Source organism: Dromiciops gliroides, chromosome 4, assembly GCF_019393635.1.
Source record: "Dromiciops gliroides isolate mDroGli1 chromosome 4, mDroGli1.pri, whole genome shotgun sequence".
NCBI classification, from domain to species: Eukaryota; Metazoa; Chordata; class Mammalia; order Microbiotheria; family Microbiotheriidae; genus Dromiciops; species Dromiciops gliroides.
The window spans coordinates 233313826-233426670 of NC_057864.1; the positions used below are offsets into that span (position 1 = coordinate 233313826).

The 112845-nt window shown below is 43.6% G+C and overlaps 6 protein-coding genes across 8 annotated transcripts; 3 read left to right on the plus strand and 3 right to left on the minus strand.

The window, feature by feature from the left end:
- Window positions 1–6742: 6742 nt before the first annotated feature.
- On the minus strand, window positions 6743–13961 carry ZMYND15 (zinc finger MYND-type containing 15). Of its 2 annotated transcripts, XM_044001718.1 has the most exons (13): window positions 13234–13961; window positions 11767–12001; window positions 11207–11362; window positions 10930–11090; window positions 10520–10672; window positions 9700–9780; window positions 9390–9506; window positions 9113–9201; window positions 8509–8607; window positions 8160–8313; window positions 7932–7990; window positions 7345–7505; window positions 6743–7019 (listed from the first exon to the last, which is right to left on the minus strand). In XM_044001718.1, the coding sequence occupies exons 1-13, from the start codon at window positions 13805–13807 to the stop codon at window positions 6848–6850; spliced, it is 2211 nt and encodes a 736-aa protein (XP_043857653.1). In that variant the 5' UTR covers window positions 13808–13961; the 3' UTR covers window positions 6743–6847. The 2 variants fall into 2 exon arrangements, with proteins under 2 accessions (XP_043857653.1, XP_043857654.1); XM_044001719.1 differs by lacking the exon at window positions 9390–9506.
- A 390-nt stretch (window positions 13962–14351) lies between these two features.
- Window positions 14352–20586, plus strand: CXCL16 (C-X-C motif chemokine ligand 16). Its single transcript, XM_044003341.1, has 5 exons — window positions 14352–14401; window positions 15816–15956; window positions 17106–17188; window positions 19052–19447; window positions 20407–20586. Exons 1-5 carry the CDS (start codon window positions 14352–14354, stop codon window positions 20457–20459), a joined length of 723 nt encoding a protein of 240 aa, XP_043859276.1. The 3' UTR covers window positions 20460–20586.
- A 301-nt stretch (window positions 20587–20887) lies between these two features.
- On the minus strand, window positions 20888–22893 carry MED11 (mediator complex subunit 11). The gene is made up of 3 exons (XM_044001721.1): window positions 22667–22893; window positions 22335–22465; window positions 20888–21376 (listed from the first exon to the last, which is right to left on the minus strand). The coding sequence occupies exons 1-3, from the start codon at window positions 22749–22751 to the stop codon at window positions 21239–21241; spliced, it is 354 nt and encodes a 117-aa protein (XP_043857656.1). The 5' UTR covers window positions 22752–22893; the 3' UTR covers window positions 20888–21238.
- A 1626-nt stretch (window positions 22894–24519) lies between these two features.
- On the minus strand, window positions 24520–34578 carry ARRB2 (arrestin beta 2). 2 transcript variants are annotated; one of them, XM_043999324.1, is made up of 15 exons: window positions 34429–34577; window positions 31098–31128; window positions 30448–30508; window positions 30228–30272; window positions 29760–29956; window positions 28879–28938; window positions 28450–28517; window positions 27920–28055; window positions 27456–27540; window positions 26947–27019; window positions 26410–26547; window positions 25685–25768; window positions 25513–25592; window positions 25321–25375; window positions 24520–24982 (listed from the first exon to the last, which is right to left on the minus strand). In XM_043999324.1, the coding sequence occupies exons 1-15, from the start codon at window positions 34449–34451 to the stop codon at window positions 24889–24891; spliced, it is 1230 nt and encodes a 409-aa protein (XP_043855259.1). In that variant the 5' UTR covers window positions 34452–34577; the 3' UTR covers window positions 24520–24888. The 2 variants fall into 2 exon arrangements, 1 of the variants encoding a protein (XP_043855259.1); XR_006356191.1 differs by lacking the exons at window positions 24520–24982; window positions 25321–25375 and having other exon boundaries at window positions 25527–25592; window positions 25685–26291; window positions 34429–34578.
- A 1796-nt stretch (window positions 34579–36374) lies between these two features.
- PELP1 (proline, glutamate and leucine rich protein 1) lies at window positions 36375–70816 on the plus strand. Its single transcript, XM_043999321.1, has 17 exons — window positions 36375–36625; window positions 38976–39040; window positions 39514–39619; window positions 41286–41435; window positions 41609–41680; window positions 65604–65663; window positions 66118–66268; window positions 66740–66869; window positions 67145–67232; window positions 67479–67567; window positions 67651–67767; window positions 67910–68057; window positions 68212–68371; window positions 68468–68523; window positions 68722–68928; window positions 69224–70528; window positions 70658–70816. The coding sequence occupies exons 1-17, from the start codon at window positions 36386–36388 to the stop codon at window positions 70751–70753; spliced, it is 3240 nt and encodes a 1079-aa protein (XP_043855256.1). The 5' UTR covers window positions 36375–36385; the 3' UTR covers window positions 70754–70816.
- LOC122752511 (polyunsaturated fatty acid lipoxygenase ALOX15-like) lies at window positions 41393–108163 on the plus strand. Its single transcript, XM_043999323.1, is given in 17 exon segments — window positions 41393–41435; window positions 41609–41680; window positions 95959–96114; window positions 97432–97636; window positions 98263–98344; window positions 98612–98734; window positions 98892–98995; window positions 99824–99984; window positions 100753–100896; window positions 101857–101910; window positions 101912–102067; window positions 103799–103885; window positions 104331–104500; window positions 104657–104778; window positions 107092–107192; window positions 107355–107522; window positions 107809–108163. Coding segments are annotated over 15 exon segments (1992 nt in total). The 5' UTR covers window positions 41393–41435; window positions 41609–41680; window positions 95959–95979; the 3' UTR covers window positions 107989–108163.
- Window positions 108164–112845: the final 4682 nt, after the last annotated feature.

Below are 112845 nucleotides of genomic sequence, written 5' to 3' on the forward strand. Positions count from 1 at the left end.
TATACAAGCTTTACAATTTCAGATTTTTCTCCCTCCCTCCCCTCCCTCCCCCTCCCCTAGACAGCAGGTAATCTGATTGATATAGGTTTTATATATATATATATATATATATACACACACACATAATAACATTAATCCTATTTCTGCATTAGTCATGTTATAAGAGAAAAATCAGAGCGATGAAAAACCTCAAAATAGAAAAAATAACAGCACCAAAACCAAAAGAAATAGTGATTCATTCAGCATCTATACTCCACAGTTTTTTTTTTTTCTTGGAATTGGAGATCCTCTTCTATCATGAGTTCCCTGGAACTCTTCTGTACCATTGCATTGGTGAGAAGAATATAGTATCTGGGTCACCTTTCAATCCAGGGTCTCACCATTGTTACCTCATCTGGCCCAGTCAACATTTATCATCAGTGTAGTGCTATACTCACAAATACCCTTAGGGAAGGAGGTTTCTTTTAGGTCTTTGCCCATCAGACTGTGGCAGTTTGAGAACAAGTTTGGATTAGCCTCAAGGAAGGACAATGAAGGCATGCTAGACTCTTTCCTAGCTGAAAGCAAACTGATCCTGACAAATCTCAGTCACAGGAATAGAAAAGGCACTGGCAAGGATGATATCCCAATACCATTCACCACCTGGGCTACCTGGCTACCAGATCAGGAACAGCTGCAGCAGTGGGCATGATGACTTTGTTCAGGTCCCTGTAGTCTATAAGCTGCCAGGTACCATGTGTCTTTGGTATATGAAATGCTCCAGCCTCCTTTATCTTCCTCACAGAGAGGAAATCACTTTTACCCCTCACTCAGGATCCAATATTGTTTGGTATTAGGTATATAGGATGGTTTGGGTGAACCCAAGAGTTGCCATTTGGTCCTACCTGCAATGACCAACAGAGCTTGCCGAAAGGTCTTGAATGGTTACTGTCTTCAAGAACTCATTATGTTCATATGTGTGTGTGTGTGTGTATATGTATATGTATGTATGTATGTATGTATATATATATATATATATATAAAACCTATATCAGATTACCTGCTATCTAGGGGAGGGGGGAGGGAGGGGAGGGAGGGAGAAAAATCTGTAATTGGAAAGCTTGTATAAACAAAAGTTGAGAACTATCTTTACATGTAATGGGAAAAAATAAAATACTAATAAATATCAAATACTATCAAATACTAATAAATATTAAAAATATTTTAAAAAAATAATGAAGGACAAACAGCAACAAAATTATATAGCATTCATTAAAAAAAAAAAGAACTCATGTTCATCCCCACAATGTACTCCTTCTGAGTAGCCACAACTATGATTCACATGGGGGTCTTTCACTGGAGGAGTGATGGCTCTCCCTTCAGTGATCTACCTCTCAAAACCTCCAATGAAAGTTAGAGTGCTTCTACGGGTTAGTTTAGGGGCCTCTGATTTTATAGTAACCCAGCGGCTGGTGTCCAGCAACTCCTCATATATTTTATATCCCACCTTTTTCTGTCACCACAACTCTGGCATATGACTTCTGGACCCCTTCGGGTCCTACAACTATGGTAATCCTAGTCTCAGGGAAACCCTGGCCTTGGCCTGAGGTAGATTCATCTTCAAAGTCCCTCAAATCTGAAGAGAGAGATTTGAGTAGCTCAGAACTGCCACCAGGGTTGGGAACCTTAGGGAATACCTTAAATTTAGAAGAGGTGAAGGACCCTTACTGCACCTGTCTTGGGATTTCCAGATACAATTTCATTAGCACCCCCATAAACTAGTGATCATTGTTTTCTTATCAATTACCTTTCAGAAGCCACACCCAAAGCTTCCTGTAGGAGAGGGTACCCAGTTGGCAGGGTGATAGATTGGCACCCAAAGCTCTGATGGCCACTGTTCTCCCAATCTCTCATTGAATAACAGCAGTTGATGTGCCCAGGCTTATATGGTTGTGTCTAGTAAGTTCTATAGCTAATGTTTGCCTTCGTTCTGGTGGGGTTTCACTCAGGTAGGACCTCATTGCTCCCAAGGCAGGTCAAATATAGGATGTGGCAGGCCATGGAAGAACTGCATAAATCCAGTCTATCAAACCTCATTCCTTTCTGGAACTTCAGCCCCTCCTCTGCAGATTGCTACTGGAAAGGCAGCTTCTAAAGGACTCATTTTTATGGGGCGGTTACAAGTTAACTCACCATCTCAGTCACCTAACAAGAGACAAAAGGCATTCCCTGTCCAGAGTTAAAGTTATCTAACTCTTAAGTCCTCAGAGAGGTCCCCAAGTCTATATTTTCTTATAACCTAGAAAGTTCCTTTTATAGTGAAAGCTGGCCCATCCTCTACTCCCCCTAAAGAGGAAATCACCCTCTGGATTAATAGTAATAGGGTAAGCTGGGAGTACCATGGGTGAAATTCCCAAGTCTCTTCCTTACTTCCACTGGGCAACAGGTATGTTTACATAATATCCCTGTGAGGTGAGTGAGGTGGGGTTGGGGGGAACCTATAAAGACAATTTATCACAAGCTCCTATTGCCCAAGAGTTAGACTCTATGATGGGCAGGAGGAAAGGACTAATGGACAATTAGTTTTGTGGACTCTGAGTAAAAGAAACAGCTCAGTTGTACAAAGACTGCTTGAACCAAATAATGGCTCAGAAAGTGACGTTTCCAGTGATGAAGACTTTGTATACTGTAACCCTGCTTACTTTGCCTGGAGATGAGGACCACCCAGAGAAACCCTAGGCAGCTTCTTTCCTACCTAGAATTTCAGCTTTAGATACTCCTAGGTTACAGGGCTCATAGGGAATCAAGGTCAGGTTTAGGAATGTAAGCACATAGATTTGATGGTGGTGGTTGATGATAAGTCCACACCATCAACGGGGGGCAGAAGTTTCCAGGTCATAAGGGAGCTAAATCTCCTCCTATGTTTTACCATAATAATGTTACAGGAAAGACAGAAAAGTAGCTGCACATGTATCAAGATGACAATGCTAATGGTTGTCCTTGCAACATGTCTTGCATATAATTGTATATATAGTTGCAAATGTTAATAACTTCACATTTCTCAGTTATACTTGCTTTATTTTGCTGTTATATTTATTTGCTAATGTGCTAATGTCATGTATTTACTATAGCTATTGTTAGCTGTACAGTCTTTGTTTATTTTCATATACTTTCATATACTTCAATGTTTATTTTCATATACTTCAATGTTTATAGATGCTTGTTACTATTTAGGCCTTGTAATGTTGACAACTTTGTGTTTTTAAAAAAATATTTATGACCATTTGCTTTTGTACTGTATGTATGTCCTCTGATGATATCAACATGTAATACATTGTGGAAACATAAAGACTTTTTTAGTCCAACTGAAAATATTAAGAAATAACTTTTTTTTTCTCACCTTAAACTATTTCCAGACTTTTCTCTTTAGGAAAGTGGGTAGAACAAAAGGTAAGGCCCCCTTTTTTTTTTGGGCAGGGCAATGGGGGTTAAGTGACTTGCCCAGGGTCACACAGCTAGTAACTGTCAAGTATCTGAGGCCGGATTTGAACTCAGGTCCTCCTGAATCCAGGGCCGGTGCTTTATCCACTGAGCCACCTAGCTGCCCCCAGGTAAGACCCTTTTTAAGGAAATGAATTAAGAAGGATAACCGGGGCAGCTAGGTGGCTCAGTGGATAAAGCACCGGCCCTGGATTCAGGAGGACCTGAGTTCAAATCCGGCCTCAGATACTTGACAGTTACTAGCTGTGTGACCCTGGGCAAGTCACTTAACCCCCATTGCCCCACAAAAAAAAAAGAAAAAAAGAAAAAGGATAACCAATCCTAACTCTTGCTGAGTTCCTTGTCTTGCCCATGCCTTGATGCAATTGCCCCATGACCTACCAAGGGAAATGTATTCTATTATTCAGAAAGGATTGTAATATTGATCTCAAGAGTTCAATATTGGTTTCCGGGCAGAAATTTCCTTTCATTCCTTGAGGGGCGTGATCAAAGAAGGAACTGAGTTGTTCTACTTGAAGATTAAATTCTTTTTCTGAAATGTGAACCCCAAACTGTATTTTCCTTGTTCAAGATTCCTATCACCTCAAATTTCTTGGGCATGGAAAGGCTTAAGAGAGTTTGGACATTTGTCCCTCTCTTAGCTAGAGATTAATATTTAATAAAAAATTTATTTTGGCAGACTTCTGCCTAAAATAAAGTATTCAGATTGTTCTTTGACAATGGCCTGCATGTAACAGACATGATGCTTTGAATTTTGCTATGTTTGCTAAAGGGGCAGCTAGGTAGTACAGTGGATAGAGTACTTGGTCTGAGTCGGGAAGATCTGAGTTCAGATCTGGCCTCAGACACTTACTAGTCGTGTGACTGAGGAAGTCACTTAATCCTTATTTGCCTCAGTTCCTCATCTGTAAAATGGGGACACACTGGAGGAGATGCCAAACCACTAGTATCTTTCCCAAGAAACCCCCAATGATAATGTTCATGGGGTCATGTAGCATCAGACATGACTGAACAATAATAACAATGTCTGCTGAATATAATAATGTACATTTGATGTAAATGGCATGATTACCATTGATGTCAGGTTGGAGATCCTTGTCATTTTAAGAGCTGTTTATTTTGATGCCGCATCTTCTGACTTCAAATTTTGCATATTTTCCACTGTACCATAAGACCTTTAGAAGTATATGCCCTTGGTGGAAAGACATTACCCAGAGTTCCCAAAGTTCCTGTGACTTTTGACCTTGAAGGGACTTTTGCAGGTATGTAGTGACCACATGGAGGAGCAGAATGGAGGGGATAGGAGGGTGATAGGCAGGATAACAAACCTTCTGGTATTCCCCACAGAGTTGAGTAATGTCTGGTGGTCATTGCTCATTTGGCAAATGAGAGCAGAGGACAGTCAAGGATACTAGAGAAGGAGGTTGGAGCATAAGAAATATCCAGACAGACTAGAAAAAGGAACTGAGAACAGACTGGGCAGCATTGGGTTGGTAAGATGAACAAACTCAGTTTACTACATTTTTCTTCCACTTCCCGCTCTGGAGCAGAAGAACTGAGCTATGTAAGTGTTCACTATTTATTACCGGTTTCTCCTCCAAAACAGTGGATGTGCATTGGAGAAAGCTATTTGTCCCCTCTCAGTTGCAACTAAAGCAGTGGACGTTTGGAAGCTTTATTCACTGTTTCATTTCTATGGTATCTAATATTCTTATTTTAAAAAACAAGCTCAGATGGTTATTCCTTTTTTTTTTTTTTTTGGTGAGGCAATTGGGGTTAAGTGACTTGCCTAGAGTCACACAGCTAGTAAGTGTTAAGTGTCTGAGGCCACATCGGAACTCAGGTCCTCCTGACTCCAGGGCTGGTGCTCTATCCACTGCGCCATTTAGCTGCCCCGGTTATTCATTTTCAAAGAAGTTGACTACGCATAAGTGGAGTGGGGTTGAGAGCAGCATGGCCAAGCCAAAAGGAATTGGAGGATTTTCTTAATGCAAGCTGGATGTGGGCAGAGTCAATCAGAAGATATTTTGCTTTTAATAATAATTTTCCGGAGTGCATATTTTAATATTTCAGGAAGACTTATAACCAAAGAAGCCTGAGAATTGTTAATTCCCCACATCTGTGGGGCATTGGTAGAGTTTTTGCCTGGGGCTATCTTCTGTTCTCCAGCAGCTTACCCTAATAAGCTCTGCTTGAGGTTGAGGATTTCTGGTACATACACAAACTCCTTGGGACCCTGTTTTTGTGTCTCCCCTGCCCCCATAGGACTTATATTAGGAACTTGGCTAGGAAAAGAAGAGTTATAGGATTGGTTGATTAAGGGAATTGCAGGGCTAACTAAAGAAGTTTTTTTGTTTGTTTGTTTTTGCATATAAGATAAAGAAGACCAAAGCATGTTTGTAGGAATCAGGAAACAAGCTAGTATGTGGGAACATACTAAAGGGGGAAGCTAGGTGGTACAGTGGATAGAGAACCAGCCCTGGAGTCAGGAGGACCTGAGTTCAAATGTGACTTCAGATACTTGACACTTACTAGCTGTGTGACCTTGGGCAAGTCACTTAACTCTCATTGCCCTGCCCTAAAGAAAAGAAAAGAACATTTTGAAGATGAAAAAGAAAAGGAATGATAGATAGGCCAAGCTTCTAGGTGAAAAGGGTGGGTGGGTGGGGTAGAATGGTACCAAGGGCACAAGTATCAGAGTTGGTCTTATCAAGAAGGACCAACTCCTCCTTGAAGAAGGAAGCAAAGGACAAGACTACTGAGTTTGTTACAGAGAAGTTTTGGGGTAAAGAACAGGAACACAGAAAGGGGTGGTGAGAGTAAGTTAGGGTAAGTCAGGTCAGGCAATACATTAGCTAGTAGGACAAGGTGGCAAGGAATCAGTGATAGAGGACAGTGTACATTTCAACTGATTGACTCTACAGGGGAAGGAAGGGGAAAGGAACCAGAATTTTTTAAGGGCCTACTATGTGCCAAGCACTGTCCTGAGCACTTTACAAATATTATCTCATTTGATCCTCACAACAACCTTGGGAAGTAGGTGCCTTAATATTAACATCCTCATTTTATAGTTGAGGAAACTGAGCCACATGGCATTTAAGTGATTTGCCCAGGGTGACACATCTAGGAAGTGACTGAGGCTGGATTTGAACTCAGGTTTTTCTGACTCTAGACCCAGCACTCTATGCACTGTGCCACATAGCTGCCAGAGGATCTAGTGAGAACAGAGGGGCCAGTTCACATTGTTTTATTTGCCTCTCAAACCAGTCATTTTATTTACCTTTCCTGTTTCCCAGCTATCCCTTCCCCTCTGCCTGAGGCTCTTCTTTTAAAATGTTATGGGAAGTGATAATTCCATCTCTGACTCTCACCTTCGCCTTCGGCCTCCACGACTTGGCCTCTTCTCTCCTCTTCGCCTTCTGGCAGGGACCAAAGGGACTGTTGGGGCTGGGACAGGGGGGGCGGGTCCAGGGGCAGGGCGGGTCCCACTCCCCTGAGGAGGTTTGTAGACCAAGTGGAAGATGAAGGCATTACAGTACCTAAAGGAAGAAGTGGGATGAGGGCCAGAGATGTGGATGAGAGGGTGCAGGGCTGAAGGCAGTGAGGTCTCTGAGTGGAATTCTATAGATATGAGATTACAAATCTGTGTGTGTGGAGTGGGGTGTTAAAGGAGGTGGAGGAAATGGGCACGGAGAAAAGGGTCATGAGGAAGAAGAAATGTGAGAAATCTGGGAGCCTAGGAATGCAAGGAATTCGGGATGATGGTAGTGTTAGGGAGTAAAGTAGTAGTGGGGAAGGAAAGGGCACAAATTTAGGGAAACCCGTCAAGGGAGATGGGGTTCAAGCACCAGAAGAGTCCCTCACCAAGGCATGCAGTTGTCTGCGGCCCGGAGGCGGAAGGGTGAACGAAAGGGGTTGGGCTGTGGTGGGCTGGTCCCCCCTCCTGTGGCCCCAGCCATGGTCTGCTCATCCATGACACAGCTGTACTCACTGCTCTCCGTGAAAAATGCAGGGACTCTAAGAGACTGGAGGAGAACATTCAGGATTAGAGACCCCTTTAAACCTTTCTTTGCATATGGGAAAATATCTCCCCCCACCAGAGAGCCTTGCTGTAGGGGAAAAAGCAGAGGATAGGGACACAGAAGCACTTTACACTTTGTCCACACTGAAGAATTAGTGAGGAGGGGAAAATATCTAGAATCAGGTAGGGAGGAGTGAGTGTGTGTGTGAGAAAGAGAGAGAGAGAGATCTAAGAGCTCTCTTCCCCCAAAAGAAAAGGGGAAGGTGATGGGTGATTCAGAGTCCTAGAGACATCGAAATATATCCAAAGAATGAAAAGTGAGCAAGGGTGGTCAGTAATAGAAAGAAGGGAGAAGGGGAAAGAATCCCCTATAGTCCCATTTCCCCTACCTCCTCTGCCACCCCCCCCTTTTTCTTTTCACTCTCTATACCTGTAATCGAGGCAGAGAACTCAACCAGGTGTCCTTGAGACCAAAGCCAGAGTTAAATCCTGAGGAAGAGGCAGAAAGGAGAGAGTGAGGAGTATTTTAGCTCCCCTACACACACACACACACACACACACTCTCACTCTCTCTCTCTCTCTCTCTCTCTCTCTCTCTCTCTCTCTCTCTCTTTCTCTCTCCCTCCCTCTCTACAGGATAGGCATTTGGGCCTCTTACCAATCACCAGGTCAGGCTTGGGTCCCTGAAGTAGGTGGTAGGGCCGGGCAGAAACCTTGATCTGCAGATCCCGACGGCTTCCCTTCTCTTTGGCTCCTGAGCCTGGACGGGCAGATACCCCGGAGCCTGGGCGCACAGATACTCCTGATCCATCCTGGTGGAAAGAGATCAGAGAAAGCTTTGGGCACAGGCTTTTGGATATAGATCAAGAAAGGAAGAAATGAAGGTGAGAGAAAAGGTCAGTTATGGGAAAGGCCCTTAGGTGACTGTGGTGGACCAGAGGCTGCATCTTAACTGTATCGGATCCTCTTGGATCAGGGTAACCCTCTCTTCCCCAGGACCATCATACCCTCTGAAGGGTAAAATGTTGCTGGTCACTCTCCGGAGGCAAAGCACCACCCACAAATTGCAGCTCCAGGGCCACGTGAGGGAGTAGAACAGAGAGCTCCTAGGTAGACAGAAGAAAGGGGAATATCACACTCAACTGTCCACCCCCTCCCCCAAGCACCACAACACCTGTGTCCTCTCCCCACCTCCATCCAGTTCTATGTATCTGCCTCCTCAACTCTCCTACCTGACCCTAGGGAATAACGGTCAATTATTCCTGCCCCTCCCTTCCAAGACCCAGGTGTCTGTTGTTTTTTTCCAGCTCGCTCTCATTTAAGACCACAATAATTCAGCCTCCCCAAACCTCCCTCTCCAGGGACTCAGCCATCTGCCTCCCTCAGCACCTTCTTTTTTTTTTTCTTTTGGTGAGGCAATTGGGGTTAAGTGACTTGCCCATGGTCACACAGCTAGTGTCAAGAGACTGAGGCCGGATTTGAACTCATATCCTTCTGACTCCAGGGCCACTGCTCTATCCACTGTGCCACTTAGCTGCCCCCCCTCAGCACCTTCTATGTCAGAAACTACTGAGTTGCATCCACCCCGCCTACTTTGCTCTCTGGTCTCACCCAAAACACCATGATGAGGTCAAATTCCTTCCCAGCCTCTACCACGTGGATTTTCAGGGACTGTTTGTTCTGGATATTCAGCTCTGGGACTAGGTGTATAAGTAGAAGGGGAGAGGGGGAGGGGCAGTTTATTAGAGTGTTAACCTCCTCACCCTTCCCACTCTGTCCTCTCTGGTTTGCTACCTCTTCTTACCCGAGTCGGACCCCAAGCCCCTCCCCAGTTTCCCCCATCTCTAATGCCTCCCAACTTCTTCCATCTTCTCAGTTCCTTTCTTACAAGACTGGGGCACCAGGTGAGTAATAACATAGTAGACAGTCAGTGGGTAGGTAAGGAGAACAGCCAAGGGGGAGTCCAGGCCCAAGCCACGCCAAGCATAGTAATCCTGCCAGGAACCTGGTGGTGGTGGGGACATGAGAAGGGATGAATGGATGGGGAGATAAAGGCTTCTGTGAGATACAGGCCCCTTCTACACACTCCTCCCCACCAGAGCTCTCATTATTCTTAGGGACTCAGAGCCAGACCTCCAGCCTCTGGTTCCTGCCTTCCCCACCTTCCCGTCCTGCTTTCAGAGATGAAGTCTCCTCACCAAAAGGGCCTCGAGGTGGGTCAGGAGGCACAGGAGGCATCAGGGGGGGTCCATCTCCTTGAAGTAGCTGATAAGGATCTCCTAAGAGAAGAGGTAAGTAGGATTGGAGGAGGGATCCCCCCTTAGCCTAGCCTTCCTTATCCCTTGGAGGCAGGGGAACTAGATCTGGGAGGAAGGAGAGGGGCTACAATGAGTGAGAGAAATAACTTGTCCATCACCACAGAGGAGATGATCTGAAATTATACTTAGAGACATTTGGATAGGAACTGGGAGGTGGGAATGGGGCATGGGGATAGGGAATGACTAAGGGGGAGAAACTCTTTTATGCAGCTTAGTGGGCTAGGAGAGTTGCTGGCTTGCGGAGGTACTTGGGGACAGGATGACCCTGAGGTGACCCTTGTTTGTATACATGTATGTGTTTCGAGTGGATTTGGAGAGAGCTAGGAAGTTATCTCTGAAACTCCCTCCCCCACCACCTCAGCTCCCTGTTATGTGTGGTCTACCCTACCCCCGTTAGAATATAAGCTCCTTGAGGGTAGGCACTTGTCTTTCTTTTTGCTCTTATTTGTACCCCCAACTTTAGTATGGTGCCTGGCATTTAGTAAGAACTTAAATGCTTGTTGCCTGTTGCCTAGGACATGCTCTGGCCCTCCCTCCATCCTCTCCCTGTAGTGTTCTCCCACTTTTCTGTAGCTGTATCTCCTATGGCCTTTGGGACAGGATGAATACAAGCAAAGCTGGGAAGAGGTGATGAGAAAGGACCAGGCACAACTCCCCCCTACCCCCTTCTGCTCCAAGCCTCCCAGGAAGTCCTACGAACCACTGAGGAGAAGGCTGAGGGGAGGCCCATTGCCTGGGGGGTATCCTGGGGCAACAGGACCTGGGAGGAGCATGCTGAGTTGAGTCCAGTAGCCTCTTGTGAGGCCTCGGGAGGCCAGGAATGCCTCCTTGTTAAACATCTCATTTGTTACTTCTGGAGGAGCAGAGAAGGCAGTGAGGGCCCAGGTATCTATCTTTCTGGCCCCAGGGAGTTTTGACACACTAACCCAGACCCCAGTCTTTTGTACCCAAGTCCCCACCCAAGACACCCCTCTTCTGGCCCTCTTCCTCTCCTCTCCAACCCTGCATCATTATCTTAGAAGACTTCCCAGTCCTTGGTCTTTCCATAGTCTCTAAAAGCCTAGTTCTTGGTCCCCCGGAGTCCCCCATGGGCTCAGGTATTCCTGGTACCAGCAGTGTAGGTGAAGGGCAAGGCTGCCAGCTCCCCAGCCCGCCCCATGAAAGCTGCAAGTCTTGGGCACCAGAATCGATGGCTCACATCATCTGGCCTGCGTCGCCAGTCGGCCCACACACAGGTCTCCCCACAATACAGGACTGCACCACACTGGGGGCTGGGGGAGATGGGACCAAGAGTAGAACAGTTACAGGGAGGAACAGGACACATAACCTGACAGACCTGCCCCTCTCCACCTTCAGTGTCTAACCCCTATGCATGACAGCTGCTCACCAGGGCATCAGCTTCACCTCAAAACTGTGTCTATGGCACACATGGCAGGCCCGGGCACGGAGTGAGGCAAAAGTGAAGCCTGGACGGGGGCCCCATGTCCTCATTGGGGCTTTGGCTAGCTTCACCCCAAGTCTTGGGACCAAGCTTTCCAGTTCCCTGGGTGGATAAGGAGATGAATTTCAGCATGGGGAACCAGCCCTTCACCCCTAATTCCCTATACCCATCAGGAGCTGGGGCATGGGACATCCAGGTCTCAAGCTCCCTTCCCAGTCCCTATATTCTTTTTTGTTGTTGTTGTTTTCTTTTTCATGGCAATGAGGGTTGTGACTTGCCCAGGGTCACACAGCTAGTGTCAAGTGTCTGAGGCCAGATTTGAACTCAGGTCCTCTTGAATCCAGGGCCACTGCACCACCTAGCTGCCCCCACAGTCCCTATATTCTTTAGGGATACAGGTATACACACCCTCCAGTTCCCATCCCCTTCTGATTTAGGATCCCATGTTTCCCCTTTCTTCTTCCTGTGCCATTTTCCACACCCTTTTGGGACCCACATCTCTGTACCGATGTAGCTGGGGGTCTCCCACTGTGAGCTGTCGAGGTCTTCTAGGGTCTCCAGCTCCCATGGGGCAGGTCATACTGTGGCAGAGGAGAGTGTAAGCTCTTTGGGCCAGGCCCTCAGCCCCAATGGCCCTGCTTCCACTCCCTTGGGGTCCACCCATCAGTAGGTCAATGCCCAGGATAGTGCCATGTTCATCTGTCACCAGAAGTAGGCAGGCCAGGTGTAGGGGGGCAGCATCTGGGAGAAGAGAGGGAAGAAGTCAGATGAAAGGGAAGAAGGACTGGGGTTCAAGAAACAGTAGAACTCATATACAAAGGAAGACTGGGGATCTGGGATAGGAGTTCAGGAAAGCGGAGCCTGAGGAGAGGCAAAAGCAGAGCCATTATCAAGAATTCCCATATATAGGGTAAATTCAGTAGAGTTGGGAGAGGGATTGTCCATGCTCCCCCCGCCCACACACACACACACACACACACACACACACACACACATCTTGCACATTAAAATCTCTTTTAATTCATCTGAAAATATTAAGAAACAAATATTTCTCCAGGCTGGTCCTTTTCAGATTTACCATAAGGAAGAAAATGTTCATTACTCCTTAAACTTCTCAGACAATAATGACCTCCACTAAAAACCTTTCTGCCTTTGCCTAATTCTTTTAGGGAAATGTGAAAAGGGTAGAGAAACAAAGCTCAAGGTCCCAGAAAATGGGTTAAGGATGGTAACCATTTGTAGAAAGTGAAACATCTCAGATCTAGTAGAGATCACTGCCTTAATGCCCATTAGCCCAAAAGGGAAAAGGGAATTAATCCAAGGGGAGAGCTCTTGAGGAAAGATTAAGTGACTATTTTTCTATTTGTTGATATAAAATGTTAATCCCAATTTTAATTTAACTATATTTTATCATATTGTGAAATGTTCTTAATTCAGTATTTCCATAAATGTTGCTTCAAAATGTCTTGTGTTGGAAATGTCCAAGGGCATAAGGGGACTATGTCGGTGTGAATATTTCTCTCTCTGAGAAGAACAAGGCTTTGATTATAGATGATAAATTAATTTTAAAATGTTTTTGACAGGCTTGTGTTTACAATGTGGAGTAAAATATTGATAGTTTTTCTTTAGACACCCTAGTCCTCTAACCTCTACTGATCTCCATATACCCTACTCCTTGACCTGGGGATTGACTTGCTTCCCATTAACTCCAACAGGGGCACATGGGCTGGTGGATGACCATGAAGCACAAGGTATAAAGACTAATGGTCTCTGGACCACAGCTTGGAAGAAGTACTTCATATGTTGAAAGTGCTTAGGGAAAAGTCCTGCCTTAAATGTGGCTCTGGTTAAAAGTGTAGCAGGGAAATGTTGGCAGAAAACTAGATAGAGCAAGTTTAGGAACAAAGCCACTTTTGGTGGAGAGTGCAGAGTTGGGTCAACACCAGGAGTAAGGTTGTGTTGGGGCCTCTTACCACCTCTCTTTCCCCTTCTCTTCTCTGGCCCCATTTCATCCTCTCCTCCATCATCTCTGGTGTCCCCTCCACTGCTGTCCTCTCCTCCTGCCTCTTCCTCAGCATCTTCTGGTTCCCCAGCTGTCTCAGCATCCTGGGTAGCCTCCCGGCTGGTGGTGGCCTGCTCTCCTTCCTCTTCCAGTTCACCTTCCTCTCCACCTGTGCCCTCCTCCTCCCCATCCTCTTCTTCTCCATCCTCAAGGCTAACAAAGCTGACATAGGGGCTGAGGTCTCTGAGACAGAGAGGGGGCTCATCTCCCAAGAGTCGGGCAGCTCCCAGGCCTGGTCCAGGTCCCTGCTTAGCACCTTGCCCCAAGCTGATCCCCACACTACGGTTGGGCAAGATATGAAGGACCCAGAGGGCAGGGTCTGGGGGTAACCTTCTCACCTGGGCCTCCATCAACCTTGATCGACCCTCAGGCCCATTCCCCCCACCAACCCCAGTTCCTCGCTCTGAGGCAAACTTGCGGAACCAGCCAAATAGGAGGGCAGCAAAGTCAAGGAACTCATCTCGATAACCAGATACAAACTCCATGATTTCTAGGAGAGCAAAGGAGTCAAGTCAGACGGGGAGGAAAGGATGGAGTTAGGATGGAGTGAAGATAGGGAAATGGAGACTACGGTTTTAGGGTTGGGGGTCATGGGTTAAAACTAAAGAGTGGATAGGGAATAGGGCCACGGACAGGGGTCCTGGGGATAGTGGCTGAGAGAGTCGACTGCAGAAGGGGGAGCTAGGGTAGATAGGGCTACCGTTCAGCATTAGACCGAGAGGGTCACAATTTAAGGTGAGGAATGGAGGCTGTAAATTAGGTGAAAATAGCTGCTGAGACTAAGGAATAGGGGCTGCAGATAGAGCTTATTAGGGATTGAGTGGAACCCAGAAACTGAATCGAGGGCGGAGATTAGTTCATTTGCGGCTGAGGGTTTTTTTTGTTTGTTTGTTTTGTTGTTTCTTTGTGAGAGGAAGACCTGGAAATCATCAGGAAAGAAAGGTGAATTTCCTAACAGCCTATCATCAGAAAGTAGAGGGAAAAGAGCCAGGTTGCCCATCGTCTTGGTCAGATTTGGGTTGGAGGCGTATGCTTGTCGGGCTTTCCCCCTTACCTGCAGCGGCCGTCTCTGTTCGAAGGTAAATACACTGTGGCGGGGTGGGGGAGGGCTGTGACATCACGCCCCCCCCAACCTAGACTTGGCACTCTCGCGCAGAACGCCCCACCCCCATCCAGAGGCTAGACTCCCCCTGCAGCTGAGTCCAGTCTTTGGAGGCTAATACGCAAAGACCTTAGTTTCTTTATTTTAAAAAATGCCTTATGAATGCACTTTTTTCTTACATGATACTCAACAGTAATCCACCCCCCTTTCCTCATTGCACCCTTCTTTATAACAGTCAACAACAACAAAAAAAGGTTAAAGCAAAGGCGTTTGATACCTCAACCTTGACTGAGAGTATGTAACATTATGGCCTTGCAGCCTTCCGATTCTCTACCAAGAGGAAAGTAGCATATCCCATCATCCATTTTCTGTAACTAATATTGCCCTTTGATTGATAATATTGACACTTGATGAGTTGTGTATATTGTTTCTGCTTTTTCATCTGCGCGATTCAAACGTAATTCGTCCCAAATTTGAGCAGCTCATATTTATCATCACTTAAGGCACAATATTCTTTTATATCCATACACCACCTTTAAAAATTTCCCCCAGTCAATGGACACCTACTTTGTTTTCAAGTTTTTGCTACCATAAAAGGTGCCGTTACAAATATTGATACATATGGATTTTTCTTGTCTTTCACTAGTAGAGAGAAGAATGGCTGGGTCAAAGGGAACGAACAGCTCAGTGACTTCTCTCATGTGATTTCCATAGTGATTAAGCTAATTGTGGGATCCAGCAACTAACTGTATGGTATATGTGAGCTACTCTTCTGGCAACGCCTTCCACACTATTTCCATCTTTTGCCATCTTTGACTAACTGAGGAATATAAGGCGACACTTCAAAGTTCCTTCCTAGTTGTGTCTCTTCACAGGGAAGCAGCTAAATCCTGAATCTGGATTTCTTCTCCCCAGAGTTTTGCAAGAGTCAGTCTACTGGCGCCTACCACTAGGAAAAGAGGAAGTGAAAGTACCCTAGGTCACAAAGATCTGTCTGCAAAGAACCCAGGCCCTTGTAGCTACTCCCCCCTCCCCCCGCCCCCGACAGCCATCTCTCCAGGCACTCCAGTTATGAACTTGGGGAAGATTGTGGGAATTTCCCGGGCTCAGCAACACCGTTTCTGCTTCTTGGAGTCGATTTCCATTTCTTTGTCGTCCCTGAATGTTTCTGGGAGTTTCCTTTGCTTCTCAAAATCTGGTCTGCCTTGTGGTCTCCCTGTCCTCCCACGCCATCCGCCTCTTCCCGCTGCGGAGGCAGATGCAGTCACTTTTTTTTTTCACCTCCTACCGAAACCAAAGATGACCTAATAGCCCAGCCTAAAGAGGAGAAGAACTTTCTTCCTCCCAACTGGAGAGCCAGTCACTTAAGCTTTCCGGGGCGCCGAGACCAGTGAGAGAGAAGTCCTTGGGGCTACGCCCCTCACTGTCAGCCCAGTGAACCCAGCCAGAGTGGAGCTCCGGACTAGCCAGCCGGAGGAGCATGAGAAGATTCGGGAAATTTTTGTTCTTACTCCTGACGCTGATTCAGACAGGTCTGAGAGGATGGTGGTGAATGGGTCGGCTCCCGGGATCGGGTCCATTTCGGGGACGTGGAGTGGTCGGGTTGAGAAATGGAGGGTAGGGGTGGGTGGGAGGGAAACGAGGGCGGGGGGAGGGGGACTGCCCGGTCCTGGGGAGAGAGAAGTATCTTATAGGGAGTAAGAATTTGCATATCTCTGAGGCAGGTGAGATGGCCAGTGCGAAGGAAAAAAGGTGTGTGTGAGCACGGGTGGTCGGGAGCAGAGGGGGGATGTGTGACGGTGTTCTGCTTAGGTCTTCCTCCAGGTTAGCGGTGTTGAGGTGTTGATTGGCCGCAGAGGGAGTATTGGTTAAGCCACCCGAGTCCTAGTTAAGACACCTGAATCCTGGAGATGGCTAGACTGGAGTTGTGGTTGTGGCGAGTGGAGTTGGGGAGGGGGTGACTATCGCACACCTGGGTCATTACTATTCCCTCTCTCCCTTAGTCTTTGGAAACCAGGGCAGTATTGTAGGAAGTTGCCCTTGTGACTTGAAACTGCCCGATTCCCCGAATCCTACACAGTGGCAATTACTCATTACTAAGCTACAGGGATATGATCGCTGCCACAATTACATAAGGTAATACCAACCCCCTCATTTCGCTCCCCACCTTCAAGTGCTGACTTGCCCCCCAAAGACCAAACTCCCCTCCCCCCTCTCTCCCGAGTAAACTGTATCTTGCCCAGGAGCAGGGGAATCCCAAACTGGCTCATTGCTTAGGAATGAGGAAGGGAATTTGTAACTGAAAGTGAAAAAATGAATGTAAAAACAAAAACAATTATAAAGACTACTTTTTTCAGAGCTGGAAAAACTGAGCCATAGTGTATATATACTTCAATTTTTAAGATGTCAGAAAATAATCAGGTTGATCATTTCTCAATGTGTTTTGTGATCATGTTGCGATTTCTTTCCCCTGTACTAATAAAGTCCTTTCACTTCTACTGAAACTAGCAGCATAGCAAAACAGTGTTTCCACAGTAGCTTCAGGAAATAAAAATATGTTTTCTTAGGGGGAAAAAAAGGAGTGAGGAAGGGCCAACTGGTTTCTAGCAGTGTAAAAAGGGGAAAAGTGAAACTTCAGAATTGAGAACTGAGGCAGTATACCTTCCCCAATTCCTAACCAGGTTCCACCTGCCCAGAAGAACTCTGTGTTCAAGCTCCAAAAATGCCTGGGTCCAGAACCTAAAGACTTGCTTTGACAACCATGGTGAGAATCCACCTATCTCTTAAACAACTCCTTCCCCCTCTTTCCCATTATTAACATTATTTTTCTGCAGCTTTCTCTTAATTCTGCATCTTCCCATCAGTTAATTCTGTTCCCTTAGTCCCCTTTCCTTTGTCTTCCAGATCAACTGTGTTGTCTTCCCAAGCTATTATCTTCCTTCCAATTCTCTCCTCTTCTCAATTAATTTCGAAAATCTACCATGTACCAGGCACTATACTAGGCACTGAGGATGCAAAGACATTGCATTCTATTGGGGGAAACAACATTCAGAATAAATACAGTCATTTCAGGGGAGAGAGAACAATGGGGCTATCAGGAAAGGGGGCAACTGAGCTGGGCTTTGAAGGAAGTCAGGCTGAGATATGGGCAGCTAGATGGCACAGTGAATAGAGTGCCAGGCCTGGAGTCAGGGAGTCTCCTCTTTCTGAGTTCAAGTCCAGCCTCAAGACACTAGCTGTGTGACCCTGGGGCAAGTCACTTCACCCCGTTTGTCTCATCTGGTGCTGGAGATGGTAATGGCAAACCTCTCCTGTACTTCTGCCAACAAGACCCCAAATGGGATCATGAAGAAATGGATACACAACTGAAAAGAATGACAGACTGAAGGCTGAGGTAAAGGTTTGGAGTTCATGAAAGAGGTGAGGGCTGGCTTTACAGACTTGGGAATCATCTGAATAGAAATAATAAATGAACCTATGGTAATTGATGAGATTAAAGTAAGGGGGGTTGTATAGAAAAAGAAGGTGGCACAGGACAGAGCCAAAGGGGTATATATCTAGGCAAAGGAGAAGGGACATAGTTAATGACCTAGCAAAGAAAAATGAGGAACAATCAGAGGAGAACCCATACAAACCCAGGGAGGAGAGAGTACCTATGAGTGATCACAACATTGTCAAATGTTGAATAGATCAGGAAGGATAAGCACTGAAAAAAAGGCCCTTGGATTTCGAATTTAAGAGATTGTGGGCAACATGGAAGGGCTTATGTGATCTGATGAAGAGGGAAGTAAAATCAAAAAGCAATGTACATAATGATTAAAATGATGAGAATGAAAAGAACCACCAAAAAAAAAATCAAAAGTGAGTATTGCAAAATTACAGAGAACCAAAGCAAAGATATAATACACTCCTATTCCTCTGCAGATGTGGAAGTTCCATGGATGTAAAATATTATATATATTTTTAGCTTTGCTGATTTTTTCCTCTTTTTTCTCTCTCTCTCTCTCTCTTTTTTTTTGGTAAGGCAATTGGGGTTAAGTGACTTGCCCAGGGTCACACAGCTAGTAAGTGTCAAGGGTCTGAAGCTGGATTTGAACTCAGGTCCTCTTGAATCCAAGGCCGGTGCTCTATCCACTGCACCACCTAGCTGCCCCCTCCTCTTCTCTTTTTAAAAATTGTTTTCTTCTTCCTTTTTCTTCAAAAAATAAAAGGTTATTTGTTATGTGTAATGGCTCTCTGGGAGGGAGGGGGAAAATTCTGGGAGAAATTTTGAGAAGGTAAAAAATAAAAGCTAGCGATAACATTTATTTAAAAAAAAACTGGGGGAAAAGAGAATCCCAGCTCCTTTAGGACAGGTATAGGTTTTCTTTTTTCTTTGTATCTCAGAGCTTTAGCACAGTTCCTTACATAATAAACACTTAATAAATGCTTGTAGCTTGGGGAGAAAAAAGAGATTGTTAGCAACATTGGAGTAAGGAGTTATACTCTTTATATCTATCCCCTCTTTTACATCTTCTACTTAACTCTCTTACCCACCCCACCATCTCTACTAGCTCCTTCATTTCCATTCCCTATTTCTTCACTTTTCTCTCCAGTTCCCCAGACTTCTCTCATCTTGTTTTCTCAGAATGTGGAATCGCCAGGACATACCAATCTGCAAAGCAGGGCACCCACAATGATTACCCCACCACCAGGATCCAGGGCCCTAAGCCGACAGTCCTGGACCATTCACCTCCATTTACCACCACCAATCCACTCTCCCAGAACAACCAATCAACAAGTACCCAGCCCAGAAGAATGAGGAATACCTATCTCAATAACACCACCAGTGCCCCTGCGGAGAACAGCAGCATAGTAAACCTGAAGTGGGAAGCCGAGAAGGGACAAGTGAACCAGCTGGGCAACTCTGCCACCATATCTGTTCTGTGCCTCCTTGGGGTTGTCTTTGTCCTTACTGGAGTTGTTGCTTATTTCTTGTGTCGGAAGCGAGTAGCTGTAGAATCTCCAAAGCAGCACTCCAAAGGTAAACATGGGATCCAGGTGTTCTGGTCCCGTAAATCTCAGCTGCATCAAGGACTGAGGGAATCTGTCCTTCTAGGCTTAGCTCCCTTTTCAGACCCTGGTCCTTCATCTCAGAGGTTGCCTCTTACATTATAAAAAGCACTGGATTTAGAGTTGGAGATTCTGGGTTCAAATTCTGGCTCTGCCACTATGTGACTTTGGGCCTCCATTTCCTCATCTGTAAAATGAGGGCCTTGGACTAGATGACTGACCTCTGAAGTCCCTTCTAGCTCACATGATGCTATGAAATCATTTCCCCTTTTTGGGCCTCATCCTCATCTGTTCAACAAGGGATTTAAAATCCCTTCCAAATTCAACATCCCATGATCTAAGTGGTGGAACCAGGAGCTGAAGGCAGGTTTTCTGACTCAGCATACAGGGATCTCTCTGTCCATTATACTACAGTCTCCTACACAGTCTTAACTTACACAAGAGATCTGGGCCTTTGAGAATTCAACGTCTTTGATTTTGAGGGGCTTACTACCTGACCGAGCAAACAGGGCATATCCCCTAAAAAAGATACCTAACAGTGCAAGGATAACAGGACAAGTGCCAAGTGGTAGAGGTAGTCAATGGAGGACCAATGGTACCAGTTATGAAAAGCTCTACATGTGACTTGAGAAGGATTTTTGAGAGGGCACAGGACTTGGATAAACAGAGAGTAGGCACAAAAACATTCTAGGATGGGCAAATTATTTGAACAAAGATAGAAGACATGTTCTAGGATCCATGAATAGGCCAGTTTTGCTAGAGCAGAGGAAAGGAGTAGTGGGAAATAAAAGTGGAGAGAAAGGCAGGGCCCAGATTGTATAGGGTTTTGTTGCCTAGTTCCACAGCCTTCAGGAATTCCCCTCACTATGAACTACCCACAACTCCTGTTGTCTTCAGGGGTCCAGCTTTCCTTCTCTCTCATCTTTTTAGGTTGTGAGCTGATAATCCCGTGTGAGACAAATCCAACTGACTCTTTGATATGAAGAACGCTTCAGCCATCTGGAAACAGCTAGGCTTTTCTCCCAAGGCAACTATTCTACACTGATATTTGCTTCTCCCATTGAATCTAGAGATTTGGTACTGGTTTCACTAAATATGACTGTTTTCAGATTTTTGAGGCTATTATGCAATTAATGTGTCCCTGAAATCTTCTGCTTGACAATTCTGTCTTTCCCCAAGTACATCCCATCCATATTTCCCCTTACATGGCTCTCTATCTAGGATGTGCCTAAACCAAGCCAGCTGATTTACTCTTCCTGCTCCCCACCTCAGTCTCAAGGTACTGCTCTTTCCACCCCTCACATGACATTCAATTCCACTCTTCTACTCCTCCCCAGCTCTTCTCTTTTTATGCCATGTCTAATTAATTAGATGCCCTTATCCCCTCCTACCTTATAATGCATGAAAAATATAGGCTTATCTTGTTTATTAAAAGTCAGGTCTTCTCTCCCATTTTGTGTGTTTGAGCTGGACCGAAGTGGCTTCAAGATGAACCCAAAGTATCATGGGAAAATGGAAATGTAGGGTGGGAGAAAGAAGTTGTATGTTAGAATCTCTGAGTTTTGGTTAAAGAGAGTAATTTGTGCAGAGTTCTTGGGTGAAGCAAGCCATATCTTGTTTCTTTCCCATGGATTTTCTTAATGGTGAAGTCTGTGGGACCCTACATCCTCCTCACGCAGTAGCATGGCTTGAATGACTTCTCTGGCTTTGTCCAAGACAATAGAAATATGGAAGAAGGAAAATGAAGAGCCTCTGGTCTGCTTTAGGTCTCTAGCACCAGTTCACAGGTTCGTGCCAGTTCATTGAGTTTCAATCGAGCATAATCTACTCTTTTCAGTGCCATCTGGCAGTCCTTTCTTGATGAGTAGCTGGAACCCTCATGAGGCTGGCCAGTTGCTACCTAAGAATGAATACATAATGTCAGCTGGTTCTTATCTTCACCCTATTCCACACCCCACCACCTCATTCTCCCGTGAGATCCAGACATCCAGCCAAATCCCACTAATCTATTTCAGGATGTTTTCCATCCTGCCCAGATGCTTTCACTCATTTATTAAAAAATAAGATACTGGGAATGATTATCTTTATGAAACTTATGGTTTAGTAAATCTTTCCCTCCCCTTGCTTTCCAGGGTTATAGATTTTGAGCTGGAAAGGAGGTCAGAGGCTATTGAGTGCAATCCCCTAATTTTACAATTAAGGAAAATAAAGTACTGACCAATTAAATGACCACACAAATAGTAACTGAGACAGTATTTGAAAACAGGTCTTCCTGGCTCCCAAGTTCAGTGTGCTACCTAATTCTGCATTTCTTTCCCCCGGCAGTCCTGTCACTGCAAAACATAACATCCAGGTATTTAGGGCTTTAGAGCAGACAGAAGTCATGTAGCTGAAGGCACTGAATTTGAATGTGCACGTGTTTTTGGGATGTAGATTGCCATTCATACTGGGTTATAAAACTCAGTTCTGGGTACCGGGGGCGCCCCCCCCCCAATGTGTGTCCCAGCACAAAGGACTCCTATTTTTCTCTATCGAGGTAGCTGATGAGGATGAGGATGAAGAAAGGAATACCTGGGTTGCTGAGGTTTTTTTTGTTTGTGTTTTGTTTTTGCGGGGCAATGGGGGTTAAGTGACTTGCCCAGGGTCACACAGCTAGTAAGTGTCAAGTGTCTGAGGCCGGATTTGAACTCAGGTACTCCTGAATCCAGGGCCGGTGCTTTATCCACTGCGCCACCTAGCCGCCCCGGTTGCTGAGGTTTTAAACACCTATTCTTGCTCTGACCAATTACCCAAATCCTCACCTCCCAGGCCTTAACCCTACTCTCTCCTCCAGGCACTGACCTCTTCAGGGCACCTACCTGGGTCAGGTACCGGATCTGGGCTGACAGTTCGGCCTCCACGTGCTGCACGGAGGAGGTGAAGGCTGCCGCCTGCCGGTCCAGCAGCCGTTCGTTTGCCTTCTCCTTGGACAGCTCCAGGATCACGTTTCCTGCTCCGGAGAGAGCCGAGATTTCTCTCAGCGGTGCAGAGTTCCCAATATGAACCCGCCTCCTCCCCGAGGCTAGGAGTCTCCCTTCTACTCCGCCCCGTCCCTCCCCGTCCTGCCCGGGAATAAGGGACCGACTAGAGGCAAACAGTTCAGCGCATGTGCGGCAAACCAGGCCTCCTCCCTCCTGGACTCGACTCTCACCGGCGCTCTGCAGGATAGTCCCGATTTCCCGTTCGATATCCTCCAAGGCACGCAGCCGCTCGTTCGCCAAGCTATAAGTCGCCATCAATGTAACGGGAATCCTTGCCGCGACTGTTTCCTAGCCGACCGGCGGTTTGGAAACCTGCAAGCCTTTCTCCTGTCCGCCCCGCAGGAGCCAACCTACCAAGCATTAGACGCACTCCAACTCCCAGGAAGCTCTGCGCAGCTGGATACGTCTCAGTCGGCTTCTGATAGACTACAGCTCCCAGGAAACACTGCGCAGCCTGACACTCCCCCCGCCCCGCCCCCCTCCTCCCGCCTCCCCGTGGCCCCGGCCGGCCGAAGCTTGCTTAATAGACTACAGCTCCCAAGAAACCCTGCGCAGTTTGACTTCTCTGCCTCTGGTGGACTACAACTCCCAAGTTGCTTAGGGCTGCACAAGACTGGGAGTACAATAGTAGGGTAAGGTGGGCTCTAATCATATATCCTCTAGGGCTAATCAAGTCTCTTTTACCTAGCAACCCTTCCATAAATTGAGGTACACCCCAGGCTCCAGAACTGTTTTCGTTGTTATGGTCATTGCTTTACGAGTGTCTGTTTGCTTAGGACTGGCCTAGGAGTTGGGGGTGGTTTGGAGAGAGCTTCAGACTCTAGCATCCCCAGGAAGCAACGAGGTGGGATTAGATCTCGGGCAGCTAAGTGGTGCAGTGGATAGACCACTGGACCTGGAGTCCGGAAGACCTTAGTTCAAATGTGGCCTCAGACACTTTCTAGCTATGTGACTCAGGGCAAGTCACTTAAATGCTATGTGACTCAGTTTTCTCATCTGTCAAATAGGAATAATAGCACCTATCTCCCAGGATTGTTGTGAGGATATATGTGTGAGGCAATTGGGGTTAAGTGACTTGCCCAGGGTCACACAGCTAGTAAGTGTCAAGGGTCTGAGGCTGGATTTGGATTTAGGTCCTCCTGAATCCAGGGCCAGTGTTCTATCCATTGCGCCACCTAGCTGCTCCTCTGGCACCTCTTCATGTCTGTAATGAGAGGGTTTGGACCCTTCAAACTAATACCCTATGATCTATGCCTCCCTAAGACAGTCTTGTATAGCCTGGTTTCTCCCCAAATTTTCATGGACTAACACCAGCGTAGACTGGAAACAAAGTGAAAAGGTTCATTTGGCAGAAATTAAGCTGGGGTATTTAAGACTTCTTTAAAACAAGCTGTAGGTTCTCAGGATGTGTGTGGCTTTTTTGGTTAGGGTAGCTTGCATACATAGTTCTACATTTCCCCTTTTCAAACCACTCATCATCACTGAGTATCACAAGATAGGTACTGGACATATATTGTCTTTTTGTCCACCAGGAAGTCAGTGGTAAGACATTCTCTTCCCAGCACAGAAACTAGAAAAAGTAAAATTAGAGGTGTCAGTTTGTCACCAGCACACGAAGAGAAGAGTAGGGATGCTCCAATATGCTGGCCAGAGAACCTGTAAGAGCTCTAGTGGTGGAAAGGACAAATAAATTCTAGATATAGAAAGCTGTATTCTTCAGAATGAAGTGATGAAATTGAGTTTCTGAACTTGCTGAGAGGAATGCTCCATTCTTTCTAAGTGATAAACACACCCTATGTTGGACTGCCCTCAGATTCAGGAGAATTAAGCCTGCTACTTGTTTGGGGCTTCAACTGTCTGCACCTCCTTTCTTCATCTCTTCTCCCTACTTCACAGGGCTGTTGTGCTTTCAAATTCTGATCATCTGATCTTCTCAAGTACAAAAATAAAGTGGTATTACTGCTACCTCTTCCCCACCCCCTTAATTTTTTACTAACCCCCAGGTCAGAGAAAACACATACACTTTCAGCTTTAAAAAATTATTATCCTTTTTTGCTTAGATCCATAGCAACTCCCCCACCTTCCAGGGGACCACTTTCTCTCCTACCAATAAAGGAGTGTTACAATCCAGAAGGGGTTCTATAGAGGCAGTGACAGATATATGTGTGGAAGGTAAGGGTTCTCTCTCTTCCCAATTATTCCTTACCACTTCTCCCCAAAAACAACAACTCCAAATATAGGTAAAAACATAACCTGCTGCTATAGGGGGCCACTGTAGCTTCGAATTAATGCCCAGCTTCAATCAAAAATTGTGCACAGTGCTTTTATGCTTGGGGGGACATACGGAACCCCAATTGGAATAAAGAGCATGGTCTTGCTCTTATTTCCCCCCCTAGCAGAATTGGTTATCATAATCTTCATCCTTCATCCCTTTGAGCCGAAGCCTGGCGAAGTCCTCAAACACAATGTCATCATCTGTGCCATAGCTGGGAAAGGAAGTGAGGGAGGGCATGAGATAGAGAGGCTCCAGATTCCCCACCACCCCGACCAAAAGAGAGAAAAGCAAGACTGCTGGTGCTACAGATGACACGGAGATTTAGCAGTGACAGGGTTGAGCTGCTGGGCAGCCTCTTCACTAAGCCAGGCATTGTTGAGACCTCATCCCTCGGAATCTTCTTCTCCCTTTACCCCCACCCATTAATAGAGAGGGCAGGGAATTGATGCTGTAGCAGGGTAGAGGAAAGTAGACTTAAAGCAAAAAGGAGTCCTCTTCCTTTTCCATGGAGGTAGGGGGAGGAGGGGTAAAGGCAGAGTTCTTCCTTACTTGGTCTCAAATTCGATGAGATTGGTGTCCACTGGATCATTTATCTCAGGGGCAGCTAAAAGGAAAAGAAGCGGGTGAACAATTAGTGGGTGGGTCTAGAGAAGAACCAATTCCTCTTTATGGCCCTTTCCTATTCTGTTCCTTTAACAAACCCCTGGAAATAGTTCGAGTGGGTGGAGGGAAGAGTCTTACCGGATTGAGGTTTGGAGTGAGTGGAATGGTCATGAGGCTTGGGGTGCATTAGGACAAAGGGGAGCTCCACTGAAACATCCCTAGAGAAAGAGAGAGAGAAACACTATGATGGGAAAAGACAGGCAGGTATAGACACTGGGAAAAAGAAATCAAATAGAAGACCAATACTCACCCTCCCCGAGACACAACCAGCTTCACTTTGACCCTGTAGGACACAAGGATGCCTAGTACCTCCTTGTTTGCGCCTTCCTTCACTCTGCAAGGGAGAAGATGTTCAGTCTAGAGCATGGATAAACACCAACCTGGCGCACTGGCCCCTGCCCTAGCCCCACCACCTCGGACCCCTAGCTCTTCCATAAGCCTCAGGGGTGACTAATGCAGACAACAGGGAAAGCTCCAGTGATCTTGGGGTCTTGAGTTAACCACACATAATACTTGGAGCTGGAAGGATCTGCCATCTAGTTCAACCATCTACTGTGATAGGGCAGAGCACCAAGGCCAAGAAAACAGGGAGTCAACAGGAAGTAGGGATCAGTTCTGGTTCTGTGACTTACTCATCTACTACCTTGGATAAATGGCTTCAATTCCTAGGGACTGAAATTTCTATGGTTCCTTGCAGCCATAAATTCTGATTTATGAAATTACTTCCCCAAATTGACAAAGCTTGGATTAAAACCCAGGTATCCAAATTCTCACTCTACAAAACTTTTCACTCAACCGCAGCAGCTTCTACCAAGAGGCTAATAGGAAATGCAGCCTCAGCTCTGTTCCCAAGCAGGCTGAAGGCAAGAAAAATGAGAAAGAGGTAGGAAATAAGGAGGGGGAAAAACCAAGATATGAACTAGCTAAGAATATAGAACAGGCATAACACAAACAGGACTCCCCCTGCCCACTTGCATAGTACTGGAGGCCAGATTGGTATCTTCATGTTTGAGCTTTCCATCCAAGGCAAGTCCTCGTTTCTCCCTATTTTCACTGAGCAGTGGGGTTATATTATACACCTTACAGAAGGTGGAACTGGGAGACACCTGGTCACTGAAAAGAGAAGGGGTGGGTAGTGAGCAAGCGATGTTGGGGCTAGAGGGGAGAGTCCTGCCCCAAACTGCCACTAAAATTGATTTATTTCACACTGGTTGCTATTCTTTAAAGGGTAGTGGTTACAAGGGAAGAAGATACTTGTTCTAAGGAACAACTTTCTAGAAATTAGAGAGGTTTACCTTCTGAGCTCCCCATCATTGAAAGTGTTCAAAGCAGAAGCTAGATGGATGACTCAAGATTATATTGTTCCTTATCCTTTTCTAGGCATCAATTGTCCCCCCACCCCCACCCCCACCCCCTGGTCATCCAACCCAGCCTGAAGAATTCTTTCTGGGTCCTTGCCATCTCCCCTTTCCCCCTAAGAACTGGACCACTGGAGAAGGCCCCATTACTCACTCTTGCTCTATCAGAGCCACTGGACATTTATATTGGGCCGTGCTGAATAGACAGATATCAGCATATTGTCTCACTGTGGTAGAGAAAAGGTGAATCGCCAGCAGAGAGCACCAGGCAAAGAATGGAAATGAGGAACAGGAAAAGAAGTTGGGTCACAGCACTCCCAAAAGAGGGAGAGACAGCTTGTAATCCCCACCCCCCCAACCCTTCTCCATTCCAGATCGATCCTTTATCCACAGCTCCCAAATCCCTTGTCTTTCTGGTCCATTACTCTCATAATAGGCGTCCTCAGCCCAGTCTGCCTTCTGTTAAAGTTCTCCCACATTCTGGTCCACCCCTACTATAACATACGAATCCCTTATAGCCTCAACATTCCCTACTTTGTCCAGTCAGGGTTTTCCTCACATTCTTTATTAGGGCTCCCTCCAAATAGCTCTTCTATAGTCACTGCCCTCCCGGTCCAGCCTCCCACAATTTTGATTCCGTAGCCCTCATTCCTCATTTCATACCAGAAACTTTGATCTTCTTGACGGTCTTGGTAGAGTTGTTGGTGACGTGGACATTAACGCTAAGTGGCTCCCCATGGTAATATAGCTGGGAGATAGGAAGGGGAGAAGAACTCTACAAATAACTGTTCCACACTATACTCGATGCATCTGAAGTTTTATCAAAAATGGGCAACTCCCTCCTTTAAAGGTTAGAAAAAGACCTCCATATTTTCTCAGCCTTTGTACACCATACTATGTTCCCCCATTAGCCCAGCTCCATTTGTGGCAGGCCTTGTCCAGTTGAAATAATAATAACGATGATAGGTAGCATCTATGTAGTGCCTACTGTCTGCCAGGCACTGTGCTAAATCCTTTACAAATATTGTCTTTTCCATCCTGTCCTTTGTCCCCTTGACCCCAAAAGTTCCCTGTTGGGAGTGTTAGGTCTTGTCATTATGATTAAGGATCTCCCCTCTCTTCCTCACCTCTTTGTCCAGTGAGGCCTCAAGGTGCAGGGATCGGTCAGACATGAGGAAGTGTCGAGCGGTTTCAGCAGTGGGCTGGGGACCTGGTGTCTCTGGGGCAAACTGTACCTTCCTAATCACCAGCCGCACAGAATTCCTAGGCCAGAAAATCAGGGGGTGGGATAGGTGGTACTGTTGGCAGTCAGTGAATTCCCCTGACCTTCCAAGATGCCATCTCTCCCAAACCTGACCAGTAAGTCAGTCAACAAACATTTATTAAACACTAACTATGGGCCAGACCCTGCTAAAAGTGCTGGGAATACAAAGAAAGGTAAAAGACCATCCCTGCTCCCACAGAGCTCGCAGTCTAGAGAGGGAGACCTCAAGCAAACAACTAGATGCAAACAAGCCATAGACAAGATAAACTGGAGATAATCAACAGAGGGAAGGCATTCAACAGACCCGGGACATTTCCATGCTGACTCCCACCTCAAACAGAACAGTAACAGTGACTGGGGATGACAGGAGGTGGCTGGTATTGGTCCCCTCACCTCTTGTGGATTTTCTCTTCCAATGTTTTGGCACAGAAGGCTCGAATCTCAAAGTCTACCCCGCAGGCCTCAATGGGAAGAGGCAGAAGCTAGAATCAGTTCTCTGCGTAGTACCTCAACCACTGGCCCACCCACCACCTGCCTCCTAATCCTATGTTGAGGGATGTTACTTGTCAGCATCTTCCCATTCCTCCATCCATATCTTCCTTACCAGACTCTCCAATCACAATTTAGCCACCCCACCCCTGCCTCTCGAATCATTAGTAAACAGGCCTAACTATTTTCTTTCCCAGTCCCTACCTTTTAAAAACATCTCCTACTTCCTTTAATGGTTCATTTCCTCACACTGCCTTTCAGGCCTAGGTCAGTGCCCTTCCACCCTGTTTTTCCCCCTCCCACACAATAACCCCCCCTCCCCAGCTCCCATACCTTTCCGGTGTCCTCAGGTCCAGGTTGCAGGGTGACAGAACAGGGCAGGTTCTGTGGAATCTGGGAGAGTAGGGGGAAGGTGGCGTTTCCCCTGACCCTCCCCTTCCCCAAGTGTCTGAGACCACAACCCCTTCTTTGAAAAAAAAAAAACACAAAAAATATGATAATGATAAAAGGAAAGAACCCCATCTGGATGGGGGAATTTGGACTGCACTTTTCACTTCATGAATGTAGGGAATTCCTGGGAAGGAAACAAACTCTCAATGCAAACCAGCATCTGCTCTGCATCTTTTACTCAGAGAGTAACTTGTCTGGCATCCAGTATGTCTTGGAGGCAAAACCTGAATCCAGATCTTCCTGGCTCCAAGGCCGGCTCTCTTTGCACTATATTGGGCTTTCTTTTCTTTTTTTTTTCCTTCTTTCTTTTTTTTTTTTGCAGGGCAATGGGGGTTAAGTGACTTGCCCAGGGTCACACAGCTATTAAGTGTCAAGTGTCTGAGGTTGGATTTGAACTCAGGTCCTCCTGAATACAGGGCCGATGCTTTATCCACCGTGCCACCTAGCTGCCCCCTGGGCTTTCTTTTCAGATGGAATAATTAAGTAGGGAAGAAAGCCATCTAAGGGCTCTTGGAAAGCTGGCAGGGAGAGTACTGGCTCAGGAAATATTGGGGCACCTCTTCTATTATCCTTAGATATCTCCATTATGTCTAGATCCTGTTTACTAACAATGAAGTATTCTAGTCTTCCCAGACACACATCCACCTACAGGCCCCAAGCTACCCTGAGGAAGGGGTTCTAAGGGGCTGGATGTAGATTGGAAATCAGGCTGACCCTGACAGGAAAGAAGATGTTGAAGGGGCAGAGGTGAAAAAAATCCTCACTGTGAAGGAGAAGGGGTGAGCATGCTGGCCCAGTTTCCTCAGCAGGCGCTCCTGAAGGCGAGTGGTGGGTTGGGGTGGGTCAGGGATGGGAGGAAAAGCTTGGTATGTGGCAGCAAACAGGTCCTTTCGGAACGACAGGCCCAAAACGTCCAGGTCCTCACGACCATATCGGAAGGCACAAGTCAATGTCACATATACTATGGATGGGTAGGGAGGAGGAGAAAGAGAAAAAAAGATGTCAGAAAGAAATCCTCCTTCTCCCTATTTGGGGGCCATTTTGGATTTTCTTAGCAAGACTTTCTGACATTTGACGTTGTCTGCCCAGGTTCATTCCTTCTTCTGTTAAACACCCTAAAAACCCCATACACCTACCATGGTCTGTTCCATTACTAATTCGACTGAGGAGTCTCCTCCCCCTGCACTCCCTCCTGCATCTAGTTAAAGCCCCCATTCCCTGAGGTTCCTCACCTTTTCGGTCCTTCAGATAGTCAGGGTCCACTAGCACCACTCCATCTGTAAAGGAGACCCACAGTGTAACCTCAGACCCTGCCTACTCTCTCCTTATAGTCTGTAACTTATCTTGGCATTTACAGGTGTCAGAGGGAAATGTATGGGTTCAAACCCTCCCCCAGGAACTTTGTCTCTCTTTGTGTCCAGAGCTAGTCAGGGCTTTGGCCCTTCTACTCACCCACAGGATCCACTCGATCCAGGTGATCCACAAAGTCCCTCTTGCCCAAGTACACTGTTAGCTGGCATGGAGGCAAAGGGGGTGAGGGGTAAGGTATCCAAATCAAGTCAGAATGGAAGCCCTCAGCTCACAGTACCCTCTGTCCAGACCTGGGTGCCAAGAAGGAATCACTTCCCATCTTCAACCTTTCCCATCCCCTTTTTCTTACAGATAGCCCCAGATCCCCTCCCTGCTCCCCTAAGGCTACCTAGCATCCTTGACTCCAAACAAGCCTCTCCCTGGGAAAGAAGACCTTAGAGACATGCTACCCCAAGGCAACCAATCATAATACCTCCAGGCCTGTCCTCTCTGCTCACTAGGGATCCTGGAATGGGGTAAACAGATTATAGCCTGGATGCCCAGGCTTTTCCCTTCTCCCCCTTGACTCCAGAGACCAAGGCACCTGCCTCTCCTAACACCTACCCTCCTCTTCCCTAGGACATACACAGGCATGCATGTTGTCATAGTGGCAAGAAGGGAGGGGAAGTCAGCTCTTAGATGTGACAGGAAGTGGGGAGCTGGGGGGGGAGGGGTTGGGGAACCTCTGTAGGAAGATGAAGCTACTGAAGAGATTGGGAAAGAGCAGGAAGCTTGGAGCCATGAGGCCTCACCTTGCAGTTAGGACTTGATTTCTTGAAGACCCTACGGAAACAAAGGGGAGAATACAATCATGTTCAGAGAGCCTAAAGACTCCCCTCCCCTACCTGAGATGCTGCCCTTCATTCCAAACCCTTCCGGATTCTCTGTCCTCTTCATCTTCCCGAGGGGGCCCAGACCCTGGACCAGAAGCTAATGGGATTTGGAAAGTCATCCAGACCCACCCTGTTCCCTTCTAGCTTAGCTGTTCCCCACGAATCCTTTCCTAAATGAGAAGAAATGGGTGGGGGGAGGATGTTCTTCCTCTAATATGACAGCTAAAAATAATTGTCAGAGCCATGGAAGAAGGCCCCTGCCACCTCTGCCTACCCAATCTTATTCTTCTTTGGTCTTTACCAGCCCTCACAGGAGATGGAAGACTCTACCAAGAGCATGGCTATTTTCAAAAATCACTCTCTAGGTCTAAACCCCTGCCCCTCAATTCAAACTGCGTTTGCTCTCCTCTTTTCAGAGGCTGACTCACCCCCCAGGGTACCAATCAGGGGCTGTAACAGTGACCATCTGGGATTTCAATCTATTGCCCAGCCATTTGCCTCATACCCATTGTCTGCCTTCCCCTTGATATAGCCCACCATGGCAGTTGCTGAAGTCAGATTGCTGTAACAATAACCCCATGAGGTAGGTACTAAGGGAGGTGGTTTCCCCAGCTTAAAGACAAGGAAACTGAAGCTGAGGGGCGTGTATAGTCATTATTGAAAGCAGCATTCAAATCCAGCTCTTTCTGACTCCCAAGTCCATTATTTTAACTACTACATTATACTGCCCACATGCATTTCACCATGTGAACTAATTACCTAGGTACAGTCCTATTCCGCTAACAATTTTCCAAGGCAGCCATTTAGGCTATGACTTCATCCTTGGATTGAGGATAAGAAGTCTTTGGGGCCTTAACATGGCATCGTTTAGAATTTATTTTTCATAGAAACTGCCAAATGATCTGCTCCTTCTCTAGATGAGACACAGCCCTACTTACCCCTCAGACACTCTGGTTTCTCATAAATGCCTCTTAGATAAACCTAAAATGGTCAACACTGAATGGTAACTACTTCAGGCTTCCCCAAACTCCAGTTCCCCATTTCCTTTTTTGACTTCCAGAGGGTCAAATTTCCTTAGTTATTAAGTAAAAAACCTTGAGAACCAACCAGGTCCAACCCTTTTCCCATTTTCCCACACTGGCCTCTCCAGACAAGTAGAATGACATTTCAACATGCTATTCTGAAACAAGGTGGCACAGTGAATAGAGCACCAGGCCTGGAGACAGGAAGACCTGAGTTCAAATCCAGCCTCACTTACCAGCTGTGTGGTCAAGCCACTGAACCCTGTTTGCCTCAATTTCCTCATTTGTAAAATGAGCTGGAAAAGGAAATGGCAAACCACTCTAGTATCTTTGCCAAGAAAACCCCAAATGGGGTTGCAAAGGGGTGTCCAAACACGACTGAACAACAACAAATGCTAGCCACCATTTATTTTCTTCTGGTTGTCATGGAAAGTACCCTGTTCTGATACTCCCCAAAAGACTCAAGGGGCTATCTATGCTTTTCTATTTTTCCATTTGCCTGCTCTCCTCTCTGGCCCTCCACTCCAAATTAAACCAAGGGAGAGGCAGCATGCTGTATTTTAAAAAGAGCTTTTTATTTGGTGTCAAAGGTCTTTGTCTTTAAATCGTAATTCTGCTACTTAACACTTATGGATTTGGGGTAAATATAAATGGTGTTTCCTTTTCTGTAAAGGAAGGAGTCGGTCTAGATCATCTCTCAAGCCTTACAGCTCTAAATTCTATGATTCTGTCATCTCAGAGGTCCCAGTATGGTATCTCCTTGGATCCTGGTTTTGGGGGGGCAAAGGTCCTTGCCCAAGAGAAGATTCTGCTCATCTTTAAGAGCAGGCACGGTTTATTTTTCATTTGTGATTTTGTATCCATCAACAATAAGCATAATGTTTTATGGCACACAGGAGCTTCATTAACATGAATTGAACTGTTGAATGTGGTTAATTGCCCCAATATAGGGAGGAGTTCATATGTGTGGAGAGTGGTGAAGATGATTGGGAGAGATCAAGGGAGTTGCCCAGAGGGGAGGGCCAGCAGAAGCAGGTGCCCCCCCCCCATTTCCTGCTATTCTCTCCATTTCCTGTGGCTCAAAGAAGGGGTAGTGGTGGTATGTGATAAATTGTGCCATGTCAGCAGTCCCCTCCTTAGTCCACTCCCCCCAAAAACCTATGCCACAAAACAGAAAAGGGGGACAGTTGCAAGCCAACCACTTCCCTTTTTTTCCTTGAGATTCTAACCCATTCACATTCCACAGCTTACTCTTGTGAACTGTTTCTCCCCTTAACCCAAACATTCAGCTTAGGGTTCAGAAACCTAGGTTCCCACTCTCTACTAGGAAAGGTTTGCCAGCAATTTGCAAGATATATGACAGATCAGGTTGCTAGGACATAGGCTCGGCTCTTCCAGTTTTTTTTTTTTTTGCCCCCCCCCCAGAAGCAGAGACATCCACCCCCCAACCCTCTGTCCCTGAGTGGGTATTGGGTCACAACAGGAAGTAGATTCTACTGGAGTCCAAAAAACAGAAGTTGGGGTACAGAGAATACGAGGGGCCTTGACTTAAAATTGTGTGGAGAGGGTATGATAAAAGCAAAAGGTGCTGAGACAGGAGACGCAGGAGCATGTTAGGGTGGGTTGCTAGCAACATCAGCTCTCAGTCCTTCATATACACTCTTCTCCTCCTCCATAAAGCTGCTGCCTCTAGCAATCCTTGGGGGGTGAAAACAAAATATGTGGGTATCACAGGCTAGGATGCAGGTAGAGGGCACTCTTCCAGGGCGGGGGACTACTGTACAGGCGACTTCCTGTTTGTTTGGTACGAGACGGAGGGAGGGGGGCTGTCTCTTCCCCAGTGCGTTTAGGCTTCCCTCTCCAGGCACTGTCCCTGGGGGTAACAGGCCACCTGCTGCTCTTCTCGGTGTCCCAGCATCTCAGCTACAAGACAGCTCAGGCGTCTGCCCCCCTCCCCCTTCCCTTCATCCCTCTGGAACGCAGGCTCCAGGCCCAGAGTTCTCATTCGTTTTCGTGTGTTATGCATGCTGCTCCCGTCCACCTCCCGTCCCCATGGACCCACAAGCCCAGTCCTTCCAGCGCCCCTGCCCCCACTCCCATCCTCATTCCCTAGGCGCCTAGTCCCTGCTCTCCTCCCCATGCTCTCCGTCTAGGGAGCCCGAAGCCATCCGTTTTGCAAACGCTAGCTCTGAGCAATGCACCCCCTTTGCAGACCCCATCCCGTTTACCTGGTCCCTGCTTTCTCCCCCATGGTGCGCGCAGCAGTCCGCCCGGCTAGTGGCTCACAGCTTTCCTCGCCCGCTGCTTGGCCCAGCTCCTCCCCGCCACCACTGCGCAAGCTCCTCACCACCTCTCTCCCCTCCCCATCCCAGAGAACCCGGGTCCGACGCGTCAGCGGGGATAGAGGTGGGGATCCTACCCCTCCTCTCCCCACCGAATCTCCAATTCTCCAAGGTGACTGGACCATGAGCCGCAGCCCACCTCCCTGCCAAGCGCTGATTGGTGCTTCCTCAGCAACTGCTCCGGAGAGCTCTCAGACACTCTGCCCCTCCCCTCTCTCAGCCTCTGCATTTCCAGGCAGCTTTTTGGTTCCCCATTCGAAACGGAGGCATCGCCCCGCTCCTCATCTCCGCCCCGGCCAGGCAAGCCAGTGTATTGGCTCTTCGTGTTCGGGCTCCCGCGTCCATTGGCGGAGTAGAGATTCTTCCCTTCTCTATCCCTCTTTCGTTCCCAGGATATGAGTGATCGCAGAACCGGGGTCAGAAAAGGAGGGATGTACATATGGCGTACATTCAACACTCATACATTCGAGCCACTGAAAACGCGTGTCTTCCCCGAGTACAAGCGCGGTCCTCACGAAAATGTCTCGGCCCTCTCTGCCTCCCCCTCCCCCCGCTTTTGGCTATATATCTCTTCCATATTCATCCACCTCACCCCATCTTCATTCATTCATTAATTGAATCGGAATTTGTTTAACAAATTGGTGAATAGCTAGCCTAGAGACAGCGTAAAGACCTCGGAACCTGGAGTCTGGAGACTTTGGTTTGCAATTCTTTTATTAAGGGAATCCCTTAATTTCTCTGATAACATATCCTCATCTATAAAATAGAGCTAATTAATATTTACATTGCCTCATTCATGATAAGAAGAAAGTGCTACGTAAACCTAAAATCACTACACAAATTAACATTATTATACACAATGGCTGTTTTTTCCTGAACTGCTTTAGCAATTACAACTATCACAATTTAGCATTTAATTATAATATATGGTGTTTATACTATGTTTATTCCTAGAAAGGCATCACGGTATAGTGAGAACACTGCTGCATTTTGGGTCAGGCGAGACCTGGATTCCAAAACAGCCTCTGACGCTGCGACCTTTACCTGAAGGGCTATTAGGAAAAAAATGAAATAATATGTGAAGCACTTTTTAAACCTTACTGCTATAAAAGGAAGCTATCACCTTTAAGATGGCTTGCAGTGCCTAACAGTCTATGATTCTTATACATTACATCCTTTGTATCTCCCACTGCCTACCTTGTTTTCCGATGCCCTGCTTCCAGGATCTTCTACTCCAAATCTCACTGATACATTCCTAAGCTTCTCTTTTGAATTAGGGTTGTACTTTGACCTCTATGGACGAACATACACCCATGCAAATTCATGATCCTCTAGAGGAGTTCTCAGTCTAATAGTAGATATGTATGGCTTTAGATAGTAAGCAAGTGAACTTTGTGACAGATAAAGGATTTCCTTTAGTAATGATTTGGACCCTAAATCATTTAGGGTTTCCCCAACTACATCCTACTGGCTCCACCCTGATCCCAAGCCTAGAATGCTGGTGGTGTTTGGGTAAGGAATGTGCCCACTCAAAACTTATCCTATGCTGAGCGGGAAGAGAGGCCTCTCCCTCCTCCCCCCACTACACACACAGATGGTTTTCCCTCGGCCTCCCCTCCTAGAAAATACTCATCAATATTAATTAAATCACGCGTCCCATCCTTCTCGCTCAGTCCCACGCCAGCCTCTACGCGCACGCGCAGCCTCTTCTTTTCTCTGGCGCCAGACCCCCTTTGGTCTTCAGTACGCATGCCTTTAGCCCCTCAAATCCCTTCCCTCCCGCCGCACAGTCGCAGCGTGTTGACATCATCAGAGTGCGCAGCGGCCAAGAGTGCAGGCGAAGATGGCGGCAGCCGTGCTGAGCGGGAGCCCCGCAGGTTCTGGGGCTGGGGGTCCAGGCGGGGCAGGCGGTCTCCCGGCTGCGGGACCCGGGTCGCGTCTCCGCATGCTGCTGTTGGAGAGCGTATCCGGGTTATTGCAGCCTCGGGCTGGGCCTGCCGCTCCTCCCTCGCCCCCCACCGCCCCGCTGGTGCCGGGGCTCGTGCGTCTGCTGAGGCTGCACGGGACGATGGGCGGGGCCCAGGTGAAGTAGAGCGCCGGTGGGCGGGTCCTGGTTTGGGGGGAAGTGTGCAAGGGGGGCCCTCCCAGGTGAGCTTTCGAGAGTGGGGCTGGGTAGAGGTAGTTGGAGGTCGGGTCAGCCCCCGAGTGAGCTTGCGAGTGGGACCTAAGGGGAGAAATCTGGAGGGAGGGGGCCCAGGTAAATGAGATAAATAGGGAGGATCCCCGAGATGATAGATTATTAGTAAGGAATACGGAGATGAACCCTACAGGGTTCTGCTACAGCAGAGTCCTGAGAAGGCTGGGAAGAAAGCTACTTGTGATTGGTTTTTCTCTCTTCTGCTGGTTTTCAGATTATCATTTTAAGGGACCATTTCTCACCAGACTTCCATTCCCATATTTCCAAACAGTATCTCCTCGTATCACCTCAAACCCAAGGGGCTCGTAATTAATCTCTTTCTTTCTAGGCCACATGGTACAGCCCGGGACACAGTTCTGCTTCCTCCCCATAGTGTCTTACCACTTTCCTCATTTAGCCTTAGTTTTTTTTTTCATAAATCGAGTGGTTTGGATTAGATAATCTATAGCACCTTCCTTTCAGTGCTACTTATCCCTCTAAGAGTCACTATTTTTCTGATACCATTATACTTCCAATTAGCCTAGCTCCATATTTTAGAAGCATCTTTGACTCTTATTTGATCATTTTGAAAGTTGGATTCTTTTTTCCTTTTTTATTCGTGTTCCATTTATCACCAAGTCTTGTAACAAAGAAGATGAATCTGGGTAGATCAGAAGGGGTGGGAGGAGAAAGTAGAGGTACTGGGACAAATTATAAGGCTATTTGCTCTAGAACTTACTTTTTCCTTTCTGTTCCCACTGTTATGGGTATAGTTAGGCCCATGTTACCTTATGCCTGAAATGATACAAGAATCTTGTAGCATGTCATACTTTCCCCACTCTATCTATGTGTATGGAATCCATCTAATTTCTTTTAATATTGCATCCAATATGTCACTTATATAACATGAGCTCACAAGCCCTCACTGATTCTCCATTGCCCAAAGCCCAAATTGGCCTTAATGAGTTACTTTTCCCAGTCTAGCCCCACGGTCCCTTTTCCTTTTTATATTTCTCAATTTCAACTTTTAAGCTGTTCAGGACTAGTTAGTGTTGTCACAGTATGCCAGGCTCATATGAACATCTGAGCTTTTGCTTTTGATCTTTTCTTCACTTCTCCCTTCACATTTTAAATGTGTGGTTCACCTCGTCTTATTCTTGACTGCAGGAACCATCAGTGATCACTTCTCCAAATTCTTTTTTTTTTTAATTTAATTTTTTCCTCTTCCAAATTCTTATGGCATTTGTCTTACCATTCATTTGTCACTTGATTATATACTGAATTTTATTGTTATTTGTATTCTTAATGCTTGTGGTTTTTTCTGTGGAAAGATTTTGTGTTCCTCCAAGGCAGAGATTTTTGCCTTGTTTCTTTGTATTTCTGTGCTGTCAGCTAGACGGTGTTGTCCAGTAAATAGTAAATGTTCACCAATTCATTAACTCATCATCTTTCATGTCCTGTCCACTTTAAATCACCTACCATACCATGACCAGACGACATTTTTACACCATTTTCATCATTTCCCTCCCCTGCTCAAGAACCTGTGATAGTACAATCTCCTTTGCCCATTATCCAGAACCATTTGTTATTTGTCCCCTCTTTGTATGTCTCTTTGTTTCCATTTTTCAACCACCAGCCAATCTCATTGCTACCTACACACACCAGATTTATTCTTGCAAATTTATTCTTTTGTTTCCCTTCACTGGGATTACTTCACCCCTTCTTTCACATTGTTTATGTAAATCCTCCATATTCTTCTATATTTTCCATGATAATTGGGTTCCTTTATTGACCTGACTTCTGATCTCCCAGAGATGGCCTGTACCGAATTCTTTGGACTCTTAGTTATATTCTTTTGAGTCTTTTTAAATTGTTTTTCATATAATTATCTTGAAGACACCCTCCTGTGCTCCCAAACAATATGGCAAGCTCCTTGAAAATTAAGGCTATGTCATTCTTCTCTTGTATTACCCATAATACTAAGCCCAGTAGGTGCTCAGTAAATACATATTGAATTGAAAGAGGCATGAAGCTAAAGAGTTTTATCAATTGGAGGCAGGAGACCAAGGTCTATCTACAGAAGTGGATAGAAGTCTTGGGAGTGAGGGCTTCTGGAATAATTGAGTTGGGTTTGTAGGTCGGAGCTAGGATATTGAGTTTTGGAATAGTTGGGACTTTTCAGATGATAGAGAAATACTATGTGCGTTCTCTCACTTTCCCCTGCCTAACCTCGATTCCTCTCTTCTTCTCTCCATAGAACCTTTCAGCTGTGGGAGCACTGGTGGGTCTTAGCAATGCCCGACTTGGTTCTATCAAGACTCGGTGAGTTTTTAACCAAGTTTTATCCTTCACTGCAAGTCCAGGAACTCAACCACATATCCATCCTCATACTTCCAGTTTTCCTTCGGCCTCAAGAAGGAACCTCCTAGTTCCTCCTGAGGTCACCTTGGTTACCCTGCTTCCAAATCTTGGATGTGGTATCTTTTTCTGGCAGCTCACTCCTGGTTTTTACAACTTCCCTTGACTGGAAGTTAAGTTTTACATCTTAATTATATTACCTTCTTGCCCATTTTCAGTTGTATATTAATACTCAGGCCTTCTTTTAGCAAAGCAGAAGTATCTCTTTTCCTTTTACTTCTTAGACTGGAGCTTTCTGCCAACCCCATTCCCACATCCTTTAGGAGTTAGGACCAGGATAGGAATTAAGTCCCAGGAGATAGGTAAAGAGAGGGAAGTATACTCTCTGGAATCTAGCCCATCCTCTCAGACATTGCCCCTCCTCATCCCTTTACCAGGTTTGAGGGATTGTGTTTGCTTTCCCTGCTGGTGGCGGAGAGTCCCACTGAGATGTTCCAGCAGCACAGTGTTTCCTGGCTTCGTAGTATTCAACATGTCCTTCAGGTAAGCATGTCCATGTCTGTCCGTCCTGGCCCCCCACCCCCACCTCCCCATCTGGCTTATTTTCTGATGGGAAGAGAATCTGGTAAAGCAATAAGACCCAATCCATTGTGGAAGTGATCATGGGACAAGAATGCTGTTTTCAGCTCTTTGTTGTTGTTCTTAGCCATTGCATTTACCTAACTTTACCTTATTACCTGCTATATTAAGTGAACTCCTTTAAAACACATCCCAATTTAACTTTTCTACAGATATCTCCACCATGGCTTACTTCCTTTATTAACATTCTTATCTCTGCTGACTTTTTGATCATCTCCAATGGTCATCTCAACTTTTGATCATCTCAACTAGTAGGAGCGCGATAGAGAAAAGGGTTGAGTTTTGTTCTTCAGCACTTAAGGGAAGGACTTGGAAATCTAAACTCTCTTTTCCTTTCCTGATCTTAGGAAAGGTGTGAGCTGTCAAGCTTAGAGATAAGAACAGCCCTATTCAAGCTGATGCTTTTCTTATATAGGCAATATAGGATGGTGGACGGAGTACCTAACATGAAGTTAGGAAGACTGGAGTTCAAATTCTGCCATAGACGTTTATAAGCTATGTGACCTTAGTGAGTCAATCTCAAGCTGTTTTGTTTTGTTTTTTTCATTTATAAAAGAGGAACTGAAGGTGGGTAATAGTATACATCACCAGGATTGTTGTAAGGATCAAATGGGCTGGTAGGTGTCTAAGTAGATAGGGTCCTGGGCCTAGAGTCAGGAAGACTCATCTTCCTTAGTTCAAACACTTACTAACTGTGGGCCTTTGGGCAAGTCATTTAACCCTGATTTACAGAGGTTTCCTCCTCTGTAAAATGAGCTGGATGAGTTCTTGTAGGTGGAGGGTGGGAAGGGAGGGAGGAAGAGAAGTTGGAACACAAAGTTTTTAAAAATTGATGTCAAAGTTTCTTTGCATATATTTTGGAAAATAAAATTCTATTCAGAAAAAAATGGGCTGGAAATAGAAATGGCAAACATTCCAGTATCTTTGCCAAGAAAACCCCAAATGGGGTCACAAAGTCAGACATGACTGAAATGATTGAACAACAGCAACAAAAGCATTTTTCAAACTTTATATCACCACAGAGATGTGAAGACTCATACTTCAGTCTGGGAGATGCTGCTGGTGTTTTTTAGAAGGGAATAGCTTGCTAGAAAGTTGAGATATGTTCTAGGAAGGGGAAACTAGGCAGCCTGCAGCTTCTCCAACTCAGATGCAGCTAGAAAGTGTTCTGCCAGGGTTGGGAAAAGACATGAATGTTTATAAACATTTGATTCTTCTCTACTATGCTGTGTATACTTTTGTCTCTCCCCACCCCTTTTTTCAGCCTCTCTTTAAAAAAAGTATATTATCTTCTCCCATTTGAATATAAGCCCCTTGAGGTCAGGGACTGATTGTCCTGACTGTCTTTCTATTTGTATTTTTATTGATGTCAATTGGCACATGGTAAGTACTTCATAAAACAATAATTGACTGATTAATCACCTCTAAATCTAGAACTCTCCCTACTATGTTGCTTCCTCTGATCGATCTTGGTATTCTTCCTAAAACCTCTTGTACTATCCTTTCCCTTTAGGAAATAAGAATATGTGTTTTTCCTGGCCTTATCTCTTTCCCACATCTTCCTTTTTAGTCTCAGGACCCAGCCCCTACCATGGAGTTGGCTGTGGCCATTCTGAGAGATCTACTACGATATTCAGCCCAGCTCCCTGAGCTCTCCCGAGACATCTCTACGAACCACCTACCTGGCCTGCTGACATCCTTGCTAGGCCTCAAGCCTGAGGTAAGGCCTGTGCCCTCGGGCATGGCCTCACAGGGAAAGGTGAAATGGGGGAGGAATGGATGAAGCAGGGAATGGGCATGAAGGCTTAGAGGGTTCTGGAGCTCAGATGGGGATTTGAAAACACTGGGGTATGAGAGAGGCTCTTGCTCACTTTCCTTCTTATTTCCTCATAGTGTGAGCTGTCAGCATTGGAGGGAATGAAGGCCTGCATGACCTACTTCCCCCGGGCCTGTGGCTCCCTCAGAGTAAGTGATTGTGGCCACTCTGCCACCATCCCAGTCAGTTGTGCTAGCTCTGCGATCCTACCCTCTCATGCTATAAATTTCATAAGTAATCCGCTGATTCCTTACAGATGTGGTACATGAGAATTTCAGCACCCCTCTCCAGACCTGTTTTCTTGAGCAGAACCTCAGCTTCTTTCAATTGGTTTTTAGAATGGTCTTTGTTACCAATGGCTGCAAATAATCCCTTCTGCAAAACCCGACAGTGGCTCATTATTATCTCTATACCAATCCCATGGACACTTAGCCAAGGCACCAAGATAAACTGAGGATACAATGACAAAACAAAGAACAATCCCTGCTCTCATCTAGCTTATATTCTCTTTGCTGAAGGAGATGGAGAGATGCAACACGTAACCAAATTGTTATTTAAAGATGGAGAAAGCACTAACCACTAGGCAGATCAGGAAAAACTTCCTTTCAGAGGAGACCAGTGAGCTGAACCTTGGGAAAAATTTTGGAATTTTGAGTCGGAAGTGAGAAAGAAGTATATGCTAGGCATGGAGAACAGTCTATATATGGAAACAAGGAGTCAGGAAAAGGATTGTTTGATTCAGAATGAATGAAGAAGTTATTTATTAAGTGCTTAATAGGAACAAAGCACTATACACAGCAAGTGGGTCAGTCTGAATGGAACCTAGAATATGTGAATATGTAATATGAATAAGTTCGGAATGATAGGCTAGAGCCAGACCATGAAGGGTTTTAAATGCCAAAATAAAGAATTTGTATTTTACCCAATAGGCAGTAGAGAATTACTTGAGGTCTTTGATGAAGGGGGCTGATATCAGATGTGCTTTAGGAAGATTATTTATTTTGGCAGCTCTGTGGAGGATGGAATAGAGAGGCCAGAGGCAGGGTGACCAATTAGGAGGTTGATAACAATAGTCAAGGTGAATGGTAGAGATGTTGTGGAGGTAGACTTGACCAGACTTATAAATTTATTTTATTTTATTTATTTTTAATAGCGTTTTATTTTTTCCAATTACATTTAAAGATAATGTTCAACATTCATTTTTTGAAAAATGTTGAGTTACAAATTTCTTCCTCCCCTTCCCAAGATAGCAAGCAACAGTATAAAGGTTATACATGTGTAATATTGTAAAACATTTCCTTGTTAATCATATTGTAAAAGAAGAAACAGAACAAAAGGAAAAAAACAAAAATGAGCCCCCCCCCAAAAAAAAAAAAAAAGTTGTATGCTCCGATCTGCATTCAGAGTCCATCAGGTCTTTTTCTAAATGCGAATAGTATTTTCCATCATGAGTCTTTTGGAATTGTCTTGGATCATTGTATTGTTGAGAAGAACTAAGTCAATCCTAGTTGATGATTACAGTGTCACTTTTACTGTGTACAGTGTTCTGGTTCTGCTCACTTTACTCAGCATCAGTTCATAGAAGTCTTTCCAGGTTTTTCTGAAATCTGCCTGCTCATAATTTCTTATTGCACGATAGTATTCCATTATATTCATATACTACAACTTGGTTAGCCATTCCCCACTTGATGTGCATTCTCTTAATTTCTAATTCTTTGCCACCACAAAAAGAGCTTCTATAAATATTTTTGTACATGTGGGTCCTTTCCCCGTTTTTATGATCTCTTTGCGATACAGACCTAATAGTGGTATTGCTGGATCAAAGGGTATACACTGTTTGATTGTCCTTTGGGCATAATTCCAAATGGTTCTCCAGTTCACTACTCAGACTTATAAATTAATTGGATTTGGGAATTGAGAGCCAGGGACTAGTAGAGAATGATGCTTAAGTTGGAACCCTGAATGACTAGAAGGATGGGGGTGCTTTCAGCTCTCAATAGACAGGGAAATTAGAATAGAAGGGTAGGTTTGAGGGAAACAGACTTAGTTCTGTTTTAGAGATGTTAAGATTGAGATAGATGCCTGTGGGACATCCACTTGGAAGATCCAGTCTGTCCAATAGACAATTGATAGTGAGAGATTGCTGCACAGGAGAGAGATATGGGTTAGAACCATAGATCTGGAATTGCATAGAGTTCAGTACATTAACAGAACTTATTAAGCACTTTTTAGATGCTAAGTACTTTGTCAGGGCCTGGGAATACAAAGATAAAAAATGAAACAGTTCCTGGCTTTCTGGAGCTTACATTATATTGGAGGGAAACAAAAAACATACAAATGTAGAAAATATAAGGTAATTAGAGAAACAGAAGGCACTAGCAGCTGGGGAAGTTGGGAAAGGCCTAATGTGGGAGGTAGTGCTTGAGCTAAACTTTGAAGGAAAATAAGGATTTAAGAGGTGATGAGGAGGGAATGCTTTCTAGGCATTAGGCAACAGCCAAAATCACAGACAGGAAATAGAATGTTTGTGAAGGACAACAAAAAAGGCCAGTTTTTCTGGATTGTAGAGTAGGCGAATCAGAGTAACTTGTAATAATCCAAAAAAGGTGGCCTGGAGCCAGGCTGGTAACACCTCTAAATGCTGAATAGAGTTTGTATTTGATCCTAGAGGCAATAGAGAGCCACTGGAACTTATTGAGCAGGTCTAGTGAGTGGTGAATGCTTGAGTTAGAGGATAATTGATCCTATGATGAGGTAACTAATTGAGTGAGGGTGGCTGTATAGAGAGAAGATAGTCCAGGACAAACTCTTGGGGGACTCCCAGGGTTTGGGACTGAGATATGAGTAATGAACCAGCAAAGTATAGAAAGGAAGCTTAAGAGAACCAAGAAAGCCTTCTTTAAAAAAAAAAAAAAAAGGCATTGCTTTCTCCTATTAGAATGTAAGCCTTGGGGGCAGCTAGGTGGCACAGTGGATAAAGCACCGGCCTTGGATTCAGGAGGACCTGAGTTCAAACCTGACCTCAGACGCTTGACACTAGCTGTGACCCTGGGCAAGTCACTTAACCCTCATTGCTCCACCCCCCAAGAAAAGAAGAATGTAAGCCTCTGGAGGGTAGGAACTGATTATCCTGACTCTTTGTATTTGTATTGCTGTTGCTTGATACATAGTAAATGCTCGATAAAACAGCATCAGGAGCTGTTTTGAGGTTAGGAAGGATGAAGAATGAGAAAAGACTTTTGTGTTTAGTAATAGAGAGATTATTGTTAACCTTGAGAACTAGTTTGAGTTGAAAGAGCTTGAGGAGCAGTGGAAGGGGAGGCAGCAAGCATAAATAGCTTTTTCTAGGAGATTGTCTTTGAAACTCAAAGATATAGGATGATAATCTGAGGAAATGACCATGTCAGTGTAAAGTTTTTTTTTTAAACTAAAAGCAATTAATTAATTCATTAAAATTTTTCTCAATCATGTAAAGATATTTTTCGAGTTTCCAATTTTTCTCCCCCCTTCTCCCTCCCAAGGCCAGTAAGCAATTTGATATAGGTTTATACATTACAATTATGTTAAACATATTTCCACATTAATCAGAACAAAAGGGAAAAAACCTGCAAGAATAAATAAGAATAACAAAAAAACCCAACAAAAATGAAAATAGTAAGCTTCAATCTGCATTCAGACTCCATAGTTCTTTTTCTGATCGTGGAGAGCATTTTCCACCATAAGTCTTTTGGCATTGTCTTAGATCATTGTAGTGCTGACAAGAGTTAAGTCTATCACAGTTGATCATCACAAAATGTTGTTGATACTGTGTACAATGTTCTCTAGGTTCTGCTCATTCCACTCGGCATCAATTCATGTAAGTCTTTCCAGGTTTTTCTGAAATCTATCTGCTTATCATTTCTTACAGCGCAGTAGTGTTCCATTATATTCATATACCATAACTTGTTTAGCCATTCCCCGGTTGATGGGCATCCCCTCAATTTCCAGTTCTTTGCTTCCACAAAATATTTTTGTACCTGTGAGTCCTTTTCCTTTTTTTATGATCTCTTTGGGATATAGACCTAGTAGTGGTATTGCTGTGTCAAAGGGTATGTACAGTTTTTTTGGTTTTTTGGGGGGGTTTTTTGCGGGCAGTGGGGGTTAAGTGACTTGCCCAGGGTCACATAGCTAGTAAGGGTCAAGTGTCTGAGGCTGGATTTGAACTCAGGTACTCCTGAATCCGGGGCCAGTGCTTTATCCACTGTACCACCTAGCTGCCCGTGGTATGCACAGTTTTAAAGTCTTTGGGGCATGGTTTCAAATTGCTCTCCAGAATGGTTGGATCAGTTCACAGCTCCACCAACAGTACATTAGTGTTTCAATTTTCCCACATTGTAAGGTTTTTTTTTTAAAGAATGAAAAAATCCTTTGTATGTTTATAGATGGAAGGGAAGATATAGATAGCAGATAGAAAGAAAGGTTGAATATAAGGAGGGAGTGGCAAGTGGAAGGTGAGGGATTAGCCTTTTTGTGAAGGCCACTTAATGTTTTTGTTTTTGGTTTTTTAGTGAGGCAATTGGGGTCAAGCAACTTGCCCAGGGTCACACAGCTAGTAAGTGTTAAGTGTCTGAGGCCGGATTTGAACTCAGGTACTCCTGACTCCAGGGCCGGTGCTCTATCCACTGTGCCATCTAGCTGCCCCAGTTTTTTGTTTTTGTTTTGTTTTAAGGCCACTTAATGTTGACACAACTCGGCAACATTGATATGGGAGGTGAAAAGAGTGGGTGACTGGCTGGATGGTGGTGCCCTCGGTAATAGGGAAGATGAGAAAGGGGGAGAGTGTAGGAGGAAAGATAATGAATTCACTTTTGGATATGCTAAGTTTAAGATGTCTGTGGGACATTTGGTTCACAGTGTCCGACAGGCAACTGGAGATGGAAGACTGAAAGAAGAAAGGTTAGGATAGAAAGGGAAGATGGACAAATAGATGTGAAAATCTGCATAGAGATAATTGAATATGGGATCTGATGAGATCATCAGGCACAATACTATTGAGGGAGAAAAGAATAGGGCCCAAGACAGAATCTTGAGGTACACCCAAAGGGGTCTGGGATTGACAGTGAGAGGAAAGAAGCATGTCTACTCTTTTCCTGGTAAAATATAATGGACATTGTGGGGTATGACAGGAGGTGGACCCCTTAATAGAGAGAGATTAGTAGTTGTAACATGGATGAAGAACCAGCAAAGGAGACTGAGAAGAGCAGAGCCAGGAGAGAGGAGATTCTTGGAAACTTATAGAAAAGAGAGAATCAGGAGGGTGATGTCAGAGTTGTAGAGAAGTCAAGGATGAAGATTGAGAAAAGGTCATTCAGTGGATTTAGCAATTAAGAGATACTGGTAGTTTTGGAGAGAGCAATTTCAGTGGTGAATGCCTAAGGGAGGAGGCAAAAGAAAGAGTGGAAAGAAAGAAAGTGGAGATGGGTGTGTGCATGCACGTGCATGCTATTTGAAGGGATAGCAACATAAATGTTGAAATCTCTATCAGGCCACATGGGGTAGTAAATAGTGCTATAGTAGGCAGCAAAACTTAGCTTTATATCCTTCTGTGAGAACTTATTAGCCATGTGGCCTTAGGCAAAACATAATCTCTGTGCCTCAGTTTTCTCTTCTGTAAAGTGAGAGCTACGTGGCTTGTAAGGTCCTTCCTAGCTCCAAATCTGTGATTCTATGTATAAAAGCAGGAATTTGGGTAGAGAAAGACTTGAGCCAGGTGCTGAGTTCCTGGAGAAAATAGAGGGAATGATCTATGGGGCTTATTACTTCATCCAGAATCTGTATCAGTAATGCATATAATACAGACACCAAGGAGATTGCTTATCAAAGGGGACAAAGGAAGTGGTGGTGTGCAAGAAAGATGCTCTTTGCTCCCTGGTATAATGTACTGACTTTGGGGCATGGCAGGAGAAGAAAAATTCAGTACAACTCACTAACATGTAAAAAAAGTCTCATTGCTAGTGTTCCATCTTCCCTCACTTCTGCAAAGTAGTGGGGTAAGTTGTCATATCTTTTTTGAAGCAGACATGCCCATTATAATTTTGAAGCATTCAGATTTTATTGTTCTTTCTATTTAGTGCTATAGTCATTTGGTAGAGTGTATTCCTGGTTCTGCTTCACTTCACTTTGTATCAGTTTATATAAATCTTTCCATGCTTCTTTGTATTCATCATATTCAGCATTCCTTAGAACATAGTAATATTCTATTATGTGCATGCACCATAATTTTTTTTTCTCAATGACTTCCTTTGGATATAGGCTTAGCAACAAAATCTCTGAGTTAAAGGGTATGAACATTTTAGTAACTTGCTTCTCATAATTCCAAATTGTTTTCTAAAATAGTCAGACTTGCTTTACTATTTTAGCAACAATGTATCATTAGCACACTTGTCTTTCCACAACCTCTCTGAAGTTTACTGTTTCCATTGATTTTGTGTTTCTCTTTTTAGTAGTTTGCGACTTTCTTTTGAGAACATGGTTCCCTCATGACCACTTCTCTATTAGGGAATGGATTTCTCTTAGTTTATATCCTGGATATCAAATCTTTATTTGCTATAGAAAGGGATTTGGAAGGGGATGGGATAGTAGGAATGGTAGCATTGGAAGAGAGTTTTAAACTGGATGACCTGATGCTCTATTAGAAACAGCTAAGTGGTTTAATGAATAGAATGTTGACCCTGGAGTTGAGAAGACCTGGGTTCAAATCCTCCCTCAGACACTAGCTGTGAGCTTGGGCAAGTCACTGAACCTGTTTGCTTCAGTTTCCTCATCTGCAAAATAGGACTAATAGTAGCATCTACCTCCCTGGGTTGTTGTGAGGATTAAATGAGATATTTGTAAAGCACGTAACACAGCATGTGGCACATAGTAGGAATTATATAATAGATGAGGAAAAGAAAAGTTGTGATTTTGTTAGTTATGGTTGGGATTCAGTCCTCTAAAGTCCAGGCCCCTGATCCTCCTGTCTCTGTTTTTTCTTTTGCTTCCCATGTTCACGCATATTCGTTGTGTGTTCTCTTCTTCTTCCACTTCTTCCCCTCCTTCCCTTTTCCTTTACCCCTTTGTTCTCAGACATCCTTTTTTTTTTTTTTTTTTTGGTTTGTGAGGCAATTGGGGTTAAGTGACTTGCCCAGGGTCACACAGCTAGTAAGTATTAAGTGTCTGAGGCCGGATTTGAACTCAGGTACTCCTGACTCCAGGGCCGGTGCTCTATCCACTGCGCCACCTAGCTGCCCCTATGACCTCCTTTTTTGAGGAAACTTTGTGGGATATTTCACTTCCCATTGATATCTTCTCTCCTACCAAAAAGCACTTTATCCTAATCTTATTCATACCCTCCCTCCCCATACCAGTATTATTTTTTAAATTTAAATTTAATTTTTAAAATTATCAGGCATTAATTTTTTCACTCCTACTTTCCTCACGCCTCCACTAGGAAAAAACCTTGTAATAAACAGTCAGGCAAAACATTTTAGCCATTTTCAAAAATGTGTCTACATATTTTACATACAGAATCTTCATCATCAGTCCACTGGAATCATGGTTGATCATTGTATTTTTTTAAATCTCTTAAAATTGTTTGTTTTTACAGTGTTATTGTTATACATCAGAGGTGGCAAACTTGTGAGTTACATATTGTTGTCTTGGTTTTGCCCACTTTACTTGGTATCAGTTCATACAAGTTTTCCTAGGTTTCTCTGAAACTCTCTCTTCATTTCTTATGGCACAATAGTATTCCATTACATTGATAAATTGTTTATCCACTCTCCAATTGATGGATATTCCCTCAGTTTCCAGTTCTTTGATATTACAAAAATATGTTTCATATATATAGTTTTTTGGATCTAGCTCTTTTTTTCTTTCTTGGATCTCTTTTCCCTCTTTCCCCCTTTTTCCCCCCACACATCGAGCAGGGAAAAAAAGTTCTAACAAATATGCATAATCAAGCAAAACTAATTTCCACATTGTTTGTGTTTTAAAAATCTGGGTCCCAATCTGGATCACTTCTCTCTCTCTGGAGGTAGGTAGTATGCTTCATCATTGTTCCTCTGAAATCAAGGTTAATCATTGATCAGAGTTCTTAAATCTTTCAAACTTCTTTGTCTTGCTAATGCTGTTATTGTATAAATTGTTCTTCTGGTTCTGTTTGCTTCATTTTGCTTCATATCACAAGTCTCCAGGTTTCTCAGAAATGTTATCTTCATTTCTTATAGTATAATAGAATTCTATTCTATTTCTATATGCTAATTTGTTCAGCAATTCCCCAATTAATGGATGCTCTTTGCTACCACAAAAAGAGCTTCTATAAATATCTATCTTTGTACAGAAGAGTTCTTTTCCTTTTCCTTTGATCTCTTTGGCCAGCATTGTTGCATCAAAGGGTAACGCACAGTTTAATAACTTTTTGGACACATTTGCAAATTGTTTTTAAGAATGACTGGTTCAGGGGCAGCTAGGTGGCACAGTGGATAAAGCACTGGCCCTGGATTCAGGAGGACCTGAGTTCAAATTCGGCCTCAGACCCTTGACACTTACTAGCTGTGTGACCCTGGGCAAGTCACTTAACCCTCACTGCCCCACCAAAAAAAAAAAAGAATGCCCATTCCTCACTAGAACAGTGCTGTGTTAACATACATAAACATACATAACTTGTTAAGAAACAAAAAAACAAACAAAAAAACGAATGACTGGTCCACTTCACAGCTCCACTAATAGTGCAGTCCTCCAACATGTCATTTTCGCCAGTTTGATTGTCGTAAGGTGGAACTTCAAAGTTGCTTTAATAATTGTTTTTCTAATTATTAGTGATTTAAAGTATTTTTCCCATATGATTTTTTCCTCTGAAAACTGCTTGTTCATACCCTTGGACCACATATCTATTAGAATGGCTTTAAGTTTTATAATACTGAATCAATTCCTTATTTATCTTGCATATGAAGTTTTTTGTTTTTTGTTTTTTTGCGGGGCAATGGGGGTTAAGTGACTTGCCTAGGGTCACACAGCTAGTAAGTGTCAAGTGTCTGAGGCCGGATTTGAACTCAGGTACTCCTGAATCCAGGGCCGGTGCTTTTATCCACTGCGCCACCTAGCCGCCCCGCATATGAAGTTTTTATCAGAAAAACTTGCAAGGATTTTTTCCCCATTTGTTTCCCTTCCAATTTTAACTATTAAATTTGTTTATGCAGACCCTTTCTAATTTCATATTATCAAAATAGACCATTTTATCTTGTGTAAATCTTTCTGGTGCTCATATAGTCATGAATGCTTCTACTATCCATGGATCTAAAAGGTAATTTCTTCTTTACTCCTCTAATCTGTTATCTTGATATATGTGGTGTGAGGTGTTGATCTAAACTGAATTTCTTTCAGATTGCTGTCAGATTTTTCCAAGAGTTTTTGTCAAATAGTGAGTCCTTCCCCTAGTAACTGGAATCTTTGAATTTATCAGACACTGCTATTTGCTTCCATGTAAAATATACCTAATCAGTTCTACTGATCATCAAAATAGTTTTAAAGATTACTCCTCGGTGGTATAGTACAGTACATCTGGTACTGATGTTTCTTTTTCCTTTCCCTTAAATCCCCTCACCTGTACTCCCATTTATTACTCTTGAGATTCTTGTCTTTTTGTTAAATTTCTTATTTTTCTAGTTTAATAAAGTGATCCATTGTTGTTTTGATTGATGTGACCCTGAATAAGTAAATTTAGTTCGTATTGAAGTTTTTATTATATTGGCTTACCCATGAGCAATTTATATAGCTCCAATTATTTGCTTCTATTTCCTTAATACAGTGTTTAATATTTCCTTAAAGTGTTTTGTAGTTATACTCATATAGATCTTGTTTGTATGTTAGTAGATAGACTCCTAAGTATTTTACACATTCTGTAGTTATCTTAAATGGAATTTTTCTATGACTTCTGTCTGGGTTTTGTTGGTAATATACAAAAATGCTTATAATTTATGTGGATTTATTTTATATCCTGAAGCTTTGCTGATATTACTGTTTATTCCCATTAATTTTTTGTTAACTCTGGGATTTTCTCAGTGCACCATTATCATCTGCAAAAAAAAAGGATAATTTTGTTTCCTCTTGGTCTATTTTTATTTCCTTGATTTCTTTTTCTTATTACTATAACTAGTAGTTCTAACACTATCAAATAAATACCAGGGCTTTACTCTGATATTTTTTAAAAGAATTCTGGTTTATCCTTGTTACATATAATGCTGGTTCTTCATTTTAGATACTGTTTAGGAATTATGTATCATGTTAGGAGAAGGCCCATTTGTTTGCCTTCTAGCATTTTAAACAGAAATAGTTGTTTGCTTTTTAAGTTTTAACCTTTATTGATACAGTGTTTTTTATTCTTCTTATTAATGTGGCCAATTATGTTTCTAGATTTTCTAATGCTTAACCACCCCTTCATTTCTGGCACAAATCAAATTTGGGGTGTGTGTGTGTACACTATATATACACACACATATAACATGTAATATATGGATAGTTCTTTGTTTATGTAAACTTACATTATGCAAATTCTGCTTTATGTAAAGAATTCTGAAAGAGATCTCCATTTCCAAAAAAAAATACTTTTGCTAACTTTACTGTACAGTACTGTGCTCTCATTCTTTTCTGCTCCTGCCCCTCTGCTTGGCTGCATAGGTTCCCTACCCTCAACTCCCTTTCCCACAAAAAACCTTTTTAAAAAAATCCCTCCAAGTGAAAGCAGAAGAATGAATATGTAGATTGACTGCCACCACTGGAGTGGGGGTTTGGCTTGAGACCACCAGCACTGAGAGAGGACACCTTTGCCCTGCTCCACCCACCTGCTCCTGTCTGCTGGCTTCTCTGTCTTCCCTCAGCTGTCCTGTTCTCCTGTCTGTGTCCTTGTCCAGCCCGACATGTCTTCTCTGTGATTGCCCTCATGTGTCTTGAAACATGTGGTGGTCACCCTCCTTCCACAGGCTTCCTTCCTGCCATCTTCCTTCTCTTCTCCACTTCTGCACATTACGTAAAAATTACTTTACATAGGGGTCCGCACAGTAGTCCACTTATGATCCCTTTACACGAGAATTGTTTATATGTGTGTATATATCTGTATATATGTGTATATATATGTGTGTGTTGTATGTGTTATGTACATACATAGATATATACTTTTTTGCATTAATATTCATTAGGAATATTGGTCTGTAGTTTTTTTTCTCTGTTTTGACTTGCCATGGTTTAAGTATTAAGACCATATTTGTATCATAGAAGGAATTTAGTAGGATGCTTTATTTTGCTATTTTTGCAAATAGTGCTTTCATTGTTTGATAGAGTTTGCTTGTATATCCATGTGGTCCTGGGTTTTTTTCTTTTTTCTGATATTGAGTTGTTTAAATTCTCTTTTTGTTCTGTCTGGATATTTCTGGGGTTTTTGTAGCTATTTGCCCATTTTCTTTAAGTTGTCAGTTTAATTGGCATATAATTACATAAAAATTTCTAATATCTTTTATTTCTTTTGTGAATTCTCCTTTTTCATTTTTGATACTGATAAAGTAGTTTTTTTTCTTTTTAATTAATTTAGCTAATCTATTCCCCTACCTCTCCCCCCATCCCTTAGCTCCTTTTATTTACCAATTCAATGTGGATTTAAAAAATTTTTGTTTTCAATTTTGTTATATTCTTCAATGATTTCTATTTTTGTATTTAATTGGGATTTTAAAATTTATTGTTTTCTAGTGTTTTTTAGCTGCATGCCCAATTAATCTGTTCTCTCTTTTGTTGATGAAAGTGTTTAAAAATAGAAATTTTTCCCTAACACCTGCTTTGGCTGCATCCAATTTTTTTTTCAAATGTCTTCCCATTGTTATTATCTTTAATGAAATAATCTATCTTTTTAATGATTTGTTTTGTGACTCACCAGTTTTTTAGGACTAAGTTATTTAGTCTCCGTTTGAGTTTTCATAAAAATAATAGCTAGCTAGCATTTATATAGCAATTTATGGTTTTGCAAAGTGTTTTACAACTATCTCATTTTATCCTCACAACAATTCTGGGAGGTAGATGCTATTATTATCTCCATTTTGCAGATAAGGGAACTGAGGCAAAGGGAGGAAGAGTGACTTACCAAGGGTCACACAGATTGTATCTGAAGCTGGATTTGAACTCAGGTCTTTCTGACTCCAAATTTGTAGTATATCTACTACCCCACCTAGCTGCCTAGCTGATTAATTGTGTTGATTGTTTTCCTAATGTTGAATCATATTTGAATTCCTATATAAAACCAGTTTGGGTCATGATGATTTCTTGGATGAATTGCTGTAGTATATTTATTTTATAGGATTTTACTTAAAATTTTGGAATTGCAATTCATTAATGATATTGGTCTGTAGTTTATCTTCCATTTAATTTTTCTATAGTCCCTTATTTAATATATTTTCATTGGATTATATTTAGTAAAGAATGTAGTTAATATATTTTTTTTATTTGTGATGTTGTTATGTCCTAATACATGGCTGATTTTTGTAGATATACCATGCACAGCTGAGAAATGTGCATACTCTTCCCATTCAATAATTATCAGAGATCTTTCATATCTCAGTTTTCTAAAATTTTATTTAGGTCCTATATCTTTTTTTTTTTGGTTAAATGTGTCTGACTCTGAGAGTGGTACATTGAGGTCCTCTACTGTTATAGTTTACCATTTATTTCTCCTTAGTGACTCATTTAATTTTTCCTTTGAATAATTAAATGCTATGCAAATATACACATGTATTTTTTAAACTGACATTTATTGTCTCATGCCCTTCAGTAAAATATTTTCCCCTATTTATCTTCTTTAATCAAATGAGTTTTTGCTGTTGCTTTGTCTGAGATCATGGCTACTATCCCTATTTTTTGAGTTTAGCCGAACCATAATAGATTTTGCTCCAATCCCTTATCTTAGCCCTGTATGAGTCGTTGTGTTTTAAATGTTTCTTGTAAACATATCTTTAGATTCTGCTTTCTAATTCATTCTGCCATCTTCCATTTTATGGGTAAGCTTATCTTAGTCACATTCAAAGTTATGATTATTGTTTGTTTCCATTTATCCTGTTCTCTTATATTTTTTCTTCTCTTAGTTCCCTGTTTTCTTTTTTATCACAAGTTCTTAACATTTCTTGGTTTCCACTTAACACCTTCTTACACTTCCCAACTCCATGTGCTAATACTCTTCATCAGTCTGCTTGCTTTGAAGAAAACCCAATACCTTACTTGTTCAGTGAGGAAAAAAGAATCCTGTCTTAATGAAAGAAAAGATTGTCCTGTTATTTTCAAGTAGATATAGAAAAACAAAACAAATGGCTATCAAATTGTGGACAAATAGAGATTCTGCCAAACCTTCTTGAATAAATAATGAGTCATTTATAATTAGTATATATTTGTATATTAGTATATTAGTGTATATTTGCAGTGTCAATGAGGGCTGACAAAGGGTTTGCAGATGATTTGTATCTGTTAAATGCACTGGTTGTAACAATAGTTTATGCTTTAAATAATTTTTTTTTGTGTTTATAAAGCACTTTTATCACAATATCCTGTCAGGTTAGTTTAGGTATTATTATACTCATATGGAGCCCATTTAAACCCCCAGATTTTTTTTTCCGGTTAAACTTTTGTCTAGCAGTGCTTCCCCGCCATGTAGTTGTTTTTTAAATACAGGTTTTCAAAACAAAACAAAATATAGGTTTATAACTTAATATTTTTTCTATTATATTTAATCTTAATAAAATTTGGCCCATTTTTCTCATTGATTTTCTTGAATCCCATTTTTGCTGTCTGGGTATGTCCACTGTCACTCCTTATGTTAGCTGTCAATTTTATTAGCCTGCTATCTGTGACCTTCTCTCCTACTAATTCATAAAGATAGCAAAAGAGCATAAAGACACCTGAGAAGACCTAGTCACTTCACCAACTTCAGCTCATTTTATGGGCTTAATTTAATGTGCTCTTGATTTGCTCCTCAAGGATATTTTGAAAGACTTTGTCAAGTCACTTGCAGAAATGCAGATGTATTTTACAACATTCCCCTGTCAGAAATTGGATTGGTTTTTGTTTGGTTGAATCCATCTCTTCAAGACCCTGGTTGGGGTTTTCTTGGCAAAGATACTGAATTGGTTCACCATTTCCTTTTTCCAACTCATGGGGGGGGGGGGACAATGAGGGATAAGTGACTTGTCCAGGGTCACACAGCTAGTAAGTTGTCAAGCGTCTAAGGCTGGATTTGAGCTCAGGTTCTCCTGAATCCAGGGCCCGTGCCTTATCCACTGCACCACTTAGCTGCCCCTGTCCAACTCATTTTTACAGTTGAGGAATTGAGGCAAACAGGGTTAAGTGACTTGCCCAGGTCATGAAAAGTGCTCTAATTTGTGCTCTATCTACTGGGCCACGGAGCTGCCCCAAATTAGGTCAGTGTTGCTTATTTAATTGTATTTATTTTTCCAGTCTGGCACGCATTTGTGATCTTTACAAAATAGCATTCTGCTATGGTTAGGTTCTGTTGTGTTCAGTTTGGGGCACTACTTGTGTTGAAAGGTTATTGACAAGAGGGAAGCACAACCAGAGGAGTGTTCTGGTAGTGTCTGAAAACTCTACCATGTTAGAAGTGATTTAGGGGCCCCTGGGGGTAATAGTCTAGGAAAGAGAAAACCTATAAATGTGATTGCTTTATTCAAATATTTGAAGGGCTGTCTTAAGGGATTAAACATTTGCCAGGAGGAGGCAGCTCTAGGGGATTCAGTGGAGGCAGCTCTGGGCTCCTTCCTCAGATACTCACTAGCTGTGTGACCCCAGACAATTGACTTAATTTTTCTTAGCCTCTGTTTCCTCATCTGTAAAATGGAGATAACAATCCTGGACCAAATAAGATCATATATGTAAAGTGCTTTGAAAATTGTAAAGCTAGTTGTTAAACTCTGTACCTCTAGGGGGCAGAACTGTATCAGATAAATGGTGTTAAGAAAGTTTTCAACCATGGACTGGATTATGGGGGAATTTTAGCTTTGTCTTTAGTTTTATGCCATGGTGATTTCCTCTTAGCCACTACACTTTCCATTGAACCCCTCCCAGCAAGAGAAAAACAAAATCTAGGCAAAGTTCCTAATAAGTCTTCTGGAATATTCTTAAGCCTTCTCTTTACCAAGAGGAGGAAGGGATAATTCTGTCAGCTTAGTCCATGGCTTCCATTATGTCCCAGCTAAAATCCCACCTTCTATTGGAAGACTTCCGCAGCCCTTCTTAGTTCCAGTGCTTTCCTCTGTTAGTTATTTCCTAATTATCCTGTATCTTTTGCATATATTTGCATGTTAGCTCTTCCATTAGATTTTTTTTCCTGATAAAAGTATTTTATTATTTTCCAGTTACATGTAGAGATAGTTTTCAACATTTGTTTTTATAAGATTTCTAGTTTCAAATTTTTCTCCCTCTCCCCTCCCCAAGACAGCAAGTAATCTGATATAGGTTACATATGTACAATAACATTGAACATTTCTGCATTAGTCATGTTATAAGAGAAGAATCAGAGCAAAACGGAAAAACCTCAAAAAAGAAAAATGACACTAAAAACAAAAGAAATAGTACCCCATTAGATTTTAAGCTCCTTGAGGACAGGAACTGTCTTTATGTCTCTTTTAAAAATCTCCAGCAAGTAGCACAGTGCCTGGCACATAGTAGGTGCTTAATAAATGCTAATTGATTGGTCTTTTCAGATTATTTTTATTTTATTTTTATAGATATGCAAACTGAGACCCAGAGAAAGTCAAGTTAATTATATGGCCAGTTCTGAACCCCACCCTACCTTTTTTTTTGCAGGGCAATGGGGGTTAAGTGACTTGCCCAGGGTCACACAGCTAGTATCAAGTGTCTGAGGCCGGCTTTGAACTCAGGTACTCCTGAATCCAGGGCCAGTGCTTTACCACTGCGCCATCTAGCTGCCCAACCCTACCCCTTTTAAAAAAACAAATAATGTCATAGATCTATGATTGCATTTGAAGGATCTTAGAGATCCTCAATTCATTTTACAGCAAATGAGGAAACTGAGTTCTAGAGAATTCAAGTGATTTGTTCAAAGGTAAGTCACATATGCTTGTTGACTTACTTTGGATTATATCACTCTGTAGAAAAGAAAAGACTTGGGTGGAAAATTACTTTGGTAAACATTATTAATTAGTTGTTTGAGAACTTGGATTTGAACCTAGGTCCTATGACTCAAAATCCAGTATTCTTTCTATAACATTCTACTGCCTCCGTCTTGATTCAAAGGCCTTCCACTGTTCGTCTTCCCTTTTTGCCAAGGCAACTCTCTCTACATACACCCTTAAAGTTCCCTCCTTCTCTAGGAGATCCATTTTCATTATCACATTATTATCCCCCCTCCCCTATTTTTTTTTTTTGCAGGGGGGAAAAAAATCTTTATTTTAAACTTTTTCCAAAAATGTAAAAATGTCTAAAAATACTTAATTTGGTTTCTAAATAAAATCATTTAACTACCATCTACCCCACTCAGGAGGAAGGGCCATGGAAGGGATAATCTGTTCTTCTACTCCCTTGGCCCCTTCCCACCACCCCACTCTCACAACCTTCTATATGAGGGTGAAAAAAGCCTAGAGCAAAGAGGTCTTGGGGCGGGGGGTGGAAGTCTGGTTTGTACTGGGGCAATATCCCACCCTAGATACTGGGACCTCAGAATGGGGGGTCCTTCTGAACTCCCCCTATTCTTAACCTCACCTGATCTAGCCTTCTCTGCTAGCTAGCAGAGATAGATTTATATCTCTTTCCTTCTCAACTAAATTTCCTCTTTTTTTTTTTGGCGGGGCATTGAGGGTTAAGTAACTTGCCCACAGTTAACACTGCTAGTAAGTATCAAGTGTTTGAGGCTGGATTTGAACTCAGCTCCTTCTGAATCCAGGGACAGTGCTTTATCCACCTAGCTTCCCCTCAGCTAAATTTCCTGAGAAATAAATGCATCCATGTTCTCTTTTCTCAAATTGAGGGAATCATCAACTACTTTTTGGATAAAAGCATATATATTGGGGCAGCTAGGTGGCCCTGGAGTCAGGAGGACCTGAGTTCAAATTGGGCCTCAGACACTTAACACTTACTAGCTGTGTGACCTTAGGCAAGTCACTTAACCCCAATTGCCTCACTTAAAAAAAAAACCAAAACCAAAACCATATATATCATTATATTTTTCCCCAGTCCTCCACTCCTAACTTTCCTATTACTGTTGAGGATATCACCACCTCAAATTTCATCATCACTCTCACCCCACATATCTAAACTCTTGTCAAATCTTGTTTTCACCTTCACAGCATCTTGTATATACATCCTCTTTTTCCCCCACTTACAACCATCACTATAGTACGGGCTTTTATCACTTCTGGGCTTTGGCAATAGCTGTCTCTCTCATTGGTCAGTTTGATTCAAATCTCTTTCACCACTCTAGTATATCTTCCACTCAGCTACCAAAGTGATTTTCCTAAAGTAGAGTTCTTTTTTTTTCTTTAATTTTTTCCCCTTTTATTCAAGTTTTCTTGTACAAAATAACTAATATGGTAATGTTTTACATAATTGCACATGTATAACCCATATATGACTTTATCACCTCAGTGAGGGGGAGGGGATGAAAGGAAGGAGGGATAAAAATTGGAACTAAAAAGTATAAATAAAAATGATTATTATTTAAAAAAAGAAATATCATTGTTCAAACTGGGAAAGTAGAAATGAACCATATTAGATGAATTACCACCAAAATGCCACCATGTTTTGAACATCTATGGTAAGATCAGAGATGTGTAAAACATGGGTTACAATAGATAAGGAAAAAGTAGATTTTCAAAATCTTGTTACAAATATGAACATAAAATAAAACTAAGGGTTTATTTTTTTAAAGAAATGAAACAGAGGGGGGCAGCTAGATGGCACAGTGGATAGTTCAAATCCAGCCTCAGACACTTAACACTTACTAGCTGTGTGACTCTGGGCAAGTCACTTAACCCCAATTGCCTCACCCAAAAAAAGGAAAAAAAGAAAGAAATGAAACAGAGAAAATCATCAATCATGTTGCTTTAGGTGGCCTCTTTTGCCTATTATATTACTCCCTGTAATAAAAACCATCTTTTTTCAGTCCTACGTGTTTTTCACCTAAAGTAGAGTTCTGACCATGTTCATTCTGTCCTACCCATGTCCTCTCCTAACTCCCCCCCAATCACTAAATTTCAGTGGCTCCTTATTAGCTTTAGGATCAAAAATAAAATTTTCTCTTTGGCATTTGGAGACAGCTAGGTGGCTCAATGGATAAAGCACAGGGCTTAGATTCAGGAAGACTTGAATTCAAATCTAGCTTCAGACATTTACTAGCTGTATGACCCTGGGCAAATTACTTAGCCTCTGTTTGCTTTAATCCACTGGAGAAGGAAATGGCAGTCCACTCCAATGTCTTTGCCAAGAAAACCCCATGGACAGCATTGGCATGCTATGGTCCACTGGGACATGAAGAGTCAGACACGACTAAGCAACAGCTTTGACATTTAAAGCCCTTCACAACCAGACTGAGAGAGAGAGAGAGAGAGAGAGAGAGTGTGTGTGTGTGTGTGTGTGTTTATAGTTAATTGTATGTTATCGCTTCCATTAAAATATGAGCTTTGTAAAAGCTGGGATGTTTTGGGGGTTTTTGCCATTGTTTGTATTCTCAGGTTATTAGCATTGCCCCTGACATTATAGTAAGTGCTTAATAAATGCTTATTTATTGACATTCTGCTTCTCAGGGAGTAGGTTGAAGTTTATGTTGGCACAGTGATGGAAAAAAAATCTCTTAGCAAATTGCTTTGGTAAATGTTATAATTCACTTGATTGAGAACATTTCTTTTCCTCCCTAAGAATGTTAACTTTTAAACTTAAGATAAAAGTTACCAAAATGAGTTGTTTTAGTCTTTAAGGAAATTTTTTAAAATGTTGTTTTTTAAAAGTTTAAAAGGGACACAGCAGGACAAAAACTGTTTCGGTCCCTCGATGTGGCCTCCTACAGAAGAGCAGACTGCTGTGTCCTGATCTTTGATGTGACTGCCCCCAACACATTCAAAACTCTTGACAGTTGGAGAGATGAATTTCTCATCCAAGCTAGTCCCAGGGATCTTGAAAACTTCCCCTCTGTTGTATTGGGAAACAAGATTGACCTAGAAAACAGACAAGTTACCACAAAACGAGCACAGGCCTGGTACTACAGCAAAAATAACATCCCATACTTTGAGATCAGTGTGCAGCAGGCTTTCCAAACCATTGCACGAAATGCACTTAAACAGGAGACAGAGGTGGAGCTGTACAACAAATTCCCTGAGCGCATCAAACTGGACAAGAACAACCCAGCAAAAGCTTCTGCTGAGAGCTGCAGCTGCTGAAGAGGTCCTGGTGGGCGAGGTAGAGCACAGAGCCCTTCACAAACCAATATCACACTTATGCCTTCAGACACAAGCCCCCTCTCCTGTTCAAACAAGAAATCAATTCTCCCATTTCTAGCTGCCAAAAAATGTCACCCCGATCTGCCATGAGCAAACACGATCCCATTTCTGTACATAGTTCCATGGGTGTCAGCCCCACCACATCAGATGTTCTGTGTGCTAGCAGGACTGTTCATTGGTGGAAAGAAGTAGTTCTGATGTGGACTGGACATTGGAAACACTTCCACTTGTCCAATGGAGAAAAACTGTTGACAGTTAATCTGTGTATAATTAGTTACCTGGTTTTTAAAACTGTCTTATTTTTTTCCTTCTCACTGTAGTTCATTGCAAGCTCACACCCAGTTTAACTAGGTGGAGTTTTGTATGTATCTGTTAATGCTTGTTACTTTTAACTAATCATCTTTTTATAGTATCCATTTATTATGTAATGCTTCTTAGGAAAAATCTCATAGTAATGTTAATATATGCAACCAATTAAAATGTATAAATTAGTGTAAGGAAAAAAACAAACCAAAAAAAGTTCACCATGACCTTTTTGGGGGGGACAGGGGGGGTTAGGACAATGGCAAATAAGTCTTAAGTATTCATTAAGACAAAGGCAGAACTTCTCTTAGGTAACACTCCCAATAGCAGGTGTTTTCAGATTAAAATGATACCTCTGCTTGAAAAATATAGTGTAATTCAGAATATTTATTTCCCAGGGAATAATTTTTGTTTAGTTGTATCTCTTATAAAGTTTTCTTTAAACTGGTTTTACCTCTTTACTTTCTGAGACGGTTCCTCTTGGCCATTATACATCATAAGATTTTACAGAGGGGCAGCTAGGTGGTGCAGTGGAAAAAGCACCGACCCTAGATTCAGGAGGACCCGAGTTAAAATCCGGTCTCAGACACTTGACACTTATTAGCTGTGTGACCCTGGGCAAGTCACTTAACCCTCATTGGGCCCCCCCCCCCAAAAAAAAAGAATTTTACAGATCTGCTTGTTTAACTTGGTGTTGGTGCCTTTGGCACCCATTCTGTTGCTGTTTGGCATCCTAGAATCTGTTTTTAAAAAGCAACAACAACAACAAGAATGAAAAATAGTTGAAACAATTTAACCCAGAACTATCAAATGATTGAAAATAAAGAATTGGAAATGGACATCAGAAATGACATTAACACTATAATAATTTTATCTAGGAATTTAACCAATGTAAATCAATTGGCACACCACAGAGACGAAGAAAACCCAGCATCTTAGTCAGCAGATATCTGTAAATTCTTTCATGAGCAGTATTATTTCATAAAGCAGAGAGAAGTAGTAGAGGATAAAATCAAGTTTAAGGTCATCCTAAGAACATTAAAAGAGAGCGGATAGAGTCAAGAAGACTCCTTTTCCCAAGTTCACATCCAGTCTCAGACACTTAATATGACCTGGGCAAGTCACTTAACCATTTGCCTCATCTGTAAAGTGAGCTGGCAAAGGAAATGGCAAACTATTCTGATATCTTTCCCAAGAAAATCCCAAATGGGGTCACAGAGTCAGACTCAACTGTGAAATGACTGAACAGAAACAAAGAGCATTCATAATAGAATAAGGACTACACACAGAAGGAAACTAGAAAAGGTTTTAACAAATTGTTTTCTACGTCTAGGACTATGGAGCCACCCACATATCCACAAATCTTCTGTATTTTACTGTCTTTAATGGGAGACCCAGGAGTTTGATAGATAACCCAGCACACTTGGACTGGAACATCAGAGTCCTGGATGCTTTTACAGTAGAGGAAGAAATGGAACTGACAGGAACAAACTCAAGGAAAGCCCTAGACTTTTAACAGATTTTTATAGAAGAGATCCATGATGGAGCAATACAGTTTTTCTCTCAAGCTTCTAAACTTTCTTCTTCATATCCAAAGTAGTCAAAGTCTTTTGGCTTACCTGTCATTTAGGTATGTCCTGACCCCTATGTTCTCTATTAAGATGCAGTAAAGTGCTGGGAGCTTGGAGTCTAGACCTCTGTCACCAACTCAAATCATTTCTCTTTTTTGGATCTTAGATTGATGTTTAAGGTCCCTTTCAGCTCTGACATTCTTGTGCGTCTGCTTTTTTTGAAGCAGGTTGTAACCATCTGGATTAATGAGCTTTGTATAAGTCAACTCATTAAATACACTTTGCCAGCTAATCTATATACCACTTGCAAAGTATGTTTAACTTAAGGAAATCATGGCTTGCTTTTTTCAATAAAACCTCATTTGTTTTGAGGAACTTCTTAGTTCCTAGTATCTGAGTTTCTTAGCTGTCCCTTGCTATGTCTGGTTGGCCCCTTGATTGCGAACGCCCAAGATAAGGGCTCATTTTTTGCAGTTTTCCCAAGGACTTGAATTTTTTGTAACATTTGTATATTTGAAATGTATTTGCACTTCTAAGAAAAATAAGAGCTCCCCTTTCTTCTGATTAGCCAAAGAACTGTGAGAGTCTTGCCAACTTGACCCCCTAATGATTCCTCTGAAGGGAAGATTATCCAACATTGCAGGGTGTATTCTATCCCTAGTGTTTACTTATCCCACCCACTCTTTGTTGCCAAAGCATTAAAACAGTTCCTCAGAATTAGGGAGGTGGCTATTTTGGCTTTTAACCAAAGCAGAGTCAGATTTTCAGAAATTAAATGTAACAAGTGAATTTTAGTTCATTCTTACAAATGTCTCTGCTCAAATCAGAATCAATCAACTTTGTGTCTTTTAAGTCAAATTATCAGCTACCTCTGTTGCAGGGGAGGGATAAACCAATAACTTTGCCATAGGAACTCAGCTTTGTTGATTAATGTAGACCTTAGCAACTATCTGAGAAATGATACTTTTAGGAAAACTAGAATTTTTATTTGTTACTGGATATGAGTTTTCAATGATATCTATGTCAAGTGTAGAAATGTTTTTAGAATCAAAACTAAAGTGATTTCTGGGCTTTCTGTCTACTTTATATTTCTTATCTATTCTCATTCAGTCTAGATAATAAAAATGTTAAGATTATTCATTCATTGTTGTATGGTAAATAGGAACACTATCATAAGGAGAAGCTTTCTAGAAATAGAATATGCTGCCCAGGAGTTCATGAGTTCCTCTACACTTGGAGATCTTTGAGTGGAAGCTTATCAGGGATGATGAAGAAGAGATTTCTGGTCAGGTTTGAGTTGGAATGAAGGTTCTTTGAGGTTCTTTCAGTTTTTGTGATTCTGGGATTCTGGTGACTCGTCTGTCCAAAACGAACTGACCTTTGAAGGGAGTCAAGGATTCTAAGACCAAAAGATAGGGGCAGATTGTAGGCATGGGAGATAGATAGCCTGTGCAAGTGCCCAGATGTAGGAGGTGGGGTATGGAGTATGGAACTATTAAGTATAGTTTGGCTAGAACCCAGAGTGCATAAAAGGGAGTAATGAAATGATGGCCCAGGTCATGGAAAGGCCTCCAGACTGAGAAATTTGTGGTACATCCTAGAGACAATGGGGAGCCACTGAAGGGTTTTGATAATGGGGAAGGATAAGAGGGTAATAAGCATTTCTATAGCACTTACTATGTACCAGGCACTGTGCTAGATGCTTTTTACAAATATATTACTTCATCCTCACAACAGTTATGCAAGGTAGGTGCTATTATCTTTTCCATTTTACAGTTGAGGAAGCTGAGATAAACAGAGGTTAAGCAACTTGCCCAGGGTCATGAAGCTAGTGAGTGTCTGCTTGACCCTAGGTCTTCTGGACTCCAGGCCTAGCAGGCTATCCACTGCCCCACCAACTGTCTCTGAGAGATATGCTCAGACCTATGCCTTAGGAATAGTCTTTTTGTAGATGTGTGGAGGTTGATTTGGAAAGGAGAGAGGTGAAAACTTTTATCATAAGTTCAAGCAGGAGGTGATAGAGTAGTAGCCATGCAAGTGAAAAGAGAAGTAGAATTGGAGTCATCCAAGCCTAGAATCCCTAGTTTTGAACCTGGTTGGTGATGCCCTCAACAGAAATAGGGAAATTGTAGAGGCAGGGACAGGTTCAGGAGGGAAGCTAGTCTTGTTTTGGACATGTTACAAAAGAGTCTGTACTCACTGCCTTTCCCAGTATATTTCCCAGTGCCCAGACAGTCTACTCATTTTTCCTCTGAAACATCCCTTGTGTATTGCTGTTGCAGTAACTATGGCTCCTACTAGCTGGTCCTCTGCCTGAGATGCCCTCTTTGATTCTTCCCACCCATCATCTAAATTCTTCTTGTTCTTCAAAACACAGTTAAGGGATTGACTCATGTCTGGAAAAATGTCAGGAGAGGAAAGAGGGGAATGAATGGAGACAAACTTGATTCTAGATAAAAAAGAGAAATGGTGCTTCTTGAGCTCTTCCCACTTTCCTAAGAGCTGCTGTCCTGGTGATCCACAGTATATAAGCCCGGGGTTCATTTGTTGCCATTAGGCAGGATGAGATTGTCTCAATGTTCCTCACTTCCTCTTTTTGGTAAATACTAATTAAGATTTTAAGGATTGTTGGGGGGAGTGGGGGAAGGAATTCCTTTATCCTTCTCAATAATTCCCTTTCCCTCTAGGGAAAACTGGCCTCCTTTTTCCTATCCAGAGTTGAAGCCTTGAGCCCTCAACTCCAGCAGGTAAAAGGGTTGTGGGGAGGACAGAATAATGGAAGCTGGCAAGGGTAGGGTGGGTAAGGATGCAGAAATAGTTAGATCTCCCTGCATTTCACTTTATGGCAGTCATATAAAATACAAGGTCCCTAGTGTTGGGATGATTCTGTATCTTTGCCCATACAGTCCTCCCCTTTAACTTTTTCTCTTGCCTCTGGCTTATTCTAGTCTAAGATTTGTCTCTCCTTCCTACTCAACCCACATAGACACCTCTGCTACTTCCTTGTCTCTTCCCGTTTATGTCTGTCTTCTGAGCTCATTGTGTCTTGGTCTTCCTTTCTTCCTTTGTTTCCCTCAGGTTTAGAATCGATTTTCCACCACCATCCCCCACCCCCATTCCATGTTTCTCACTGGTACTTGGGGAGGATCACAGAGTGATTCCCTTGGGTGACCCAGTTCCTGACTCTCCTCCCTACTATAGTTGGCGTGTGAGTGTTACGCGAGGTTGCCTGCCCTGGGGGCTGGCTTCTCCCAGGGCCTGAAGCACACAGAGAGCTGGGAACAAGAGTTACATTGTCTACTGGCCTCACTACATGGCCTTTTGGGGGCCCTCTACGAGGGTGCTGAGACTGGTACGGTTGGGTCAGGATGAGTGGCTGGGACATGGTGGGGTTGGTAGGGTTTGATTGCTGTGGTCCTTGGGAAGGCGGTGATTCAAAGGGTGGGGAGGGAGATTGTTGCCAGAATGGCATGGTTGGGGATTGTGGGATGACAGGAAAGGGGTCATTCAGTCTGATTATCTCTTGCCTCCTGGGGGAAAATCACCCCTTCTGCTCAATAAGGCAAAGCTAGAGGTGGGATCTGGGAAAGCTTGAGAAGTTCTCATTTTGTTGGAATGAACAGAATAGGACATGTGGAGATGAACAGCCTGCCTGCTTTGGGCATGAGTGTGAGGCTACTTAATCTGGGCAGGGTAGACTGAATCTGGGACAGTATCTTGGCATTGAATTTTTGGGAAACGGGCACAGTTTGGCAAAGGAATGACTAAAAGTAGGGAGTTTTATTGGCTGTCACTCTGTATGTGTGTGTGTATGTGTGTCCAGCCCCGATACAATATGAAGGTCCTGGAGTGGAGCTGCTGCTGCCACCCCCTGCAGATAATGATGTTCATGGTCTTCTCCAGCTTCGACAGAGGTTTTCAGGGCTGACCCGATGCCTGGGGCTCATGCTCAGGTGTGGGAAAGGGAATGATATGGTATGGGGAGGTGGGAATGGAGGGGAGAATGATAAAGATTGAAGAGGGGAGGACCTGGAAAGAGGCAGAGTGAGAGGCTGAGTCAGGAGGGTTTCAGATTCAGCTCTTGCTTGGGTGTCCTCGGGGGTGAGGGAAACATAAGAAATGGTGCTGGTCAGGGCCCAGGGAAGCACTGAAAGGACCAGAGGAAAAAAGGGTTGGTTGCTTGGAGGATCCAGGACTGATAGCATCTTGTCCCTGCCTCCACTTACAGCTCAGAATTTGGGGCACCAGTGTCTGTGCCAGTGCAGGACATACTGGACATTATCTGCCGGACCCTCAGTGTTAGTGGCAAGAACATTGTAAGTGAAGAACTACTCATCTTATCTCCATAGACCACCTGTGCTGTCCTCACCTGCCCTAGGATCCCCTGACTCCCTAAGAATCAGGGCTTCTTATACTCCCTGGCTTCCTCTCCAGAAATGTCTGTCCCTTTCCCCTTTTCTTTATCTCCTTTCTCCATTGCCTCCTTATCCTCTTTGCCCCACCCCCACCTCACCTCCAGCCTGCCCTTGCCCCATGAACATACTGATTTTTCTCCTGACCAGAGCTGGCTGGGGGATGGTCCTTTAAGACTACTGCTGTTGCCCTCTATCCACCTGGAGGCCCTGGATCTGCTCTCTGCCCTTATCCTTTCGTGAGTGTGACTGGGGAGAGGGGACTTGTTTGAGGGAGTTGGGAAGTGTTCTCAGTGTTCATATTCTCCCCTCACTCTTCCAGGTGTGGGAGTCGACTTGTTCGATTTGGGGGACTTATCTGCCGCCTGCTTCCCCAGGTCCTTAGCACCTGGAGTGCTGGGCGAGACCCCCTTCCCCCGGGGCAGGAGAGACCTTATAGGTAATGAGGCTCTAGGAGTGTCTAGAGTTGCTTTGGGGAGAGTAGGTGGGGTATAGGAAGAAGTTAACTGAGAGGATTGTGTGAGAGGAGTGGAGAAAACAGACCCCGTTCACACCCGTAACTCTCTCCCTTTGTCTCCCAGTGCAGTCCGGGCGAAGGTGTACTCAGTGCTGGAACTATGGGTACAGACCTGTGGGGCTGGGGCTGGGGTACTCCAGGGTGGAGCTCAGTCTGAGGCTCTGCTCACTCACCTGCTTAGTGACATCTTCCCACCTGCTGATGCCCTCAAGGTGAGGCCTGAGTCTTCAACCTCAGTCTCTCCCAACCTGACCTACCTCCTTTATTCCTTTCCTTCTTTTTTATTTATCATACTTTCTAACTTAACCACTAATAATACTCTTCCTGCCCCCTCTCCACCTCCCACCCCCCATCCCCGTCCCCAAGCTTCGTGGTCCCCGGGTCACCCAAGATGGAGGATTGCAGTCTGGGAAGCCTAGCGCCCCCAAGAAACTAAAGTTGGATTCAGGGGAAGCTGTGGTCCCACCCATGCACAGGAAGGGGGATAGCAATGCCAACAGCGATGTCTGTACCACTGCCCTGAGAGGTGAGGCTCCTTGACAGCACTGGGAAAAATTTTCTCTAATCTGGGGGAGTAAGCCCAGTTTCCCTCACTCACATGAACCCCTTCCCATCCTCCCAGGTTTGAGCCGGACCATCCTCATGTGCGGGCCCCTCATCAAGGAAGAGACTCACAGAGTTGGTCCCCTGCATCGGGATCTTGGGTTTGGGGTGGGGGAGTGAAGGGGTGAAGCCTGGAATGTTGGTTACTAGAGTGCCTGGCCTTTTCTCCCTTCTTCCCCCTGTAATATGTTGTCTTTGGTGGTAGAATTGAGGGAGGAGAGGGAGTGGGGGGGTTGTCGCTTAGTATGTGACCTCTCTTTTTGACTCCCCCAGCGACTCCATGAGCTGACATTGCCCATGGTGATGGGTACCCAACAGGGTGAGATTCCCGGAGGTTCTCCCTATACCAGTGCCCGATGTCGCCGAGAGCTCTACCGCCTGCTCCTCGCTCTATTGCTGGCACCAGCACCACAATGCCCTCCCCCCCTCACCTGTGCCCTGCAAGCCTTCTCCCTTGGCCAGCGTGAGGAGAACCTTGAGGTACCTACCTCTGAATGCCCTCACTTCTCTGGGAGATACTCCCTCGTCTTCTAATATCTCACCTAGGTTTTCTGCCTGTCTTTGGGGACCCAGTCTCTCAATGGATGCTCCTTGCTCTCTTCCCTTTTGCCACATCTCAGGTCTTCCCTTGAGCTGGAGCTCAACTTGATTTTCTCCTTTTCTGGCTTTTCTGGTCCCTTTTCTGACTTGGCTCCTCTTAGATTCTTCCCTGCCCTTCTTGTCTTCTCTCCCATGGTGCTAATAGCCCCCATTTTCTCTCTTCTCCCTCCTCCAGGTCTCTTCCTTCTGCTCTGAGGCACTAGTGACCTGTGCTGCCCTGGCCCACCCTCGAGTCCCTCCTCTCCAATCCCCAGGTCCTTCCAGTCCCCCAAATGCTCCCCCAACTCAACCTGAGCCCCCTTCTCCCTTCCGGGCACCACCTTTCCATCCCCCCGGTCCTCGACCCCCAGCCTCTGCCACAGTTAACCACCTGGGCCTCCCTGGCCCAGGCTTGGTGTCTGTGCCCCCTCGACTTCTCCCTGGCCCCGAAAACCATCGGGCGGCCCTTAGTGAGGATTCTGCCCCAGCTCCTGCTGGGACATCCCCACCCTCCCAGCCCCCAGATGAGGCCTTTGGAGGGCGGCCTCCCCGACCAGCATTTGTTCATTATGAGAAGGAGGAAACATCGGATGTGGAGATCTCTCTGGAGAGTGACTCAGATGACAGTGTGGTGATTGTGCCAGAGGGCTTATTGCCCCTGCCCCCTGCCCCTCCCCAAGGTGGCACACCACCCCCGGCACCACCTGTTGCTACTGCTGCCTCCCCACCCCTGCCACCCAAAGAAGAGTCTGAGGAGCTGCCCCCTGCCCCTGGACCCCTCCCACCTCCACCGGGGCCTGCAGCTCTCCCACCACCCCAGCTGGTGGCTGAAGGGACACCTGGTGGGGCACCCCCTCCACTGGAAGAAGACTTAACAGTTATCAACATCAACAGCAGTGATGAGGAAGAGGAGGAGGAGGAGGAGGAAGAGGAGGAAGAGGAAGAGGACTTCCCAGAGGAAGAGGAGGAGGAGGAGGATGAAGAAGAATATTTTGAAGAGGAGGAGGAAGAGGAGGAAGAATTTGAAGAAGAGTTTGAGGAAGAAGAAGAAGGAGAACTGGAGGAAGAGGAGGAAGAGGAGGAAGAAGAGGAAGAAGAGGAAGAGCTAGAGGAGGTAGAATTTGAACCAGCAGAGGGTGAGGTAGAGGATAGGGGAGCCCCTCCCACAGATTCTTCCCCCCCTCCCCCTCCCTCAGAGCCTCCCAAGGAGGAGCCTGAGCCTGGCCTCCTGATGGAGGTAGAAGAACCTAGCACTGAGGAGGAAAAGGAGGGTGGTGGTGGTGCCCCTCCCCTGGCCCTCGAGGCTTCACCCCCTCGAGGAGAAAGGGAGGAGGAAGGTAGAACAGTTGTACCAGAAGCACCCCCTGCAGAAGAGCTGGCTGGAAATGAGCCCCCTGCCTTAAGCGGAGAGGGCACTGATGGGAGGGGCAATCAAGAGCTTCCCCCAGCCAAGGCTGCTGAGGCCACAGCAACAGAGATCGAAACAGCACCAGTGGGGGAGGTAAGAGGGCTGTGGACAGGAGGGGGGTGCTGGTGGTGGGTGGAGGAGGAAGAGGCTGCTTCTTAGGCTCGTTATAGATTCCAACCTTATCTATACTTCCCTTTTGTCTGTGGCTTTCTACCTCTCCAGAAGGAACAGGATGACACAGCCGCTATGCTGGCCGATTTCATTGACTGCCCCCCTGATGAAGAGAAGCCAACACCCCCACCTGAGCCTGACTCTTAGCACCCCCTCCACACTCACACCTCCCAGGTCTCCAACTTAAATAAAGTCATTATCTGTATATCAGCCACAGCCTTTGCTTCTACTTTTGCCTGCTGCACCCCAAACATTTTGTCTTAGAAGACAACTCAGACCTGGTGGGAGGAGACATTGGCCTTCGGTCTCCTTCTGCATTCACATCTCCTTCCATCTCTCTTCCTCTTCTCTCCTCCCTCTAACCATTTCTGTGGAGATCAAAGCTCAGCAGCCTCATCTTTTCTTTCCCATCAGTAGATGTTCTGGGCTCTGACCTTATCAGCATTTTTATAGAGTGCTTTCAGAATTCATAGTTATTGTTTTAACCCTCATAACAATAATAATAAGACCACAAAATGGCCTCTGGTAACTGGGCAGGGGGAGGGGGGTTCAGGTAAAATGTTCTCATTTTACAGGAATGAAAACTGAGACCCAGAGGAGAAATGACATAGAGAGGAAGGTCCCACAGAGGAATTGGGGATACAACATAGCAGGGTACACAAACCTGTGCCTGCATGTGAAGAGGAATGATGGGTCAGGGGGCAGACCCTGATAAGACAAGGCTTCTACACTTAAGAAGTTTGGTGTGGTCTGGTAGGGGAGGGGACATTTCATCTGAAATGGTTGGTAATCATTGGGTTATCTACAGAGAGTTAAAGTTGTCAAGGGACCATGGGGATGATGTGGTCCAGTCCCCAGGGTTATTAGGAGGCAGGCTCAAGAGAGGTAAGGTTGAATCACCGAGATTTCGCAACCTCAATTCTAAATCCAGTAATCCTTTCAGACAATATGTTCTGTCTCCAACTGGATTTCCTTTTAGGGGATAGACTTAAAGTAAGGACTCTGTTTGGAACAAGTAAGGCTGAAGGGGGATGACAGTTGAAGTTCATAAAGCGTGAAAGAGATGAGTGGGAGAGAGATGCTAGAATCTGCAAGTATTCTGAAGAATGAGCATAACCTCAACTCCAGCTGTTGTGAAGCTGGACAAATGCTGTTCATTTCTTCAGGGCTGCTGACAGCCAGCCTTTGATGCATTGAGTTTGCTCTCTGGGCAGAAAGTCTAGCAATGGCCTAGGAATTTGAAGGTGTGGATTCTAGTCCTAGCCCTTCCTTTGACTACTTGTACAACTTTGGATTAGGCACACTTTAGTTCTCATCTTTATGAGAGAGTTGGATGAGTTTATCTCTTAAGTCCCTCCTGACTCAGATTTAATAAACTATGACTTAAGTCATCTTCCCCAGCCACTTTCTAGCTTTGCCCTGGTAGCAAATCTGGACCCTTTCAGTTGCCCTATATCTGACCCTGTGTATGCAAGTGCCTGTATCTCAGGTTCTGTACAAATTGGGTGTGGTGGTTGCCCAGGAGTTGCTCAGATGCTATCTGGTATGTTGCAAAGAGCACCAGAGTTGGGAAACCAGAGGTCAGATCCTAGTTAGCTTCAAAAATGATTACTGTGTACATGGGCAAGTCCCATCATTTCTCTAGGTCTCAGTTTACTAATATGTAAAATGAGAAAGCTGGACTAGATGACTGGGGTAGGGGAGCAAAGATGAGTGGAGGGAAGGACTTCTAACTCCAGATCTGGGATCCTGGGACCACTAACTTCAGATTTCCTTCTATTGGGCTGAACGTAACATCCACCCTTTGTTCCTAATCCTGTAGCAAAACAGGAAACTGATCCTCAGGTCCATTTCCAAACTCCATCTTCTGTTTCTTCAGCTGATTCTCAAGTGTTACCAACTCTTATTTTGTCAGTATCCATAAAATATTTGAGGTTCCTAGAAAAGAATCTAAATCCTTTGGGTGTGTACTTTGACCTGAGCCAAGTAAGAGAATGCCATAACCTCCTCTGTATTAGATTGTGTGATGCTTGTGTTGGGTGGGGGGAGGGTGTGAGGGAGATACTGTTGACTTGAGTTTGCTGAAAAAGTCTTTTTCACATGAACTCTGCCTATTCCCACCTCCTCTAATATTGTCTTGGTGCAGGTGAGGGTGTTTTCCCCTATACCTAAGTGGAGAACTTTATATTTATCCCTGTTAAATTTCATCTTACTGTGTTTGGCCCCACTGTTCTGGTTATATCAAGATTTAACAATCCTGACTCACTCACCTAATTTGCCAAGTATCCCTCCCAGCTTTTTGTCATAAACAGATTTGATTAGTAGCCATGTATCTCTTCATTTGGGTAAAAAAGACAAAACAGTGAATACCTGAACACTCTGCTAGAGATTTTACGGATTAAATAAATAACTGCTAAGGGTCTGGACTGTCACCCAGCCCTTGTCTCTCCTTTGCCCAGCAGGGTAGCATGAGAGAACCTTGTGGAGTTCAGCTGGGCTGGGGTGCCCCCCCACCCCCCCAAACAATACCCTGCAAGTTCTTGACTCCAAGTTTTAGCTTAGCACCACCATGAATGCCTTCCTCTCCATTTACACAGTTCTTTGTCTCTCTAAACTCAACTCAGTTCCCACATGTATCATGTCACCTTCCTTGAGCCTTTCAGTCCACAGTAATCCATCCCTCTCTTGGGTCTTGTGGTACTTCCTGCCTGTGCCCCTCGTGTTGACACTTACAACACAGGCGTAGTGTCTTATCTGCTCGTATTGGAAGGGGCTTCAGAAAGGGATCATCTAGTTCAGCCTCAGTATTTTATGGAAGAGGAAATTAAGGCCCAGAAAAGTGGAGTCCTTTGCCAGAGATTGCACAGAACAAAGCTCTTTCTTGACCAGAGTCTGGTGCCTTTTCTCTTTCTGTACCATTTTGTCTCCTCAGTAAAACTAACCTGCTGGACGTTTGTTTTGGCATTCCAATGGCCTTGAGGAAGAGAATGCCACCCCAAGGTAGCAGCACCAGACAAGGCAGTTGAGATAGAAGCATAAAATGAATGAGCATGCAGGCTGGAGAAGAGAAGAGAAAAGAGAGGTGTGGGGCAGAAGTAAATAATCTAAGGTTAGGCTGAGCCAATGAGGGTGGCAATTACTGCAGCTGGAGAAAGTGAAGTCCAGTTAAGATCCACCCTGTTTTCCCAGATCACAAAACTGGGAACACTAAGGCCAGAATGAAAATTGGATTCTTTTCCTTCAGAAAGTCCTTTCAGGCTGACTGAAAGCAGGTTGTAGGAAGGCAGAAAGAAGGATGTGAGCCCCATCGTAGCCTTATTTTAATGCTTATCTGTGTTTCTATAGTATTTTACACTTAATAACAAATTACATAGCCATTAACAATGATTTTTTCAAAAGCCAAAAACTCTTGGTTCAAGATTGAGAGAACTGAGCACCGGCCCTGGAGTCAGGAGAACCTAAGTTCAAATCTGGCCTCAGACACTTGGCAACTTACTAGCTGTGTGACCCTGGGCAAGTCACTTAACCCCAATTGCCTCACCAAAACAAACAAGATTGAGAGAACTGAAGTTAGCCCATGGAAAAAGATTTCCTGGTTTCAACTTCAGGGTGAGGGCCAAGCTAATTAGAGAGTTTTTGCAATTTGGGTGTTTTCTGAAAATATCTCAGAGCCTGCCTACTTTTTTTTTTTTTAATTTTTTTTTTTTTAATTAATGAGATATGAGCCTGCCTACTTTTTTGGGGGGGTGGGGGGCAGCGATGAGGGTTAAATGATTTGCCCAGGTCACACAGTAAGTGTCAAGTGTCTAAGGCTGGATTTGAACTCATGTCCTCCTGAATCCAAGGCCAGTGCTTTATCCACTGCACTACCTAGCCGCCCCATGTGTGCTATAGGGAGGTCAAGTTCTTTAGCCCCTGGGAAACCCTAGAGAGCAAACTTGAGAATGCATAACTGTAAAGGTAGGTCTGCAGTTCTCTTTCTCCAGATTCAAAGGCAGTCCAGCATCTATAGGCATTTCCTGCTGTCCCCAGCAGTTCTGCCTCCAAGCCCCTATTCCAACTTTACTTCCACCTTCTAACCCCTCAAATGCCGGGTCCCAGACAGACATCTCTGAATTTCCTGATAAGATTGGGCGGAGGGGGCAGTGGGGTGGGCATTTAGGACAGTTATCTTCTGCTTCTGAACCTAAGGCTGTCCTCCATCCCTGACCAGAGATTTCCAGGAAAAAGAAAAAATCCTTGTTTACATTTTAGGGTTTCCAAAGTGCTTTCCTCAAAACATCTTTTTTTTTTTTAAATCAGTTTTACAGGTGAGGAATTTTTCTGCCTAGGGTCACCCTTGGTTGAAGGAGGAGGGAATTAGATCACTGAGAAAACAGAATTGAGTATACCTGTGAAACTCAGGGGGTAAAGCTTACCTGGAAAGCAGATAGGTAGAGAGCTGTATAACTACAGCTTACCATTCAATGTTAACTATTCATTCATTCATTCGTTTATTTATTTTGCAGGGCAATGGGGGTTAAGTGACTTGCCCAGGGTCACACAGCTAGTACGTGTCAAGTGTCTGAGGTCAGATTTGAACTCAGGTCCTCCTGAATCCAGGGCCAGTGCTTTATCCACTGTGCCACCTAGCTGCCCCCTTAATTATTCTTACTAACTAGGTGTTATGGGGGGGGGCAGCATGTCATAGTGGGTAGAGGATTGATCTAGAGTCAGTACTACTAGGCTTCAAGTCCTGTCTTTTTTTCATTCTTTTTTTTGGGGAGGCAATTGGGGTTAAGCGACTTGCCCAGGGTTACACAGCTAGTAAGTATTAAGTGTCTGAGGCCGGATTTGAACTCAGGTACTCCTGATTCTAGGGCCGGTGCTCTATCCACTGCGCCACCTAGCTGCCCCTAAGTCCTGTCTTTAACACATTGACTGTGTGATTCTATGAAAGTAACAACCTTTCAGTATTCTAGCCAGCTCTAAAAAACTGCTAGACAGGGGCAGCTAGGTGGCATAGTGGATAAAGCACTGGCCCTGGATTCAGGAGTACCTGAGTTCAAATCCGGCCTCAGACACTTGACACTTAATTAGCTGTGTGACCCTGAGCAAGTCACTTAACCTTCATTGCCCTGCCAAAAAACGCAAAAAAAACCCTGCTTAGACAATTTCTCCTGTTAGTGCTGTTGAAATCACAGATTTGGACCAATGCAAACCCCCAAAACAACCCCAAAGTAGGTGATAAGTTGTTATTTCTAGGCTGCTGAAGTACTGCAAGAACTACCAATGCCCTCTAAATTTAGTAACCTGATTGTCCAAGCTTTGGTAGTGACACCCATGGGCCACTCTCACGAATGAAGAGGCAAGCAGCTAGTCTGCTCCTGAAATTCCTTACCAGATTGGAGAACTGTGTAGGGACGGGGAACACAGAAGGGCTTAACTGGGGTCCCTAGGCTGAGATCACTTCTCCCTCAACCACCTGGTGAGAGGGGGTAACAGTTCAGAGTTCAGACCAACCCAAATTCCTTCCTACCCCCATACCTCTCTGCAAGGTCCCATATGATGGAATCAGCCCACTACCACCAGGAATCAGGAGTTTCTTCTCCAAATACTGGGCCCCTGGAGTCACAGACTTCCACTGTCACCCCTTCTTTTCTCCATAAGAAAACAAGCTGAGATATACCCACACCTACCATCTATTCAGTCTTCTTCCTCACATAGATTAGCCTCATACAGTTGTTTTCTGTTTCTTCATTACCAGTCCTATCCAAAGATTTTTCCTTTGAAACTTCTGGATACTACAAAAGATAAAACTGCCCTTTTCACAACTAACTAGACACCATGTTGGTACCTTTCCCAGATTTTGTCCACAGGATTTTCCTCCATATGTCATTCCATTTCTGGACCATATCCCATGAGTTGGATCTGAGTTGGATCAGTTTCTGATGCTTTCAGTCTTTCACAATAGCCTATTAAAAGACCTTTTTATCTCTTTCTAATCTAATGCTGTTATGTGCTGTCATCCTCTAGTTTTACCAGCCCACAGATAGCACCAACTTTGGGCCTCTTCCCAGCTTTCCTCCCCGCCCCCCTCCCCCCACCAGGCAACCTTAGAGTTTTGGGGGGTTTTTGGTTTTTGTTAATTTGGACTTGTGATTTCATTAGAGAACTTTGAATGAGTAAACTCTATACTAATGCCAATTAGCATTTTATAGTCTTAAAACAGTAGGCTGGGGAGACAGCTAAGAGGCACAGTGGATAAAGCACCCATCCTGGATTCAGGAGGACCTGAGTTCAAATCTGGCCTCAAACACTTGACACTTACTAGCTGTGTAACCCTGAGCAAGTCACTTAACCCTCATTGCCCTGCAAAAACACACACACCAAAAAAAAAACCAAACCAAAAACCAGTAAGCTGGGAAACTGAGTATCTCAGGGTCACACAGCCATTAAATGTCAGAGGCTGGACTTGAACCCATATCTTCTTGACCACAGGCCCTGTAGGTACTAGACCGTGTTCCCTCTCTAAGGCAAAAAGCATTACTATATCTAACAACCAATACATTTGTGTTCTTCTACAACCTCATACTGGGATTATTGCCTATCTACATTGGGTCACTTTTTTTTTGGTGGGGCAGTGAGGGTTAAGTGACTTGCCCAGGGTCACACAGCTAGTAAGTATCAAGTATCTGAGGCCGGATTTGAACTCAGATCCTCCTGAATCCAGAACCAGTGCTTTATCCACTGTGTCACCTAGCTGCTCCCACATTTTTGCCCTCTACTTCCACACCCATAGTAGAGATCCAGTCCCTGTCCTCCAGTTCATGCTATCTAATTGAAGGGGTGGTAGAGATGCTAAACTGTTCAGGTATAAAGGGGGAGAAAACAGTATAAGGAAGGGACCTTCAGAGAAAAGACCTGCTGTACCTTCCTGAGATCACAGCTTTGTCTCTGATCGTCTTAACCTCCTCCAGTACTATTCTTCAGTAGAGGTACTGTACATTCTTCATGGCCATCTTTGGACAAACCTAGGATATTGCACGTGTTGTTGTTTGTCTTTCATTTTTTTTGGGCGGGAGAGGCAATTGGGGTTAAATGACTTGCCTAGGGTCACACTGAATTGGATTTAAGTGAGGAAGGGCTGTGCAAATTCACCAGCCTCACTCTCCAGAGCCATCTGGGTCCAGTGGCAATATATCTTGTGATATATCAGGATGACTGGAGGTGGCCTGGATATTTTAAGGCATTTGGGGTTAAGTGACTTGTCCAGGGTTACACAGCTAGTAAGTGTCTGAGGTGAAATTTGAACTCAGGTCCTTCCAACTTGAGGACCAGTGCTCTATCCACTGTGCCACCTAGCTGCCCCTAAATGTGGCCATTATATGCCTACAGATTTGTGCACTGGAAAAGAGAATGGGGGCACAGTCAACTCTGACCCAGACCAATGTTTTAATTCCTTTGAGTAACTAGATTTATTCCTCTTCCTGACTCTCAGGTGTGTCAGCTTCTCTTGGCACTTAGAATGGTGTGCCTGTGTCTCCTTCCTCATCCCTCCGTTTTCTGTCAGAGGCTGGGCCCAGTGGAACCTCATTTGACTACTGTTAGGAGTCAGGCCCTTATGCTTCTTAGGGAGAAATTCTCATCTTGTTTTCTCCCTTATCGTTTCTTTTTGTTTCGCCTTACTCTCTTCTCTGTTCTCTCCTTCCTGTCACATCATACTTCCTTGTATCCTCCCTCTAATCTCTCTTGGCATTCTCTTTTCTTCTCTGGTTCTCCCCTAATTTTCCTTTCTCTTATAACTTTTATAACATAGGCCTGGGTGGGCCCTTATCTAACAGGGATTTTTAGATATATCTGGAATGCCCCACCCCACTTCTCTGGTGAATTAGATTTTTGCCTTTGCGGAGAGTACATTGATGATGGCTGTGACTGGGCAATCTGACTTCAAAAGGGGAATTGGGCTGGAATCATATCTACCATATATCAGATATTTGCATTCAAAGGGTATGATTGCTTTGTTTGGGTTCAAGATAAAAGTTACTTTCTGTAGATAGGGGTTAAGGAAGGAAGAGGGAGAGGGCATTTGGGGGTGTAGTAGTTCCTCCTAGATCTGGAGGGTAATAGCTTAATCTCTGATCATTTGAGTTCCTCTATATACCATACACTTATTACACAAATGATAATCACAAATAGCAAGCAAGCACTTAGCAAAGCAAGCACGCAAAACAGTCATCATGGAAGCTGCAGATTAAGTAAAGAGGACTTTGCAAGCCAGGAGGGAGAAGAAATCTCAGACCAACTGGGGAGAGAATGATTTCACCCTAGAAATCTGCTCCTAGCTGTCTCCGGGGATGAATATACATGTCGATGTGCTGACTCTTTCTCCTATGCCTGCGACTTTAGAGGTCTGCCATTCACCATTCATCATCCCAACCCTCTCTCCTTTTCCAGAAGCCTTTCCACCAATCAGGAGTAACATCTTCCTGCATACATGCAGTGTCACAGGCCCGTCCTTCAGGAGATAAACTCACCTCGGTGTGGTAGGGCGACACTCTTACAGGCATGTATGGGCTTTCCCAACTGGCTGGGGAGCCAGACAAGGTACTCTGAGACAGGATCCACTCAGACCGATGGCTCATGCTTCCATTTGTACGTTTTTGTACTTAGCCAGGGGACACAATTAGTTCAAAGCACAAAGAATAAATAAATATTTAAAAAGTTGTCAGAAAATATTTCCTACATGAAGCCAGAGCACATTCTCTGACATATATGTAGACCTTTGGGAGTGGACAAAACATGGAGTCAAGGCCTAGGTTCAAAGGAAGGCCAATAGCTATGAAAGCTCCTCTATTATCACAGATCCCAATCTATCTCTGCCCATCTTGTGCTCCTTTTGTCTAACCAGAGGTTAGTCAGTGTGGATCTACCTAACATAATGGGACCCTTACTTGCATTTCCCGGACATGATGGAGCACTCTGGCTGTCCACCTACCAGGTACCATCTTCTCTTCTTGTCGTATAAGTCCTATTGCATCTTTTCCGCCTGCTCTTCTTGGTCCCTGTATATGTTGCTATCTGCTCAAATCCATTCTGCACCTCTCTCACTGTATGATACTTTTAATTCTTCAAATACTTTTGTGTTCTGTACTTTACTGTCATATCAGCAACACCAGTATAAGGTTGTTATTTTAAAAAGAAGGGATTTTATGAGAAGCTTGAGGTCATTAAGAGAGCTTTGCAATTTCACAAAGGTAATCCCTTATCTTCCTTTCATTCAACCCTAGGCTTACTTTACTGTCTCTATACTGTCTGTCTCAGTTATAATTTTTTTTTTTGTGGGGCAGTGGGGGTTAAGTGACGTGCCCAGGGTCACACAGCTAGCAAGTGTCAAGTGTCTGAGGCCAGATTTGAACTCAGGTACTCCTGAATCCAGGGCCAGTGCTTTATCCACTGCGCCATCTTAGCTGCCCCTGTCTCAGTTATACTTACTGAAGGACAGGCTCTATGGGTTGTCCATTCCAAATACATGTAGTCTGGGCAGTAGACATTCCTCATCCACTTGTTTGGGTTTTTTGTTGTTGTTTTTCTGTGTGGATTGTCAGGCCAAATACCTTTGAGGGATCTCTTCTAGGAGTTTCTGCAGTGTTCTTCGGCTATATACGTACATCTGAAGGACCTCACCAAGCCCAGGGAACTTGAGGGTTGATAAATAACAGGGTTGTTCCTGGTGTTACATGGTCCAAGGAATTCTGAATGATTTTGGTGAATGGAGAGATACCTTGTTGTAAATCATGTAAAAAAGCATGACAAGGTAATGTTTTGTTCTGCCCAGTCAAATGTTTTATCATTGTCAACATATAATAAAAACAATGGGCTCTTATCTACATCTTTTAGTTAATTGTGAAATGATAAGGAGCTAAAAGTTCTTGTGTCCTCATTGAAACTGCCCTTTATTCATGGTTCAATGACTTTCCAACAGATTGTGTATAGATGATGAGTATGTTTGTAGGGCTATAGATAATGATGCACTCGACCACATCTTTTTTTTTTTTTTTTTAGTGAGGCAATTGGGGTTAAGTGACTTGCCCAGTGTCACACAGCTAGTAAGTGTTAAGTGTCTGAGGCCGGATTTGAACTCAGGTACTCCTGACTCCAGGGCCGGTGCTCTATCCACTGCGCCACCTAGCTGCCCCTCGACCACATCTTTTTAATATTAATAAGGCCTGAGTCTTCTTCTGTACCTTTGGTATCTTCCCCCTCAATCAGAAACCTTGTATATCAGTCCCAGAACATTTGGTTCAACCCAACTGCTTTTCTTTCTTTATCCACTTCTGGGGCTATGATTTTAGGGAAGAGGGAGGGGGAAAGAGAAACAAACATTTATTTTATTTATTTATTTGTTTAATTTTTGTGTGGGGCAACGAGGGTTAAATGACTTGCCCAGGGTCACACACCTAATAAATGTCAAGTGTCTGAGGCTGAATTTAAACTCATGTTCTGAATCCAGGGCTGGTGCTCTATCCACTGCACCACCTAGCTGCTCCAGAAACAAACATTTATTAATCACCTACTATGGGTGAGGCACTGTACTAAGCTTTATATTTCATTTATCTCATTTGATCCTCACAACAATTCTGGGAGGAAGGTGCTTTTATTATTATTTTACAACTAAGGAAACAGAGATTTGTCCAGGGTCACACAGCTACTAAGTGTCTGAACTCAGGTCTTGTTACTCCAAGCCCAGTGCTCTATCCAGTTCATCACTTAGCTGGGATCCAATAGGGAAGGGGCATATCAATAAACACAAACATTGTCCTATAAGAGAAGACCAGAAAAAGGGCATATTAAATGGTTAACATATTGCATATGCTTGTTTTTAAAAACATTAACATTCACAAGGTGGTACCAACATTACCCTGCTTATTTTTGTTCCTTTCTGAACTTCTTTTGTGTATTTTAAAATAGTTCATTGGTGCTTTTTTATTTGTTTTTAATCACTATCACTAGATCCTGCTATCCCCCTCCCAATTCTCCCACCACCAAATAAAAGCCCTCCCTTATTATACATAAATATAATCAAGGAAAACAAATTTGTGCTTTGTTGGTTGGGTCTAAAAATGTATGACTTCTCTTTTATCACCTACACACACACACACACACACTCTCATTTATTTATTTTATTTTTGCCCCCCAATTACGTGTTAAAACAAAATTTTAAGATTTGTGGGGTATTTTTTTAAGTTTTGAGTTCCAAATTCTGTCCCTTTCTCACTCCCTCTCATCCCTCCCCTGTTCCTGAGATAGTAAGCAATCAGATATAGATTATATGGGTGTAATCATGTAAAACATTTTTATATTAATCATTTTGTGTAAGAAGACTCAAAAGAAAAGGAATCTGTTCCATCAATATCGGTTCTTTTTTTGGAGGTGGATATTATGCTTCATCATTAGTCCTTTGGGATTGTCTAGGATCATTGTATTGCTGAGAATAGCTAAGTCATTCACAGTTCTTCATTGAACAATATTGCTGTTATTTGTATAGTGTTTGCCTGTTTCTGTTCACTTCATTTTGCATCAGTTCATGTAAGTCCTGGTTTTTCTGAAATCATCCTGCTTGTTATTTCTTACAGCACAGTACTATTCCATTGCAATCATATACCACAACTTTTTTAGCCATTTCCCAATTGATGGGCATCCCTTTGATTTCCCTAGTTTTTGTTTTTTTTTAATTGAGGCAATTGGGGTTAAGTGACTTGCCCAGGGTCACACAGCTAGTAAGTGTTAAGTGCCTGAGGCCAGATTTGAACTCAGGTATTCCTGACTCTAGGGCCGGTGCTCTATCCACTGCACCACCTAGCTGCCCCTATCATCCCTTTGATTTCCAATTCTTAGCCACCACAAAAAGAACTGATATGTGTGTGTGTATATATATATATATATATTTTTTTTTTAAATTTAATGAATTTATTTATTTTGCAGGGCAGTGAGGGTTAAGTGACTTCCTGGGGTCACACAGCTAGAACGTGTCAAGTGTCTGAGGCCAGATTTGAACTGAGGTATTCCTGAATCCAGGGCTGGTGCTTTATCCACTGTGCCACCTAGCTGCCCCCTATAAGTATTTTTGTACAAATAGGTCCTTTTCCCTTTTTTGGGATGTATTAGGGATATAGACCTAACAGTGGTATTGCTGGATCAAAGGGTATGCACAATTTTATAGACCTTTGGGCATAGTTATTGGTCAGAGTTAAGTATTTAAAATAGTTTTCCTGGTTCTGACCACTTCACTCATCAGTTCTTACAGGTTTTTCTGAACCTGTCATTTTTATCATTTTTTATGGGACAATAATATTCCATTCTATTCCTGTACCATAATTTGTTCAATAATTCCCCAGTTTATAAGTACCCATTTTGTTTCCAGATCTTTGCTACAACAAAAAGTATTGCTATAGACTGTTGCAGTTGGTGTCATCGAGGTGGTTGACAAGAAGGCTGACTAGAAGGTCACAAAAATCTACCCAGAAGGCCCAGGACACTTAAGTGAATATTCTGTACAACACCCACCACCCCAGTCTTTTATTTTTTTTTTTTTGTGAGGCAATTGGGGTTAAGTGACTTGCCCAGGGTCACACAGCTAGTAAGTGTTAAGTGTCTGAGGTCGGATTTGAACTCAGGTACTCCTGACTCCAGGGCCGGTGTTTTATCCACTGCGCCACCTAGCTGCCCCACCCCAGTCTTAATCAGTGGTGGGAGAATGGTCTCAGAACTGTTTGTCTCAATTGATCATTTAAATTCAATAGTAAAATACTGGTTAATGATTACAATGGATTATAAAAGCTTCAGAAGGAAAGGAATATCATGGCAGTTTTTAAGTTATTAGTTTTTAAAATCAGTAATTTTTAAATGGAAACAACTTGCCCAAAAATCTGTCACAGAATTTGGAGACCATTAAAATAGTTTCATGTGGGAAAAAGTACTGCTATAAACATTTTTGTACATATGGGTCTTTTCCTCTGTCTTTGATCTCTTTGGGTTATATGCATAATAGAAGTATCCCTAGGTCAAATGGCATACAAAGTTTAGTGACTGGATAGAGTCCCAAAATTATTTCCAGAATGCTTAGACCACTGCACAAGTCCACCAACAGTACATTGTATGTCTTTCCTCCCACAGCTCCTCCAACAATTGTCATTTTTCTTTCTTTTTTTTTGTCACCTTATTTACATTTCTCTTATATTTTTAGTAATTGGAGCATTTATTCAAAACATGGTTGTTGATAGTTGGGCAGCCAGGTGATACATTGAATAGAGTGATGGGCCTAGAGTCAGGAAGGCCTCAGATCCAGCCTCAGATAATTCCTAACTGTGTTGGCAAGCCACTTAATATCTGTTGCCTTAGCTTCTCCAACTTTGAAATGGGAATAATAACAGCACCTATCTTCCAGGGTTGTTGTAAGGATCAAATAAGACAGTATTTCTAAAGCACTTCCCACAGCATCTAGCACATGGAAGGTGCTTACTAAATGCTTGTTACCTTCTGTTCCCCTCTTCCCTTAAAAACTTCCTGTTCATGTCCTTTGAACATTTATTTATTTGGAAATATCTCTTGGGGGCAGCTAGGTGGTGCAGTGGATAAAGCACTGACCCTGGATTCAGGAGGACCTGAGTTCAAATCTGGCCTCAGACACTTAACACTTACTAGCTGTGTAACCCTGGGCAAGTCACTTAACCCTCATTGCCCCACAAAAAAAAGAAAAGGAAAAAAGGAAATAGCTCTTGTTCTTCTCTATTCATATCAGTTCCTACAGACCTTGGTTATTAGACTTTTTTAGAGAAATTTGTTGAAAAGATTTGTTCCCAGTAAACTCTCTCTTTTAATTCTAAATGTATTGCTTCTGTTATGCAAAACCTTTTCAATTTTATGTTATCAAAATTGTCCATTTTATCTCCTGTGGTCATTATTTATCATATGTTTTGTCAATAATTTTCTCCCTATTTATAAGTATAAACAATGGGGGGGGGAGGCAGGGCAATGAGGGTTAAGTGACTTGCCCAGGGACACACAGCTAGCGTCAAGTATCTGAGGCCAGATTTGAACTCATGTCCTCTTGACTCCAGGGCCAGTGCTTTATCCATTGTGCCACCTAGCTGTCCCTAAACAATATTTCTTTTCCATCTTCCATAATTTGTTTATGACATGACCTTTTATATGTATGTCATATATCTATTAGGTGCTTATTGTAGCATATGGTATTAGATGTTGATTTATGGCTAATTTCGCTCAGACTGTTTTCCAGATTTTCTAGCAGTTTTTGTAGAATGGTATGAGTCCTTACCCCAGTAGTTTGTGTCCTTGGGTTTGTTGAACACTATACTACTGTATTCTTCTCAATCTTGTGTTCTTGACCTATCCTACTGATCAACTTTTTAGCTCGTTATTTATTTATTTATTTGGTGAGGCAATTGGGATTAAGTGACTTGCCCAGGGTCACACAGCTAGTAAGTGTTAAGTGTCTGAGGTCGGTTTTGAACTCAGGTCCTCCTGACTCCAGGGCCAGTGCTCTATCCACTGCACCACCTAGCTGCCCCTACTGATCAACTTTTAACATTTTTAACTAGTACCAAATTGTTTGTTTGGTGGTGGTTGGGTTTTTTTTTTTTTTTTGGTAACAAACATTTATTTTTTTTTCCAGTTACATGTAAAGGTAGTTTTCAACATTCATTTTCATAAGATTTATAGTTCCAAATTTTTCTCCCTCCCTCCCTTTCCTCCCCACTCCACAAGACAACAACCAATCTGATATAGGTTATATATGTACAATCCACAAGTATTCTTTTTTAATTTTAGTCTATGTTCAATCAATATCAGTTCTTTCTCTGGGAGTGGATAGTATACTTCATCAATAGCCCTTTGGGAGTGCTTTGGATCATTGCATTGCTGAGAGTAGTTAAGTTATTCACAATTGCTCATAGAACAATACTGCTGTCACTGTGCACAATGTACTTCCGGTTCTCCTCACTTCTCTATACATTAGTTCATATTAATCTCTCCAGCTTTTTCTGAAATCATCCTGCTTGTCATTTCTTACAGCACAACAATATTCCATTACAATCATATACCACATCTTCAATGGATGGACATTCTTTTGATTTCCAATTCTTAGCTACCACAGAGAGTTGCTATAAATATTTTTGTACATTTTTTCCCTTTTCTCTTTTTCACAATTACTATTGTTAACTGTTTCCCTCCATCCTATTACCTTCCCCATGATATTTACTCTATTATCTATCTTCTTTCACCCTATCCTTCCTCAAAAGGGATATTTGCTCTTGACTGCCTCTTCCCCCAATCTGCCCTTCCTTCTTTTGCCCCTCCCTTCTTATCCTCTTCCCTTAGATAGATTACTCCACCCAATTGAGTATGTATGTTATTCCCTCCTTGAGCCAATTCTGATGAGATTAAGGTCTTTGAGCTAATTCTGATGAATGTTAGGCTCATTTACTGCCGGTCTTAAATAGATTATTCTACTCAATTGGGTGTGTATATTATTCCCTCCTTGAGCCAACTCTGATGAGATTAAGGTATTCGAGCCTATTCTGATGAGTGTAAAATTCATTTATGGCCCTGTTCTTCCCCCATCTCTCCCCCCACTCCATAAATCCTTTCCTGTTTCTTTCATATGGGATTTCATCCCATGCTATCTCTCCCCTTCCCCTTCCCCCAGTGCATTCCTCTCACCCCTCAATTTTACCCTAAAGATGTCATCATGGGGCAACTAGGTGACACAGTGAACAAAGCACTCACCCTAGACCCAGGAGGACCCCACCCCAAATCCAGCCTCAGACACAAGACACTCACCCACTGCATGACCCCAGGCATGTCACCCAACTCCAACTACCCCACAAAGAGAAATAAACAAAAAATAAATACTTTGAAGATATCATCCCTTCATAATCAATTCCTACCTGTGCCCTCTGTTTAAATTTATTTCTATCATCTGCCCTTATACTGAGAAATTTCTTATGAATTAGACATCATCTTCTCATGTAGGAATGTAAACAGTTTAACCTTTTTAACATCTGATAACTACAAATTTACTGAGAACTGACTGATTCCTACCTACTCCCCTTCCCAGGCAAATGAATTGCCTAGGGCTAACCAATCTTTGTCAATTCCAGATTCTTGATTGACTTATGGACCTCCCCCACCTCCCCCCAAGCAAACTATCCCTTCCCAATGGTTCCCTACCTTACTCCCTGGACAACAAAGGGTCCACCTACATTAAGTAGTTTCTATTAAGAGTTAAGTAGCCTCTATACTTAACTCAGGAGCAGTTCTATGGTTTCTTTTCCTTAAAGGTTCATTTATGTTAAGTTCCCTTTTGTTCTGTTACACCATAAAAACCCTGTCCTCTGTTCCCATCTTTGGGTATTCCTATCTTCTTGCTTTGGGATACCATGTGCTATAGTTCCTTTACCTTGATTAAAGACCTTATTTCTCCTATATTAATTGTTTCCCTAATATACCAGTTAACACATTCCTCTTAATTTCTTTTTCCTGTTTACCTTTTTATGGTTCTCTAGAGTCTTGTATTTGAAAGTGAAATTTTCCATTCAGTTCAGGTCTTCTCATCACAAATACCTGAAAGTCCTCTCTTTTATTGAAGTCACATTTTTTCCTCTGAAAGATTATACACAGTTTTGCTAGATAGGTGATTCTTGGTTGTAATCTCAATTCCTTTGCCCCCTGTAATATCATATTCCATGCCCTCTGATCCTTTAATGTAGAAGCTGCTAGATCTTGTGCTATTCTGACTGGGGTTCTGCAGTATTTGACTTCTTTCTTTTTGGCAGCTTGCAATATTTTCTCCTTGACCTGGGAGCTCTGGAATTTGGCTATAATATTCTTGGGAGTTGTTCTTTTGGGATCTCTTTCAGGAGGTGATTGGTGGATTCTTTCATTTTCTGTTTTACCTTCTAGAATATCAGGGCAATTTTCCCTGACAACTTCTTGGAAGATGATGTCTAAGCTCTTTCCTGGATCATGGTTTTCAGGTAGTCCAATAATTTTCAAATTATTTCTCCTGGATCTGTTTTCCAGGTCAGCAGTTTTTCCAAGAAGATATTTCACATTGCCCTCAATTTTTTTATTCATTTGGATTTGCTTTATTGTGTCTTGGTTTCTCATAAAGCCACAAGCTTCCATTTGTTCAATCCTAATTCTTAGGCAATTATTTTCATCAGAGAACCTTCCATTTGGCTTTTCAAGCTGTTGACTTTTTTCTCATGTCTTTCCTGCATCACCCTCATTTCTCTTTCCATTTTTTCCTCAATCTCTCTAATGTTATCTTCTAGGTCCTTTTTGAGTTCCTCTATGGCCTGAGACCAATTCATATTTTTCTTGGAAGCTTTGGATGTAGGAGCCCTGATGTTGTTCTCCTCTTCTGAGGGTGCCCCTCTATCTTCCTTGTTACTAAGAAAGCTATCTATGGTTCACAACTTTCTCTGCCTGCTCATCCTGCCCATCTTTTACTTGACTTTTAGCTCCTTAAAATGGGGCACTGTTTCCAGACTTCATTGTCCCAAGCTTCAGGGGGTCCCAGGTGGTATGATTTAAGGAGGAGCAGGTTCTTCACTCACCTGGCCTGTTCCCTGGTCTGTAGATAACCCCAGGGCAACTTGCTAATTAACCAGGCAGCAAAACTTTGTATGCTGTGGTTGTTAGCTCTGATGAGCCTTTCCCCTTCCTCCACCTGGGCCACTGCTACTCAAGCCTCTTTCCTGGTTTCCAGCAATGGTGAAAAACCCAAGTTCAGCCTCAGCACCAGCAAAGACCCCTGTAATCTCCCCCTTTCCAAGGGCTCAGCCCTCTCACCAGACTGTGAGCTTAGTTCCCAACACTAGCACTGCAGCTGATTCGGAGGCTCTGGGGGTCTCCTTCCCAGGCTTGGCCTGCCAGGGACTGGATCTGTGTCAGCATGACTGTGGGGTTGGGCTCCATTCCTGCTTCAGCACAGTAGCTACTTCCTTCTGACCTTTGTTGTTGTTATTGTTGTTTGTTTGTTTGTGGGGCAATGAGGGTTAAGTGACTTGCCCAGGGTCACACAGCCAGTGTCTGAAACTGGATTTGAACTTAGGTCCTCCTGAATCCGAGGCCAGTGCTTTATCCACTGCACCACCTACTAGCTGCGCCCCCCCCCCCCTGCCTCCTTCTGACCTTCTAAGTAGTCCTTAGTTGGAAAATGATTTCTGCACGTTATTCTGTGGGTTTTGCTGCTCCAGGAATTGTCATATGGCATTATTTGGAGGTTTTTTGGAGTGAACATGTCATGAGTTTGAGAGCCCACTGGTACCAAATTGTTTTGATGATTTCTGCCATGTTTGTTACTGTTGGTATATCTTCTTTTCTTGATCTTTTGTTCCTCCAGACAGATTTTGTTATAATTTTTTATAGTTATGTAAAAGTAATCCTTTGGCACTTTGGCATGGCACTGAATCTGTAAATTAATGTAGGCAATATTTTAATTTTTATTATAGTAGCAAAGCCCTGTTATGATCAATTAATTCTTTTCCAATTGTTTTAGTCATCCTTTGTTTCTGCAAAGAATATTTTGTAATTTTTTCATATAATTCCTATGCGTGTATTCATAAATGGACTCCCAGTTTAAAATTTTTTTTAGTGATTTTGGATGGAATTTCTTTTTCTCTCTGTTGAATTTTGTTGTTAATGAATAGAAAAATTGATGATTGGGGCAGTATTTTATATGCTGATACTTTACTGAAGTTATTATGTCTATTAATTTTCAGTTAAATTTCTAGGATTATAGAGGAGAGATAGATTGCTGAGTTAAAAACATTCGTTATGGGGCAGCTAGGTGGCGCAGTGGATAAAGCATTGGCCCTGGATTCAGGAGTACCTGAGTTCAAATCTGGCCTCAGACACTTGACACTTACTAGCTGTGTGACCCTGGGTAAGTCACTTAACCCCCATTGCCCCGCAAAAAAAACAACAACAACAAAACCATTCATTATTTTATTCTTGCTGTGGTTCTAGTCTTGAAGGTTCCAAAAAAGACAGATATCCCTGAGGTAACTAGTCTTTCTGGAAAAATGTGAATGTTAGAGCTTCATTAAAAACCAGATAATTAAGGAGTGTACACCTTTCCCAAAGAAGAGTCAGGAAGCCAAATGCTAAGGAGGGAACACTAGGGTGGTTATTGAGGGTCTCCTAATCATCCTTCACACACAGGTCTTAAAGCATAAAGATGTGTTTATTCTTTTAGAAAAAAGTTATTCATATTTAATAGAATTACAGGATAGCCAGCCATTGGCTGACCTAGGGATAAGCCATGATCCTACTGGCCTTTGAAAAGCAATTCAAAGTCATTCAAAGCTTGAGGTACTTCTGAGGAGTTTGAATTCTGACAGCAGAGAAGAGATCCAGCTATGAAAGAAGAATCTAGTTTTTGAAAGGGAATCACTCATTGACTCATTGTGACCACAGCATTTTTGAGCACAGATACTTGTCCAGTAGAAGTCCCAGAAGGGAGCAGGCCTAAGGAACCTAGCAGAATGACATGTCTAGTGTAGTTGCTATGCCCAGAGGGAACAATGTGAGAACAACATGAAAAGTGGAAGGACACTAGGGTCCTGAAGCATGAATGATCATGGCCAGATATGTTCCCTAACTAGGTGCCTCTCAATGTGTGCCCTCTTTTTCCATAGACACTGTATTTTGTGGGAGAGTGGCACCCCATTTTTATGGAGGAAGTGTTTTATAGCTACTGTTCTAGTAATGCCACTTTAGTAAATGCTTTTGCTTTAAGCTACTTGTGTCCTGTGCTTGACTAATTTTTTTCTTTTTTCTTTTTTTGGGCGGGGCAGTGAGGGTTAAGTGACTTGCTCAGGGTCACACAGCTAGTAAGTGTCAATGTCTGAGGTTGGATTTGAACTCAGGTCCTCCTGAATCCAGGACAGGTACTTTATCCACTGTGCCACCTAGCTGCCCCCTATGATTGAAGGTAAAAACACTGCTAGGGGATCATGAACTATAGTTTTGCTGGTACAAAAACCACAGAGGACCTTGAACTTGGGGATTAAACCTCCTAGTGAACCATGTGGACCCATCTTCTAAATGTGATTTGAGGGGAAGGGAATAGCCAAAATTCTACACTTGGAGTTCTACCGTCCCTGGCAGAGAGGAAAGCGGTGGTACCCTTCCAAGAAGAAAAACTTCAGGTAGATATTCTTGTTTTTGTTTTTGGTTTTGGTTGGGCAATGAGGGTTAAGTGACTTGCCCAAGGTCACACAGCTAGTAAGTGTTAAGTGTCTGAGGCCGGATTTGAACTCAGTTCCTCCTGACTCTAGGGCCGGAGCTCTATCCACTGAACCACCTAGCTGCCCCTCAGGTAGATATTCTTTATGCAGTTGGGGGAACTTTTCAGTACGTAATATTGCATATGGTGGTAAACTCGATTGATGTATTGATTGGTTTTGCTGAAATCCTTTTTTCCCCTCTTAAAAAAACCTCTAGTAATGAGGGGTAGCACAACGAGTAGGAAAAGAGGAAAGGAAAGGGGAATATGTTTAGAAATACAGGTGACAAAAACAAAAAAATGGCAATAAAAAGATTGTAAAACCATAAATAAACCTCAGATCCCTAATCCAAAAAGAGCAATTAGTTATTGGCCCATCTTTCTATTGCCTTTTTTTTTTCTTTCTTTTTTTTTGATGGGGCAGTTGGGGTTAAGTGACTTGCCCAGGGTCACACAGCTAGTAAGTATCAAGTGTCTGAGACCAGATTTGAACTCAGGTCCTCCTGAATCCAGGGGTGGTGATTTATCCACTTTTTACCTTTTTTTAAAAATGAATTTATTTTATTCTGAACTTGAGAAATAAAACAAGCATTTCCATAACAAAGTGGAAGTGGAAGGGGATTGCCACCTGAAGTTGAAGACCCATGATGTACAACTTGCTATTCCTTTCAAATATACAACAAAGTTATCATATAACTTCCTTTTCTTCATTTTTTAAAAAACATTATTATTATCATTATTTTTTACACTACCCAGTGACTCCATCCCCACATAGAATTTTCCCTGGTAACAAAGCAAATCCACCCACTGGCCCTGTCTGCTGATGTATGCCTCATTCTTCATGAGAAGTAGATCACCAGTCCTCTGAAGGCACGAAAGTCTTTCCCGAGTTTCTCTCAGTTCTCTGAATCTTCTGACACTTTTAACCCAGGAACACTGGTTTCACATGAACCCAAGAATAATGGGGGGGGGGAGGCGGGGGCTAACTTCCCATCAAGAGAGTTAAGTTCCCTTTCTTTGGTTCATTTTACTCCACTGGTATTAATCCAGAAAATCTCTAAACCAAGTTTAAGTCCCTGCCTGATTCTGAGTGGCAAATCATGCTCAAAGCAGCTTTCACTGGGAACCAGCAGTTCCCTGTGGAATTGATCAACAAGGCAATAAGGCAAATGTCTTATTGTGTTGAAAGTCCATACTCTCTTACCTCCTCAGGTTGGTTGGGGTGTGAGGAATTCATCAGAGCGTCTCTTGATCAACCTGGCTCTATTTTCCTCCAAGTTAAATATCTGATAAACCAACAAATGTATTTGTGGAGTGCTTGGGAACTTTGTTTCCAGCTTTGGTTAGCATAGAAAGTGCTTTAATAGATTTTTTTTGTATACGTGGGACTTTCTCCTCTGAAGTAATATCTCCAGATCAAAGGGTACATAGAATTTAGTGACTTTTCCAGTAGAGTTCCAAATTGTTTTCCACAACGAATGGACAAACTTACAATTCTGTCTTCCCACAGACAATCCAACATTTATCATTGCTTTTTGTCATCTTTACCAATACGATAGAGGGAAGGTAAAACCTCAGAGCTATTTTAACTTGTATTTCTCTTCTTATTTCAAATGTTCTTTCATAGGGTTGGTAGTTTGCATTTTGTCTTCTGAACATTTCCTGGATCTTGGTCTTCTCTATTTTTACCATTCCCTATGTATCCTGAGATATTAATGCAAAGATTTCTCCCAACTAATAATTTCTTTTCTTACTCTAGCTACGTTAATTTTGTTTGCACAAAAGCTCCTAAATTTTATTTGATGATGATTTTATATTTTATCTTATTTGATCACCTCTGTCAAGATACTGTAAGGAGACACCCTGTTTTCCAGAGCTAAGGCCCAGTAAGCCAGCTGTGGTATAACAACAATCCTTTGCACTCATTCTTTGGAAGAATACTGCTGTAACTAAATCACAGCACTGATGGTCCCTGAGCTTGGGCAAGCACCACCAGGCCCAGACACGAAGCCCTGCTATGAACAGACTTTTTGTCACTAGACAAACTTGCCTCAACTATTGCTCTTGTGCCTCACTGTTCCTACACTACACTGTTTGACTCTTGGTCTAGCCACAAGTATATAAATCAAGGTTTAAAATGAAATTTCTTTTTTAATTCCTGACTCTCCTGTTTCTAGCCTGCTCTCTTTGGCTCTAGCCATCCACAGGTTAGGACACCTACAGGTTAGAGGCCAGTTTGGTCTGGTTGACACCTCTACCCCTTGTTTGGTTCAAAATTCTCCATTAGAAATAGATGTGCAAGGTAATTCTCTAATTTTTTATTTTTTGATCTTTTATGTTTTAAGTGGCAACTCCATTTGGAGTTGAGGTATATGTTGTAAGATTTGGTATAACCCTAGTTTTTGCCAAACTGTTTTCCAGTTTTTGCACAAGTTCTTGTCAAATACAGAATGATCCTAGTACTTTGTGTTCTTGAGTTTAGATTTACTCAGCTACTATAATACATTGCTTTTGGGCATGCTTAGCAATTCTGATCTACTTTTCTAGTTTTTAACCAGTGCCAAGTAGTTGTTTGTTGTTTTTTTTTTTTAATGAGCTTATATTGGGGCAGCTAGGTGGCGCAGTGGATAGAGCACCAGTGCTGGAGTCAGGAGGACCTGAGTTCAAATTCAGCCTCAGACACTTGACACTTAACTAGCTGTGTGACCCTGGGCAAGTCACTTAACCCCAATTGCCTCAACCCCCACCCCAAAAATGAGCTTATATTTTAAATTTTTTCTCAATTACATACGAAAATGATTTTTAACATGTGTTTGCTTTTAAAAAAATTTTTGAGCTTCTCCCTTTCCCTTTCATTGAGAAGGCAAACAATTTTACATAGATTACACATGTGCAGCCATGCAAAACATATTTCCATATTAGCCATGTTACAAAAGAAAACACAAACCAAAAAAGAAAAAACAAGAAAAATCAAGTTTAAAAAGCATGCTTCAATCTGCATGCAACTCCATAAGTTCTTTCTCTGAAGGTGGATGGCATTTTTAAGTCCTTCAGAACTGTCTTGGATGATTGTATTACTGAGAATAGCTAAGTCATTCACAATTGATCATCATACCATATTGCTGCTACTCTGTATACTGTTCTCCTGGTTCTGCTCAGTTCATGTAAGTCTTTTCAGGTTTTTCTGAAAGCATCCTGGTCATTTCTTAGCACAATAGTATTTCATCACAATCATATACCACAACTTGTTCAGCCATTCTCCAAATGATGGTCATCCCCTAAATTCTTTGACACAAAAAAAGAGCTGCTATAAATATTTTTTGTCTGTATAGGTGTTTTTCCTTTTTTTTTTTTTTTTAAATCCTTGAGATATACTATTGGTATTGCTGGGTCAAAAGATATGCACAGTTTGATAGCCCTTTGGGCATAGTTCCAAATTGCTCTCCAGAATGGTTGGATCTGTTCACAACTCCACCAACAGTACATTAGTGTCCCAGTTTTCCAACATCCTCTCCAACATCTGTTATTTTCCTTTTCTCTCATATTAGCCAATTAGATAGTGTGAGATGGTACCACAGAGTTGTTTTAATTTGCATTTGTCTAATAGTGATTTAGAGCATATTTTCATATAACTATAGATAGCTTATAGATAGAAATGAGGTCTTTATCAGAGAAACTTTTGCTGTAATTTTCCTCCCGATTTCCTTGTAATCCAATGCCAACTAGTTTTAGTGATTGCTCTTTTATGTGGCAGAATACAACAGTCCTAGAATCTATCTAATTGAAACAGGGTTGTTGTTAATGGTGTGTGTATGGGTGTTTGGGTGTATGTGTTAGGGGAAAGGAGAAGACTGGGAAACAAGGGTGATAAGAAATTATAAAGGGACTTTAAAACCAAAGAGTAGTTTCCACCCAACCAAAAGAAAACAATATTTTAGAAAGACTGATGTCCTGGAAATTGGAAGTGTGAAAGAAACTGGAAGGAAGACAACCAATTATTTCAGCAAACTTGACATGAGACAGATGAGGGTGTGGACTCCAGAGTTCACTGTGGGGAATAGAAAGGAATAAATGTGAATGATATCATGAAGGATTTACCAAGATTTGATGGAGAACTGGATTCTTATGAGCATGCGTCTCAGATTTCCCAAAACAGAAAAATTTCAAAAAAATAAATTACACTTTTACAAGACTTGATAAAGGAATATTCTTGTCAGATCATGTATGCTGATTTTTTGTTAAGATAGATATCACTTACACCATTCTACAAAAGCTGTCATTACCCAACTTCTTTCCTCCCTCCTTCTCAATTTCCTCCCAAACCCCATTGCTTTTTTTTGTATCCCTAGTACTTAGCTCATAGTAGGTGCTAAATAAATGTTTATTCATTGATTGATCTTCATTTCCTTAACATATCTTTAGTGATGCTTCCACAAGGGGTTGAACTAGATGGCTTTCCCCCTAGATCTATGATCCTATAGAATACTTTCTCCCTCTCCTCATCTCCCTTTTTCCTTTTGTCTCCCTTTATCTCTCCCTATTTTTCTACCCATCTCTTCCTTCCCTTGTCTCCTATTTCTTTCTCTCGCCCTTGCTTTCTCCTTCCTCTACTCATCTCTTTCCTTCCTCTTCTCGTCATCTCTTTCTAGCCCATCTCTCTTCTGCCCCTACTCATCTCTCCCCCATTATCTTTCTCTTCCACTTTCTCCCCCTTCCCCCTTTTTTCTTCTTTTCCTCCCCAGAATCTTTCAACCTCCTCTTCCCTCGCCTCACTTTGTTTCCTTTTCAGTCTCTCCCTGAGGTGGGGAAGGATTGAAGGGTTAGGGATCGTGAATGAGGGAGCTGAGGGAAAAAGACCCGGGTTGGAAGGGTGGAGTTGGGGTGTCACTGGGTGCTTGACTCAGAGCCGCGCTCTCTAAGGTTTAGATGCCAACACTTTTTTGGAGAGATGACTCTGGGGTTGAGGGTCCCCCATTCGTCCAGCAAGGTCTTCCGGGCTCCGCCCAGCCGGGTCTCAGCCTATTAAATAGCAGCTTCTTTCCCTCCTTCACCACAGTGACTCGGTTCTCTGGACACTATGGGCCGCTATCGTGTGCGCGTGGCCACTGGGAGCTCGGTCTTCGCGGGTTCCAACAACCAGGTTCAGCTGTGGCTAGTCGGAGAGCACGGAGAAGAGGAGCTGGAGCTGCGGTTGCGACCCTCTCGGGGAAAGGTCAATGAGATCTGGGGAGATGCGAGCGCTGGCGACCCAAAGACCCTGGGGGAACCAAGGTCTGGGAGGAGGTGGTTTCCAAATGAGATCCCAAGAACCTGGAATGCCTGAATCCCAGAGGGACAAGAATTTGGAACCCAAGAGCCTGCGTCTACGGTCTTGGGTTTAGGAGAACTTCTAGGAGTCCTTGGTTCATCCCGTTTTCTGCTTTTCAAATATTATCCTCTTTCCCAAACCAAACTAACTACACGGCGTCGAAACACCGGATCCCCCTTTCGTTCCTTTTTCCAGCCCCCCTTCTTTTCCCGATTCCTCCTGCCCCACTGATGCCCAAGGATCCCGAATCCCTTACTTACCACTCCTATTGCTCACATCATTTTCTCATCTCCGTCTCCCCATCTTAATCTCTGTTCCTATCTCTCCATCCTGGGGTTCCCATATCTATCTACATTTTCCTGCTTCCCATCATCTCTACCTCTCCATCCTAACCGTCCCTTCCTCTTTTCATCTCTACCTACCTCTCTTCCCCATTTGAAGTTTAAGTGGTCTCGGTCTTCCCTCCTGGGGCTAGGGAGCGTTGGGTGTTAAGTAAGTCGGAATGCCACGCTCTGGCACCCTTGCGGTCTCCCTGAGATTTCACTAGTTAGCAGTCGAATCAGGGAGATCCTGGGGTGACCCCAGACTTGCGGTATGAAGGCATTTGAAATTCGGAGTGGGGTGGTGCGGAGAGGGAAAGAGGAAGCCTGAGAAGGGAGAGAGATCTAGTAACATCCTATTACTATACTGCCCGTAGTCAGGGACCAGGGTGGAAGGAAACGAGAAGCGCTGTTTTCTCTCCGTCCTCCTTCCCCCCGCCCCGGGACCCGTCTGGGACCCAGACTTTCTCCTTTTGGTTCACCCCCGCCAGCCGCGCGTTGAGCCTTAGATTCGGGGTACCTCTTTTCCCGAGGCCGTGGCCGTCCTGTTTTGTTTTATAATAAAGTTTCTTAATTGACCCTCAACGATCCCACCAGAGTCCTTGGCGTCCCAGTTCTTCCCCGGGTAACAATTTGGAGAAAACCGAGAGACAGCCCCCTCCCTTCCTTTTTGGGCTTTGTATCCCCAGTGCCAACTCACAGCTTACTAGCTGCTTCCTGACCTGAACTGAATTTCCCCCCTTCCCCTCTCAAATCTCCCCCAACCCTAGCCACCCAATCCCTTCTTTACCTCCGGTTGCCAGAAACAGGGAGACGAGTGGGGGTGGGGGTGGGGGGTATGAGTCCCCCGGACTCAACTTCTGTTTGTCGATCCGACCTTTCCCTGCCTTCCCCTCCTCAGGTAGAGGAATTTAATGTAGAAGTCTCGAAGGTACTGGGTCCCCTCCTGTTCGTGAAGGTGTATAAACGTCGCCTCCTCGCTGAAGACAGCTGGTTTTGCGACCGAATCACTGTCCAGGGTCCCGGGGACAGCGGAGTGGAGGCCACGTTCCCGTGTTACCGCTGGGTGCTGGGTGCAGGCGTCGTCTGCCTCCCTGAAGGCACTGGTAAGGGAGCAGCAGGATGGAGACCCACCAACCCACTTCTCCGGCCTGGTTTTATATTTCCACCTTACTCCCTTTCATGTACACTATAAAGTGCTCCAGTCTAGCACTGCCTTCCCCGCCCCCCATCCCCACCCCCCCAACAGCTGCTCTCATCTTTTGCCTGTGGAAATTCTTTTCCAAGACGCGGCTCAGACCGTTCTCTATGGATTAAAGCCGCTTGCGATAAAGATGAAAGACAGGCATTTTGCCACCTTCGCCTCCTACCGAGCTTTCTCTGCATCTCTCCTTTGCTTCTATCACATTCTGTATTCTAAATGTCCTCAATAGACTGCAGATTTCTCGAAGGCAGGGCCTGAATGTCTTACTCCTCTGTGTCCCCGGTGCCAATCACGGTGTCTCTGAATCTAGAAGGCATTTATTAAGAGGAACTAAATTGGATTGGGAAGAGATGAAGAAGCTGCCAAGGACAGTAAGGGAGATGCCTAGAGTTGGGAGATGTTAGGGGCAGTGTATGGGGAGGCAGGAGGAGAAGGGAAAGAGGGAGCAGGAGAGGGCTGGGGAGGAAGGATATCATCCAGGTAAAAAAAAAGGGATCTTAAGTGAAGACTTTTCTTTTGTCCCCCAAGCTCGGACAGTCAGAGATGATCCTCAGGGATTCTTCAAGACGTATAGAGAGGAAGAGCTAAAGGAGAGAAGAAAGCAGTACAGGTGAGAAAGCTGTGGTCCTTGAAACTTCACCCTCCCCCTCCTTTCAATCCTGAGCTCTCTTCTCAAACTTCCCCCACCCCAACCCTTTTAAGCTTGATACCACTTGATCCTGTCCCCTTAGACAATGAGCTCAGACCTCTCACCCCTGACTAGTCACTACGACTTCTAACCAAACTTCAGTCCTAACCCACTAGATGGGAACCACCCAGCTCGCCCCTCTTCCAAGCCTTAACCCTTGAATCTATATCCCCACCTCAATCACCACAGTTGGCACTCCTGGAAGGACAATGTAATCCGAACAGTCTCTGGGACTACTCTTTCTGATCTTCCTTTGGATGAGAGATTTCATGAGGAAAAGAGAATTGACTTTGAGTGCTCCCTGGCCAAGGGGTGAGTGAGATTGAGTGAATGGGTGTCCAGGCTGGTGATATAAGCCTGGTTGGGAGAAAGCTGGTTTCTGGATACCTTTATTCTCAGGAAGAAGTGCTATCCTTCTTTGACCTCTTCCCTCCTCTTCCTCCTCCCCTCTTCCCTCCCCCACCCCCAGGCTTAAAGACCTTGCTGTTAAGGATGCCTTAAACGTCCTGAGTTGTTGGAAGAGCCTGGAAGATTTTGACCGAATTTTCTGGTCTGGTCAGAGTAAGTTGGCAGGTCAGTGACACCTACCACTTCCTCCTTATGAATTCCACAGCATCATCATCATCTTAATTTACTAAGCATTTTTCCATGAATTCTTGCAATTGATCCTTAAAACGGCTTTGTGAGGTGGGCGGGACAGGGAAAGTTTTATTATTCCTATTTCGTGGATGATTACTTATCATCTCTAAGTGATGGCCCAGAGAAGTGATGTGTCTTGCTCACAGTGAAAAACTGACATAGTGATCAAGTCAGACTCAACTTAAAGTTTCCTGACTCCAAAGCCAGCCTTCTTTTTATCACACCAACCAGAATGAAAACACTCCTACCCAAAGAATTGCCATCATTTCTGCTTAATCGCCAAGGGCTTAGATTTAAACATACATCAAAGCTCATTCTGTCTCCCACTGAGTCTTTCATAGAGCTTACACCAATCACATAGGAATTTAAAGTTGAAGGCACCCTTAGAGCCCATTTTAGTGGAACCACCTCCTTTGGGGGGGGGGTAAGGCAATTGGGGTTAAGTGACTTGCCCAGGGACACACAGCTAGTAAGTGTCAAGTATCTGAGGCTGGATTTGAGCTCAGGTCTTCCTGAATCCAGGGCCAGTACTCTATCCACTGCGCCACCTAGCTGCCCCCACCTCCTTTTACAGAGAAGGAAAAAGGGGTCCAAAGAGGGGAAGTGACTTAATTGCTCAAGGTCACAACACCAATAAGTGGCATTGCTAGGCTATTGATTATAAATCCATGCCCTCAGCCCCCAAAAAAGGAAGGTTGGGGGCTCAGGTGAAGAGCTGAATTGTGAGGGGTTCCAAGTCCTCTCTCCAATTTAACTCCCCAGAGAAAGTTCGGGATTCCTGGAAGGATGATGCATTCTTTGGGTACCAGTTTCTGAATGGTGCTAACCCCATGCTCCTGAGACGGTCCACTATACTCCCATCCCGACTAAAGCTGCCTCCTGGCTCAGAAGAGCTTCAAGCAGAGCTAGAAAGACATCTCCAGGTACTTACCTTCTTTTATCTTACTTTTATCATAGGTGGTCTTGAATATTCACTTTCTCTTTTACTGATATATTTCATATATTTCAAAAGGAAAAGCCTAGGCTTCTGGGACCCTGGTTAGTAAAACCCAAGTGAGGCAGATGAGTTGAAGGTGACAAGGGATGGAGTCTTTTGTGTTATCCTTATAGACAAGAGAAAAAGAAGCGGGTGGGGGCTTGAACACAGTACAGGTCAGGTAGGTGGGTTTGGAAATGCTTGGATGACTGCACCCAAAGAATGGTTATTAATTGGGTTAGTGAGTGTTAACCTGGAGTGAAGTCTGGAGTGGTGTGTCCGCAAGGCTCTGTCTGATGCTGAGCTCTTGCAATTCTGAAGACTAGAAATGGAGATACATCAAGAGCCTGTGGAAATGAGGGCAGGAGGAGCTATGGAGCCAGTCAGGATGCAAAAAAATCTGCATTTGGTGGCCACAATGGCCATAAAGTCCTTGTTAAGTGGCTCTGAGGGACCCCAAAGAAGAAGATAAGCCCACTATTTGGTGGGGGACACAACTTCCCTACAGGGTACAAAGAAAAGAGACCAAATGTAGAGAGCAAACTAGGAGCTTGGTGAATGGAGGTAGAAACAGGGTGATGTTTGAAGCAAGAGGCTGGGTTTTCAGGAGGGAGAGTTGATCAGAGAAGGCTCCTGTGAAGCAGAACTAGAAGGTTCCTGTGCTCACCCTTAACCTCTCTCTACCTTATGCTCCTCTCTTGTCCATCCCCTAAAGGCAGGCTCCCTGTTCGAAGCTGACTTCTCTCTCCTGGATGGGATTCAGGGCAATGTGATCCTCTGTTGCCAGCAGTACTTGGCAGCTCCCCTGGTCATGCTGAAGTTAGAGCCAGATGGGAATCTGCTGCCCATGGCCATCCAGGTAAGAAGGCCCAGATAGCCTTTCATGAGGCAGCAGGCATGTCTCCCATCCTGTCCTTTAGAACCATTTCCAATAAACCTTTGCTTGCATTGATCTTTTCAACCCCAGATACACAGGGTCATAGACTCAGAGCTGGAACGGCCCTTTTAGATCATCTAGTCCAACCCCTTTATTTTACATTTGAGGAAACTGGCAGAGGCTGGATTTGAACTCAGATCCTCTGATACCAGAACCAGTTCTCTTTCCATTTCCACTCTATCAGGTCTGCTTACAAGCAATGGGGAAGAAGCCAGTGGAAAAAGAGAAAATAGGGATAAGGGCTAGACCTATGATTTCAATAATATAGAGATGTCCCAGGTGAAGAATATAAGCAAATACCTTCTGAAACTTATAGAGGGTTAGAGAGACTAAATAGGTGAAGTGACTTGCCCAGGGTCAGTATGTACCAGAGGCAGAACTCAACTGAACTCAGCCCTTCCTGGCTTTGAGACCAATTCTTTATTGGCTAAACCATCCTGTCTTTGAGTCCCACCAATACCTTCAAAGAGGCAGAGAGAGATGGGAACAAGGACACATGGGAAGGATTTAGTCAGATCTAGAGAAGAAATTCTTCTTCCTTGAGGGAAGGAGGGAAGGAGAGGATGGACAAAAATACAAAGAGATTTTCAGATAAATGAGGAACTGCCCAATGGACTGACCTTTATTTTCACTCTAAATTGGAGGAGCAGGTCAAGGAGGAGATGGGATGCTTGAGGAGAGTGGGAAGAGTATGTAGCAGCCAGCATGGGAAACGCCTTAGTCAATCCACAAGAGCTCAATAAAATGACTGCGGAATAGAGAGAAAGGTTCCAGTGAAGTTAGATGCCATGATTCCCTCAAGCACCTGGTCTTTTCTCAGCCACATCCACACACAATGGTCCCTCATCCCCCAAAGAAATTAGGATATTCCTTCTGTTCCAGATCCAGGTTCCCAGCTTGGGCTTACCAACACCACCAGTGTTCCTGCCCTCTGACCCCCCCCATGGCGTGGCTCCTTGCCAAGGCCTGGGTCAGGAGCTCAGACTTCCAACTTCACCAGCTACAATACCATCTGCTGAGAGGACATCTGATGGCCGAGGTGATCTCTGTGGCCACTATGAGATGCCTCCCAACGCTGCATCCCATTTTCAAGGTATCTATCTCATCTTCATGCAACACTCAGGGGATACTGCCCGGTTTCACAAATGTAGGTGGAGGGGGCAGCTAGGTGGCGCAGTGGATAAAGCACTGGCCTTGGATTCAGGAGGAACTGAGTTCAAAGCCAGCCTCAGACACTTGACATTTACTAGCTGTGTGACCCTGGGCAAGTCACTTAACCCTCACTGCCCCACAAAAAAACCAAACAAACAAATGTAGGTGGAGAGGGAAAGCGCTGGATATATATTAGTAGGTGTATTCTCAGTTTTTAGAAGGTTTGTTTAATCAGTATGCAAACAAGAGGCTGTACATTATTTTGAACAATCTTTATCATTTCATTAGTGTAGGGTGGTATTCTCCAAAGGGAAGGCCCACACGCTACGTGCTATATGTATGATGACTGTTGAAGGTTTGGAAAGAAAAGTCAGCCACAGCAGGTTTCTGGCAGGTACCCCTTTATCTGGGTGGCCTCTGGTGTCTGCCTACCACCTCCTTCCTAAAGTTGTTGCACTGACATCACAGAAAGACTGAGGCTGATCCAGGGGCCTGGGGAGTGAGTGGCAGCAGCCCTACCAGGCCTCAGACCCATTTGACCAGAGGTGACCACATCTGCAAAAAGATGGCCAAGGAGATGGTATGATTCATGGGGCCTATCTAGGAGGGCTTCTGGTCCTCTTCTACTACCCTACGTCACCTCCAAGGGGTAGTGGTGGTAATGGAAACAGACGAAGGAGGAGCAAGGACCAAGAGAACTGTGAGAGAACGGGGCAGAGGAGGCAGCAGTGGCTAGGACCCAGTGGGTTCTTAGGAGGTGACGATAATCAGCAAATACTTATTAATTGCCTGCTATGTATCAGGCATTGCGTTCAGCACCAGGGATATAAAAATAGAAGAGAAACAGTCTCTTTGTGGAGCTTACACTCTGAGGGGAGCGAGAAGGGGGAAGAGACAATGTGTAGGTTTATACAATAAAGTATAAAGAGGGCACTAGCAGCTAGATGGGGAGGTGGATCAGGAGAGGCTTTGTGTAGAAGGTGGTACTCAGGATGAGCACTCCAGGAACCAGGAGGTGCTGGCTCAAAAATGTTTTACCCACAGGTTCAAGGTTAAATTAAAAGAAATTTGGAGCAGCTAGGTGGTGCAGTGGATAAAGCACCAGCCCTGGATTCAGGAGGACCTGAGTTCAAATCCGGCCTCAGACACTTGATACTTACTAGCTGTGTGACCCTGGGCAAGTCACTTAACCCTCATTGCCCCGAAAAAACAAAACAAAACAAAACAAAAAAACCAAAACAGCTTATTCATCATTAAATTCCCTTTAATGATTTGCATGACTACTCATGTATAGCTTATATTGAATTGCTTGAGTTCTTGATAGGGGTGAGGAGAAAGGGAAAAAGAATTTGGAGCACAAAGTTTTAAAAAAATTGATATCAAAATTTGTATTTTGTATGTAATTTGGGAAAATAAATTCTAAATACAAAAAAAAAATTGGAGACTACTGCTGTTAGGAAGCTCTGGAGAAGGCAAGGTGCAGATCAACACCAGCTGTCTCACTTGTACTCTTGCCCAGGGTTCCCTGGGGCACTGAGAGGCTATGACTGGCCTAGAGTCACACAGCTAGGACCAATCAGAGGTGGGACCTGTTCCTGTCTCTGGGTTGGGATCTCTGTCCTGAGCATCCATCTGTCTTCTCTGTTAACATGAACCCTTTTTGCATAAATAGATCCTGATCCCTCACCTTCGTTACACCATGGAGATCAACATCAGAGCCCGGACAGGACTTGTTTCTAATGGGGGAGTATTTGACCAGGTATGAGGAGAAATGGAAAATCGTTTGAACAAGTAAGAGGGTGCAGAAGGCAAGATGTGTGTGTGTGGAAACAAGCCTTTCCGCCCCCCTCCACTGGAGTGTTGCATTAAATCCTGAAGTATGAATTCAGGGAAATCTATGTTGAAGTGATATTAAGGGTTCAGTTCATACTTTGGGGACACAATAGGAAAACTCCAAAAAGAGCTGATGTTCTTCTGAACTCCACTGCCCAATGAATTGAGGGATATTTACACAATCTCATTGACTCTGTTCTAGTCAATACCCACTCCAGTTTTCTTTCCTTCCTATTGATCTCAAAACGCCTTCTTGTTTGAATTTGAATCCTATGTGACTTTCTGATGGTTGAAGGACCCCCTAACCTGAGCTTAATCAATAATCTCCTCCTGATTTATAACTCATGGCCTCATCCCCACCCTTTCCACAGGTAGTGAGCAGTGGTGGTGGAGGGCATGTAACGGTACTCCAGAGAGCAGGGAGTTTTCTGACCTATCGGTCACTCTGTCCACCCAATGACCTGGCTGATCGAAGGCTGCTTGGGGTACCATCTTCCCACTATGCTCATGATGCCCTCCGGCTCTGGGAGATCATCAAAAGGTAAACCTTTATTGTTGAAGATCTGCATCTCTGATGAGCCAAGGAGGGATGAATTGGAATATATCTGTGGGAAGGGAGGGTAGAGATTGGAGCTCCCTCAGTCCTGCATCCACAGTTAACCTTTCATCCCTGGCTCTATTCTCTCTCTGTGGGCAGGTATGTGGAGGGGATAGTCCATCTCTACTATGCAGACGATGAGGCAGTGGAAAATGACCCTGAGCTACAGACTTGGTGCAAAGAGATCACTGAGGTTGGGCTTCATGGAGCCCAGGACCGAGGTAAGACACATATCCCTCCCCTGAGACTTTGCATGAACCTATCCTGTAATTTACCTCCTCTACCTGTCAGGGACTGCCTCCTCTGCCTGTCAGGGACTCTCTTTGTCACTCCATCAATTTCCAACTATTTACTTCATTTTTCTTCATCCAGATATAACCCTAGATGCACCACTCTGTCCACTAGTCTAGGAAACTGACTACAACATCTGACTGCAGAGTATTTTGAAGTCCTCCTACGTATTTACATCCAAATTTGAATTCTGTTGTTGATTAGACAACAGCAGTATAGAGTATTGAGTATAACTCAGTATAGAGTTTTGTCTGACTCTTCATGATCCCGTAAGACAATGTCAGGCCCTTCTACCCTTCACTCTCTCTCAAAGTCTGTCCAAGTTTGTGTTCATTGTTTCCATGACACTATCCATCTATCTCATCCTCTCCCATCCTCGTTTCCTTTTGCCTTCAATCTTTCCCAACATCAGGGTCTTTTCCAATGAGTCCTGTCTTCTCATTCTGTGTTCAAAGTATTTAAGATTCAGCTTCACTATTTGACCTTTCAATGAATTTCAATTAATTTAACCTCCTTGTTGTTCAAGGGACTCTGAAAAGTCTTCTCCAGCTCCACAATTCAAAAGCATCAATTCTGTGGCACTCAGCTTTCCTTCTGGTCCAAATCTCACAGCCATACATTGCTACTGGAAAAGCCATAGCTTTGAGTATATGTCCTCAATTCAATTCAACAAACATTAAACATTGGGTCTAGGGCACAGAATTGAAAAGATGAGAACCTAAACAGTCTGTGCCCACAAGGAGCTTATAGTCTGTAAGGAAGAATATCAAATATGCACAAATAAGAATAGTAGAAGGTAAGGTGATAAAGGCAAAGAAATCACAGGATTTGAGAGTTGGAAGGGACTTCAGAAATTCTAGCCCAACCTTAATGCAAAAGGAATCCCCACTCTACCCTATCCAGTGAGTGGTCACATGCTGCTCATCCAATTTCTGGGCAACTCTAATTGTTAGGAGGGGTTTTCTTTGCCCTTTGATATCATGTCTCCTGTTGGCAGTTTTGCACCCATCATCCTCTGTTCTACTTCCTGGGGCCAAACAAGGCAAACCTCCTGTACATGAGAGCTCTTTCTCCAACTGATGCTCGTATAAAATGGAGTCAAGGCCTTTCACCACCTCAGTTGCTTTCTTCTCGACACTCATATCATGTTATATCATACTTATCCAAGTCCTTCTTAAGTGGTGGCTAGTCCAGATGTTCTAGGAAGGAGAGCCAGGGAAGGTGTTCTAGAAGACTTGTGCTTTTAGCTATTTTCTCCTCTCTCCTGGGAGGCAGCTACAGTATAGAAGCTGGAATAGTGGGCCTCAGAATCAGGAAGACTTGGGTTCCAGTCTTATCTAAAAAAATCAGCTGAGGGACAGCTAGGTGGCGCAGTGGATAAAGCACCAGCCCTGGATTCAGGAGGACCTGAGTTCAAATCTGGCCTCAGACACTTGACACTAGCTGTGTGACCCTGGGCAAGTCACTTAACCCTTATTGCCCGGGGGCAGGGGGCGGGGAATCAATTGAGCGTATAATTTCTCACTGCTCCAGACAACTCTCTAAAACCATCACTAGCAGAGTAGGGGATCTGCATCATACAGGAAGTTTTCCTCACTGGGAGTACCATATCCCAATGAGATCACAAGGTCAGGTCCAGTTTTTTTTCTTTCCTTGTTTGTAAGCCTTTGGAGGGCAGAGACACTTGCTTGATAACTTTGTATGTGTCAGCTCCTCCAAATCATTGCTCAGATATCTCATCATTTCCATCCCAGGTTCTATAAAACTCTGCTAGCAGAGCACAAGTTCTGATAGTTCTACCTAAAGTATGATAGACTGAATACCTATCAGAAGAAGACAACCCTAACTAGCCAGCCAGTTTGACTGCTAAACCATCCATTTAGTTACTACAAGGGAGCTATGCACTGCCATGCTGAAGGGTCTGCCGCCCCGATGAGATTAAAAAGATTCAAAATATTGTAGTACCCAGTCCCTAGTACCTAATACATTAAGTGTAGAGCACAAAAGAGGAGCTGAATTAATGTTTGCTGAATGAATGATAATCACCAGAAGACTGGATCTGTACCTTCCCCAGAGGAGGACCCACTAAAACACTCTCCCTAAAGCTCACCCCCACCCATCAATTATTTCCAACCTTCTCTAGACCTAAAGAACCTCAAACACTCCCAAGACTTCAGCAGGTTGCTGTCTCTGTGTGCCTGCCACAACCCCACCCAATCTCCTCTTCCTCGTTTTACTTCTAGGTTTCCCGACCTCCTTCCATTCCAGGGATGATCTCTGTTTCTTTGTGACCATGTGTATCTTCACTTGTACTGGCCAGCACTCCTCTGTCCACCAGGGACAGGTACATATACTATACTATGCAGCCAGGCTGGGAAAGGGATGAAACCTAGATTTGCTGATGGCTTGAGGTGGGAGGTGGAATGGGGTTGGACAGAAAATGAAGAGACCACCTGCCTGGTTCTCTGAGTGACTCAGGATCCTGCCCTGTGTTTCCCCCTTCCAGCTGGACTGGTATGCTTGGGTTCCTAATGCCCCATGCACTATGCGTATGCCCCCACCCAGCACAAAGGATGTGACGCTGGAGATGGTGATGGCCACTCTGCCCAACGTCCACCAGGCCTCCCTCCAGATGTCTCTAACATGGCAGCTTGGTCGGGCTCAGCCAAACATGGTGAGGGGATAGGGATTAAGGCTAGGGCGGGAGGCAGTAGCTGGGTTTCAACCTGGGCTGAACCCCACTAGATTTGGAGAAAACCTGTGCTTGACTCTCAGCTCTGGCATGACCTTTCTGACCTCTGAATCTGAGTTTTTTCTATAAAATGGGGGGAATTGAGGAAGGGACTAGACAAGAAGAAACTTGAAGGTTCCTTTCTGCTCTACATCTATGGTCCCATTTGGGGATGCACGAGGACCTCTTTGGTCTTTTGGCAGATATACTTTTTTTCTTTCTGGCTCAGGTTCCCCTGGGGCAGCACAAAGAAGAGTACTTCTCGGGATCAGAGCCCCAGGCTATGCTGAGCCGCTTTAGGGAAGAATTGGCCATCCTGGACAAGGAGATCACAGAGAGGAATGCAAAGCTGGCACTACCCTATGAATACCTGCAGCCAAGCCGAGTGGAGAACAGCGTCACCATCTGAGCCCCCTCGCCCCTCCAACCCCCTTCTCAAGCTCACCAGCATCCCTATGACACCTTTCTTTAAACCCTAGTCCCACCTTAGAGCATTCCCTAGCACATCTCTGAGCCCTCTCCTCCAAACCCTTAGGCCGGAGGGGAGGGAAAGGTAAATAAAGCTTTTGGTGCATTGAAATATAGACTTGAGTCAAGAGGATGACTCCTAACGGCTGCCTCCTGGCTGGGTGATTTTAGGTGTCATTTAGGCTCTCTGGCACTCAGTTGCTTCTTCTGTAAAATGGGAAATAATATGACTTACAGGGGAGCTTTGAAGAAAGCACTGGGTAAACCTTAAAGCTAGATCACAGCACATGGTCCTTACCAAAAAAACTCAAAAAATTACATTTAGAGTTTAGGGGCAGCTGGGCAGTACAGTGGATAGAGCACTGGCCCTGGATTCAGGAGGACCTGAGTTCAAAGCTGGCCTCAGACACTTGACACTTACTAGCTGTGTGACCCTGGGCAAGTCACTTAACCCCAATTGCCTTACCCCCCCCCCCAAAAAAAATTACACAGCACATGGTCCATCTGACTAGAAATCATGTCCTGCCAGGAAAATCTTCATCTAAAGCCCAAAGGGGTCATTTAGTCAGACCAAAGCTACAGGGGATCCAGGAAATTAGTCCTGGTTTTATATTTATTCTTTTTATTTTTCTCTGTAGAAGACTACCCCACACTAGAGAGGGTGGCCATTTCACATGCACATGTGTGTTTGTGTGTGTGTGTGTGTGTGTGTGTGTGTGTGTGTGTGTGTGTGTGTGTGTGAGAAATCATACTATGCGTACTTCTGTCTATCAGTTTTTTCTCTGGGGGTGGATAGCATTCCTTCTTGGTCATTTGTAGTTGGTTTGAGTTATTTGTGATACTCAGAATAACTTAGTCGTTCACAGTTATTCCTCAAAAAATATTGCTGTTACTGTGTACAACATTCTCTTGGTTCCACTCATTTCACTTCATTATTTCATACAAGTTTTTCCATGTTTTTCTAAAATCAAACTGCTCATCATTTCTTACAGCACAGTTCCATCACGATCATAAACCACAGATTGTTTAGCCATTCCCCAATAGCCCCTCAACTTCCAGTTCCCCCACCAAAAAGCTTGAGTCCTAAGGACTCAAGTCCTAAAGATTGGCCTAAGGAGACTCACTGGACAGCAGAGGGCTTTACTCTTCTCAAAGCAGCCAGCTTCTCCAGAAGGGGTGAGTCACTACCAGGTGGGGGAGGCCACTGGGAGCTTTACCTTCTCAGGGATCTACAACTGCATACAGCTGTGGCTGGTAGGGAAGCATACAGAGGTGGAACTGGGGCTGAGGCTGCGGCCAGCTCAGTGAGGGGGAAGGATGTGAAGGGGAGGTCCAGGATCTGGGTATTCTGGGTGCCACAGACTAAGACAGCTGAGAGAGGATCAGCAAAGGGCTCTGGACTAGGGATTGTTAGGGCACTGCTATCTATGCTGATCCCATACTGGAGGGCAGGAGAACAAAGAAGTGACACCTGGAGGTCTCCTGTTCCTGGCCAATGGACTTGGGCAGGAAGAAACCTTGAGAGGGCATAGTCATGTACAGTGGCCTTTGGGGATGTCCAGGATAAAGGAAAAAACAGAAGGAGCCTAAGGTTCCTTTCAGCTCTAAATCCATGATCTCATAGGGGTACTAGGGAACCTCTTCCCTGGTCTATGGGCTGATAAAATTCTTATTTCTATCCCAGGTTCTGCTATTACAGCAGAGGGTAATTCTCGGGATCTGGCCCCCTGGCTGTGCTGAGCTGTTTGAGGGAAGATTTAGCCACCCTGGACAAAGAGATCTTAGAAAGGAATACTAAACTGGAATTACCTTATGCTGAGCAGTCAAGCCAAGTAGAGAACAGCCACTCCTTACCCCCCTTCTAAACCCTAACTTCTCAAGCACTGGAGGGGAGGGATAGAGAAATACGGCTTTTGGTAAGCTAAAATGAACACTAGACTTGAGTTAGGAGTATGAATCCTGACAGCCACTTACTTAGCTGGGTAATGTGTAGATGAGTCATTCAGGCTAATGGGAATACTACTACTTACAGGAGAGTTGTGAGGAACATACTGGGTAAACCTTAAAACTTCAAAATAACATGGGGTATGTTATACAATATAGTTGGTCTAAGTTGGAAGGAGGATTAGAAATCATGTCTTGGCATGAAAATCTTCATCTTAAAGAGCATCCACACCTAGAGAAGTCACTTAGAGGAAAGCTGCCTGGGATTCAGGAAATTAGGCCTGGAAGGGAAAAGAGGAAACCAAGGCTCCTTCTTTTCTGGCATCTGGCCCACTGGTGATGAGCAACAACAGTATTTGTGCCCCACAACCTCAAACAAATACAGCCCCTTTCTTGTTTCCATCCTCCTTAATCATCATCTCTCCTTGCATTTTTTTGGGGGTTTTTTTTTTTTTTTTTTTTTTGCAGGGCAATGAGGGTTAAGTGACTTGCCCAGGGTCACACAGCTAGTAAGTGTCAAGTGTCTGAGGCCGGATTTGAACTCAGGTGCTCCTGAATCCAGGGCTGGTGCTTTATCCACTGCGCCACCTAGCCGCCCCTTCTCCTTGCATTTTGAGGGAGAGGTGGGTGGGTCTCATTATAGTTCATACCCCTTAAGAAACTAAGGTTATCTAAAAAGCCTAGATGAAGCCCCCACTCAGATTTATCAAACCAGATACTGTAGGCAAAGAAGGGGAGATAGAAGATGTCATCCTCAAATCTGGATTAACTATTGTTCAGAAAAGAAAACTACATCTTAGCCCTGAACAGTGTACCCACTTTCAGGTGGAATATTATGGGAAAATGTTTTTCCCTAACCTAAGCATACATGAGTTCAGGTCCACTTGTTGCATGATATTAGCAAGACATAACACAATTCTTTTTTTTTTAACATATAAGGTATTTTATTTTTTCCATTACATGTAAAGATAGTTCTCAACTTTTGTTTATACAAGCTTTACAATTTCAGATTTTTCTCCCTCCCTCCCCTCCCTCCCCCCCTCCCCTAGACAGCAGGCAATCTGATATAGGTTATATCTATATATCTATATACATATACATATATATATATACACACACACACATATATACCCATAATAACATTAATCTTATTTCTGTTATAAGAGAAAAAATCAGAGCAGTAATGCAAAACCTCAAAATAGAAAAAAAAAACAACAGCACCCAAAACAAAAGAAATAGTATGGTTCATTCAGCATCTATACTCTGCAGTTCTTTTTTTTTTTCTTTGATTTGGAGATCCTCTTCTATCATGAGTTCCCTGGAACTCTTCTGTGCCATTGCATTGGTGAGAAGAATCTAGTCCATCACAGTAGGTCAGCACTCAATGCATAACACAATTCTTTACTGGCTGGATCTTATGGGACCATTCAATAGCTCCAGAGCTAAGAAGACACATCCAGAAGGACTAAAGACAATGCATGGGATTGATGACTTAAGGAATATACTTCTTAGAAGTAGCAGTTTTGCTGCATCAGAAAGAGAAGTTCAATTCACATTTCCTGAAGGGGTTATTGAGCCCATCCCCGTTGGAGAGGCTGCTAAGGACTACCTGAACTTGGATATAAATCTAACTCTGCTGGCAGGACTCTCAGACCTTTGTTTTTTTTTGTTTTGTTTTGTTTTGTTTTAGTGAGGCAATTGGGGTTAAGTGACTTGCCCAGGGTCACACAGCTAGTGTGTGTTAAGTGTCTGAGGCCGGATTTGAACTCAGGTACTCCTGACTCCAGGGCCGGTGCTCCATCCACTGCGCCACCTAGCTGCCCCACTCTCAGACCTTTGTAAGCACAGACTAGCAGACCCCTTTATTTGGCTGATTGGTTGCTTACAAATAATCCCAACAAGGTGGAATTATGAATCAATCCAGCCATTCTGGAGAGCAATTTGGAGCTATGCCCAAAGGGCTATAAAAGGGCAAGGTTTATATCCCACAGACATCCCCCAAAAGAGAAAAAGACCTATTTGTACAAAAATATTTATAGCAGCTCTTTTTGTAGTGACTAAGAATTGGAAATGTAAGGAATGACCATCAGTTGGGGAATGGCTAAATAAGCTGTGGTATATGATGGTGATGGAACATTATTGTGCTGTAAGAAATGACAAGCAGGATGATTTCAGAAAGGGCTTGGAAAGCCTTATATGAACTGGGCTCTAGTGAAGTAAGCAGAACCAGGTGAACATTGTATACAGTGACAGTGTACAATATTGTTGGATGAAGAGTTGTAAATGACAACTATTCTCAGCAATACAATGATCCAAGACAATCCCAAAGGAATAGTGATGAAGCATGCTATCCACCTCCAAAGAAAGAACTGATATTGATTAATCATACACTGAAGCATGCTATTTTTCACTTTCATTTTTTCTTTTATTTGAATTTTCTTATACAAAATGACTAATGTGGAAATGTTTTACATAATTACACATGTATAACCCACATCTGATTGCTTACCAACACAGGGAAGGTGGAGGGGAGGGAAGGAAAAAAGGATAGGATTTGGGACTCAAAACTTTAAATAAAAATGTTTATTAAAAATAATCCCGGGGGCAGTTAGGTGGCGCAGTGGATAAAGCACCAGCGCTGGATTCAGAAGGACCTGAGTTCAAATATGACCTCAGACACTTGACACTAGCTGTGTGACCCTGGGCAAGTCACTTGACCCTCATTGCCCCACAAAATAATAATAATAATAATAATAATAATAATAATAATAATAATAATAATCCCAACAAAACTAGATTCTATCCCAAGAAATTGTGGAAGAGTCTAATAAAAATAAAACATACTGAAGATCTA

Excerpts from the sequence above, each read along its gene's own strand:
- PELP1 (XM_043999321.1), top strand. The coding sequence starts at position 36,386 with ATGGCGGCAGCCGTGCTGAGCGGGAGCCCCGCAGGTTCTGGGGCTGGG. Across the intron at positions 39,041-39,513 it reads CTTGGTTCTATCAAGACTCG|GTTTGAGGGATTGTGTTTGC; the intron begins GTGAGTTTTTAA and ends TCCCTTTACCAG. Across the intron at positions 68,929-69,223 it reads AGCGTGAGGAGAACCTTGAG|GTCTCTTCCTTCTGCTCTGA; the intron begins GTACCTACCTCT and ends TCCCTCCTCCAG.
- ZMYND15 (XM_044001718.1), bottom strand. The coding sequence starts at position 13,807 with ATGGAGTTTGTATCTGGTTATCGAGATGAGTTCCTTGACTTTGCTGCC. Across the intron at positions 11,091-11,206 it reads GAGGTGAAGCTGATGCCCTG|CCCCCAGTGTGGTGCAGTCC; the intron begins GTGAGCAGCTGT and ends CATCTCCCCCAG. Across the intron at positions 10,673-10,929 it reads GCCCTTCACCTACACTGCTG|AAGTAACAAATGAGATGTTT; the intron begins GTACCAGGAATA and ends CTGCTCCTCCAG.
- CXCL16 (XM_044003341.1), top strand. The coding sequence starts at position 14,352 with ATGCTTGTCGGGCTTTCCCCCTTACCTGCAGCGGCCGTCTCTGTTCGA. Across the intron at positions 15,957-17,105 it reads CCTGACGCTGATTCAGACAG|GTTCCACCTGCCCAGAAGAA; the intron begins GTCTGAGAGGAT and ends ATTCCTAACCAG. Across the intron at positions 19,448-20,406 it reads TCCAAAGCAGCACTCCAAAG|GTTGTGAGCTGATAATCCCG; the intron begins GTAAACATGGGA and ends TCATCTTTTTAG.
- ARRB2 (XM_043999324.1), bottom strand. The coding sequence starts at position 34,451 with ATGGGGGAGAAAGCAGGGACCAG. Across the intron at positions 30,273-30,447 it reads GGATCGAGTGGATCCTGTGG|ATGGAGTGGTGCTAGTGGAC; the intron begins GTGAGTAGAAGG and ends TCTCCTTTACAG. Across the intron at positions 28,056-28,449 it reads GAAGAGAAAATCCACAAGAG|GAATTCTGTGCGGCTGGTGA; the intron begins GTGAGGGGACCA and ends TTTCTGGCCTAG.
- MED11 (XM_044001721.1), bottom strand. The coding sequence starts at position 22,751 with ATGGCGACTTATAGCTTGGCGAACGAGCGGCTGCGTGCCTTGGAGGAT. Across the intron at positions 22,466-22,666 it reads GACTATCCTGCAGAGCGCCG|GAAACGTGATCCTGGAGCTG; the intron begins GTGAGAGTCGAG and ends TCTCCGGAGCAG. Across the intron at positions 21,377-22,334 it reads AGATCCGGTACCTGACCCAG|GTAGCAACTGGCCAGCCTCA; the intron begins GTAGGTGCCCTG and ends ATTCATTCTTAG.